The sequence below is a fragment of the Panulirus ornatus genome, chromosome 19 (genome assembly GCF_036320965.1).
Source record: "Panulirus ornatus isolate Po-2019 chromosome 19, ASM3632096v1, whole genome shotgun sequence".
NCBI classification, from domain to species: Eukaryota; Metazoa; Arthropoda; class Malacostraca; order Decapoda; family Palinuridae; genus Panulirus; species Panulirus ornatus.
In genome coordinates, this window is record NC_092242.1 from 61477609 (window position 1) to 61601019 (window position 123411).

General features: G+C 44.3%; 3 protein-coding genes across 6 annotated transcripts; 1 reads left to right on the forward strand and 2 right to left on the reverse strand.

The window, feature by feature from the left end:
* Positions 1–8956: 8956 nt before the first annotated feature.
* LOC139755565 (uncharacterized oxidoreductase dhs-27-like) lies at positions 8957–15313 on the reverse strand. 3 transcript variants are annotated; one of them, XM_071674039.1, is made up of 2 exons: positions 15255–15313; positions 8957–14222 (listed from the first exon to the last, which is right to left on the reverse strand). In XM_071674039.1, the coding sequence occupies exon 2, from the start codon at positions 14206–14208 to the stop codon at positions 13042–13044; it is 1167 nt and encodes a 388-aa protein (XP_071530140.1). In that variant the 5' UTR covers positions 14209–14222; positions 15255–15313; the 3' UTR covers positions 8957–13041. The 3 variants fall into 3 exon arrangements, with proteins under 3 accessions (XP_071530140.1, XP_071530138.1, XP_071530139.1); XM_071674037.1 differs by lacking the exon at positions 15255–15313 and adding an exon at positions 14807–14917; XM_071674038.1 differs by lacking the exon at positions 15255–15313 and adding an exon at positions 14355–14795.
* Positions 15314–15714: 401 nt separating this feature from the next.
* On the forward strand, positions 15715–29950 carry LOC139755566 (uncharacterized). Its single transcript, XM_071674040.1, has 11 exons — positions 15715–16018; positions 17139–17317; positions 17705–17812; positions 18252–18407; positions 18945–19085; positions 20326–20474; positions 22449–22553; positions 23022–23265; positions 23531–23656; positions 27019–27198; positions 29570–29950. The coding sequence occupies exons 1-11, from the start codon at positions 15811–15813 to the stop codon at positions 29774–29776; spliced, it is 1803 nt and encodes a 600-aa protein (XP_071530141.1). The 5' UTR covers positions 15715–15810; the 3' UTR covers positions 29777–29950.
* Positions 29951–38185: 8235 nt separating this feature from the next.
* LOC139755567 (uncharacterized) lies at positions 38186–104588 on the reverse strand. Of its 2 annotated transcripts, XM_071674042.1 has the most exons (6): positions 103929–104588; positions 79343–79392; positions 64016–64805; positions 45317–45454; positions 44429–44547; positions 38186–42056 (listed from the first exon to the last, which is right to left on the reverse strand). In XM_071674042.1, exons 3-6 carry the CDS (start codon positions 64072–64074, stop codon positions 41386–41388), a joined length of 987 nt encoding a protein of 328 aa, XP_071530143.1. In that variant the 5' UTR covers positions 64075–64805; positions 79343–79392; positions 103929–104588; the 3' UTR covers positions 38186–41385. The 2 variants fall into 2 exon arrangements, with proteins under 2 accessions (XP_071530143.1, XP_071530142.1); XM_071674041.1 differs by lacking the exons at positions 79343–79392; positions 103929–104588 and adding an exon at positions 65097–65245.
* Between the last annotated feature and the right edge of the window lie 18823 nt (positions 104589–123411).

The window sequence follows — 123411 nt, forward strand, 5'->3', positions numbered from 1 at the left end:
GCTTACGGTACAAGAGAGAATCGCAGAGGGGAAGATAAAGCCCTGGTTTTCATGTAACGCAAGCAGGTGGCAGCCTCGCCCTAACGGGTCAAAATGGTAATGTCGGTGCTTACGGCCTCTATCTTCACTATGAACTCGAGCTAAAGTTTGCTTTAATACGTCAGCTTGAAGTGGGTCTTACTCGAAAATGATACTGTGAGTCGGACACTGGGATGATAGACTTCATGAATCAGACTGTGAGATTCTTCACTTATGACGGATTTTGAGAAGTTGCAGAGCTGATTTCTAACAATGATTACACTACTTGTAATTAAGCATGATGGAAAATCTATGAAATACTGGGTCGTATTCAAGAACAATACGACGGAGACTCTGCGACGACAGTGTGCGATCTTCGTAAAAAGCTTCCAAGTTTTACGAAGGTCCCAAACTGGCCGTATTCAAGAACAATGCTTTACGAAGGTCGCACGCTGTCGTCGCACAGTCCCCGTCGTACTGCACTTGAATACGGCTGTACGTATAGTGGGCTCCTTTAGGTAGATGTGTGTGTGTCGTGTAAGAGGTTGATGTTGTTTAGACGTTAGAACTGGAAAGTAAGGATGAAGAATGGGCTGGAAGAACTTAAAACGTTAGAATCGATGTTAACCCATAAGGTGTTATTTCTTATCGAGTTACTTGTTCTTGTGCTTATGTAGTCATAAAGCGATCGACTGAGAACAAATAATAGCCAAAACAAACGTGTGTTTATTTTACAAGTCAGTTGTTTTGAAGGTGTACATACGTATGAATATATGCATGAAAGAGTCGACAGGAATCTAAGGAGGATTATTTCGTAGGTTAGTTAACTTCTCTTCCCTCAAGTAATGCACTGCTCTTGAAATCACAGTTGCGAAACTTCTCACAGGCACACCATACTACATTTGGTTGGACTTTGGTAAGATGGCAGGGAAAGTCGAGGAGGACATCGTACGAGATGATTCGGGATATTGCGATGGGTTGGGTCGAAGCTCTGGCGGAGGGAGGGACCAGGAGGGAAGTGATGAAGGTGGTATGACTACCCCACGGTTGGGATGGTGGTACTAGGCTGACGTAAGGCCTTTTCATAAGGGGGAGGATCAGGGAAGGAGAGAGTCTCGTCTCCTGATCCACCGACCGTCTGCAGGGCCCGGTATGGGGTGGGCCAGGTTCTGGTCGTCTGGAAGCCGTAGAGGACCCGCATTCCATTCTCTTAGTCACAACAGCAACCGAGGTTGATTTCCTTGACCACTGCTCATCCTAGTAAACCTTTGGCCACCTAGCTTGACCTACATAGGCTCTACCAGCATTACCAGGTTGACCTCTCGTATCCAAGTGACCCATTTTGATATCAAATGATCTAAGTCGACATTCTGTGACCAAAACTTAGCTTTAACCTGCCAGATTGACCTCTTGCTGGTGAGGCCTTCTTGTCGTGGCTGAGGCTGACCTCCCGTCACTCGAAAACTATCTCCATTGACCTAATCTTTACAAAACCCGAAGAACAGAATGTATTTATGAACCTAAGATCAAGTTATTACATAAGCTCCTCCGGGTTAGTTGCCGTGCCACTACATAGACGCTTACCGTTCTGTCGATGACCTCCAGTGCTGGAAGCGTACGTGTCGACCTTTCTAACGGACATCCTAACTTCTCCCTCCTTACCCAAGGGGCTCCGGTAGATAGACGTTCCGGCAGACAGACGCTCCGCCCATGTTTATGTACGCGGGTGGTGCCCATGATCTGGCGGCGGTTGCCCTATGACTTGGTCGTCTGGTGGTCAGAGTATGGTTGACGGACACCTGGAAGGATAATAGACTGGTGGAGAGACGTTAGAGAGATACACCAGATCCCGAGACGATAGCAGAGAGACATCTCGAAGGATGGTTGAAAGATGCTTGTGACCACCATAGGCATACGTCTGGTGGACAGACACCTGACAATATGGTAGACAGACGTCTGCTAATATAGTACCTATACATCTAATGGGTGATTACCTTGCTACAGTATCTACACGTCTAATGGGTAATTACCTTGCTACACTGCCTACACGTCTAATGGGTAATTAATTACCTTGCACAGTATCTACATGTATAATGGGTAATTACCTTGCAGACAAATATCAGGTAAGTAAAGATTATTATAGAGGCTGGGAAGATGGGCGAGTGTGGTTTAATTATGCAGAGGCTGCAGGTGTGTATCTCTGGTGGATATAAACAAGATAGGAATTAGATATATGCAGGAGGTTTTGTGTACGGGCATGGGTCAATGGCAACAATAAAAAAAAAACATGTATGGAAGCTTGCTTCCTCCCCCGCCCTCAACATCTCTTAAGAATAATGTAAGATACAGTGGGACAAACCATGTTATGAGTGAGGCTATATCCTCACGTCACATCCATGATGCTTGCTCCTTAATTCCTGGAACTGTCATGGGTTAAACTCTCAAGTCTACAGTCCTTATGAGCCACATGCTGGCAGAACAGGTGGAGATTAAATTCGTGTACTTCCCAACGCATTTATTTTTTAGCTTTTTGTATATTTCATGGCCCACATGCAAGGCTGGAATAGGTGTTCATTCATACTGAGACAGTATGTGAATGCTTACACCACTGGGAAGGTTCACTGATTTGAGAGAGAGAGAGAGAGAGAGAGAGAGAGAGAGAGAGAGAGAGAGAGAGAGAGAGAGAGAGAGAGAGAGAGAGAGAGAGAGAGAGAGAGAGAGTCATTTATGGCATATCCTGAATACCATGAACCAGGAAACACGTAACATTATTCATCATACATAAAAAAAATAGCGAATATCTGTCTTGGATGAGACAGTATCAAACATCTGTCTTTAAGGAAGAACGACACAGACACCAAAGAAGACAACAACTAAGACTTGAAGTCTTCTGATCCAAACTAGTGTCCATCAAGACGTTTGTATGGCAAAGGACGAATGCAAACGATCAGAAAGGAAAATGGCCACATATGTGGACTTTCCACATAGCGGAGACTATGCTAACCCATAATAAATGACTTTTAGGGCTAAGTGAACTACAGTGTTAACACTGAGGAATGAAATATATACAAGTCTATCTGGTATTAAGCAGTCAAGAGATCATTCTGTCAATGAACATCAGAACTGAACTTTTAATCGGAAAATAGATAGAAAATAAGTTATATTTTGTAGACGGGAAGAAATTAAAGTTCCTGATGACGTAAATAGTGACACACGAGGCTTGACTGGTACAATATGTAGGTCTGAGACAAGTTGTAATATGACACAACATGAAGGTTTGACACAAGTTGTAGGTCTGACACAATATATAGATCCAATATGCCAGTCTGATACAATATGCATGGATGACACTAGTTGCATGGCTGATATGATATGAATAACAATAGGAGAAAGCTTTTACACCAAGCACAAGGTCAAACTGGTTATAGGAAACTATTTGGAGATATCCTATTTCGTTAATATGTATCATGTAGTATACAGAACGAACGGAAAACCATCAAAAGGTAAACGAAACATTAAGAGAAAAATAAAAACGACTCCACCTCTTCGAAAACCAACTGACAACCAATTTGGCTATTACCATACCAAGGCAAACTGTCCGCTGCTTACACTAAGATGATTGTTTGATGGCCTCCGTCCCATTGGACGGTAAGTAGCGACTACGGAGAAAAAAAACAGGAGGGGTGTAGATAGTATGATGTCGGACAGAAGATTACGTCAGTAAGGTTTGGGAGATGATACCATACAGATGTAGAGCATGGGAGAGGAACATGCTTTGTAGGATGGGAAAGAAGAGCCCATGAGCACAGTTTGATCGTGAGGAGCATATATAAAAAGCCTGGGAGAGAAGAGCATGCAAATATAACCTGGTAGGCTTTTGCAGTCACCAGTATATGTTCATTCTTCTGCTAAGTATGGCATGGTACACAGCGTATACAGGTCATTGTACCAGGGAGAGCCTTATAGAGAGGGTCACTTTACCGTCACGTATATGGAAGGGGTCCAATGTATAGAGGCCACGGTACCGTCATGTGTTATGGAAGGGGTCTAGAGTATATGTGTCACTGTACCGTCGTGTACCATGGAGTGGTTAGTGTATAGTGGGCACTGTACCACCATCTACCATGATGACGGCCGCTGTACCACCATATTCTAAGAGACAGCTCCTACACTACTATAAGAGGAGAGGTGGAACTGCACCATTATACAAAATGGTAGTGTTCTCTGTACCAATGTATGGAGGTGATGTGCCTTTGTCACCGCCTGAGGGAGAGTATAAGTAAAATAAAGGGGACGAATCAGTTCACTACTGTATGGGGAGGCTCAGTCCATCAGCAGCTTCCATGGGTGACTGAATGCACCAACTCATGGTATCAGGTTTTGGGGTTACTGTAGGTTATTGACCAACAGCTTAAACACTCCTTTACAAGGAGCATGTAGTCTTGGTGCCTTTAGAGTGCGTTAGTTCTATAGACCCACTACCATCATAGCCATATAACACGCAACTAATAATCTGTACAGGCTTTGGGTCACCGCAAGCCTTTTTCTTTTTTCTCTTTTCAATGGCGGTGAAAGACAGAGAATCAACTTTCAATCGGTTTTGAAGAACGAAGCAATGATTCAGAGAGAGTGACTTGCCACTTCTGCTTGAAGAAGATGCAGTAACCATGATCTTTTTTTCTTTTCCAGTGTGAATCTGAAATATGTCCACAACACCTAGAGATGTTCTTGATTGCAAAACAAGATATATTTCGCATAGACACATCAGGGACAGAAGTGAAGTACAGCAGACTTCGGTAAAGAAATGTTTCCAGTATAGTGAGTTGAAAGCATTACTTCCACATATGTCTTTCCCAACGACAGTGAGATTGTCTCTCCCAGTGGGTGAAATTGGACATACCGTTACAGAGCCAAAGAAAAAAAAAATCAGGATAGCAGAAAATAAAGTAAAAATCATCAACTGTATGCAGAGATACTATACAATTTGAATACAAAAGAAGGAACTGATCTCAAGTATGCGAATGAATAACTGCACCAGCATGGGTGAAGGGACCTTTGCCAGTGCGTTGCTGTTTTCGACATTTGTGTAATTGTGTCACTCGAGTAATTTTGGTTACAGTAAAGGAACCGTATTCAGGAGAATAGAGAGAGGGTGCATCTTACTCATCCCACCCCCACAAGGTAATAAACATTCTTGTTAGTAATGATGATTGATATATTCTTACAATTTTTACAATTATGTAGTCTCGTGAAAGGAAAAAAAAAAAAAAATACTGTGGATCTAACTGCTTCTGTGGTTTGTACTGGTGACCAAACAAAACACCATGTCAATTTTCACCACCTTCCCTAAACACTTTGATATAAGTTTACAACTACAAAATCTTCGTACGAAAGGCATAATTTACACATATAAAATTCCGCAATTATCGCCATCAGCTATGTTAGTCTATGATATCAAAAATTCATATGTATTCAAAAATGGTCCCCGATCTCATGATGAAACATACTTTTTTGTACCTCCATATATCTCAAGTGATTTAAGCTCTCAACAGGAACAATGTGTTTTTACACAACACCCATTTCAAACTTTTCATTAATGTCTTTAGTTATATTGATTTTACATCCCCCCCCCCCCCCACCAAACACACACACACACGCACACACTGACCAAATACTAGGGCGCGTGATAAGTAAATTCCTTCTACTTCACGAAACATAGTAACTTCCCGAGTGCACTTTCGTGTAATGATCACATCATCAGGAGAGATACAAGAAACAGATATTAGTCAGTTGATATAAAAGGAAGAGACGTAGCTCGGACGCCATTTGGGGCGGGGTAGCGACAGGAATGGATGAAGGCAAGTATGAATATGTGCATGTGTATATATGTAGATGCCTGTCTGTGTGTATGTATATGTGCGTGTATAGGCGTTTATGTATATATATATATATATATATATATATATATATATATATATATATATATATATATATATATATATATATATATATATATGAGTGGATGGGCCATTCTTCGTCTGTTTCCTGGCGCTACCTCGCGGATGCGGGAAACAGCGATTAAGTATACTATATATATATATATATATATATATATATATATATATATATATATATATATATATATCCTGCCCCAGGAGTCCCATCCATCTTTATAAGGTTCCGGCAGCGATCAGGAAACCGGCCACGTTCACTGCTCCGGGTCATAGTTCATAAATTATATATGTGTGAGTACATGTGCGTATGTGCGGGAAGTGCTGGGCAATTGAGCAATAAGTGTTCGGTGCCTACGTTGTAGTAGTTGCATCGTGGGCAAAAAGGGTCCTGGGATATGCTGAAACGGTGTTGAAGGGATGAGTGATGTCCATGGTGTAGATGGGTAAATGTGATTTCCACGTGTCTGGGGAGTGTGGCTTGTGATGTGTGAACTTTTTGGCTGAGTTAGGAGGGCGGTTGTTTATGTTGTTTAGTGCTTGCCTAGTCATTTCACTAAGTATTTGTTTTATTGGTGTTATATTGCTGGGGGTGAGAAGCTCTAATTAGAGATTGTTGAATTATGAGGTGGGGGTAAGTCTTTTATTTCTACCTGGGGTTGATGGAGTAGTTTTGGTGTGAAGGGTCTAGTGCTGTTATATTGTAAGGCCAGCCATGTATGTTGCAGTGGGATTGTAATGGGAGCATTTTTGTTTCATTGCGTAGGTGCTGAGTATATGAAGTTGTTATGCAGCCAGTGATTGTTACAAGTGCTATATTTTGTGTGGTTTGTAGCTTTGATATATCAGCTTTTGAATGGGAGGAAGACCATGCTGATGAGGCATAGTTTGGAGTGGAACAGATGCATTGTTTGTCGAGAATGCTGAGGAATTCTATTTCTTGCCTGAATCTAATGCCAATCAGTGATCTAAAGTCATTTAGTTTGCGTGTTGCTTTTGTCTGTTTTAGGCATGGAAAGTAAATATCATGTGTGTGACATTCACTTCCTACACCAAAAACATCAACACAAGCAACATATAAAATACCCTCATTATACTAACTTACACCAGTTTCAGACAAGGTGACCAGCTTACAAAGTGATTTGGGGGCCCCAGATGGTATAAGGGAATTACACTGATTGTGAAAAGTCACTAGTGGTGAGGCTTTATTATCATCACTGAAAAACAGAGTGCAGTGTCATCAAAGAACTTATTATTTCAGAAAAGGCAACCATGTCTCTTCCACTGAGTGTAGTGCAGCCTCAGGCTGTAGGAGCTTCTGGGGAAAAAAAAAAGACCTTGGTAACACCAGGACTCTCTCAACAAGAGGTCCTAGGGCAATTAGACAACAAATGATAAATGATAAATCTTTTACAAGCAATTCATCAGCTCTACCCTAAACTATGCCCTGCCTGGTCATTCACTCTGCCAAAAGAAAATACTGTATAACAAAGCTGCAAACTACATAAAATGTTCATTGCTTAACTACCACAAGCATTCAGCCCCTACACAGTGAAACAAAGACTTTTTCATTACATTCCCTCCTCAATATTCTTTGCTCTCAGTTCTTTGCAATGGTGCCACACCCTTCTCATCCACACCACTCCATAACTAACCACAACTTCCCAATCAGAAATAAAAAGCATACCCATCTCATATTTTAACATTTCGTACTAACAAGACATATACACACTGAAATGACCTGAGAAGCACTAAACATATACCCATTAAAAGTATACTCCTCAGCTACCTATATAACAGACTTTCTTGTTTGCCTCTAGACACCAGCCATCTCTACAACATTACAAATACCAATTCAACAGAAGACCCTTCCTGTCCAAGATGCAGCTTCCCTACTGAACACTTACTCCTAAACTCTCTTGCTTGCATTTCACACACATACAAAAACACCATAATCCATGACCTATCATTCTGTCCAGGGGACATGACTGGCATCTTAAGCACTATGGAAGCTCCATAGACAGAGCTCCTAGAGCATAAGGGCAAGGTATATATATCATATAACCCTAGGACCCCATTTTCTGGTGCACTTGCAGTTTTGAAGCTGTTCTTCACATGGAAGGAGGGAAATGATGGGCTTCTTTTGAGCAACAATGTCCCTGATAAGTACTCCTTTCCATCCACTGATGATACAGCCTTGCTAAAGGTAACCTCATTTAAAGTGTGAACAACCTGTTTGTTGTTTCCTTATCCATGTACCTGAATGCAATTTTACTATTTGCCAGCGGACAGTTTGTCTCCTTTACTATTCATCTAAGCTTAGAGACTGGCAACAGGTTAGGAAAGAAGCTGACTCCCAAGTCTCTCCTACACACAGATTCATGCAGCATATTTCCTGTTGGACAGTATAACATCAAGTCTTCTTTCACTGTGTCCCATTCTCAATAATTTGCATATACTCTGACAGAATTTTATCAACCAGGTATCAGACCAACTTTAAAGTTTGTCTAGGTCCCCTTGTAAGGTGATGTAACTCATCACTTTTTCCTTCTCTCATGACATTTGTATAATCCTCAACCATATTCAGGTAGGTAAGTTATTCACACCGATCATGAGGGTCAATGGCCCCATTATAGATCCCTGCAACATCTTGCAGGTGATTCTTAATCAATTTTGAGAAGGCTCCTCAGATATAAGACCTTTATTCCCTTCCAAATAGATATTCTTTCATGCAGTGAAGTTAGATATTCATTTTCCCTGGCAAAAAAAAAGAACATTTTCTAACAGACAAGAGTTTGAAGTGTTAAAAAGTAGCAAGAAATCTACTAATGCTACAAAACTCCATTCTGAAAATATAAGAAAATGTACACAGTAAGGTTTGCGTATGTGTTTAATACTTTTATGATAACCTAAATATATATCAACATACTAGTCACATAAAGCACTTAAAAGTACTTATGGATAGGTAAAAATATGTAAACACAAGCTTGTTAATATGTTTTCAAACAAAAATTTATATGAATGCAGCACATAAACCTTCATACAAATATTATATATAAACACATATCACAATGGGAAAGCCCTCAACCCTCACCTTTCAATAAACTTTTTAATACAAAAGTGTCCCAGACAGCACTAACAAAATGCATATATCCATGACAGATATATATAAGAACTGATGAGCAAAAATGCATACACACATTCATATATATATAAATGAGTGGAAGGATCCATATGCTCATACACACAGGCATACACATAAAATGACACCAGAGCACTACCTAAGCAGCACTGTAAAAGTAAAAACTGTGATCCAAAATATATATACAGATAAAAATATGTACAGCTAGCTATTCTTAGTGTACATTAGACCAGAACTAAAACATATCTTAAATTTGATCAGTGCATTTAAACAGGCACAAATAACTGATAAAAAACAATCTATGGTAGCATAACAGAGATACAACAGCTGAATTACACTATGAGGCTATAAATTTGCCCAAGAGAAAGAGTAAAAGGAGACAATCACAATTTTCAAATTTCTAAAGCAGTTTGATGTCAACAGTGAAGAGTTCTCTGAAAGATGCAAAGATAAAGCAACCAGAGTTCATAACAAGAAACAGCAAGAAATTTGTTTGACAAGATGTAAATAAGTACTTTCATAGTACAGTACCAGAATTGTGGATGAATGAAACAAGCCAATCAATTAACAGTGAAAGCAGTTTTAAACTTAAAAGTATATGAAAGAAAATGGTCAAGAGAAGTGACTCAACAACTATATAACTCAATCTCCATACTGCACAAGTAGGTAATCACAAAGAGCTAACAAAGAGTGAGGGACTAAAGGCTACCTAGTGGTGCTGGAGTTCACCAGTTATGGAGACTTTTGTTGTGGCCACCCCCTTGAGCATGCTCCTAGAGGGAACAGGCATCAGAAATATAGACAGTTAGATTGACAGATAAATAACATAAGTATGACTAGAAAATACACCAGGAGCACAAGCTCTTTTCTAACATCAATCCATTCAACCCAAGTAACAGCCTGAATTTGTTAACAGCATCAAAAAGCAATCAGTTAATTCTCTTACACAATATTATCTAACCTCTTTCTCCTATTGATAGATTTCTCCTGACACTATATTGTAAACAAGGAGTGAAAAATAGTTACAGTATTTGAGAAGAGTTCTTGTGTATTCAAAATTCATACTAAACTTTCCATGGGAAGTTAAACTTCATTTGACAATCTGTTATCATTATACATCATCTGTGTCATAAAATAAATACAAAACATCTGCAGTTTTTAAGTAGCACAATCCGAAAAACTAGTATATTACATTTCCAAAACCATCTATCTGTGTAATGTATATCTGTCTATAACCATTACTCTATCATCAATACTACAGGATGGATCAGTTACACATGCTTTATCCTCTTCTCACTCCTGAGGTGTTTTTTCTGTTATACTGTAACTCTGGAACTGCTAGCCTAATATCATTGGGCATAAAACATTATGATAATAAGATGGTAGAAATAAAGCATAATGTAGGTGATTCAGATTGCATTATGTCTTAAGTGAAAAATTAACATCATTATGGTTGCCTAGGGAGCTAGATTATTAGCTGTGAACCATATATCATTGTGAAATACTCTTTGTATTGAGTATTTACCTTCATACAAAAAAGTGTGCATAGATTGTACACAGCAAAGTCTCAGCACTGTTTTCCTCCTGTGCCTTCCACTGCCTTGTCATTTACCAAAGGGAATGAACAGCACAGAATCTCCTTAACAGCTATATTAAAAAAAAAAAGTAGAAACATATATTTTCACTTGCAAATGCTTTGATATGAAAGTAAATATTTCATCTCACAGTGTTTGCAAGGATCGTACATAGTAAAGTCTAAGCTCTGTTTTACTCCTATGCCTGCCACCAACTTGCTATTTACCAGAGGAACATGAGCAGTACAGAGTCTTCTTAACTACTATACATATAAAAAGGAAAATTAGAATCACTTACATATGTTTAGACATGCAACTGGTCTATATATACAAATTATAAACATTATAAGCATTATAAACAACACCCAATACTAAATCTTTTTTATTCCTATACAAAACTTCAATATGATACTATACAAACTTTACATAGTTTTTCTGAGTATAATGACTAATGTATTACACACTATATTAGGAAATCACATCGACAAAGAAAGGAAAAATTAATTTATGTCACGATGGTTGTTTAACCTGTTCATGAAGGGGGTGGTGAAGGAGGCGAAGTTGATGGTCTTGAAGAGAAGGGCACATCTGCATTCTGTTGGGATTGGGTGAGTGGGGGAGATGAGTCAGTTGCTGTCTGATGATGACAGGACTGTGGTGGCAGATTCGAGTGAGAAACTGCAAAAGCTGATTTCTGAGTTTGGGGAAGCATGTCAAAAGAGAAAGTTGAGAGTGAATGTCAGTGGTGAACAAAGACAGGTTGGTTGGAGTGTGGGTCTAAATGGAGAGAACCTGGAAGAATGGGAGAGTTTTTGATACCTGTGAGTCTATGTGGCAATGGATGGAACCTTGGTAGCAGAAATAGGCCATAGGGTGGGTAAGGGGCTAAGGTCCTTGGGCAGACTGAGGAGTGTGCAGAAAGAAAGGCTGCTGTCTGTAAGGTCAAATATGGGTATGTCTGAGGGTTCTGTAGTCTTGATTGTGTTGTATGAATAGGAGGGATGTGCCCTACATATAAAAGCATGAAGAAGGGTAGATGTGTTGGGAACAAATGTTTAAGGACAATATGTGAAGAGGGCTGATCAAATAAGAAATGATACGGTAAGAAAGATATGTAGTAGAATGAAAAGTATGTTAGGAGAGCTGAAGAGGATGTGCTGAAATGTTTTGTACATATTACAAGGATTAGTCAGAAATGGAGGGAACAAGGAGAGAGGGTAACTGGTAAGGCTGTGAAAGGATGGCATGAAAGATGGTTTGGGTGATTGAGGCCACAATATGGAGAAAGGTGTGAAACGTACATGGGTAGAGCAAACTGGAGCAATGTGGTATACAGGGGTCAATGTAGTCAGTGAGGTGAATCAGGGATATGAACCTGTCATGGGAAACCACTGAAAGGCTGTTTTCTTGGCTGTGGATAGGTAGGCTCTGGTTTCAGTGCATTATACATGAGAGCTAGAAAGTGAATGTATGTCAATGAGATTGTTCTCCACCTGTTCTTGGCACTATCTTGCCACATTAGAAACAGAGAATAAGTATGAAAAAATAAATATTACATTATTCTTTCTTCTTTATTTGATTCTTGTTTGCTATTTCCAGTGTCAACAAGGTAGTAACAAGATCAGATGAAGAATACCCTCATTTCTTCACTTCCACTCTAGCTGTCACGTATAAAATAAATCAATACCAGAGCCCCTAATCCAGAGATAAGCCCCACATACCTCTCTATAGTTTCCTCTGGCCACTTCATATACCCTGGTTGAACACACAGACAGCATTTCATCCCTGCATACTGCATCACTCCAATTCCCTCCATCAAAGGCTTTGTATGCCTTACACCATCCTGCATTTTTTGCTCCATCCTTCCATCTCCTATTTAGACTCCCTGCTTGTCATTCCCTTAATTTCTGACACATATATAACTATATACTCAGTATTATTATCATTATCTTTATCATTAATATCATTATTATCATGAAACCCTTAGACCCCTATAACGAGGTTCTTGCTGCTTCAAGCAGCACTTCAAATGTGAGAAAAATTAAGGTGGGCTTCTCTGGGATGAAACAGCCCACAGCAGTATTGTTTTTTGTGTGCTAATAAAGAGACAGTCTCATTGAAACTGACTTTGCTCTTGCAGTGTCACCTCATGCTGGCAGAGTCTGCTAACACCAATCTTATACACATATATATTAGTGTGATTAAATAAACAAATTAATAATTTTCTAATTGAGTCCAATAAAACTTCTTTTTCTTTTTCCATGCACTTAAAAATCAACAATGTGTTTTCATTTTCAAGGTTTCCAACCAATGAAAATAATCTAAATCTTGATAACAGTATTCATTCACTTCATTATTATGCCTCTTCCTGGTTTCCAAATTTTGCCAAAAATCTTTTGAAAACACCCTTCTTTTCTAAAAAGTTAAAGGCTCTAAAGAGTCTACTCTCTGAGATGTTGTCAGCACTAAGAAAATCATGAATGCTGACTGCTAGGACCATGAAACCATGCATCCACATTTCCTCAATGTTAATCATAAGCTGTTCCAAGGTTATATCAACACTTGCTCCACCAGCTGTAACAGTCTCAGTGAAAGTGTGCCAGTAACTCTCTAAAATCTCATCCAGGTTCTCTTCAAAAATTTCTGGATCACTACTCATGAAAAACATGGACATTATATCACTAACTGGATTGCTCACATGACAAAATTGCCAGTCAATTAAGTTTGCTGAGCTTTCATCTTCAGAGTACAATAACTGACCAGCCCATAAGTCACCATGGACAACAGTATTCAAGAGTGGGTATCTCTTGGAGGTGGAGCGGATCTGTTTCGTTAGAGGTATAAGTGCCCTAAAGGTCTTAGCAAGGGAAGACCCTTTATACATCTCTGATAGAGTATTCAAATTAGGTATGAAGAATTGGTCCATAAAATCTGTGTTGAAGTCAGCTGCCAAAGCACCTAAACCATCATTTTGCTTGTGTTTCTGTAAGTAGATTACTCCAGCAGCATGGACAAGAGCAACAGCCTGCAGTGCAGTCTTAGTCTGAGAGAGAGTGCTGCCATCTCTGACAATGACACTCTTGTACTTGTCCACACTAAGATCACGCATAACAATTGTTATGGCTTCTTCAGTGAAACCAGCATAATAGGCCTCAGGTACCGGGAGGGATACTCCAGTCTTATGAAAAACCTCCTGAAATTTTGGGGAACTGGTAAAGTGGTAGAATTCAACTTCACGTTTAGCCAAACCTCCATTCGCTAAAAAACTTTTCAAGTTAGTATCCTTGGGTAAAAATTTGAACACCAATCGAATCTCTTTCTGTTTATTGTCATTAACTGTGTATTCTATATTCACGAGGGCAATTTCACTCAAGAATCCTTCACCACTTCTGGGTAATGTTGAACTCCAGAAATTTACAGCCACAGAGCACCCAAACTTCTGTGAAAGCATCTTTTCTAGCCACTGCTGATTTATCTCTTGCTCATTGTGAAGAGGTTTTAATTCTACGTTTACATCCATCATCTGTTTAAGATATCCTGAAATAGAAGAGATTATGCTGCATTCAATAAAACTGGTGAAAGGTGTACTGACTTAGTTCTCCACAACAAACACACATAATGTTATGACAAAGTCTGGTGACTGCATAAATTCTACAAAAGGGTAAGCACCTCACTCAAGTTGTCATTCTGTATGTGCTGTCCTCTATAATTTGCATCACTGTCCTTGATCTTCTGAGTAAGCATGACAAAGAGAAAACCTATAGGCAGTATATCAAAAGAATGATTACTAATAAACATTTTTTTATCCTTCAAAACCTTAATAAGCTACAAAATCAACCATCTATCTCTACCTTCATGTACATTTGATAAATTTTCTCAGCTTCATAAGCAGTTAAAGGTTGTATTTTCCTAAAATACTTGCTTAGAGCTTAAACTTAAACACATTCTGGTACCACAGACCAGTAGCAGTTATGGGAACACCTTCACTACATAGGCTTTATCCTGGTCGTCTCTCTTCACTCAGTCATACTGATATCTTCCAAATCATTATTTTCCTAAATCTTTAATTCTAATTTTACTTTGACCTGGTCTTATCAGTGGATTTCAAATGATACATATACCTTCCAGTGGTGACGCGGTGCTAAAGCCGGTGGAGTGGTGTTAAGGAAGCATTATCAATATCTTCACCACTAATGTTGCAATATTGTTTTTGACAATCAGCTGAAGGCCAGAGGAGGAGGCGGGTTTGGGTCAGTCACTCGGATTCAGATATGATCCACATTATCATCAATAACTCCATTATCACTTTATCTAAGACGGATTAGTTATAAACAGTCTCTAGAAGTCATCTACATACATGTTTAGCTCATACCCTGTGTGGTATAATGGAAAAGGGACTTTCATACTTTCACAAATGTTTAAAACAGATTTCCTTTGCACAACAGGTTTATTTGCGCGTTCACTTATCCAATTGAACAAGATTTGGGTACTTTTGACCTACTATATTGTACTGGCGATACATTGTGTCCGTGGATGAGCTTTGAACATATATTAAATGATATTACACACCTGAAAACTTTGTAGTCGCTGTTCCGCTCCTCGTTGTAAAGGAGGTCTCGTGCAGTGAGGTTATGCCAGCTCAACCTATATATTTTTTTTTCGAATCACACAAACAATTTTCTACTACAGCTTGGACCTAATATATATTTATTTGATACAGCTACTAAGTGGTTTTTTACTTATTATATGTTCATTTGATATAACTAGCACAACTAAAAGATTTTCTTATTTCCAAAGATTTTGATAAGTAATTGGATAGTTATCAAGGCAAAATCTAAGACAAGAGAACTTTAAGCATTTTCTAGTTATATGTATTTTTGTGATATATTTTTCTCGACTCATTGTAATAAAAAAATCATCTAACAAAGAAATAATGCTTTTATTGGGTTTTTAGGTAGCTTTATAGGTGGATAAAAAAAAGTGGATTACATGATGGTTTGCATACAACTTAAAATCCGGATTCGATGTTGTTTATCTGGTGAAATGTAAACAAAACGCACGCACGTACACATGCATACACTTGTTATTTACATGTAATGTTAAAACAATTTTCTACCTTATTACGATGCTTTCTGCAAATTTGACCACTAGCATCAAGTCAGAGTGTGACAAAATTGCAGAGAACCAGTTAGATTCTGTAAAAGAAGCAGAGAACCAACAATACAGAATCCTGTTCAGTGCTGAAGAAGTAAACCAATGCATGAAAGAGTTTCAGCAAAGCACTTTCACCAAATACTGTCTAGACTGCTGCTCTCCAAAGTTTGGAGATGAGAGTAAGTAGCTTCATGAAATAAACTGTTTTTAGACTGTAGATTATATGATGTCAGTCAGATCTAAGTTAGCATTAAGTAATACATCCTGTCTATTTCTGTGTAACACTTAATTGGTGGAAAGTTTCACCTTTGCAAAATATTTTGTGTGAGCTGTGTTTAGTTAGTCCTTGGAATTGGCTTTCAGTTCACTTGGATTCAACATGTATCAAAATCGCACTGACACTTAAATGTGACATTGCCATGGAGGATCACACCTCTGAGGATGTATGATGGTTTAGTTATTAGGGGCCGAAATACTACAGGAATCCCAGGGGCAGTCATCCCACAAGACAGTGTGTAAACAGAGCTATCCAGGTCAGTGTTCACCTTAAATAAAGCTAACCCAACCCAGCCTTCCCTAAGGTTTAGGGCGAGGTTATAGTTGAGTTTGAAGGTAACGTAAGGTGAAGATTGGCCGGCATTGCCCTCTTTACACACTGTTCTGCATAGTGTCTATCCTCTGGGGTGGTTTCTGTGTATTCATTTGCCTGTAATATTTAACCAAGTATTTATCATTAATATTTGTTATATTTAGATAATTGAAGTAAGGCATTATTTTTTCATTGATAAATGGGAGACCAGAAAGCGTGGTCAATTACAGTGAGTTTGATTAGGTAAGCATGTCCCCACAAAGTTGTATCAAGGGAGGTAACTTATCATATCATGGCCTACATTCCCTGTCCTACAGAATGTTTTTTTGGCAGTGATTTTTATGCGCAAATAGAATTTCCTTTAATTCTGGTATATAGTCAGATGGCTGTGTTGATTATTGATGCTCACTGATTAGAGGTGATCATGCACATGGAACCTATATGACCTGAAACCATCCTCATTGGTAAATTCTTCCTTGGTAGGCTGACAGCCATACCTAGTAAGATTTAAAGCTTTATCATGGGGGTTGAGGATCAGTATGGTTGGTTCTTAGAGGTTTCTTTGTATGTTACAAATGCATCATAGGCTACTTAGTGTAGGGAAGGTTGATAACCATGTAGTTTTGCCAGTGAGGTTACATTGCTTTGTGTGAGACTGAGCATACACATACACCTTTATCATTAAGGGTTTTATTGCCATTCTTAATCAGGTTGGAGACCTGATATTGGGGAGAAGAGTCGGCTGTATTGGAGGAATGATCAAGCCAAGATTCCCTATGATGGTGTTCCATTTATGTTTGGTGGTGTTAAATCATGGCGCTGTCATCAAGGACCTGATTTTGGCAAGAGGAGGAAAGAAAAGTACAGAGAGGAACGTGATAGACGAGAGGTAGATTTACATGAAGTTGTCAGAGTAGCTGTCTTGACAGAACATTTCCAATCTTTTCTTGTGTAAAGTGACACTGAAAATATTACTTAAGGATGCATAGTATAGCTTGTTGTATGATTAAAATATTCTTGCTGTGATCTGGGTTGTCCTTATATGTAACTTGGATATTTTTTAATCTTTTTTCATTTGTACTTGGTTTAGCTGGTTTACATGTGCTCTTTATTTTTTATCATATAAGAACCCAGAAATTGGTTAGTGACATTGAAATTATTGAACAAATTATACTTAATATTTTTAAAGACATGGATGACCCAGTTTTAGAACTTTTTCCAAAATACGACGTGTCATTTGCTTGTAATGTCATTCATGGTCTTTCTTGAACTTTAGAGAGAATGCAATGTACTCATCAAACGAAGAACACCCCCTGTGTCAAAGAAAATTGGATGCCCTGCTATGGTATATGCCCACAAACTGGTGAAATTTCCTGGATATAAGGTGACTCTATATTCTACTTATTAAAGATTAATTGAAAGATATTGCAATGCTCTTGTTCTTATTTTATTCAGATACAATCATGTACTTAACCAAGCAGGATTTCTTACTGCATATGGGAAGTGTTTGTGCCGTAAGCATGTGTACATTTTGAACTGCTTACCGAAGGGTAGATAGAAGTATTATTCTTAAGTGTCTTATAATGGGTATTTGATTGTTCTTGGCAGTGGGTTATAAGACTGACACCCATAATCATCACCTAAGAATTTAAAAAAGCATTAGTAGAGGGAAGAATAAGTGCATATTAGACAGATAACAATGGGAACCTTTTTTTATATTTGGCGTGTAGATTAGATTATACCTTTGATTTTGCCTGGCTAAGAGGTGACTGTATTTTTTAATGTTTTTCTCTAACTACTATTTACGTGCTAATTTATTTCAGGTGTCACCTGAGAGTGAGCCAACTAAACGGCACAGAGATAAGATGAAAAAGTCTCTACTTCTAGAGGCACAAAGTGAAATTGGGGTTGAGATGGAAGTGCTATACCTTCTCAGACTTCCATTGCTGACTGATCACAACCATCCTGTGCCAAATGAGGTAATTTTTCACAAATTAACTGTTTTGACACAATCATGGTCATTGTGAATTGGCAAATTAATAGAATGCAGGAATTTTTTTATATATCTTGATTTTGGGTGAAGCATTCTGAAAAATTATATGAGGAATAAAGATGCTTTAGATGTAAGGTAGATTAAAGGAAGGTTAGTAACATTTAAGATAGAACACTGGTATGCTAAGGAAAATGTTGAAAGTGACTGAAATGGTATGGTTTTACAAGACAAGTGGGTGCCCACTAGTTATAAGGGGTTACTCAAGGTATAGTAGGGGAACTCAGAGAGGATTTGTGTGGAAAGGTGGGTAATAGTTTGGAACAGAGTGAAAGCATAGTGTGGGTGGTTGGAAGAGATTTTGCTTGGTTCACTTTTGTAGTATACAGACTAATAGCTTTATGGAGGGAGAATGCCTATTTCATAGAGATAGATAAGTATATTCATTTTGTTTCAATTGATTGTATGTATTTCAAATAAATTTTGCTGCACCACAAAAGATTTTTATGATTTTGTATAATTTTAGGTTGGCAAAAAACGGCGAAGATCGATGAAGCTGAGGGCCAATACTAAGACTGAAATGGCAGAATTTCTCCCCAACATAAACTCAGAATTAAGCGATGCAGATTTTCTTCACACTTTTAGGGTTTCAAAATCTGTTTACCAGGTGGTGTGTCATGTATACAAGATTTCTAGTTTAATCATGTACTTTACTAAGTCATTTATGTTTGTTAAGGAAAAATCTATGGCTTTTGTTTGTAATGCACTTCTTGGTTCTCCTTACTTATATGTTAGAGTAACTGCAATCACTATAACATTTCATTTTGATTTTTGCTATGGATTATTTTATAGTTCATAGTATTCAGGGCTGATGTAAAGGTAAGGAGCAGTGGGTAGTATTCTTTTTGAGGAACTTTAGTTTTCAATAACAAAACAGTGGCAGGATATTATGAATGATAGTGCAAACTTTATACATAGAATGAAATGATATATGGTTGCGAGGCGTGGGCTACAGATAGAGTTGTGCAGAGGAGGGTGGATGTGCTGGAAATGAGATGTTTGAGGGCAATATGTGGTGTGAGGTGGTTTGATCGAATAAGTAATGAAAGGGTAAGAGAGATGTGTGGTAATAAAAAGAGTATGGTTGAGAGAGCAGAAGAGGGTGTTTTGAAATGGTTTGGTCACATGGAGAGAATGAGTGAGGAAAGATTGACCAAGAGGATATATGTGTCAGAGGTGGAGGGAACGAGAAGAAGTGGGAGACCAAATTGGAGGTGGAAAGATGGAGTGAAAAAGATTTTGAGTGATCGGGGCCTGAACATGCAGGAGGGTGAAAGGCGTGCAAGGAATAGAGTGAATTGGAACGATGTGGTATACCGGGGTCGACGTGCTGTCAATGGATTGAACCAGGGCATGTGAAGCGTCTGGGGTAAACCTTGGAAAGTTCTGTGGGGCCTGGATGTGGAAAGGGAGCTGTGGTTTCGGTGCATTATTACATGACAGCCAGAGACTGAGTGTGAACGAATGGGGCCTTTGTTATCTTTTCCTAGCGCTACCACGCACACATGAGGGGGGAGGGGGTTGTTATTTCATGTGTGGCGAGGTGGCGATGGGAATGAATAAAGGCAGACTATGAATTATGTTCATGTGTATATATGTATATGTCTGTGTGTGTATTTATATATGTATACGTTGAGATGTATAGGTATGTATATTTGTGTGTGTGGACGTGTATGTTTATACATGTGTATGGGGGTGGGTTGGGCCATTTCTTTCGTCTGTTTCCTTGCGCTACCTTGCAAACGCAGGAGACAGCGACAAAGCAAAATAAATGAAAATAAATATATATAGATAGATAGGAATAAATAGACTGGGAACTGTTTTAGTGATTGGAATTTTTTCCCAAGTTCCTTGTTGGTGAGTGGCAAAAGGAGGTGTCCGAGAAGTTGATGAAGGATGGGGTACCAGTAGCTGAGTTGGACCAATATGAGCAACTTGTGTTGGCTGCATTGTATTACTTGGGATCTACTGAGAAATTAGCCCCAGCATCCGAAAGGTTAGTTAGGATTATTTTTTCTGTTTGTTTCTGTGTTCTTATGTTCTAGCATGACAGACCCTAAGAGAAGCATGTTGAAATGTTCTTTTCAGGGCATCAGAAAACTGACAAAGCCCTAGAATTTTGATAAAGCATCCACAATTTTCATGTAACTGATCATGTTGGATCTAAATCATCTTGCAGATGTTTGAGGATGGTTAATTGTGTACTGTTTGTCAGAGAAGGATTCCACAGCCTACAGTGTAGATCTGGTATTAGTGCTTGTAATGCAAGATAGAGTGAGATGTCAAGAAATAGCATAAAAAGTTGATTGAGATATAGTTGATTTGAGATATAATCTGGATATTAATGTTGGTGTTAAGTATATGTACAATTTTTTATTCTCAGTTATTGACATATGTTGATATACATATAACACTATAACTCAAGTTTTGACATGTCGACATTTTGCAGTAGTGACATTTAAGGTTTAGGGTACAAATTCTTAGAATTACACAGAGCTACCAAGAATTAGAGGTGTGAAAAGGATTTATATTTCTAATTCACCATTTTCAGTATTTTTTCCACTGAATAATGACACACTTAAATGAAAGTTTTTCAGTCATAAGGTCCTTTATGAAGATGCCGAAGGTAAATGATGATAAATTTTCTTCAAAATTATATGGAATGACATTCCACCTGTTGATAGTTGCTTTTTAAGGATTGCAAAGTTTATATTCAAGTAATATTCTTAATGTGCATTATAAGTGAGAACTGCCTTTCTTGAAAACATTAAAAGATAATGTATACCATGAAACAATATATCAGCAACATAAATATCTCTTACATAAATTAATAAACTTTCTTTGGACTACAAACTTACTGCAGGCATCTTTGAAAATGTTAGTACCAGTAGTGTTAAGAACAAGGATTACTCCTCTGTTGGGGAAATGGATCTAAAGTTATTTTGGCATTGTTAATGAAACATGAATCTTTAATTGATTTCTTCCTTTGTCATTATAGAATGCATGACAATTAGAAAATAGCTTTAAAATGCCTCCATTACTGGTAACTTATCATTAAAGTAAAAATACTGGCACACCATGGGTCGAAAAACAAACAAATGAATCAGGCTCATATTTTTGATGTGCTGTATAAGATTCTCATTTTTCTTTTCCTTTTGTAATAAAATATAGAGGACATTTAAAGGTATTTCACTAATCTTGGCAGTATGCAGAAGAAATAACCCAAGATTTGCATCCCATTAGCAGGAAGGTATCATGATTTGTAAACATAAAGTTTTTCTGTTCTCGACAGTGATACAGGTTGTCATGATGCTTCATTAATGGTGTAAAAATAAGTTTATCTGTTTTGGTTTGTGATACAGTATTAGTTTTACTCAGGGTATTAGTACTTCAGTATGCATGAATGTAGCTGGATTGCAATTCCTAATTATTTTACTTATGGTTTAACATTCAGTCACTAATGGGACTGGCTGATTACTTTGCATCCCTTACCTTTGATGTTAAAAGTGCTGGTTTTCTAAGGTTTGGCAAATTTTCAATGTAGGGGTATCAGGGAAAAAGCTGCCAATCATGGATTTTTTTTCATATACTTATCATTAAAAGTACAGTAAATGTAGGCTTTTAAAAGTCAGGTACGACTGTCAAAGGTTCTGTTGATTCTTAGATAGTGTTTCCATTACTTCTACATTACCTCTTTTTTCCAGATTAACATATTCTTCCCAACTATCAATTTAGGTAAAGTTTTCTTAGGTTTTCTTCCTAAATCAGCATAGTCCACCATACTATAGTTAGGTAAGGTTTTTGGTCAGTTTTAATGACTCACATAATGACATCATTAGAGCAACAAATCTCCAGGAATGCAACACCATTGTTTTGTGATTGCCAGATTCATTATTTGATCACTGTTTTATTGTTCCTGTACTCTGTTATGGGTAACGTAATTAGATATGATTTATTATTCATTTAACAGATTCAGCATGTCACCCATTGCTTTTTTGAATACGGCTGTCAGGTTTGCTGATTTTCTCATAAGGCAGCAAGACACATATGTTACCATGCCACCATTAGAGGAGAGGTTAGTAGAAGTGATAAATGTTATTTTGTGTCTGTTATATCATATGTCCTATTTTTGCGTATCTTTAAGCTGTGGATATTTGGAATGATGGAGGAGAAATGTAGTGAGACATCTTAAGTTGTGGATATTCCAACATAATAATTTTGGAGATATTGCTGTTTCAGTCAGCTTATTAGAAGTTCTCTTGTTGCTCTTGATAAGCTTATGATTATCCTTTCATGAGATTACTGTTAGGACAGATAACTGTTGTTTTAATTTTGTGAGCAAAAAACGGTAGCTGTACATTTTACAGCTAAAAGATCAACAGTTCCACACATAGTACTGAAAGGTATTCTCTTTTCATATGAAAAGGAGGCAAACTTTTTCTGCATGATTTTTGATAGAAGATTGACATGGTCCCCATATTCTAAAAACCTGGTTTTCTCACTGTCAATGATGATATAACACCATCTGGTATTTTCTGTCAAGGTTAATAATTGCTGAAGCCTTCAAAAATTTTTCGGGTTTTCCTGGTGTTATGGGAGCCATGGATGCAGCGCTTATTCACATGCGAACACCACCTGGTCCTGAAAAACAGGATTATTGTTATGATAAGACAAAGGCTGGATCCAAGTGTGGTTTTGTCTTACAGTTCATAGCAGATCACAGACTACTATTTCGAGCTATTCATTTGGATGCTCCAGGGGCTGGCACACGTATTCAGATATTTCAGGTGAGTCTGACATATTCAGTATCCAACAAAATCTCTTCATTGGTATATACACTTTCTGTCACAGTATATAATATATTTATAGTTATTTTCACATATCTTGTTTAAGCCTTAATTTTCATGTATGATAGTTGAGGACATTCCATTAACAAGACTGTACAAGAGCTGTTTTTGACTTTTTGAAAACATAGGGATTACAGTTTTGCAGTTACCTAAACAGATCATGAGTCATACAATTTTCTTATATTCCTTTTTCATTGTTTTCTAGGAATCAGGTGCATGGTTTTTCTTACAAAATCTCACTAGTGCAGAAACACATGTTGTTGCTCCGGCTGTGTATCCCCTTGCTCCAGCTATCATGACACCACATATGAATGATGTATTGTCTTATCAGGTGAGTGGCATATGGTATGTGGTCATGTGAGAAAGAAAAATAAGTGATGGGATGAAGAATTGGAGGAATTGAAGCCAGAATATGCAGGAGGGTGAAAGACGTGCATTTGGATTGAGTGAACTGGAATGATATGGTATACTGGGGCTGACATGCTCTCAATGAACTGAACCAGGGCATGTCTAGGGTAAACCATGGAAAGGTCTGTAGAACCTGGTTGTGGATAGGGAGCTGTGGTTGTCTGCATTACACATAACAGCTAGAGAATGAACATGAGCACATGCAACCTCTCTTCATCTGTTCCTGGCACAACCTTACTAACGCATTTAAGTATGATGTAATATATATATGTATATTATATTTATCTTTTTTTTTTATTATACTTTGTCGCTGTCTCCCGTGTTTGCGAGGTAGCGCAAGGAAACAGACGAAAGAAATGGCCCAACCCCCCCCATACACATGTATATACATACGTCCACACAGGCAAATATACATACCTACACAGCTTTCCATGGTTTACCCCAGACGCTTCACATGCCTTGATTCAATCCACTGACAGCACGTCAACCCCGGTATACCACATCGCTCCAATTCACTCTATTCCTTGCCCTCCTTTCACCCTCCTGCATGCTCAGGCCCCGATCACACAAAATCTTTTTCACTCCATCTTTCCACCTCCAATTTGGTCTCCCTCTTCTCCTTGTTCCCTCCACCTCCGACACATATATCCTCTTGGTCAATCTTTCCTCACTCATCCTCTTCATGTGCCCAAACCACTTCAAAACACCCTCTTCTGCTCTCTCAACCACGCTCTTTTTATTTCCACACATCTCTCTTACCCTTATGCTACTCACTCGATCAAACCACCTCACACCACACATTGTCCTCAAACATCTCATTTCCAGCACATCCATCCTCCTGCGCACAACTCCATCCATAGCCCACGCCTCGCAACCATACAACATTGTTGGAACCACTATTCCTTCAAACATACCCATTTTTGCTTTCCGAGATAATGTTCTCGACTTCCACACATTCTTCAAGGCCCCCAGGATTTTCGCCCCCTCCCCCACCCTATGATCCACTTCCGCTTCCATGGTTCCATCCGCTGCCAGATCCACTCCCAGATATCTAAAACACTTCACTTCCTCCAGTTTTTCTCCATTCAAACTCACCTCCCAATTGACTTGACCCTCAACCCTACTGTACCTAATAACCTTGCTCTTATTCACATTTACTCTTAACTTTCTTCTTCCACACACTTTTCCAAACTCAGTCACCAGCTTCTGCAGTTTCTCACATGAATCAGCCACCAGCGCTGTATCATCAGCGAACAACAACTGACTCACTTCCCAAGCTCTCTCATCCCCAACAGACTTCATACTTGCCCCTCTTTCCAAAACTCTTGCATTTACCTCCCTAACAACCCCATCCATAAACAAATTAAACAACCATGGAGACATCACACACCCCTGCCGCAAACCTACATTCACTGAGAACCAATCACTTTCCTCTCTTCCTACACGTACATATGCCTTACATCCTCGATAAAAACTTTTCACTGCTTCTAACAACTTTCCTCCCACACCATATATTCTTAATACCTTCCACAGAGCATCTCTATCAACTCTATCATATGCCTTCTCCAGATCCATAAATGCTACATACAAATCCATTTGCTTTTCTAAGTATTTCTCACATACATTCTTCAAAGCAAACACCTGATCCACACATCCATATATGTATATGTTGTATAGTTGCGAGGCGTGGGCTATGGATAGAGTTGTGTGCAGGAGGGTGGATGTGCTGGAAATGAGATGTTTGAGGACAATATGTGGTGTGAGGTAGTTTGATCAAATAAGTAATGTAAGGGTAAGAGAGATGTGTGGAAATATAAGAGTGTGGTTGAGAGAGCAGAAGAGGGTGTTTTGAAATGGTTTGGTCACATGGAGAGAATGAGTGAGGAAAGATTGACCAAGAGGATATATGTGTCAGAGGTGGAGGGAATGAGAAGAAGTTGGAGACCAAATTGGAGGTGGAAAGATGGAGTGAAAAAGATTTTGAGTGATCGGGGCCTGAACATGCAGGAGGGTGAAAGGCGTGCAAGGAATAGAGTGAATTGGAACGATGTGGTATACCGGGGTTGACGTGCTGTCAATGGATTGAACCAGGGCATGAGAAGCGTCTGGGGTAAACCTTGGAAAGTTCTGTGGGGCCTGGATGTGGAAAGGGAGCTGTGGTTTTGGTGCATTATTACATGACAGCTAGAGACAGAGTGTGAACGAATTTGGCCTTTTTTGTATGTTTTCTTGGCGCTACCTCGCTGAAGCAGGGGTCAATGATGCTGTTTCCTGTGTGATAGATAAGCAAGTATGAATATGTACATGTGTGTATATGTATATGTCTGTGTATTCATATATAAAACCCTCCCATGTTCCTAAGACAGGAGTCTCTTTTCTCTTCTGTAAGGCCCCTGCAGCACTCATGAAACTAACTATATCAACTAAGCGGGACCATAGTCATAAAGTTTGATGATGTGTGTGTGTGTCTGTTTGGGGTATTCAAGCAGGAAGAATTCAGTATCTTCATTGTGGTAGTTGTACAATGGGCATGGGGGATTTTGTGGTGTTGGTTGGAACAGTGCCCAGAACATAGATGGGAAAGAGTAACTTCGTGTATGTCTAAGGGATGTAGTTGCTAATAGGTGTATTAGGTGGGGTGGTGTTAAAGATTGTGTTGGGAGGATGTTTGTTTAGTGTTTATTGGGTCATTTCTTTGTGTATATGTTTTGTTATCTTTCTGTTTGTTGGGGGAGGGAGATCTGTGAGTGCAGGTTTTTGAAGCATGCTTGTTATTTTTTAGGGGTGTTAACAAACCCTGCCTCGTGTGGTTACACTGTTAATTTCAAATCATCTTTAGCAAAGTTATATCATTGGTGGAAGAAAAGGCGTATAGTCATGTTAAGGAACTTCTCACACTAAAGGAGTGCATTATTTTACTGCTGTTGACTGTAGTGCAGCCTTGGAGTCCCCTGAGAGTGATCCAGGGGCTGTATAATGATAATACTAATATGATTATGTAGGTGTTACTGGGCTCTAACTGCACATTGTTACACCTCAGATAAAAAAGTTACCTTTAGTAAGGATGTATCATCATCAATGGGTGAAAACATGTCAAAGCATATTGAGGAACTTGTCACTCCAAAGAAGTCCATCATACTCCTGTTTAACAATCATATTAGAGTGCAGCCTTGAAGCTGCAAGAGCTTTGTTATAGGGGTCCTGGGTTTGTGCAGTTAAAGTGATGGATTATAATCATCCACATGTATAAGAATGCTTTACAGATCTTTATTCTTTTATCTTCAGGAGGCATTGTTCAATGAAAACCACAGAGAAGCTCTTAAGTTGGCAGCTAATGCTATGGGATTATTTAAGTCAAGATTTAAGCGTATGCAACAATTAGATCGCCACATTGAAAACAGTACCAAGTTTATAAAGGCCACTTGCATTCTCCATAATGTTGCTATAATGCAGGAACCTGAAGTGGTAAGTTTTCATATCTGGTGTGAACTGTTATCTGTTTTTTGTTGTTTTCTATGACTTTCATGAACCTTGATGTTATGCAGAATTACTGTATGCCCGAGCTGTGAATTAAGTGCTACGTATATTATCAGGAAAGATACAGATCTGGAAGGCACAGTAACTGTGTAAACACGGGCCACAAAAATCTTGGTCTTTTTAAGATTCCCACCATGAACCTATTATCATAGATTTATGATGATAGTGAATCTGCTTCAAGGATCAAGGTAAGACAAAATGTTTCAGTTAGTAGGATATAACACTTCTGGTGACATCTGCAGCATATGTTTTTCCTTGCATAGATGTTATATTTACCCATTTAGTCATCTGGCTAATGCTTATTTGCAATTGGTTTCTACACTTAAGAAGGACAAATGGCTTTTTTTGAAATATAAATTTCTACTGAAAAGAGACTACCACTGATGCTGTAGATGGTAGTGTTACCAGACTTTGCTTGCCTGTGGTTACACCACAGGTAAAAAGTCACCCCCAGCGAAGCTGTATTGTCATCTTTTTATGAAAGGAGATGTATGTCCATCATGGCCATGTTTGCAGACTGAGTCATCTGAATAGATGTACTGAAAGATGTTGCAGATGAAGCATAGAGCTCATGCAAACGACCCACCACCCTTGGCTCCCTGAGATGCTTGAGGCAAGGGCTTCCCCCTGGAAAAAAAAAAGCTTCATCATGAGTGCTCCCTACCTTCCTGTGATAAAGAAGGAGCAGAAGAAGACTATGGCAGCCAACTGCTTTGTGTTTAGTTACGCTAGTACCCCTGGCGGTAGGGGGTAGATTTAGCAATATTTTTCAAGGTCATTGGTTATAAAAACTTTGATATACATACTCGTAAAGACTATTATCTTCTCTTTTTGTCAAGTAAAACATTCCTTTTCCAAGGCATTATAACTCTTGTTATATAGCATTCTGGAAAGTTGTCATTAATCTTGAAATTTTGATGTAAGATTTTTCTTGGAAGACATAACTTTGCCATAGAATGGGGATAATGTCAGCCTACATTTAACTCATGCTGCGCCGTGAGTGATCACTTTATTTGTAGCCCATTAAACATGATAGAACTAAATTCTTGTTGAAGAATAAATTCTTTACAGCTGTGCAGTAATATGGGGTAGGAAGGTCAAGATGTCTCCTAACTACAATACTTTTGAATTTAAGTGCTCTTTGTATTCAGTCCAAGTGAGTTAACACTTGTTACATTGGGTAAGGTTGAGTAGACAGCATGCTGTTGTCTAGTATGTTTGCATGTAACTAGTTGAAACCTGAGCCTGCCTTAATCACACTGATAACACTTTTTTAAAAATGTTTTGTTACTTTTGGCTCCCTTTTGATTTCTTCTGCTACTTGTTTTGGGTGGAGGGAAGTAGTGGTCTTCATAGTCAGTATGCTATTACACTGTAGGATAACTTTTCTCAGCAAAGAGTCTTATGTGATATAATATGATATTCATTTTTAGGTAAACTAATGTACTCTCTGTTGAACTCACCTAATATGTTTTTTAAGTAATCTGTTTATCCCTGGGGATAGGGGATTAAGAATACTTCCCACGTATTCCCTGCGTGTCGTAGAAGGCGACTAAAAGGGGAGGGAGCGGGGGGCTGGAAATCCTCCCCTCTCGTTTTTTTTTTTTTTTTTTTCCAAAAGAAGGAACAGAGGGGGCCAGGTGAGGAAATTCCAAAAAAGGCCCAGTCCTCTGTTCTTAACGCTACCTCGCTAACGCGGGAAATGGCGAATAGTGTAAAAGAAAAAAAAGAAGAAGTAATCTGTCCTGTTGAACTGTATTCTTTCAAATTACCTGATGTGTATGTTACTTGATATGTATTCTCAGATGATGTGCATATTGTATGATGTGCTCTCTCCTGTATTTTGTGTTTTCATATTTAATCTAATACACTTGTTCTTGTGACATGGTATGCTTAATTAAGTGGTTCGATGTGAAGTAATATGCTGTTGGTGTTAAATAATTTAGAATGGATTAATCCAAAGCAAACCACCAGGAACTTTGCTGTCATATTGGTTTATTTCAGTTTGTAAGGTGACTAAGTTCTTCAAAGAACTTTCCATATCTACATTGATCAGAATACTGTAATTTCTATTGTATATTTGTTCTTGTAGTATACAGATTAGTTGATAGTGTATATATGAGGGAGTGTATATGTAGAAGAAAGTGTGAAGTCAATAGTGATCAAAGTGTGTGGATGATCTGGGTTGAATCATTCTAATGTTCTACAGGAATAGGCCAGTCAGATTGATATATTTTGGTATGTGCTATTGACTTTTTGAATGCAGTATTGTAGTATTCATAGCAATTTTTTTCTGCAGGTGTTGGACAGGTTATCACTGGAATACAACAAGGGTGTGGATGATGAAGGTTGGCACTACATGGGTAAAGAAGAGGTAGTGGCAGAATTTGGTATTCTTGGTGGAGAAGAAAAGAGACATTACCTTACAACTGTCATGACTGGACGCTATGATGGTTCCTTAGCTTATGTGGAATTTCCATATCAAGTTGATAATGAGCTTGCATAGCCTCTGATAAAGTGTATATTTTATTTCATGTAAATAGATTATATTGATCTTTTATCTGTTTTGTCTACTGAAGAAGACTGCAGAGAAAAAACTGTGTAAACTACAGACATTCTGCACCTTTTACATTTAGAAATATAGAACTGAGATACCGTACATAAAAGTTTTTATCGAATACAGCTGTGTTTTAATTACTTTAAGTGATGATGAGTTTACAAAATGAGCTTTTGTGTTAATTGTACAGAAGATTTTTAAGCACCAACTTTGACAGGAATATCCAATAAGATTACTTTAGAATGTGGTAACCATCTCATGAATTGGAATGTGCTGTTTACAACATGGTGATTTTCTTTTGCTTTATGGTCTGTAACTGACATTTGATTTTGAATAATTTAAGCTCAGTCACTTGTCTTAAAATTCATCAACATCATTATTACAAACAAAGTATTTTCCTATTTTCTTTGCCTACCAGAACTCAAAGGACATTCAGTAATTTCCAGTCAGAACACTTGGACCTTAACTCTGAAAGCCCAGATACTCTTTAGCCTTTTCACTGTGAGCTGGGGAAAAGAGCCCTTTTTCCTCATTGTAGCTGGGAAGACGATTAAAAAAGTGTTTTCATGCTCATTTGGTGTTTCCTGCATTAGCAAGGTAGCACCAGAAACAAATGAAGAAATGCCACTCATTTGCTCACATCCACTCTCTAGTTATTCTGTGTAATGCACCAAAACCAAAGTCCCACATCCACAGTCAAGCCTCATTGACTTTTCTGTTTTTTCCACTGACCATTTCTTATTCCCTGTGCACCACATGTCAACAATTTGCTCTATCCTATGCATTCTTCATACCCTTATGCATGTTAAGTTCCTGAAAACTTTAAGCATCTTTCACTTTATCTTTCCATCTCATCCTTGGTCTTCCCATCCTCATTGTTACCTCTACTTCTGAGTCAGTCTCTCATCACTCATCCTCTGCATATATCCAGACCATTTCAGCACATCCTGCTCAGCTCTTTCAAACACACTTCACTTACTGCCACACCACTCATTCACAGTGTCATTCCTTATACGATTATCCCACCCAGCACCACATATTATCCTCAAGCACTTAATTTCCAAAGCTTCCACTGTCCTCTGTATTTTTGTATCTAGGGTCCACAACTTGCATCCATACAGCACTGTCAGGACTACTGTCACATCAAACATACCCATTTCTGCCCTTACAGACAGTTTTTTCTTTTTCCATGCACTCTTCAGTGCATGCAGAACCTTTGACCCTTGACCAACCCTATGGTTCACCTTGGCTCCCATAATTCCATCTGCTGCCATGCTCACTTCCAGGTATCTAAACTCTTTCCACTTCCTTTAGGGTTGCTCCATTCAGGCTTACACTTAAACTGAACTCTCTATTTCCTCTCCTTAAACTGATTAATCCTTCCTCCTCCAGTTTGGTTTTCTGCTTCTCCTTGTTCCCTCCACCTCTGACACATATATCCTCTATGTCAACCTTTCCTCATTCTCTCCATATGTCCAAACTATTCAAACACACCATATTCTGCTCTCTCATCCACACTCTTTTTATAACCACACATCTCTCCTACCCTTTCATTACTTACCTGATCAAACCACCACACACCACATATTGTCCTTAAACATTTCATTTCCAACACATCCAACCTCCTCAGTACATCCCTGTCTATAGCCCATCTACTAATCCTTCAAACATGCCAATTTTTGTTCTCTGAGATAACGTTCTCTCCACACATTCTTCAACGCTCCCAGAACCTTTGCCCCCTCCCCCACCCTATGACTAACTTCTGCTTCCATGTTCCACTCACTGCCAAGTTCACTCCCAGATATCTAAAACACTTCTTTTCCTGTAGTTTTTCTCCATTCAAACAAACTTGTCCCTCAATCCTGCTGAACTTAATAACCTTGGTTTTATTTACATTCACTTTCAACTTTCTCCTTTCACACACTTTTTCAAACTCAGTCACCAACTTCTGTAGTTTCTCGCTCAAATCAGTCACCAGTGCAGTATCATTGGCAAACAAAATTAATTCACTTCCCAGGCCCTGTCATTCCCAACAGACTGCATACTCACACCTCTCTCTAAAACCCTTGCATTTACCTCCCTTACCACCCCCATCCATAAACAAATGAAACAACCATGGTCACATCACACACCCCTGCCACAGATCGACCTTCACTGGGAACCACTCACTCTCATCCTACTTGTACACATGCCTTACACCCTTGATAAAAAATCACTGCTAACAGCAGGTTGCCTCTAACACAATATATTCTTAAGACCTTCCACAAAGCATCTATATCAACCCTATCATAATGCCTTCTCCCAGATCCATAAATGCCACATAAATACATCTGTTTTTCTAAGTATTTCTCTCATACATTCTTCAAAGAAAACACCTGCTGATTCACACATCCTCAATCGCTTCTGAAACCACACTGCTTCTCCCAATCTGATGCTCTGTGCGTGCCTTCACCGTCATAATAAATACCTTCCTATACAATTTTCCAGGTATACTCAACAAACTCATGCCTCTGTAGTTTGAACATTCATCTTTATCCCCTTTGCCTTTGTACAATGGCAATATACATGCATTACACCAATCCTCAGGCACTTCACCATGATCCATACATACAGTGAATACCCTTACCAACCAATCAACAATACAGTCACCCCTTAACACATTCAACTGCAATACCATCCACTCCTGCCGCCTTGCCGCATTTCATCTGTAAGACTTCCACCACATCTCTCTTCACCAAACCACTCTCCCTGACTCTCTTACATTGCACACCACCCCGACCAAAACACCGTACATCCGCCATTCTATCATCAAACACATTCATCAATCCTTCAAAATACACACTCATCCTCCCCTTCATTCCATTACTACTTGTTATAACTTTTCCCCTTGCCCCCTTCATCGATGTTCCCATTTGTTTTCTAGTCTTTGGTTCCATAACAGCTGCAACAAGAGTGCTTTCAACCTTGCCCTCTATGGTGTGATCATCCTGGATGCCCTTTTCATCATCTCCATCGTTGTTGGCTGCATTGCCTTTGTTCTCCGAGGTTGTAAATCTAGATAAATGATTAAGGGTGGATGAGGGTGGTTAGATGGAGAAATAGTTAGGGTATCATCCCTGGGGATAGGGGAGAAAGAATACTTCCCACGTATTCCCTGCGTGTCGTAGAAGGCGACTAAAAGGGGAGGGAGCGGGGGGCTGGAAATCCTCCCCTCTCACTTTTTTTTTTTTTTTTTTTTTTTTTTTTTTTTTAATTTTCCAAAAGAGGGAACAGAGAAGGGGCCCAGGTGAGGATATTCCCTCAATGGCCCAGTCCTCTGTTCTCAACGCTACCTCGCTAATGCGGGAAATGGCGAATAGTATGAAAAAAAAAAAAAAAAAAATATACATATATATATATATATATATATATATATATACATATATATATATATATATATATATATATATATATATATATATATATATATATATATATATATATTTAAAGGAATAGCAGTTCCAACAATGTTGTATGGTTGCGAGGCATGAGCTATAGATGGGTTGTACGGAGGAGGGTGGATGTGCTGAATGAAATGTTTGAGGACAATATGTGGTGTGAGGTGGTTTGATCGAGTAAGTAATGAAAGGGTAAGAGAGACGTGTGGAAATAAAGCGTTGTTAGAGAGCACTAGAGGGTGTGTTGAAATGGTTTGGACATATGGAGAGAATGAGTGAGGAAAGATTGACAAAGAGGATAAATGTGTTAGAGGTGGAGGGAACAAGGAGAAGCGGGAGACCAAATTGGAGGTGGAAGGATAGGGTGAAAAAGATTTTGAACGATCGGGGCCTGAATATACAGGTGAGGGAGAGGCGTGCAAAGAATAGAGTGAATTGGAACGATGTGTTACATCGGGATCGACGTGCTGTCAATGGGCTGAACCAGGGCGTGTGAAGCGTCTGGGATAAACCATGGACCCGTCTGTGGTGCCAGGATGTGGATAGGGAGCTGTGGTTTCGGTGCATTACACATGACAGCTACAGACTGAGTGTGAACGAATGTGGCCTTTTCGTCTGTTTTCCTAGCGCTATCTCGCTGAAGCGGGGTTTAGCTACCCCGCTACCCCATCCTTTGGGGTGGGGTAGCGACAGAAATGGATAAAGGCAAGCAAGTATGAATATGTACATGTGTATATATGTATAAGTCTGTGTATGTATATGTTGTTATGTATATGTATGTATATGTGCGTGTACGGGCGTTTATGTACATATATGTGTATATGAGTGGATGGGCCATTCTTCGTGTTTCCTGATGCTATCTCGCTGACGCGGGAAACAGCGATAAAGTACAATAAATATAACTATACATATATATATATATATATATATATATATATATATATATATATATATATATATATATATATATATCCTGTTTGGAGGTCTAATGAAAACGTTATTGATTGAATCTATACGGGATGAAGCAATCAATAATATTTTACGAAACCTATTAATGCATCAAAGAGCCCACTACACCTGTGCCAGTAATGGCACACCCGACACCGAGCTGTCATTGATATGGGCCCGTGCCAAGCATAATCTTGGCGAACCTTTGCACACACACACACACACACACACACATATACAGGCTAGTGTGTGTGTGTGTGTGTGTGTGTGTGTCTACAGAGCGGCTTCTAAAAGTTGGGGAAAGGGGAAGGGGTGGCTAACTAGAGCCAAAGCTCTTTCACAACGATGCAGGATACTACAGATCTATAAAAGTAAGTCTAACCAAAGTGAGGGGTGAGAGGCTGAGCCGCCCCCTGCTTTTCAAAATGGAGGCTTCATTCCCCCTTCCCCCCACCCGTGCCGCCGCCACTGGTACGTGTGTACATACATAAAGACTAACTCCATATCATCTAGGTTAAGAAGACGGGGAAACACGAGTAAAAAAAAACTCTTTCCCCGTAGAACACAAATCGTACTCAAAGACACATCCACCTGAGAGCTCACTACACCACATGGGCTGCCCTGTGCTTGTTTGTAATGTCACCCCAAGCTGTAATGTCACCCCAAGCTAACGCTCCCAAAACTCTTGTCATTGAGGGCACACACACACGTTTGGGCTGTCGCTGGCAACAGCCCGATCTAAGCTTGAATGTTCACAAATCTCTGTACATACACGCACTATAAAAGAGTTCTGGTAATACCTAGGACCTTTCTAAAGGCTTCTGTAACCCAAGGCTGCATGACATTAGTAGCAGGAAAAATGTAGACTCTTCTAGGATTGAGGATATATCTTTGACGAGATCGTAGACTCGGTGATAAGGAACGCCGTGAACTGAATATAGTTGGAGGGAAGCAATTTATCTCATTTCACACAAGGCACACATCCACCTAAGAGCTCCCCCCACTACATTACAATTACACTTGGTCCCTCCTGTGCCTGGAATGAACACCCCGATCACACCCACACACAAGCAAGAACGAGTTGTCACTGACAAAGTCTCGAAACCAAGATAAGTCTTGGGAAATATTTACACATTTACGCACGGTTGGTTAAGACTCGCACAGTCACTGGAGTTTAAGTCGCTCTCAGAGACGAAAACCCAGAGACGCGTAATTGGCGAATTCCTGTTTCTCTTGTCCTCCCAGGCTTTAGTGGTATGGCTTGCTTTGTAAGCGGTTTGATGGAAAAAAGAATTTAAGCTTGAAATATGAAATGCCATAGAATAATTAATCCATACCACACTTGCCAAATATACATGCCAAAATAGTATAACGAGTTTCTTTATGTTCTATGCATACAGAGAGTCGAATATTTAAGCACCGCTTTGAATTTCATTGTTTTAAGGAAGTTTCATTTATATACGAAATTTTCATATTTCTGCGCATGGTGACATCAGTCTGTTTCTAGTTGGGTATCTGTCTATATATCCTATTCATTCATACATATCTACAACTCTATGGCCATCTACATTTCCCTCCACCACTATACCCACCCATGTTGCTGCAATACGTGCAGAGGAAAAGAGATTCGGTGAACAGCTACGGGAAAGCGACTAACTGAATCAACCCATCTATAGCAGCTCGCGACTTAGCCCAAGGAGTTTCTATAACCATGCATAGACGACACTTATGATATCTCGAGTTTAAGATTTATAGTGGTACATACACACAAACACCTACCATGCGTGTATGTCTTGTCTAGCTAGTGTGTAGGAAGCCTTCGGGTGATGATTATTCCATCTGCCTCAGTGTGTGTATGTTGGCACGAGTGGGTAGAGAACCTTCCTTAAGCACAGGTCAGGACACACTAAGCTGTCTGGCGGTGATAGGTTGGTTGGGTTGTAGGGTTATCGTCTGGAAGGGTCATTTAAGGCCATCAGCATAATATTAATTTTCAAGCAGTCGAAAAAACGTATGGACACACTTCTCTAGGTTTCTAAGATCCTTCCAATACCCCAAAATGCTTGGCAATGATTCTAAGACCTTTATATAGTGTGCTGTTGCTCCTCGCTGTGCTCACTAACTGGAGAACAAGGTAATTGGCATGACGATAGTTTCGCTTTATATATATATATATACACTCAAGGAAATATATGTATATGATGAAACTCCAAATACCCCAGCTCAGTTTCTTAATGAAAGTCCCCCATTATCAGTACTTTACTATCTCAATCGTAATGTGATTTACTGCTTTATGTACTACCATCGTATATTTTGCTCCGATTTTTTGAAATTCTTGGAAAGACCTATGTATTTTATGACCACAACAAGACACATTTCCCCTACAGTTACTTTCCCTATTATGTATCATTGTATGATGTCGTAGAATTATACTTACCCCTTAGGGGCAGGTGATCAAGGTTTTTCGTTTGGTGACGTTAATGGCGTTCTTGACCCTGGCAGCTGATAGGCCTAACTCCAAACAGCTTAGATCCAACCTCAACAATATCTGGTAGATTTTCCTCAGTTTAATCGTGAACTCCAGCTCTTTACCATATACTATTAGCTTTCTGTTTGTGATTGCTAGTAGAGTACTTATTGATGATGACTGTGTGTGTGTGTGTGTGTGTGTTGCGGGGAGAGAGTTTTGCCCTTGTGTTGCCCCGGTTTCTTAACTATGTGTATACGTATCATGTCTATTATGTACACGTATACATACAGTCTCTCATCCCAGGCTAAACCAGGTACCCATCTATCAACATGGTTTGGGTGTGAGTCGACTGCTACGTCAAGGTTTCGAACCGAAGCGGGTTCAAACCTGGGCTGGCCCGTACGATCTATGGACAATAGTACTAAGTACTACACCATGGAGGTTCGAGTGTATGTGAGATCTGCTTCAGCTTGAGCTCAAGGCTTCTCAGCTTAGTATAGAATAACACACTTAGCTTTGGATTCTACGCTGTGATCTGTGTCTTTGCCTTATATAAGTGTCATTGATAAACAGAAAGAGATATGGATGACAGGAATGACTTTCTGATTAAACTTATTTTGTGCTTTTGTGAAGATGCTTCGAAGTAAGAGGAAGGAGATCCTATGAGCTCGTAAGAATTCTTGAAAACCATGTCATCTGTTTTCTAAATAATATGAACGTCAGTATTACCACAGATGTATTTCAGTGGGTATAGAGGTCGGGTTCTAAAAATTCTTTGAAATACGACAGATCAGAGATATTTGAATGATGCTGAAAGCGTCTACACCTTTACGTAACGTTAGCGTGCGGTTACTAAGGGCACTAAGGAGACCAGCTCACCCATGGCAAGTATTATCAGTGGATTTATCTCAGTATCGACAGAACTGTGGCAACCAGAGAGGGATGTTTACCAGGAGTTAAAACAGAGCAACAAATCGTATACTTTACCTCATCTCGTTTTGGATAATATTTAAAGATGTTCACTAAATGATGTTCTTCGGAAATATGTGATCAGACTTTGTTCAAGACTCGTAAATAAACCATCTATCTTAAGGATCCACTTGCTCATGGTGACCTCTATGGATGCAGTGGTCAACAACAGCCAGATGCTTACTTGTTTAGAATGGAATCCAATCATACGCATCACACAGGTAATGTGAATAAACTCTTTCTCAAGGTACACACACTCTCTCTCTCTATGTCCCCAGGTTAACACTTAAAGCCTTGAATGATTTTGGATCATCTATGATTGAAGAAATAGCGTTGTCTCCACCGAAGTTGTACCACTCCTGTTCTCAAGGACCTGCATCTGTACTAATGGCATCATCTGTGAGTAGGACTGGAACGTTGAGATAAAGAACAAAATCCTTGAATCGATGAAATGAAACCCATTTCCCTGCAGGAGGCGTTGCCACACATCATAATGTACTCAGGATTCAAACAGCGAGGTGAATAAAACCCGGGTGGTCATATTTTGATTTATTGAAGCAGTAAAAAAATTCTAATGACTAGAATGATATGGGCTTGGCTTGCGGGGAACTTACATTATACATCAAGAACAAGAGGCTCCAGGGAGGTATAGGGAATAAGATTATCTAAACCTGTATTGGATCATGAACCCGTAGACCGTTACAAGTACAATGCCTGAGGTCTTCATAACGTAGCTCTAAAGTTATCTGAATTGGAGCTTTGATATCTAAATTAGAACTTTGATATCTCAATTAGAACTTTGATATCTAAGGACTTTGATGTCTAAATTAGAACTTTGATATCTAAATTAGAACTTTGATATCTATATTAGAACTTTGATATCTAAATTAGAACTTTGATATCTAAATTAGAACTTTGATATCTAAATTAGAACTTTGATATCTATATAAGAACTTTGATATCTAAATTAGAACTTTGATATCTAAATTAGAACTTTGATATCTAAATTAGAACTTTGATATCTAAATTAGAACTTTGATATCTGAATTAGAACTTTGATATCTAAATTAGAACTTTGATATCTGAATTAGTACTTTGATATCTAAATTAGAACTCTGATATCTAAATTAGAACTTTGATATCTAAATTAGAACTTTGATATCTAAATCAGAACTTTGATATCTAATTCGATAACACCCTCATCTGCAGCGGAACTTTAAGTCGTTGACGACAAGACCTCGCGTACAGATGAAAGAGAGAGAGAGAGAAATTGAACTCGTCCAATATGAAACCTCAAGTACGAAAATATCAATGATTTTTTTTTTTATAGAAGTTACGAGTAATGAGGAAGGAACCTCGTAGTCCCCCATGGAAAAACAAAAAACCCTCAAGACTCTTGTCATCTAGATAGTATTTGAAAGTGTTTCTAAACAGTCTATGATTCCTTTGGTCACCTATTGTTCTTCAAGGTTCTGTTCCTCGCTGGCCAAGCTCTTAGGGAAGAAAACTAGAATTACATGAAACATAATCATATCTGTTGGAAAATATAGGTAATTATGCCACAATGATCTCGAGTATCCTCATTGGATCAAAGTCACATTTCCATCTTTTTGTAAAGATATCTCATTGGCTGGCTGAAACAAGGTGGGTGGAGCTTAATCATGGACCTGATGTTATGATTGGTCAGTCAAAAAGAAGTGGGCGAAGCTTGTTTACTTCCCATAGTTATGACAGCAGTGTTTTGAAAGGATTATATTGATAGTTTGTAGTTTATATATATATATATATATATATATATATATATATATATATATATATATATATATATATATATATATAACTAGAGAACTGCCGCCAATGTAATGGAAATGTGTCTCTGACCTCGTCTGGATCCTCTTCAGAAAATGTACACTGATAAGATTAGCAATTTCCCAGGGGTGTAGATGACCAACCCCGGGTTGTGAATACTGTAGGCCCCAGGTGGCGGACACACACCCAGGGCTGTGGATAATCCTAGGGTTGTGGATAATACTGTGAACCGCAAGGCACGTGGATGGTGAAGGACGGGGCAAGTGGTGGGGATGAGGAGCCCAAGGGGTGTTGTTAGACTTGACCCAACTAGTGTGGCAGAAGACCTCTCCCTCACCGCTGCTGACCTCCCGATCGTCTTGAACTGCCACTTCTTCAGTTCTGTGTTCAGTAGCAACTTCTTCCTTAGATTTCAACGTGAAATCGAAACGTGCACATATAAACATATATATATATATATATATATATATATATATATATATATATATATATATATATATAAACCGAAGGATATATAAACCAAATGATAACTGCTCATAAAACATGGACGTCAACACGTCAGGAATGATACGACAACTTCAGTGATTATCCAGTCATTGGTCACGGAGGACGTGACGTCACTACGTCGTCAGGTTCCGAAGGTCTGGGGGTCGTGGGGGTGGGTTTCCTTTGGCCAAATGGTGCTGTGAAGGTTCATCTGGAACGACGGATGCTGTGAGCGTCATGGCCGTGCGTGGCTGGAGATGATGACCTGAGGAGTGCAGGACGGACGGGGAAGATGGGCTTCCTCCAGCATCCAATTCTACCACTCCCGTCCGAACCCCCTCACCATAGGTCGGTGTTGAGGAGTACTACACTGACGACGATGATCAGGGAGATTCTCAAGTTAAGTGAGGCTTCCTCTCACTCTATCTCTAGTCACGAGATGCAGTCAAATATGAGCGTCACCCCCCTTTACGTCTAGGCTCCCTGCACTTGTGAATATTGCACTCTGCCCTGCATGAGCCGCTCATTGTTTTACGTGGGCCACACACTCTTTTCACCCAGCTGAAGCTAGCGGCTGTAAACGCCTTCACTACAAACATTACCAAACTTGAGACTGCACTGGTGGACGGTTTCATTTGGTAATACTGTAAGGACTACGAGAAAGACAGTTCATATCACATGAGAACTTTCCAAAATAATGGATAATGTCCTATTTACATGGTTGATGGCTTTGTACATTCAAATCCAGATCTGTGTTTGTGTGTGTGTTGTGTGTGTGTGTGTGTGTGTGTGTGTCGGTGGGTGTGACGGGACGCAGCGTCGAACGCCTTCTTCAACTCCCGCAGAACACGACGCCCATCCGACGATGCTCCAGGCACAGAAGGGGCGTCTTGGCACAGTGAACACCTCGGATAAATGCCAATATTATCTCAGAGAGGAAGACTATATTCCCGCGGTCACTACTAGGGGGCTGTGTGTCGTCATAGAACAAACCTCACTATGTCGCTCCCGTGGAGAGTGATTTGCCTTCATCTGATTGTCCCCAGAATCAGACGAAAGTAATATTACATCTGATTCAGAACTTTTGCGATGCGGGTAATTATCAAGATTTTCACGGCTTCCTTGAGTTGGGTAAGGCACATATGTGTCTGGAGGTTATAGAGAATTGTTTCTATCATACATCAAGACCGAGTTCAGGAGAGATCTGCTAAAGTATAGTGACAAGCACCCGATGTAACCACAAGGATGGAGATTTGCTGTGGTTGGTTTGGTATTGTCACGTCCTGAGCAGGTACGGAGAGTCAGGGGGTCGGGGTGATGCCTGCGTGGAGCCACGGGCTACAACACACACCCCCCCATGAGGCACTCTTGGTGTTATCCCAGCCAGCTAATGGCACTGCCGCGGGTGCCAGTGCCAGGTGCGTCACTGCTTGTATCTGTTACTGGTGCTTGTCGCGGGAGGATGGGAGTGACAGGTCCAGTGGGGAAGGACACATGGAGAGGTCGAGGGCGGTGGCTGTATCCATCTCCTCCTCTTCCTCTTCTTCTTCCTCCTCTTCCACCATGTGTGGGTTGGGGTGTAGGCCGCCCAGTCCTGCCAGGCCGGCCCCGCCCTGCAGCAGGAGTCCAGCCTGGTACTGCTGCAGCGCCACCGTCCACGCTGCCGCTGTGACTGGCGCCCACGGGGAGATGCCTGCTGCCCCGACACCTACGCTGGGTCCGGTAGGGGCCCCTGGAAATAGCGTGGGAGGTAGAAGTGAGGGCGAGGGCGTAGAAGGCACTGGCGAAGGCACTAGAGAGGACCCAGACGACGAGGGAGACGGCGAAAGGTCGAGTCTGGCCGACGCGGCCACCGATGGATCCAGTAGGTCGGTGCCTGTTGTTGGGGGCACGGAGAAGCCCGTCTGCTGGTCCTCGGGTCGGCGGTAGTGACCGTAGATCTTGACGTGCTTCCTGAGGGAGGACGGGTCAGTGTACCGCTTCCCGCAGCCCGGGTGCCGACACTCGTATGGTTTGTCCACGAAGTGTGTGCGCGTATGTTTGAATCGGTCTGACGAGTTAGAGTAGGCCTTGCCGCAGCCCGGCACTGTGCACACGTAAGGCTTCTCACCTGTGGAGACGAAAGACTAAGTTGTAGGAGGAAAGACGTAGACAACATGAGGGACATACAGGCTCTCAGTACATATGTCATCGGAAATGGTTAAATGATTTGCGCACACACTCATACGCTGTCATATCTCCACGAAAGACAAACTATAGTATGAATTCTGTTGAGCTACGGAAGGTAAGTGAGAGAAAAGAAATTAGGTGGAATAGTCATTGATGACCGAAGGCCTAGTGAGCGGAGAATAGAAACAGTAAAAAGACAGAAAGATTCTATAGGATTGAAAGATAGGGCGTTCGAATCTAAGCTTAAGAAACTAACCCTAACTTTATGGTGCTAATCACTGGTGTGTCCGCACTTTGTGTTCACTATTGGTCATCCTACCAACATCAACCAACATCAACATCAACAGAAAGAGAAACAAATCCTGTGAGAGTCGACTAGACGAATTGAAGTAATCTATCGTAGCAAAGAGAGGGACAAGAGGTGATTTGACACAATCATTCACATTTATAAAAGACTGTAAGCTCGGTGTAAAAACTATTCGAAGCTGGATTTGTCTGATTCACACTCAGGAATGCATACAGACTCGTGGACGAACGTTTTACTTCAAATGAAGCAAAGCTTTTTCTTATTTTCAACAGGAATTTTGATATTTACAGTGATCAACGATTAGGGAAGCTGAAAGCAGTACCATGGATATTTCTAAACGTACACTTGCCAAATCGATTTAGGACCACGTCTGTTTTTAGTTGTGTCTCTTTACTTAAATGTGAAGTATTTGCAGGTACTTATTTCTCTCTAAGTCACGTGTTTCCATTTGTATTCTCACCACGCTCGTCTTTAGGGTTCTGATCCCCTTCACCATCACGAACAGCTTCGAAAAGACCCAATGGTCTGTTACTGTTTGTATTCCTTTACAGGAAGTTTACGGTGCGTCGCAAAAGGAAGATCATACAACCAGTGCAGTCTAAGCATATTCAGAGCATCTGAGGATCTGTGTGTCATCTGAGAGCAAGTAAACACTTGAAGACACCGGACAAAGGCTTTACCTCTGAAATCTTCGATGCAGACGCTCGCAGGTGAGGAGATAAAAGTTGACGCGTCTAATGACAGTATGGATAATAGCGCTGGACGCTGCTCACGCTTATAACGCGCTTAGAATATCGTTCCCCAACACATGAATAATATCAGGAACTCAGAAGTGAAGTGAATAACCCAGAGATCTCCGCACGGCCACAGCCTGTGTGGAAAAGGGATCCAAAAAACCCCCCGACCCTCAAGGACACAGACTCCCAGGCTCAGGGCCTTCGAATTACACGCGCCGTCCAATGGGGGATTTTTTTTTCTTCCTCCCTCGGGTCGGCGCGCGACGTACCTTGAGCAGCCATGCCAGCACACACACCGCGTCATGACCGCGGACAAGGGACCAGTTCTGGTGGGGGGGGCGGGGAGAAATCTGCCAGATGCCCCCACCGTCACCAGATGCTCTCAAGACCCATCCCGCTTGACATTTCCACGACGCTCGGTCCTCCCACACCTGGCTGGATGACAATTACCTGGGCCGCTGTTCCTTCAAAACCCATACTTCTCAGGTCTTCACAATGGTCAATATTCCTCAGACCATTCCTCTGATATTTCCAGTTATTATGAGCCTCCCCCACCACGCCAGGTGCTCACAGCCCAACCCACTCACTGTTTCCGGAGTTAATATGACATTCCGACGAGAGCGACCTTGCTGGGGACCTGCGTGTGAAACGTCTCCGCAACTTCTGTGAAATTTCAACAGCGTCTAAATATCCCCAAGGCCCTCCCAGATGTCTCACCCACGGGGCTCCGTTCTTCCCGGAACCAGGGCCACCCTTGCCTCGTCCTCCGCCAACCGACGTCCCGACAGGACCCCGTCCCAAGTGTCGTAATAAGGGCCATACGTTTCCCCTGAAGCAGGAGTCATTAAGCTAGGTACCTGAGCCGAGAGCCTTATATGGCAGTGATCCATTACCCTCACACGGATACTGCTCTGTCCACTGGCAGCATTATATACACACACACACACAAACAACCCCGTATTTCCGTCTGTTTCTGGAGGAATCAGTGAATTTCTAGATTATCTTACTCGCTACTGTTCTCTCTGTCATTACTCAAGTCTCCATTCCTGTCGTTGTGCAATTGTTATCTACATCTACTCAAGACGAAAGAAAGAATCAAGGTGAATAAAACCTCATCGAGAATTGCTTCGAGATGAGGAAGAAGTACTTTGAAGTACTGTGGTGGTGGTGGTGTATGTGTTGGTGATGTTGCTGGATCTAGTAATGACTCTGGTTGTGGTGTTGGTGTTCGTGGTGGTGATGACCCAGCCCAGGGCCCTCCTGCCTCACCTGTGTGGGTTCGAGCGTGGATGCGGAGGTTCTCTTGTCGACTGAACCGCTTGTCACACTGGCCACACACGTAAGGCCGCTCGTTAGTGTGCGTCCGGATGTGGATGAGCATCTTGTACCTGTGTGGAGTAGGTGGATGAGCATTTCGTACCTACTTGGAGTAGCTGGAGGATATAGCAACAGCGGATCATGCCTCATTACTTAATGGATTCTAGACAGTGAACTCTGTACATACTTATGCACATACAAAACACACACACACACACACACACACACACACACACACACACACACACACACACACACACACACACACCACAGTATTAGATCTTACAGATACACCTAAATATCAATCAATATTAACCTTTAACCAGACCATCTTGGGAATGTCACCACATACTCAAAATCATCCTGAACATAAGCAGACTTTAATAGTCCAGAGGTACTTTTCTTGCAGATTTTCTGAACATAAGCTCCCTTCGCTGACTCACACAAAGTATCCTCACTGACTGACACAAACTCCCCTCACTAACTCATACAAACTCCCTGCACTGACTCACACGAACTCCCCTCGCTGACTATTCACGATGACACCTCTCTCCACTGGGGGTCTGACGCACGTCTCTGGTGAAAAGGAGGTTAGTTAGTCTCGCCTGCAAGAGCCCTCAAGGATACTCTCGTATCATACAACTCCTTACTACTTACTGACGTTCCTATTCGTGTGTCTCAGATCACTAAAGGTCTCTCAGTACTGCCTGGTATGTTAGGGATCTCCCAGCGTTAAAGTCTCTCGACGCGTTCACACGGACGCTCACTGAAGCTTCGTCCCTGCTTCCCACACTCATCCACCCCAGAGCTACTGCTGGGTGAAGCAGGGGCGGTACGTACCTGGCGTTGAAGCCCTTGGTCCGGGAGCAGCCATGCCAGAAACAGAAGAAGGCCCCGTGCTGGGAAGTGACGTGCGCCGCCGTCAGGTGAGACACGAGGTCGTCCAGGGTGTCGAACCCTAGCCCGCAGCCGACCCATCTGGGGGAAGAGGGAGGGAGTGGTTACAGTCTTGTGGTGTGGAGGTAAGGGAGGGAGTGGTTACAGTCTTTTGGTGTGGGGGTGAGGGAGGGAGTGGTTACAGTCTTGTGGTGTGGGAGGTGAGGGAGGGAGCGGTTACAGTCTTGTGGTGTGGAGGTGAGGGAGGGAGGAATGCAGGCAGGGGAGTAGAAGATGGGAAGGTAGTGATCATGATGATGATGATGACGACTATAGTGGTATGTGCATCACTACAGTAAACAGATAATAATACATCATAGCCGATAAATGTGACCTCTCGCTCACTAAGGGTCATGTCCCTGACCTCTGCCTTGACCCAGACATGTCTTTCGAAAGTCCCTATTTCTCTAAGTTTACATTAAAAAAAACATTTGTTTCAGTTACGGTAAAGGACAGACAACAGGGGGTAGGCGGAGGCAGACGTGAGCGTATAGTGGGTACAGTGCATCTACATGGGAGGGTGAGAGGTCCCTGGGGGGTCTCAGTGGGGACACAGAGGAACCCATCCCGTCGGAAGAATGATGGTCAGAGGACATGTAAACACGAGGCGTTTACACAATATTACGGTAATATGGAATACAAGTCGTACTGGGGACAGACTCTCACAGGTTTTATGTTTCAGTGAGGAGGGTTCGACCATGTCAGGTGACAGCTTATAGTGAGGGGTGACCCCCAGGAACATGTTATGCACTTCTGGTGGTGTGTAACCTGCCTGTGAAGGTACAGTCGCGTACTGTATCCTGTTGGAGGAATGAGGAATAATCTGCTTCAGCATCTTGATCTGTCCTCACAACCAGACTAACGCTTACACTTACCAGACTATTCTCTTACATTGTTATTCCCCACAAGTTAACCCACCTCACTCCATAACCCACCTCACTCCATAACCCACCTCACTCCATAACCCACCTCACTCCATTCATCAACCTCAGGTATTTCACATCCAGCACACGTCCACCTTCTACCCTTCTTTTGTAGTTTGACACCCAACACTCCCTCCCACAGTGACTGTCAGAACCAATATACTGTCATAATTACCTATCTCTACTCTCCTGGTGGGAATGAGGAACTTCCCATTTATTCTATAGATTCTATGCACCGTCCACAAAGGCTTAATGCCACATAGACTCCACACTTTCTTTATGTATTGATCACACAAATTCTTGTCGAGGCCAAAGACCATGAAGACGACCCCCAAGCCCCAGTGGCCAATCCGAGCCACACAGAGCTTTACACACGAGTGCAAACTACTGACGGAGGTTCTCCCTCGTGGTCGCCTATCTCAACCATCAAGGGTTCTCCTGTGCTATCTACAGTTCGAGGGACACAGTGCCCCTATATCTCGAGACTTGAATGGGCTGCACTCACACTCGACCGCCGGGTATCCTACACATGGTGACTGAAATTCCACGGTCCTATCTGCATGGGAGAGAGAGAGAGAGAGAGAGAGAGAGAGAGAGAGAGAGAGAGAGAGAGAGAGAGAGAGAGAGATCCTTTCACCGCTGTAATTAAGACGAGAACGCCATAATAAATCAGTTCCCGGGTGGGGTTTCGACCCCGGGGCCACCAAGCTCCACCACCCACTCTCCACGTTAAGTCTCGCCCGTGATAGCCACCCGTCGCTTCCACGTTAACACAAACAATTCTTCCCTCTTTTTTTCCCCCCTCACACACTTGGGTCATCACACAAAACCCTCCTCGAGGTTCATCTCTGTTATCTATCACTTCACAGAACACATAATGGTTCTCACGTCATCACCCATCAGATAACGAAATGTGTTCTTCATGTGTCGTAAATTCTACTCACCTAATCATACAGACGTGTTCGTAATTTCGTCAAGGTTTCATTGTAGCCTTAGTGTTGATAGTTCACTGTATGCAGGGACGTTATGAATGAAATTGTCTGATCCTTGTTGTGGCCAACACATTATATATGCAAACTGCCCAGACCTTGTTTCACACAATACATGGATGATAGTATAGTTTGTATCTTTGCATAATTACCTATTTTTCGACCATGCAGGAAGGGAGTTCTATACTCATGGGGACCCATCGCTTGAATATTCTCAGGTTTATGAGCTGACTGCATTAGTTCACTCCATTCAAGTTATGCCGTCTGGTTGTTCTATCCATGTATTCTTAGAAAAAAAAAGGTCTGTCTACATTATCAATCTGGTTTAGAAATCTAAAGGTTGTGATCAGGTCACTCCTCATACAACTCTCTTCCAAGATGGACAAATTTAAGACTTCTAGCCTTAAATGCTTTCTGGCGGTCCAGACATGGACAATCCACCGAGCCTTCCCCTTCTCGTCCAGAACAGAGCCCACCCTCTCATAGAAATCTAAGAGGTTTGTTACGTACACTTCCTCCTCTCACCTAAAACCATGATGTTGCATAGCTAAGGAATCTTTCCTGTGTAGAAAGTCAGCCAGTTCCTTCCCATCTATCTCTATAAAACCTGACACACACACTTAATCACTTGAGTTCGGGAGAGGGAACAAAGGGGTGTGGGAGAGGGAACAAAGGGGTGTGGGAGAGGGAACAAAGGGGTGTGGGAGAGGGAACAAAGGGGTGTGGGAGAGGGAACAAAGGGGTGTGGGAGAGGGAACAAAGGGGTGTGGGAGAGGGAACAAAGGGGTGTGGGAGAGGGAACAAAGGGGTGTGGGAGAGGGAACAAAGGGGTGTGGGAGAGGGAACAAAGGGGTGTGGGAGAGGGAACAAAGGGGTGTGGGAGAGGGAACAAAGGGGTGTGGGAGAGGGAACAAAGGGGTGTGGGAGAGGGAACAAAGGGGTGTGGGAGAGGGAACAAAGGGGTGTGGGAGAGGGAACAAAGGGGTGTGGGAGAGGGAACAAAGGGGTGTGGGAGAGGGAACAAAGGGGTGTGGGAGAGGGAACAAAGGGGTGTGGGAGAGGGAACAAAGGGGTGTGGGAGAGGGAACAAAGGGGTGTGGGAGAGGGAACAAAGGGGTGTGGGAGAGGGAACAAAGGGGTGTGGGAGAGGGAACAAAGGGGTGTGGGAGAGGGAACAAAGGGGTGTGGGAGAGGGAACAAAGGGGTGTGGGAGAGGGAACAAAGGGGTGTGGGAGAGGGAACAAAGGGGTGTGGGAGAGGGAACAAAGGGGTGTGGGAGAGGGAACAAAGGGGTGTGGGAGAGGGAACAAAGGGGTGTGGGAGAGGGAACAAAGGGGTGTGGGAGAGGGAACAAAGGGGTGTGGGAGAGGGAACAAAGGGGTGTGGGAGAGGGAACAAAGGGGTGTGGGAGAGGGAACAAAGGGGTGTGGGAGAGGGAACAAAGGGGTGTGGGAGAGGGAACAAAGGGGTGTGGGAGAGGGAACAAAGGGGTGTGGGAGAGGGAACAAAGGGGTGTGGGAGAGGGAACAAAGGGGTGTGGGAGAGGGAACAAAGGGGTGTGGGAGAGGGAACAAAGGGGTGTGGGAGAGGGAACAAAGGGGTGTGGGAGAGGGAACAAAGGGGTGTGGGAGAGGGAACAAAGGGGTGTGGGAGAGGGAACAAAGGGGTGTGGGAGAGGGAACAAAGGGGTGTGGGAGAGGGAACAAAGGGGTGTGGGAGAGGGAACAAAGGGGTGTGGGAGAGGGAACAAAGGGGTGTGGGAGAGGGAACAAAGGGGTGTGGGAGAGGGAACAAAGGGGTGTGGGAGAGGGAACAAAGGGGTGTGGGAGAGGGAACAAAGGGGTGTGGGAGAGGGAACAAAGGGGTGTGGGAGAGGGAACAAAGGGGTGTGGGAGAGGGAACAAAGGGGTGTGGGAGAGGGAACAAAGGGGTGTGGGAGAGGGAACAAAGGGGTGTGGGAGAGGGAACAAAGGGGTGTGGGAGAGGGAACAAAGGGGTGTGGGAGAGGGAACAAAGGGGTGTGGGAGAGGGAACAAAGGGGTGTGGGAGAGGGAACAAAGGGGTGTGGGAGAGGGAACAAAGGGGTGTGGGAGAGGGAACAAAGGGGTGTGGGAGAGGGAACAAAGGGGTGTGGGAGAGGGAACAAAGGGGTGTGGGAGAGGGAACAAAGGGGTGTGGGAGAGGGAACAAAGGGGTGTGGGAGAGGGAACAAAGGGGTGTGGGAGAGGGAACAAAGGGGTGTGGGAGAGGGAACAAAGGGGTGTGGGAGAGGGAACAAAGGGGTGTGGGAGAGGGAACAAAGGGGTGTGGGAGAGGGAACAAAGGGGTGTGGGAGAGGGAACAAAGGGGTGTGGGAGAGGGAACAAAGGGGTGTGGGAGAGGGAACAAAGGGGTGTGGGAGAGGGAACAAAGGGGTGTGGGAGAGGGAACAAAGGGGTGTGGGAGAGGGAACAAAGGGGTGTGGGAGAGGGAACAAAGGGGTGTGGGAGAGGGAACAAAGGGGTGTGGGAGAGGGAACAAAGGGGTGTGGGAGAGGGAACAAAGGGGTGTGGGAGAGGGAACAAAGGGGTGTGGGAGAGGGAACAAAGGGGTGTGGGAGAGGGAACAAAGGGGTGTGGGAGAGGGAACAAAGGGGTGTGGGAGAGGGAACAAAGGGGTGTGGGAGAGGGAACAAAGGGGTGTGGGAGAGGGAACAAAGGGGTGTGGGAGAGGGAACAAAGGGGTGTGGGAGAGGGAACAAAGGGGTGTGGGAGAGGGAACAAAGGGGTGTGGGAGAGGGAACAAAGGGGTGTGGGAGAGGGAACAAAGGGGTGTGGGAGAGGGAACAAAGGGGTGTGGGAGAGGGAACAAAGGGGTGTGGGAGAGGGAACAAAGGGGTGTGGGAGAGGGAACAAAGGGGTGTGGGAGAGGGAACAAAGGGGTGTGGGAGAGGGAACAAAGGGGTGTGGGAGAGGGAACAAAGGGGTGTGGGAGAGGGAACAAAGGGGTGTGGGAGAGGGAACAAAGGGGTGTGGGAGAGGGAACAAAGGGGTGTGGGAGAGGGAACAAAGGGGTGTGGGAGAGGGAACAAAGGGGTGTGGGAGAGGGAACAAAGGGGTGTGGGAGAGGGAACAAAGGGGTGTGGGAGAGGGAACAAAGGGGTGTGGGAGAGGGAACAAAGGGGTGTGGGAGAGGGAACAAAGGGGTGTGGGAGAGGGAACAAAGGGGTGTGGGAGAGGGAACAAAGGGGTGTGGGAGAGTGATGAACTCTCTCCCAAAGCAAAATTTCCCCCCCTCTCCCAGCAGGGTATGTGGTGGAGTGAGAGTGCTTAACATCCCTGCTCTCCCAGCAGGGTATGTGATGTAGTGAGAGTACTCAGTACCCCCGCTCTCCCAGCAGGGGTATGTGATGTAGTGAGAGTGTTAATCACCCCCTACTCTCCCGCGTGTGAGTGTGGGTCATATAATCAGGGTCGTGACTCTTACACACTACCGCTGCTTATCTGCAAGCTTAGCTTTGTTGCCGTACCTGCACGCTTAGCTTTGTTGCCGTACCTGCACGCTTAGCTTTGTTGCCGTACCTGCAAGCTTAGCTTTGTTGCCGTACCTGCACGCTTAGCTTTGTTGCCGTACCTGCAAGCTTAGCTTTGTTGCCGTACCTGCAAGCTTAGCTTTGTTGCCGTACCTGCAAGCTTAGCTTTGTTGCCGTACCTGAACGCTTAGCTTTGTTGTCTTATCAGCACGCTTAGCTTTTCTTTCCGTCATTCTTATATTTCCCTTCAGAATAAATTCATCTTGTCTATATTCATTATACATCTTTATTATTCTTTGATAAACTCTCTCATAGCTTTAGTGGTTTCCTTTTTTATTTTTTCCTCCAAACTTAATCTTTTTCTTCTTTTTTTCAACATATCTTTATGTTATCTAACTGGCGCATTGACTATCTCTCTCTCTGCTTCTTATTATTTAATACTAATTCCTCGTTTTTCTCTCTTCCTCTGTATTGTTCTTGTAGTTCTGATGTTCATTTATCTAATGTCTGATTCTGTGTGTTCCTTCCTGCAATTCTTTTATTTTTTTTCTCCTTACGTTGTCCTTATCTTTATCTAAAGAAGTTTAAGCCTCAATAATGGCGTATAAACGTCTCTAAGGAATTCTTTAATATATCCTGAGATGTGTGTGATTATTGTGTACCTGTTATGACCCATTTGTATTGTACAGAGAGGGAGTTCTACACTCATTGGTCCCCATCGCTTGATTTGCTCACACTGTCTATAGGGATCATTATAGATATCTAATGTGTGTGTGCGTGTGTGTGTGTGTGTGTGTGTGTGTGTGTGTGTGTGTGTGTGTGTGTGGCCAGAGATGCCAGTTCTGGATCTGGACTTTGCGCGGCACCCTTCCCCCCTTTGTCTGTATGTTTCTGTATACAGAATTACGAAAAAGATACATCACATTTAAGTCTCATATACGTTGTATATATCATCTGTTTTTAACGCGTTTCTGCGCACGAATTTTAATACTAATCTTACGTTTAAAAGTAAAGTATATGTTCCTCTAATATTCTCCCCAGCGAGTATAGCAAAATAGTACTAAATCTCTTGTCTTAGTATCTAATATCCTTCAGTCACTATCAGACGTCTTTGAACACCTTATCATGTGAAATGGAATCCCACACTGAGGTCGTCCTGGTCACCTCCTGATCCTCGAACCCTTATCATGTGAACTGGAGTCCCACACTGAGGTTGTCCTGATCCTCCTCAGCACCTGCACCTCTACTGAGCTTCACCATCCAGCACCCCTAATGCCCAGCTGGTAGAGGATCCCAGATCCACGAACTGTGAGACACGGTGCTTGACGTCACCACTGTGTGTGTGTGTGTGTGTGTGTGTGTGTGTCATTAGTTCTGCCTGACGTGCACCTTGTGATGTGTCATATTATTCCCTCAGGGAGGTCGGTAAGGCTAGGGCAGGAACGCCACGGGTCATGTGGCTGATGGAGGTGATATCGTCCTCCACTCGTGTATTCTCCCTCCACAGTTACTAACGCGTGGTCAGTATTCCCTCCGCAGTTTCTAACGCGTGGTCAATATTCCCTCCACAGTTACTAACGCGTAGTCAATATTCTAATCACTTTACACTTAAACATTTTCTAATCCAATCTTTCACCTCTTAGAGACATCAACCCATTTTCTCTTTTTTCTTACTGCATGGGATCAAATGCTTCTGCGGTGTTCAGATATATACTATCCCATACACACACTCCCTTCTCTCCTCTGTATGAATTTGATCATTGCTTCGTATAAATGCATCAGGCAGATGATCTATGGTCATCTACTCGTAAGTCCAAACTACACATCACGAGGAATATCTAAGGTAATTAACACATATTGATATATCTTCCATTCTTGTTTTTTTTAGATTATATCCTCCATGATATACTCCTCAACGACACTGAGATGATAGTCTCTATCATCCTCTTCGTGTATAGGAATGATATTCGGGCATTTCCAACCCATCGGGGATCTTAAGGCGTCTAATCGGAACCACCGAATTTGATATCTAAGCTTCAACGAAGCCCGCCAGACACATTCCCTTTCACGAGCCATTGGTATACCTGGTGCGGGGATTATGTCTGGTGTGGAGATCATCGTCTTCAACAGTAACAGTCTTATCCAACTTTTATCCCCTCAGGTGATCATCCACTGCCAGAGGATCTCTTATTCTCACATTCAAACACTGAGTAAGACTTCGTAGTTTCTCATATCACTTGTTTCTTCAACTTTAAGAATATGATCGCTTCTACTCACACTCGCTACTGATCCTTACCAGTCAAGTTATTCCTAATATGTTAACTTCATATAACCTTAAATTCATCTCCAATATATCCCATCACCCTATCACTCCTCCTCAACTCCCTGTCACTCGTCCTCCTCATTGTGTCTATCCTTCTCCTACTCCTCCTCTCCTCCTCACCTCTAGCAAATCAGAGTCGCCCATTAATCATTGTATGGGGGATCTTGTATACCTTCTCTATGACCAGTCTCTCCCCTTTATCCCTCCCTCACCACGTCTCATGTCGAACCATATCTTGTTATCTGTAATATTTCTTGTGGTCTATACCCACAATCCAGACTATAGTCTCCAAAATACTGATTAGACCCAAAAAAATCACTGTATGAACTACACTCATCACTCACAACCCTCCCTCCCATTTCATACTGATTAAGAATGTCCATATATCTATTTTCACATGTTACCCTTTGGTTACCAACCCCGCCAAAAACCTCTCCAATAACCTGGTACAACCCAGTCACTATGTGACCAATCTTACCTAATATCGGTTCCTATCATAACACTCAAATACTGTTGATGTAAACATAATATCAAGCAGCGATAGATGTGTGTGTGTGTGTGTGTGTGTGTGTGTGTGTGTGTGTGTGTGTGTGTGTGTGATCATGTTGATTATGGGAAGAGAATCTTATACTCCTATTATCTCGTCTTATATATATATATATATATATATATATATATATATATATATATTATCCCTGGGGATAGGGGATTAAGAGTACTTCCCACGTATTCCCTGCGTGTCGTAGAAGGCGACTAAAAGGGGAGGGAGCGGGGGGCTGGAAATCCTCCCCTCTCGTTTTTTTTTTTTTTCTTTTTTTTTTTTTTTCCAAAAGAAGGAACAGAGAATTGGGCCAGGTGAGGGTATTCCCTCAAAGGCCCAGTCCTCTGTTCTTAACGCTACCTCGCTAATGCGGGAAATGGCGAATAGTTTGAAAGAAAGAAAGATATATATATATATATATATATATATATATATATATATATATATATATATATATATATATATATATATATATATATATATATATCATCGACCTTAACCATGATGCGAACATAAGTTGACGAGACAAAGCTAGGAAACCGTAAACCTTCAGAGAGCGTAACATGTAGGACAGTACTCGGCATGGGCCACTGCTGGGTAATGGGGAAACGGAGTATCGCATGAAGGCAGAGGGGAAACTGGACCCCGGGCGAGGTACAAACTGCCATCTGATCCAAGTGAGAGTATAAACAGCCGAGATGCTTGTTTGAGGGCAGAGTTGACCTCGGATTGATGGGCAACGCTGCCAAGCTTGTGAGACTGATCGTCCACACAGAGAGAGAGAGAGAGAGAGAGAGAGAGAGAGAGAGAGAGAGAGAGAGAGAGAGAGAGAGAGAGAGAGAGAGAGAGAGAGAGAGAGAGAGAGAGAGAGAAGGGGAGAGGGGGATCTGCCCCGAGGGAGAGTGTGTGGCACAGGAGACTTCTACAACCAGGATCCTCCCCACACTGAACTCCTCCCCAGTACCCACACACACACAAACACACACACACACACACACACACACACACACACACACACACACACACACACACCTCACCTCAGCTGCAGCTATGGAGAGGACGCAATAAACCTCTACAACTCGACGTAGATGAAAAACACCCGAGCATTGACATACCCAAGAACAGCATGAGCGACTTGAGGTGAAACCAAGAGGCACATCTTTAAGGGAAGCACATAAATAAGGTCAGAAATTAGAAGACAAGAGAGGGACACAGGAACGAAAGACATACCCAAGACCTGGACAGAAGCATAGATAAGGAGGACACATGGTTCTCATGGAGCCTCAAAGATCTGAAAGAGGCTCCAGTCATCCTTCGATATATACAGCGAAGAATGCGTAGCTTAGCCAGTTGTCTACATAAACCAACAAACAACACCACTACACACATACACACACACACACACACACACACACACACACACACACACACACACACAATCTGGCCGGATATATACATATATAAATAAAGCATCAAAGATACGTCTCCAGGGAACCACCCGCGCACTATGACAAAACCTCCACCATACACATCTGTACAGTCCCTCATGCCCCGGGTGTGGCTGGCGGCTCCCTTGTATCACTGTGTGCAGTACATCTGGCGTGTTAACAGGACCCCTGTTGACAACGTTTACATCTGGGGTGTCAACTTAGTAGCCTGGAGCCGCTCTTGTGGAGAGATGGTTCTCACCAAGTCCCCACGTACACCAACAGCTCCCCCAGGTGTCCCAGTGTGTTTATATATATATATATATATATGGATCTGTAATGTCACCTGGGTGGTACTGTTATGGGCGTCTTCGTATCTCTCCATATCTCTGCCGCACATCCACCCATCTATCCCTTTTTTCTTCATCTATCTTTTTGCTAGTCTCTCTGTATCATCTTTCTGCCCTGTACTTTGTCTCTGTCTGTCTGTCTGTATATATATATATATATATATATATATATATATATATATATATATATATATATATATATATATATATATATATTTCACATCTACATCCACATTTTGTTGGTGGGTGTAGTTACGTCCACAGTGACTAGCTACGTAGGACTTTACGACTCACATATGAAACATGTAGAGGCACCTAATTACCTTACATTAATTAGCATCAACTACCCATCACGATCGTTCGCATGAAAACTTTGCATCGCACGGGCGAAGTGAGGTCACATCCTCCTCCTAATTTAGTCAATTACACTCACGAGTTATTTTGGTACATGTGCACATTTCTGTGTGTGTGTGTGTGTGTGTGTGTGTGTGTGCATGAATAGACGCACACTCACACACACACAATGCGGTAGCTTGGGAGACTACAGTGGTCTGCATAACAGACGAATATATAAATAAACTTGTAAGACAGTGATAATCCTCTGGGCAGTCAGTGGGGTCCATTATGATCTTGGGTCGCGATGAGTCATTCTCGACAGAAGAAGACCCCCGCTCCGTGACGCCGCATCGGTGTGACGGCTTGTTACGTATGGCCAGGTATTAAAATATCCCTGGAGGTTTAAGGCTCAGAAGAGAAATACTTTTGTGAAAATTCGGACATCAAAGGCATTCGTCAATAGAGGCTTTAGAGGCGCTTACGATAGCGCCAGGGCGAGGGTGGCTACCGACCGACGTGATGCCGGCGAGGTTGGTCCCTCACTCCTCCGCCTCCTCCCTCCGCCTCATCCCTGGCGCAACGCCGCCGTCATGGGCTCCAGCAGGGCGGTCGCTGGTCACCTGCGTTCGCGGGTCACAGGAGACGACGACGCGCGGAGAGGAGGAGGAGGAGGAGGAGGAGGAAACGAGGAGGAGGAGGAGGAGGAGGAGGAGGAAGAGGAGGAAGAAGAGGACGAGGAGGAAGAGGGGGACGAGGAGGAGTAGGGTGGGGAGTTGTAGAACTGCCAACGGCGATAAGCTTGTTACGACAACTACTACAACTGTTGTTCTCACTCTTCCTCCCGAGCCTAACGCTACTTCTACAACTCCGTGCGCGTAGAACGAAGGCTTGTTGACCTCTGGGTCACACAGACTAGCCTCCATAACTTCCTCAAAAACCGAAATTTTTTAGGTTTAAGTGAGATAATGTCGTGGAGTCTCCAGCCATTACCTGGGTCGCCTTACGACCTCGCTCGGGAATGTCTTTTTTCTAGGTTTAGTACCGTGATGTTATGACCACTTATCATTATTATCATTATCATTGTTATTATCATTATCATTATTATCATTAGCATTATTATCATTATTATTATTATTATTATTATTATTATTATTATTATTATTATTACTATTATTATTATTATTATTATTATTATTATTATTATTATTACTATTATTATTATTATTATTATTATTATTATTATTATTATTATTATTATCATTGTTATTAACATTATCATTATTATTATTATTATCATTATTATTATTATCATTATTACTATTACCATTATTATTATCATTATCATTATTATCATTATTAACATTATTATCATTATTATCATTATTATTATCATTATTGTTATCACTATTATCATCATCATTATTATTATCATGATTAGCAATATCATTTTTAGATAAGGGAATGTGTAAGCTACTAGACTCATTTTTACCCGAGGGGAAGCAAGATTCGAGGAGACCTCAGTATTGTTAGTTGGCCAAAAGATACTATAATCGCTAAACCTTATTGGTTAAGGCGTAAAACTTAGCGGGTCTGGCTAATCTAAGGTACATATATAGGTAGAGCACATAAACCTGCTCTCTGTGGTAACTGCAATGAAGTAAGATTTACTGTGGGTTTATCTGATATTTACGATGAATAACAACACGGAACAGTAGTGGCAGCTGTGTGTGTAATCTATATGTAATATTTCAGTCAATAGCGACTGGGGTTTGGAGTGAGAATAGTGACGGGTGTTTGGAGTAAGAATAATGACGGGGAATTGACGGGTGTTTGGAGTAAGATTAATGACGGGGATTTGGAGTAAGAATAGTGACGGGAGTTTGGAGTGAGAATAAAAGATATAAGCTGGAGCGGGAGGTGAACGTCTGAATGCTTAGGAAAAGATATAAGCTGGAGCGGGAGGTGAACGTCTGAATGCTTAGGAAAAGGTTTGTAAAACGTTTTGAGGAAATCATATCGAAAGACCACCTCAGTTATCAGCTTTAGAAAGACAGATAAGCCAATGGTTCCTACGATAAGGCTACCTAGCATCTGGTGGAGGGAGGTGGCTATCCTTAACACCCTCTCACTACGCAGGAGTTGTAGATGTGCTTAGAGACACTGTCCCGTATATGTGTTAGGAACTAGAATTGCGACGGCCGACGGGGCTATCACTTGTCGGGAGGGACCGAAGCCACCGCCTGTGGGGTAGGTACTCTCAGCCACCGCCTGTAGGGGGAGATACCTCAGCCACTGCCTGTAGGGGGAGGTACCTCAGCCACCGCCTGTGGGGGGAGGTACCTCAGCCACCGCCTGTGGGGGAGATACTCTCAGCCACCGCCTGTAGGGGGAGGTACCTCAGCCACTGCCTGTAGGGGGAGGTACCTCAGCCACCGCCTGTGGGGGGAGGCAGGCACCTCAGCCACCGCCCGTGGGGACATACCTCTATTGGCTACTGATATGATCACATGTTGTGACTTTCTACTCGTAGGATTCTTGAGTACTTGTGTTCAATGTACTAAGTACTACGGGCGGTGTATCTTCCGCGGGTATCTTTGCCATTCATCAAGGTTTTCGCCTCCTACTACACAGTGGTGACAGTTTTTTTTCTGTAGCACGTCTGTGATGAATGGCCAAAGTCACGTCTTGTATCGTCAGTACTCTATTTGGCAATGGCCACAGGAAGGAATAGGCCACAGCAAGGACCAGGGTAATGATACAGGAACAGGCCACAGCAAGGACCAGGGTAATGATACAGGAACAGGCCACAGCAAGGACCAGGGCAATGATACAAGAGTTATATCGGTGGACCATTAACGCCAACGGTAGGTACTAGTAACTATGTGAGGACTCACAGTCTGTTGCTCCTCTGCAATTGATACCTACATGACCCACGGTGGTGTTGGCAGAGTCCTCCTGGGCATAGCAGGAAGCAGAGGAATCAAGATCGACGAGAGGAGTGAACAAGGTTCACGTATGTTATCTGATCAACTGGCTCACTTGTGGCTGACAAGATGAGGAATGTTGTCAGATGACCTGAGGGAAATGATTCCTTTTTGAGTCACTTGTCGCGCTCCTCCAGGGGGGAAAGTTTTCCATCATAGTTGATTTACTCACAGGATCTGAGCACCCGCAGGAATAAATGGAGAATCATTGATTCTTCATGACAGAGTTTATATTGTCGTCGTGATGGTTCGTACGGCAAGCAGTCACTGTAGTGCACACCTACACCGTGAGTGACTTCGTCTATCTCCCCGACAGTTCTGGTAACAATTAGCGTCTTAACATCTCAGGTGGTTCGGGTGAGTTGGCCACTTGTCATGATCAACTGTCACGCTCACTTTAACATGAAAGGCGACACCAATCCATTACATAAGAATTAATGACTCACTTTTATCACATTAAATGGCGGGAAGACCTTTCGAGGAAAAAGGGTGTCGGTGCCAACCATAGTTTCTCGTCGACAGGAAAAAGACGCGAGGGGGTCTGATCCCAAGAGGCAAAATATTCCTAGTTGAAGTTGCCACATGACTAAACCATCAGTTGAAACGCCACGATCAGTATGCATGGTCTGCGTTCTTTGATTAACTTGTTCAGTTTCTACAAACGCGGGGGTCATACCAAGAGACATGTAGAAACGATCAAATGAGCGACCTCGCATCAGTCTGTCGCAGAATCCTTGAAGAATGCAACAGTCTAAATTTATGGTCCACGAACCCAACCCCGTCTTCATGCTCCACTAATCCAACATTATCTTTATAATCCATGAATGTAACGTAGTTCTAATGGTTCTTCAATCCAAAAAAATGTTCTTGTGGTTTATAACATTTGTTCGTCTGTCCTGAACAGTGTGTAAACGCATTGATTTAACGTCGAAAAATAAAAATGGTCACGAGTGTTGAAGATGGTATCTCTAGCAGGTCTTGCTTAAGTGTCAGCACTGGTAAAGATTAGCCTCTGCTAGTATCTCATGGAATGTCATAACTATTTCCTTTCAGAGACATCTAAAGACTTTCAACATCTTATATACGCATCAGGTGCGGGGTGTGTGTGGCCCTACTGACTGTCCAAGGACTTTAGAAAGCACATTAGCCAACGAGAATGACAAATTCTTCAGTCTTCCTTTCTTCTTTCAACCTCATTCTCCGTCATACGAGTCTTGCCCATCATCTCTATACAACTTTAGATGATACTCTCAGTATCATAAACCTGTTATAAGCCCTGCTGTCATTGCATTACTACTAACCGTATTTCTCTTGTTAATCGTATTATTTAACCGTATTTCTCTTTGCTGTGAATCTGTACTGCTGTCTCTTACTGCACTTGATCTGGTTGATTCTACCATTGCTGCGAATAATTTCTGTTACCACTACTGCATCTATTACTACTATTACTACTACTGGTATTACTACTGTTATCACTAATAGTACTACTGCTACTACTACTACTACTACTACTACTACTACTGCTTCTATTACTTCCACTCCTGCTAGAGTACAACAATTGCTATAAGCTACGCTCACTACAGATTTGATTGTTTCCTGTGTTGGGACTAAATAGATTCTACCAGTACTTATCAATAACTCTTCATCATAGTCTATCTCTATGGTGCTGTGTGTAAATAAGTAAATGAACAAATAGATAATGGTTTACTGGATTTAGGCAGCTGTTGGGCTGAAAATACACTGTTCAGGTATTATATTATTACAGCAGTGGGAGGTCATGATTGTTAACTGATTTAAACAAGCGCTTTTAAGATTAGGGTGAGGTGGATTTCCACACTTTGGATAAGGATATGTGTGAGGTACATTCACTGTGTGTGTGTGTGTGTGTGTGTGTGTGTGTGTGTGTGTGTGTGTGTGTGTGTGTGAATCTAACTTTTGGCATCATCACCCGTTATGGCTAAGTTAGATGTCTGTGGCTATCGAGGGTGTATTGATGGGTCTGCAGTAATGATGGCCTTAGCAGAGAAGATGAGGGGTGTAGTTGAGCATAGTCATGATGGCCATTGCAATGAAGATAAGGGTGGGATGAAGAAGAATATAGTGAACACAAAGTGATCCGATTTAGATTGGTGAGAATGGGGGGTTTAGTGGAGACGAAGGTGTAGTGAAGATGAAGGCGCGGTGAAGATGAAGGGGAAGAGAAGATGAAGGTGAAGTGAAGATAAGAATGTGATGAAAATGAGTTTGTAGTCGGCATAAGGGTATGGTAATGATTAGGTTGTAGTGAAGGTACGGTGTAGTTAAGATATGGATGCAATGTAGTGAAGACAGAAGTTAGTGAATATTAGGATGTATTGAAGATGTAGTTTAGCGAGGATGAGTTTGTAAGTCAGAGGGTCATTGGCATGATTCTCACATTGAACCTAGCTTAGATAAGGAGACTGTGAAGGTGAGGATGTAGCTAAGATTAGAATGAACATAAAACATGCTAGTCTCCACGCCAGCCTAGAACCTACTTTGGGGAAGATAAGGGTTTTGTGATTATGAGGGTGTAGTGAAGATAAGGAGGTCGTGCAGATGAAGATATAATGAAAATGAGATTGCACTTAGGATGTTAAGTTTGTGAGATAAGGGTGTTATGACGAGATAGGTTAGTGATGATGAGGATATGATGGGCCATTTTTTTTGTTGTTCTGATCCACAAAATGATCCAAGCTCGGTTCAGTGATGGCTACAGACTGACTAACGATGCAAGTGATGGAAATAGTCATAAATGTATCAACAGCAACAAAGACAGTGTCCATAAGGCTAATGATGCTAATTATCATTATATTCGTTATCATTATGACATCATCACTGTAGAAATGATTGAAGCTATGATCATGGACGACCAAATGATGATAATGATAATGATACTAAATATTAGTAACTGTTGATATCATGATAACTGTGATGATGGTTTTGATAACAAATGATGAGAACTATCATCTATAATCAAATGAGTAATGATATCAATAACATTACACTTCTACGCCTACAAAATGATCTTCAGTTGCCACTGCTCTGGGAACATCCAGCAAGCATTCTAAAAACTTCCACAACAACTGTTGCTTCTACTTCCTACTAGTATTAACACTACAGCTCCTTCCTCTACCACTACCGCGACCAATACAACATCAACAGCAACTGCTGCTGCCACTACTACTACTACTATTACTACTACTACTACTACTACTACTGCTACTATTACTTCTACCAATACTACTACTACTACTACCACAACCACTACTACTTCTACTACTACTACTACTACTACTACTACTTCTACTACTACTACTATTACTACTACTACTACTTCTACTACTACTACTACTACTACTACTACTACTACTACTGCTACTACTACTACTACTACTACTACTACTACTACTGCTGCTACTACTACTACTACTACTACTACTACTACTACTACTACTACTACTGCTGCTACTACTACTACTACTACTACTACTACTACTACTACTACTACCACTACTACTGACAGTAATAACACGAATGACAGTCTTATAACAACCTGCACAAAGGCTTGTCACAACATATTCAGAATTCTTGAGAGCATAATAAGACAGTCTTCTTTGTAAGGGTCTCCTGTGCTGATGACCTGCACCCACTGTACACTCTGTACTTGCCTCCACCTACCCCTAGCTATGTACCCTTCACCTATGCTATCACTGAAATGGTTTGTACACAACAACTGGCAAATAAAGATATGAAATCAAAATGGTTTGAGTGTTACATCATCAGCCTACTTTTGTAACAGAGAGTGTTACCAGCAACCTTACTCTACTCCTGCAGCAGGAAGTGTTACCAACATCCTTACTCTTTTCTTGTAACAGGGTGTGTTACTAATATCCATACTCTCATAACAGAGATTGTTATCTTACTCTACTCTTGCTACAGAGTGTTACCAACATCCTTACTCTACTCTTGTTACAGAGTGTTACCAACATCCTTTACTTTTCTCTTGCATCGGAATGTGTTACCAACATCCCTACTCACTCTAGTCGCAGAAAGTGTTACCAACACCCTTACAGTTGCAACAGAGTTACCAACATCCTTACTCTACTCTTGTATGAGAAAGTGTTACCAACATCCCTCATCCTCCTCACTTACACCCTACGTCCCTCACCACCTTGGCTGTGTTTACGGTAACTCATCTTATGCTGGGTCAATTAGCGGCCCCCAGATGTACCGACCCTCGACCTAGGGTACACAGTGGCTGGTTAGCGTTGCAGGACAGCCCTCCGCTCCACCACGTTGCTAAGGTAACGAGTTATCCCAGAGCTACGGGTGTTCGTCTATGGATGCCCAATCAGCTGATCAGTGTTTACCTCTGCCGATGGGGGGGGAGAACATCCGAGGGTATGGGACGCTAGTCGTACCCGACAAAATGGTCTAGTGAAGTAGAATGATAACCATTGGACGGTATGCTGGTCATGATTACTGGTTCGGATAAGTTCACAGGTTGGCAAGGTAGCAGCAGTCTAGTTATTGCTTATTTTTAAGTAGATTTGACAAGTCTCTCAGGCAACGTTGCGTCCTAACAAGATAGATTTTCTTCATGGGATTAGGACACTTTACCTCCTGTGAGGTCCAACCATCTGCAGGTCGTAAAGAACACAGATACAAGATCCCTAATGAACCTCAACGTTCTTAGGGAACTTCATAGGTTCTCAAAAGAGGTCTGCAGATCCCTAATGAACTTCACAAGTTCCCGAGGAACTTCTGTGTTTTCCCAGAAAAGTTTTATAGGTTCTTAATGAACTTTACAGATCCTTCAAGAACTTCAGCAATCCCTAGGCATCCTAAGAGGTCCCTGGGGGAACTACACAGGTCTCAAGGAAAGGTCAGAGGTTACTAGGATTTACAGAAGTTTCTCGGTAGCTTCAATAGTCCCTGAGGCATTACAGACGAACGTTGGGAACTAGAGATTTCCTGGAGAAATACGGAGGTCCCCGAGAAACTACATAGTTAACCTAAGTAATACCAGAGGTCCCCGAGGAACTAGAGGTTCCTGGGGAACTACAGTGACCCCTGATGAACCACATAGGTCCACGAACAGCTTCAGAGGTCCTCGAGAAAATACAGAAGTCCCTGAGTAAGTTAAGAAGCCCACTATTTGGACTTGACAGGAAATGGACTTGATTTAGATAACTTACTTGCATATGAGGTCAGGTGCATCCTGCTCGCCTGGTGACATTGGACAGTCTGGCGTCATGATGCGTCCTGGAGAACCTCCGTCGTGGCCTCCTGCGTGAGAAGTGATGTTTGGCTCCTGACGGTGGCACTGACGACGGAAGGTATGGCTACTGCTGTGGCGGCTGCCGTTCTTGCTGCTGCCGTCGTCGCTGTGGTTGCTTCCGTGTCTGTTGCTATTGTCGCAGTTGCTGCCTGTGGTACCACTTATGATGTGTGCTGCTGCTGCTGGTGTTGGCTGCTGTCAGGTGATCGAGGGAGAGCGAGGCGTTGTAAACAGCAGTTGGCAGCTTCGTTTCCGATGATGCTTTGAGAACCCAGTGTTTTGCTCACGAGGTTTACTTCTCCTTTACTGGAGAGCTTTGCTCGTCCTGGCTATGCTATTTGGCAATCTGCTTCTCTCTTCTTTACTAATTGTATGTGACAGGTATCTCATATACCTGTGGAGATCTTCCTGGTAGTGTGAGTCGGCGTCTGTGGTCAGTTTGGGTATTGCCTGTCGACCTGTGGGGGCCTGACTGGATTACAAGTGGTGTCGAATTCCTTGCAAGTTCCGCGAAGGACGACTCGGCGAGGGTGTTCGATCCTTTGTGCAGGTGATGTTCTATTTCTAACACACAACACGATTGTCACATCACTGACGAACAACACGGACTGTCAAAATGTTAATGCTTTCATCACTGTCTCGATTGTTGGACGTATGTCTTCTGTTTAACACTTTTGTTGTGGTTGATTATAGACACGGGTCCCAACCTGCAAATTCAAAGACGGGGATTTAGAACGACCCACACACACACACACACACACACACACACACACACACACACACACATAGGACAACACAAGGTACACATTAGAAACACACATATGACAGTAGAGTTATGAGGGACGGATCATGAGTTATCCAGGTGGATGAGGAGGGTATGGCCCGAACCAGTGGTAGACGAGAGGTCCTCCAGTGTTGCATGGTACTCATGAACTCTGGAAAAAGGTCTCAAGCAACGCTTGTGTTTACGTGTGTCGTGGGATCACCGAGTGTCGCACCTTGAGTTGGAGGCGGGAGGTGCGGTGCGGAGGGTGCAGTGTAGGTGCGGCGTGTGCGGCCGCTGCGGCGGGACTGCGGCAGTGTGCGGGCGGTCAGGTCCCGCCCCCCGCCGCGCGCCCGCCACCCACGGTTCCACTCTCCAGGGGACAAGTAGCCGCCACACCTGCGCACGCCCTCTCCCTCCCCGCCCACCGCCGCCCGCGCCCTCCTCCCTCCACGCCCCCTCACCACTCCCACCCCGACCCGTCCCTGGCTTGCCCACCTGCTCGGCCTCTGCGTGCCCCGCCCACCTCCAGCTCCGAGCCAATCAGTGATACGGGTAAAGGTGTGGGCGGGGCAGCGGCACCTGGCCCGGGACGGCTCCTGCCCAGGAACGTCTCTCAGTGTCTGGCGGGAGAGGCGGGCTGCCCGCCCGACTCTGACACGGGACAAAAATTGCCTTTTAGCGATATTATTATTTTTTGTGGCTGCCAAGAAGACCCCCACGGCCGCCCTAGCCTGGCCAGGGCCGCCCTGGATTGGCCAAGTCAACCCCAGACTAGTCAGGGCCACCACAGCATGGCCAGGGCCTCCCCAGACTGGTCAGTGACGCCCAAGCTTGACCAGGGATACCTGAGGCTGGTCAGGACCACCCCAAACTGGCCAGGAATGCCCCTCATCTTGGCCAGTGGCACCCAAGACCAATCAGGGCCATTTTGGGCAAGGTCAGTGCTATCCCAGCCTGGCCAGGGCCACTCCAGCCTATACAGGGACACCCCAGACTGGCTGGGGACGCCCTAATCCACCCAGGGACATCATAGACTGGGATACACACTCTAAACTGGTAAGGGGCACCCTCAGAGACGCCTCATACTGGCTAAGGAAACCAGGGACACCCTAGACCAGCCAGGAACACCCTACAACAACCAGGGACACCACCCTAGACCGGCCAGGGACACCCAAGACCGACCAAGGACACCCTATATCGACCAGGGACACCTTACACCAGCCAGGGACAGTAACTACCGGCCAGGGACTGTCTAGACCGACTAGGGACACCCTAGATCGGCCAGGGACACCCTAGACCGGCCAGGGACACCCTAGATCGGCCAGGGACAGCCTAGACAGGGAAGATACAACCTGACCGGTAAGGGACACCCTAGATAGACCAGGGACACCATAGACTAGCCAGAGGCAGCCTGACCGGCCAGGGACAGCCTAGACCAGTCAGGGACACCCTTAGACCGACTAGGGACATCCTAGACCGACCAGGGACACCCTAAACCACCTAGGGACAATCTAGACCGGCCGGAGACATCCTAGACCGGCCAGGAACACCCTATACTGGCCAGAGACACCGTAGACCTGCCAGGGACACCCTAAACCAGCCAGGGATCATCCTAGACTGGCCAGGGACAGCGTGACCGGCCAGGGACACCCTGACCGGCAAGGGACACCCTAGACCGGCCGGGGACACCCCGGCCTGGCTAGTACTCCCGCTCCCCCAGGAAGACCAACTCAGGAGGGAGAGGGTTGTGGGGGTGGGCACCAGGGGGGGCATGGGCTGGGGAAGACTACGTGCCCCTGGGAGCGGCGCCCCCCGGGTTGCGCTTCTCACGACCCTGGAGGCCCCGGCCCGCCTGGGGGGCCAGGCCAGACCCACCCGGGAAATAATACACCGATGGGAACACAAGCTTTTTATGGCCCACTTTCTGTACTCCCCCCCAAGCCCTCGCCTCCCCCTCCGTCCCTCCCAGGGCTGTACTCCTGCCACGGCTCACCAATCCTCCTGCCCTATGTCCCCTGCCCCATGTCCCCGGCCCCATGTCCCCGGCCCCATGTCCCCCTGCCCCATGCCCCCTGCCCCATGCCTCCATACCCCATTGCCTTGTGTCCCCTACCCTATATCTTGTCGTATATCCCCTGTCCTGTTTCCTGTCTTGTGTCCTCTCTCTCTAATGTCCTCAGCGGTCTGTCCCATTCTGTCTCCTACCTCCTCTTACCCTTCCTTGTCCTCTCTACCTTGTGTCTGATATTCTAAAGCCATATCAATTAACTCTATTCATCGCCAGCGTGTGACGTGGCATATACAGTACTTGGGGGTCAAATCTGGGGCGATGTGGGTAGGATAGCAGCCTCTTAGTGTTTAATGCTGGGGATTGATCACTGGTTATCCTTCAACGTCCAGGAGCGACATAAGCCCACAACTGTAGGTCGAACCTTCTCTGGGTTCTGTAGCAGGAGCGTCCAAGCCTCAGACGAAGAGCCTTTGATTTTTTTGAGAGGTGAGCCTTCCAGATCCCTACCTACGCTCGAGCCTCGCCAGACATCTACAATACCTGTACTCAAACTTCTGGAATGACAGTTCATTACCACTGTTTATTTTGACTGGGGACTCTTACCTGGTTTCATCAGTGTTATCCAATCATCCACACCTGAAGTAGACAAGTATCTTTTTTTTTTCTCTCTCCTTTTAGCATCCTGATGCTGTCTATGTTTCTTCTTAAATGCTTTTGCTCAAGAAATGTTTATGTATGTGGGTCCCTTGCGCCCCGTCCCTCAAGAATTCAGATTGTCTGTTTGACCCTATTTGCTCGTTAGGGTCTTTTAGATTCATACAACGAGCAATATGGCCCTTTCCTTGTTTCCTTCTAATGTTTATTTGTAATGAGAATTTAGATTTTTCCTCTCTCCTCAGACGCTTCCTCTGTTTGTTTTTGTTTTCGAACATGCTGTAGTCGTTTTCGAATATGTTGCGCCATGTATCTTATCCCTCAGCCGAACGAGTGCAAAATCTGTCGAGATCATTTGTCAGACCATGAGTTGTACACGACTCGTCCACCCCATACATCAGATGCTCTGAAACCATCATCCTTCTCATCCAATACATAAAGGAATATCACCGCCTCACACCGGGAGCTGGAGGAGGTGATGGCGTGGTCCATTAGCCTAATAGTTCGAAGCTGATGTCAAGGTAAATACGTCGAAGAAGTACGTGTAAACATCCAGCCGCGGAATGGCTCTTCCAGACCCACGCGTCGGGCTGACACCTGTACAAGTGGCTCGTGTGAGGCCTTCAGGATGGCCAGGTTGGTGTGCACGGTATTTTGACCTCTACGCCATGCCCCCGGGGGCCTCTCTGGACACCTGCATACACCTGCTGCCTTGCGGTTCCTTGAATTCCTTGGCTGTGGCCCCGCCCGGGAGGACCTCGCCTCTCCTAAGAGGACCTGGACCCACCCGGGAGGACCTGGTTCTCTCCCAGGAGGACCTGGACTCGCCCGGGAGGACCTGGCTTCTCCCTGGAGGACCTGGCTTCTCCCAGGAGGACCTGGTCTCACCCAGGAGAACCTGACCTCTCGAGTCGGGAGGACCTGGCACCGACCGAAAGGACCTGGCTCGCCTAAGAGGAATTGGTCCCGTCTGGGAGGACCTGGTTTTGCGCAGGAGGACCTGGCTTTGTATCACCGGCTGGCAATGAAGTGCCTCAGTTCCTTAGGTGGTTGTTCGTGTGTGTGTGTGTGTGTGTGTGTGTGTGTGTGTGTGCCACTCACGTGGTCACAATGATAGCAAGCTTTGGAATCCTGAGAAATAACTCTTTTTTCCTTGTCTCATTGACGTAGATAGTGGCTGTGTCGAGGCCGGCGGGCAGGGAGGAGGGGGGGGTGGCGTCCTGCAGCCTAAGGTTTTCCACACATCACAGCCACTTCATTTCTGGTCCAGTAAAACACGGTACATAAGAGAAAAATATAGTCTATATGACATATTGCGGCCCCTGGCGAGGAGGCAAAAACACAATAAGGTTGGCTGGCGGGCTGCTAGTGTAACCCAACCTCCCTTCGGGGGCCAGGGAGGTACATCCTCCCTCAACACCCAGTGTCAACCCAACCTACACTGACACCATCACCACCACACACCCACCACCCACCATCATCATTACTACCATCACCGCCACCATCATTATCACCACCATTAAGCACCACTACCATCACCACGGGTCACGACGCTCCAATACCTTGCTCACTTTCACACGTTGGACCTCGTCCTTCAAGAGCTAGCAAGCAGGTGGTAAGGGCAAATACCACACTCGATGATACTCATACAGTCGATGGAAAAGGGAGAGAGAGAGGAGATCGTGGGGAAGCATTACAGAAGGGCTTCATCACCGCCCGTGCACCTGTTGTCAAGTTCACCCACAGAGCAGACGACGGCTGGTGTATGTGTGTGTGTGTATGTGTGTGTGTGTGTGAGTGTGTGTTTGTGTTCGTGTGTGTGTGTGTGTGTGCCACGATATGATCGACTGCCAACACCTTTGGAGCTGGGGAGAATAGATCTACGTAAACATCTGCGGCGATGGAAGGCGTCGGGAGGAGGAGGAGGCGGAGGAGGAGGAGGAGGGTGTTGGTGGTGTGGATGTCCCCGCCCAGCGATCGTATTAGATTACCTCAGCGGGACGTGATGCAGATCGTGTTCTCTACCACTTGGACGCCAGGAGGATCTCACTCTCATTGTTCACATGACGCGCCCCCTCCCCCCCCTTTTTTTTTTTCTTCCAGCCTCTAATTCACTCTTGCGTAGCAAGTGTTGCTGAGGAATATAGGGATAAAGCCTCCAGCCCGCCGTCTGTGGCACCGCTGTGGAGGTGAAGAGAAATGAGGAGAAAATTTGCCTCGGTTTGTGTGATGGCTGCTGGAGGTAAGACTTTGCTGGGGAGGTAGTGGGGCCTACAAGTGGCCCACCGATAATGTTCTTGCTGGGGGGTACAACCGTGGGGGTACTACGGTGGGTTATGGGGGTTTACCAAGGCCCACCCACCTCACCGGGAGGGAGAGGGGTACCACCTACGGCGGAGAAACTGTCGCTAGAGGAGGTATCATCGCTGGGAGGGGAGGAGGAGGAGGGAGGTACTGTTACTGAGAGCTACCCCTGGTGAGGGCAGGTATTGTCTCACTGAGGGAGGCATTGACGCTGGGGAGGTATTCTCCCTGGGGAAATACTGCCTCCGGGGGTAAGTGCTGTCGCTAAGGAATGTGTTGCCACTGGGGAGGTACTGCCCTGGGGTAAGTACCGTTTCTGGAGTAGATACTGTCACTGGGGAAGGCACTGTAGTTGGGGAGGTACTGTCGTTGAAGGAGGTACTGTCGCTGGAAGTGGTACGGTCGCTGGGGTAAGGTGTCGTCTGCTAGAGAGGTACCACCACGGGTTGAAGTACCGTCCCAGAGAAAGAGTACCGTCGTTTTCAGGGGGCACCGTCAACAATGGAATGTACTGTTACTGTGTAGAAGGTACCGTGTTACTGTGGGTGGAAGTTACTCTTTCCGATGGGGGTACCATCACTAAGGGAGGTGGGAGGTACCATTTCTGAACAATGGTACATTCAGGACCATCACCGTGAGAGGTACGATTACTAGGTACAATGATTGGGGAGAGGTACCGTTGATAAGAGGAGGTACCGCCACTGTGAAGGGGTACAATAACTCGGGAGAGGAGCCGTCGACAAGCGGTACCGTCGGTACAGAGAGAGGTACCAAAGCTGGGGTAGCGTAGCTGGGGGCGGCTGTGGGTACAGTTGGTATTGGCTCACTGACCCGTACGATGATCATTCCCTTATGTAAATCACCATATACTCAGCTCATATTCTCTCCCGTGTTTCCATCCCCCTCCTCTTCCTTTCCCTCTTCCTCCCATCTTTCCCTCATTCTCCTCTTCCTTTCCCCCTCTCCCTCCCACTCTCTCTTTACTCCTTCCTTCCCTCCACACGGACGCTCCTCCTCACACCCACATCCCTGGTAAGACACCGGTGGTGGATCTAATCAAAACAAATCCTTGACAAAACGGAGTTGATAATTGGGCTCAGTAACTTGAATCCGTCAGTGTAGGCAAGACACTGACGCCCTGGTGTCTGGTCCACGTCGTCAGTGTAGTTCTAGACACTGATGCCCTAGTGTCTGGTCCACGTCGTCAGTGTAGCTCAAGACAACGGTGCTTCATTATTCCTCCGGCAAACAGACACTGACCTTCCCTACTCCTGCGCCGGGTAGAGACAATGGCCTTTATTCTACCAGCAGACAGCCACCGGCCCCTACCCCACCATCAGACAGACGCTGGTCTTCCCTGCTCCTCCAGCAGACAAACTGGAGACAACGACTGGGTGAGTCACAGCAGGGAGACCGAAGTAGAAAACATCAGTATATAATCCGTTTTTAGCAGCGCTCTCGTAGGCGTTTATATATATATATATATATATATATATATATATATATATATATATATATATATATATATATATATATATATATATATATATTTTAGGATTATTCTCAAATACGTGTCGTACCATTTCAATTAGATCTTGGGAGGTTTGGTGTGGAGGACCAGATCTTGTCTCATCAAGAACAGAACCTGTTCTTTGAAATTTATTGACCAGCCCGCGAATTGATTTGTCTGCAGCCATGGTCTGTGAAATGTTCTCTCAAATTGTTCTCTAATTGTTTTGTACCTTTTCCCCTTGGATACACTGTTACTACCATCATATGTTTTTATAAACGAAGCAAAAAAAGTATCTTACCACTTTTTGTGGCAAAAAATATGACACAACGGACGAAGGATTCTGACAAATTCTCATTGGTCTGGCTTCGCCATTGGTAGCCCTGCTTTCATAATATTGTAATATACTGTTTGCCGGCGAGATTTCCCGTCATTTGCAAAATTGAATGTTCTATTGGTTTCACATTTCCATGGATATAAGTATAAAGTCGGGTTACCGTAATTATGAGGAAATGTGTCTCACAATCACGATTAATAACCCTACCGAGACAATGCAAGTGGCACTGATCGTTCTGAAATTCATCGGACATGTCTGGGAAGATACTTTTTTTTTTTTTTACCATGTGTACATACATGATGAGTCAGTGCCTCCAAAAGAAAATTCAGCATGATTTTTCACGTATGAATGTATGCATGTATATATGTATGTATGTATGTGTATATGTATCTATGCTTGTGTGTGTAGACTTGTCTATACAAATAATTATGTTTTCAAGACTAGTGTTTATATTCTATATATACATAGGTGCTTGAACTGACAGGGACTTCCTTATATGGGGCTATATATATATATGTGGGGTTTCGGCACTGTAGTTTGGGTTAAGGGTGACAAGTTCAGCTACAGATGACAAAACTACAGGCTGTTTCTACAGTCTACAGGCTAAAGATACAGTATAAAGGCTAGAGATACAGTCTACAGGCTAAAGATACAGTCTACAGGCTAAAGATACAGTCTACAGGCTAAAGATACAGGCTACAGGCGAGGGGGAGGGCGGGCGAAGGGGGTTGGGGCAGGCTGGGGTAGGGTAGGGTGGTGGGGCGTACTGGTGCGGTTTCTGAGTCAGACAGAAGGTTCACACGGGCGTAACCTGACACTGTGGCACCCGATGGCAGGGTCACCTTACTCACCCTCCAGCCAGCCTAACCCCGCCTACCCACAACCCCGCCCATCCACCACAGCCCCACCCGCAGCTCCGCCCACCTACAACCCTGCCCACCCACAGAATCCCCTCCTACCCACCGACAGCCCTACTCATCCGTCAAAATTCCGCCCACTCATCACATAGTGCACCCAACCACCCTCACTGCTCACCCCAGCCACTCGCCTGGTTGACAACCTCGTGTTGTCTTCCTCCCAAGAGAGAAAACCCAGCCTCACCCACCACGGGACTCGTCATACGTCGACTCTTCACAACAACAATCCCCTTCTATAACAACACATCTGCCTCTCAAAATCTTCACGACAAGCCCCTTCTATAACAACACAACTACCTCGCAAAATCTTCACGACAAGCCCCTTCTATAACAACACATCTACCTCGCAAAATCTTCACGACAAACCCCTTCTTTAACAACACATCTATCCCTCAAAATCCTATCTACAGTCTCCAGAGAGATTCATCATAACTACAGATTAAGATATAAGGAGAGACAGTCTCTCGAAGACCACAAGCAAACTGATTTCGAGTCTCTTTCATTAGCGTTTGTAGCTGACTGTCACGAAGTATGATAGGAAGCAGAGCGTGTTACATGTTCTATGTTCGTCACGGTAGTCAAGGGGTTTTGCTGTAACAAGAAAAGGCAAGAAAACTCATAAGGATAAAGATAATAGTGATAATGATAATAGCAATAACAATAACAATGATGACAATAATGTTGTAATGTGATGTGTTTTTTCGTCCTGGAGTCATTTTGGTTGTCCTGCGCTGTTGTACTCTCTCTATTTCGTCCATGACTATTTTACTCCAAGCAGAGTGACCAGATCTAAACACAGTATTCAAGATGGAGGACACACCAACGAATCAAAAGGAGAATTACTGTTTTTTCAAGACTTGAATTCGAACGACCTAACTATGAACCCTAGATTATTTGCTCGATTTTCTTCCTCCTACTTTATTGTGCGGCTTATTTTGGCTTTAGTTTCGTCAGAAACTTAGTCCACTTAAGTCTTTCAGAAGTCGTATTGTAGCCTGCAGTCTGGTTGCTACTTCCGAGGTGTAAAACGTGGATGTTTACTGACTGTAACATTCATTTGTTACCCATGAGCTAAATCCATCGGTTTGTCCGTTAGTTTAAAGCGGTAGAAGTTCGGTTACTTTCGCAGATATATTCCTCACCTTCGTATCGTCTACAACGTAGCCCCTCATCAATGTCACTGATATATATATATGATAAAGAGAACCGGTCCCAAGAGTGATCCCTGAGGCACACCACTTGTTACGTCCAACCATTCTAAGGCTTGGCCATTAATCATTAGTCTTTGTTTACGGCCAGTCAACCAAGTTTTTAACTATCGAAGTGCAGCACCCCCATCTGTGCCACGTGAATTAACTTTTGCAATCAGTCTTTGATGCGGGACTTTGTCAAATGCTTTTTTACAAACCTATATAGATGACACCAACCGCTTGACTTTCATAGTGCATGTTGATAGTATCACACAAAAAAGGAAAAGAATTCTAACAGATTTGTCATATATGGTGACATCCAACACCCTTAACGCACATCAACCTTCACTTGGAACCACTCACCCTCCTTTCTTGGTTATTTCTGTCTGTAATACTCCTCACTATCACATCTTTCTCGAATCCTATCACGTCTCACTCGATCACTCCTGCCTCACACCTTATGCTGTCGTCAGACATTTCATTTCTAAAAAACATCCATCCTCTCTTCTGCACCGAATTCTCTGCATACATGTTCGCCGTGTAGTGCCACATTGACGTAGCGTCAAAGACAAATAACAAAACCTCAGAGGAAAAATTGCCGATTGGCTCCATCTTTTGCTTCCTCTTTTGGAATGTAATGATACAGGAGAGGGGGGGATTTCCAGCCCCTCTCTCTCCAGCCCCTCTGTCCCCTACGACACGCGGGGGATACGTGGGTGGTATTCGTTCTCCCTTCTTCCCAGAGGGAATAATGATAATGATAATCACAAGTAATGATGATAATGATAAATGGTACTCAGGTTTGCTCTCACGTACTGGGAGAGTCGCCTCTCCTACGCTGGGAGAGTCGCATTTCGAGATCAGTGATGAACAGCGTCAGGGAATTTCACAGAGTCAAGTTGTCGATGGAGTTATAGGCAGCAGTAGCAACAAATACAGTAGCAGCAGAAGCAGTAACAACAACAGCAGCAGCGATAACAAAAACAAGGGTGTCAGAAGTAGCAGCAGCAGCAGCAGCAGTAACAGTAACAGTACGAGCAAGAACAGCAGCATCGTCGGCAGTAAAAACAAAAGCAGAAACAGGAGTAACAGCAGCAGGAACAGCAGGAGGAGGAGGAGCAGCAGCAGCAGCAGCGGCGTGCCTGTAAAGGGCGGTGTGTAGGAATGTCCAGCGCGCCTGCGGGCAGGCAAGGAGGGTGGACGGGCGGAGAACCTGGCCTGAGCCTCCTGCCTGACCCACACCCACACGTGGTGCCCGGCCCCAACCCCTCCTGCAGGAGGCCCCAGCCCCTCCTGCCACTCATAACCCAGCCCCAGCCACTCCTGCGCAAGGAGGCCCCAGCCCAACCTGTCATTCATAGCCCTCCTGCTTCTCCTGCTTCTACTTACAATTTCAGCCCCAAGCCACTTCTGCAGGAGGCCCAAGCCCCTCCAGCTACTCATAATCTGGGCACCTTTGCCGAAGGACCAGGATCCCTGGTATGCCTGTCGAAGGAGGCAGTCTCCCTCCCTGCGGGAGGGCCAGAGACCCCGGCATGGCTGTCAAAGTCAGCCATCTTCCGCCTTTTATAACAGCCCTTCCGTCTCTCCTGCTCGAGCGCCAGGACCTCTGGCACACCTGCCGAAGGAGACTGTGGAGCCTGTCGTGACACAGATACAGCTACGCCTACGGGAGGGCCAGGGCCTCCTCCGGTAAACTTAGAAAAAGAGGAGGGCTCGTTTGGCTTCTGACGAAGACAGTTTCAGTAAACGTGCTAAGTCAGGTGACAAGACGATTCTCTTGTGAGACGTTAGGACTTCAAGAACCCAACAGGGTCTTCGCCGATTATCAAAGCGAGTTCGTGTTGGCCAGGGCTGAGGCGCAGCCAGGCACCGACACGGGGCCGAAGGGGCGGTGTGAGTGGAGGCTGGGGTGTTTGTGTGTATGTGTGTGTGTGTGTGTGTGTGTGTGTGTGTGTGTGTGTGTGTGTACAATGTACTGACCTGGCGGCTGAAAGGAGTAATTGTTCTCTGACAGACATTAAGACCCCAGCTTGAACATTAAGACCCCAGCTTGAACATTAAGACCCCAGCTTGAACATTAAGACCCCAGCTTGACAACGAGTTGACCGAGGCCCCCGGGGTCTGGATCCCAGGGGAAGTGGAAGAGGCTGGGGCCGGGTTGGGTTTGGCTGAAGTAGGTGGTGATAGTGAGGGATGATGGTGACGGTTAATGACAGAGGGTGACTGAGTGATGGTGAGGGATGTGTTGACGGCATGATATTGAAGGATAATGGTAAAGGCTGATGGTGATGAGTGATGGTGAAGGATAATGGAGACGGGTGATGGTGAAGAGTGATGGTGACGAGTGATAGTAAAATTACAAATAAGAAAAGAGAAAATTTAGCCATGACTCTTAGTTTTACATAAACGAGCCATACACATCGTAAATACACACACACACACACACACACACACACACACACACACACACACACACACACACACACACACACACACACACTGAGTGATATAACTGTGTATGTGGACAGCACAGAGAAGTTCAAGAAGTTGTATGATAGTAGAGAAAGTTCAAAGGGATGGGACCCCACGAATGTCGAACTCCCTCCCTTTACAGTACAAACAGGTAATCACACATACACAAAAATATACACAAACACATATAGACACATAGAAGAACATAAATTCAGTTTCCATTCTTCCTAAAGCGACCTATGCCTCCCCCTCCTAGGTAGAGTCTCCTCCTGTCTTACCACACAACAGGGGCCGCTAAGAAAGATGACGAGAGAGGGACGAAAAATCACCCTGTTTGAAGGCACTCATCACACTGATCCCTCCCATCCACTCCACCGCTACTTTCTCTACCCATCACTTGGACCTCATCCGACAGTTGGAGAAGATCCGACTATGAACCATTCCCGCCACCGTCACCTCTTGCCACCGGGGTGTGCCCTCGTCCCCAAGTCACAGTGCGGCACCACCCCAGCTCGCACAGACGGCCACAAGTTGGCCATTTCAACCCTAACCATTGTGAACAACGTCAAAAATGATGATAGTTGTCACCTCGGTGTTGGTGTGAGGACTGTATGTTCAACTCTTCCCTCTCTCTCTTCTCATAGCCTCCCTGTTTCGTTTGTTTTGCTGGAATTCGGTGTAGTTACTTCAATAAATTCGTTCATCCTTAAGGTTGTCTATGGCTTGTACATCCACACACACACACACACACACACACACACACACACACACACACACACACACATACACACAAACACACACACACACACACACACACACACACACACACACACACAAGCAGTTCAACTCAGCCCTGCGATACAGTCCCCCTCCCCCCAGGGGCCTATCATGAGCGACCCGCACATACCAGGCAGCGTGGGGACGCGTGCCGTGGTCAGGATTCGAACCATTGCTCCTGGCGACGCCGCGGCTGTGCGCATCTCGGCCACTCACCTGCTGCCGCCGTGGTGCGCGGGGCAGCCACCAGCAGCAGCAGTAGCGGCAGCAGCTTGCTTGACCACGATCGCGTTGAAGGCCTAAGTGTGTGTATGTGTGTGTGTGTGTGTGTGTGTGTGTGTGTGTGTGTGTGTGTGTGTGTGTGTTTATGTGCTTGTGCTTGTGTGTGTGTGTGTGTGTGTGTGTGTGTGTGTGTGTGTGTGTGTGTGTGTGTTTATGTGCTTGTGCTTGTGTGTGTGTGTGTGTGTGTGTGTGTGTGTGTGTGTGTGTGTGTGTGTGTGTGTGTGTGTGAGATTTGCATAGGTGAAGAATGTGTGTTTATGTGCGTGCGTATGTAGGGTGTGTACAGTTGTACGTGCCTTTTGAACAACTGAGCGCTTGTGTTTGTGTATGTGTGTGTGTGTGTGTGTGTGTGTGTGTGTGTGTGTACATTTGTGTACATAACGGCATCTGTGGTATCTCCTGCAGTATTTCAATGAAGGTAATTATAGAGAAAGATTTGCCCTGCCTCATGGAACAGTTTCTTTGATCGATTCGGTTACGAGAGAAGCGAAAAAAAAAGAAAGAAAAATAGCGAAACTGATATTAGTCTTTAGAGATATTACTCACAAATTAAAGCGGTTTTCGATGTTATCTCTAAAGTTGTGAGAGATGGATAATATTAGAAACGAGCTCTTATGAGCGCAGCGCTTGATTTAACAAACCTTTTATCAGAATCTTTGGATCTGAATCTTTGATTCTATTAGCGATACTTTCATTACATTAAAATTGATTGTACATTTGTCAAGAACAACTCTCATACAAACACAGGAACTTCACTGAACAGCGATTAAATTAGAATTCTTTTAATATATATATATATATATATATTTTTTCCTTTCTGAAATCTACGCATCTTCTGCAAGCACAAATGATTATAAGACCTCCGTTACATGTTCTTTTTTTTTGTATATTTTTTTTCTATGTTTTAGTTTAAGAACCACAATAACGGTCATTGAGTCTAAGCATCAAATGGGAAAGAGGAACAACCCGACTTTCCCTCCCTCCTCCCCCTTTCTTCAAGACCTTATCTATAATGTCAGACAAAGGCGAAGGTCATAGCCATCCATTGTTGGAACCGGGAAATGCAGTGGAAATACCATCAAGCGACGGTAGGATGTGCTTCTGTGGTCCCACAACACAGAGCAGGTCGACAAACCCCCACATGGAGCGGCTCCACCATCCCAAAGCCAACGGCTCGAGGTATGTTCTAAGATGTCTTGAAAATCATGCATGACTTAGTTTAACGATGACATATTGATCGGATGATTCCCATAACAAGCTTGTTCTCATGACGTCGCTTGTCTAGGCTTAACGACAGCGTGTGAATGGTATTTGTGAAGTCATGAAACTCTTCCTAATAAGCGGACAATTTCAATTTAAGTTAGAGATTTATTGACTTATCTTCATCGACGGCATTTGATCAAAAGACAGGTCAATAGTCAGGAAAACGGATATATGCCATGAAACTCATACAGAATGACATGGGATTCTGATGTCACTTTATGTATTCCTAGAGACATCCGTAGTTGGCTAGGTATGTAAAGTCCCAAACTCATGACCAGAAGGAGTGCATTTCGTATTAGAATGATCTCTAATACATGAAGGATGTGTTCAAGATTTTCCGGTCGGTGGATTTCATAACCTGATGGCTTTAACGACCCTGGCAGCTTTTTGGGCCCAGAACCCAACCAAACCTACCAACCAGCTAGCATGATCAGGTCGGACTATAACTATAGGATATAGCAGTTAAGCCTCAGACTTTATAACGCTCCCTAACCCTCTTTTGGTCACTGCTCTTCACTAACAACTCTATATTCCTCCCCCAAACTCTTAAGCTTCCCCCAAAACCCGTCCCTTCAATCAGCATTCCCTCTGGAACCTTTCAACAAGTCCCTCCTAGATATTGTAGTTCGCCACCTCCGTCCCTCTCGTGGAGGTCCTCCAAAACAACCTTCCTCACCAACGGGTGGTAGACCCTCCAGCTCCAGTGACCCGTCCCTCCAAGTCAACAGTCAACACCGACAGTCATATGTTTACTGTACCTGCAGCCACTTGGGACCAAACAACCAACTCGTGATGGTAAACAGAAGATCTGAAAAAAAAAAAAAAATAGAATTAGAATATTCTAATATTTCACTCATGATACATTTAACATCTCCATAGGTAAATATTCGTATCAATATAATCAGTACAATCATCATGATCTTCATGATTCTATTTACTTGTGAACCTATTAACTAAACCTTAATGGAACGATTGTCTGCATCAGCGAAGAATTTCTTAAAAGAACACCACTCGTTTTTATTTTTCCCCGTCTTATCTATTTCCTGCTATCATAATTTCGTCTAAGATCGATTAAAAGACACGGGAAACAGAAGGTAAGGTCGAGGGAGAACAAGAGATGACAGTGATGTACTTCTGCTGTCTGAATGTACGTAATTTTATGTGAGATCCATGTTACTTCAGTGCCCAAGTGCGTATCTCTGACTTGGTTTAAGCTGATGAAATCATTCTGTCTTAACAGCTAACACAACCTGTAGAGAATGGAATCTATACGGTCGGTAACATGTGTTTGTGAGGACACACGACTCGGACGAGGGAAGCACGCCACACCACATAGAGTCCAAATTACGCCTAGCTTATACCAGTGGAATGTGTACTCATTATAGAATACGGGATCCTAAAGATAGAACAATCTCAAAGTACATAGATTTACGACAGGTTTATGAGGCTATACAAATGAAAAGCTATAACTTTAAGTGTGTATCGGAATAGATATTAGGAACGCATACATTATACGTCGCTTTATTAAGTGCCAATGTATATATTACATCTTCTAGAATTATAGATATGAAGAGATTACATAGAACCTGGTATGTTTATGGTTTAGGTCATCCTCAACGGTATACGAGATTTAAACATTAATTTCTATGGTCACAATTGTAATTAAAAACCTTATGAATATATATATGTTATGACCTGTAAAGATTTAGTGTATATGGAAAATGATATTAACAGTTAATAGATGGGTGCATGGGCAATGACTTCCGTGGTACCATTGGTCAGAGGTAATGGTAAGTTGAATAGCCCCTTGACCTCAATGGTACGTACGGCCTGTGACCTCAACGGTACGACCCTCGACCACAGTAGTGCTACCCATGAACACAAGGGTACAAACCTTGGGAAGCTTGATTATGATATGATCATTGACCTGACCCTTAAAGGTCAGGTCAAAGATCACACCATCAGTCTCTAAGGTCGTCTTGTCGTGTTATGATATCATTACGTGGTTCTCAAGGCTCTTAACTTGGCGCTCAAGCTTATATACGTGAACTAAAGCGGAGTAGTTGACCAAGAAATTGAGGTAATCATTACATTAACTGATACCATACGTAACTGGTGCAATGATTACTCTAATCAGTTGTTGTAAGATTTATCTGGTAATTTCCTCCACAATTAACATCAAATTAGATGATCATTAAGGTCTTTCGTAATTCGATTTGTTTATCGATAAAAACTGAATTAAGGAACGGATTTTTGAAGTTGTATGACAGCAGAGTTGTATGATAGCAGACATGTGTTCAAGTGATGGATCCTCACGAATGTGAAGCGCCCTCCCCTTACAGTACAAATAAGTCATTACAAATAGATAGATTACACACACACACACACACACACACACACACACACACACACACACACACACACATCTAGAAATGGGGCCCCCACGAGTGAAGGACTCTCTACCTGCCCTGGTCAAATAGTTAATTACACACATCCAATATCTCATTACCTTCCAAATGTCACTGTACATCTCCTACTGTGATGCGCTTTTAAAGAACCTCATTGTTTCCGAAGCCCCATTGTGTGGCGCCCCATACCACACGCTTTGTGTGGCGCCCCATACCACACGCTGTGTGTAGTGCCCCATTCCACACGCTGTGTGTAGTGCCCCATACCACACGCTGTGTGTAGTGCCCCATACCACATGCTGTGTGTCCGCCTTCATCCGGTGCCTCGAACTAAGGCGTCCAAGGCAGTGTGTGTGTGTGTGCGCGTGTGTGGCGCCCCTTACCACATGATGTGTGCGGCGCCTCATACCACATGATGTGTGCCAGACTTCATCCCTGATTCTGAACTAGGGCGTCCAAGGCGGCGCCCGAAATACCAAGATGCCAGCGAACGCACCTCACCTGCTGACGTCAAATGTTATATTTCTATTTCTTGGGCGAGACCCCCCTCGGCGCCGTCAGCCAAGTGGGCTCTTTCGAAAGCCTCCCTCTCCTTCTATACATCTCTCTCTATATATATACATCTACGACAAAACCTTCGCCGTACTACTACTACTACTACTACTTTTGCCACCTTATACAACAGCTGTAGAAGCAGACAACGCCCAGAAGTCTCCGGCTGCCGAAGAGGTCCCCCCCGGCGACAGTCACGTGTTATGAAGATGCTCTTGCTGGGAGAGGAGGAAAAAATTGACAAAAAAAACGGAGCACATGATGAGATACTTGGTTCTTAAAATCACCTGCTTTGATTAGAGTTTTCATCCTGCCATTTGTACAGTTCTCTCTGACGTGCAAAGAAGCGAAGAAATCTTGAAATAGTCAAAGACGTTCTCGTCTTTAGTGCCTCTGGATGACTCCTTTGTTCGAGGGTTCCTGGTCGGGCTCACATGAGGAGGGTTTTCGTCTTGTTCGTAGAACAGTTTGCGGCGAAAGAACTACTTCCTTCTCCCTTTTTAGCTCATTTCTCTTACGTAAAGAGAATAATCGGGGCCCCTGGGCAGGAAATGGTTGGCTCAGGCACCTTCCTTGGCACCAGAGCTCGCGTGGGGTCTCTGATGGCGAACGTGGGGGTGCCAGGGAGCAGTCACAAGGGGGCGAGGTGGTGGGGGGGAGTTAAGAGGGGGTCGGGGGGTCGGGATGGGGGAAGGAGGAGGGGGAATCGATCTAGTGGTGGAACTGAGGATTAGATCACATAATTGAAGGACATGAGTTGCGAGTAGAGTGAGAGAATGGATGGCTGATGGGCCGAAGAGGAAAAGCTGGAAGTGCTCTGAGCTCATGAGACTGTCACATTAGCTCCAGACCTACGGGGAAAAAAAGGGAGGAGAAGAGAGTCAAGAAGGCGTCGGTAGGGGTCTGGGGTGATGCTGATGGGCGGGGCCAGAGCCACGTATGGTCGTGGTGGGCGCGGGGGGTCCTCTCTACACCAAAAATGTCTCGTCACCAGTCGCTGTCGTCCCGTGACGTCTGCGCGTCGAGCGGGGGGTATTATCGTCGTGCTGTTGCTCCTCCGGACCTGCCCTTCCTCAGGAGTTAAGAGTCGTTACCTTACTTCTTAATCGTCAGGGCTTCTGCTCCTTCAGGGTTTCAAAGTCGCAACGTCTCCTCGGGTTCTCCTGATGAATCCGCCGTGCCGTTCCTTCATGACTGAAGTGAGCCGCTTTCATACTCCGGATTCGTCTGGATCTCTTCTTCGTCATGTCCTCGGGGGTCTTCAACATCTCCCTTAAGCCGTTCGGGCGTCTGTTCCCTAAGGACTCAGGGCCATCTTCCTGAATCCTCAACACCTTAAGAGATGGCCTTTAAATGTCGTCTGCATTAGTGGGTCTGATAATACGTTCCCCCCCCCTTAAAAATAAGAGCTGAAAATTGATCCCTCCCAATCATCTTAGGCAATGTTTAGAGACCCAGATCAGACAATACCAATCAATAGCGTTTCTTACTGGAGCGAGTCGGGGATTCAGAAGGGAGCGACCGTGAAGCCAAGGCCAGTCTGGCCGGCCAGACCCTGTCATGAACCACGACATTAAAAAAGCCGACAACAGACCACAGGAACGCAACACACAAGGCAACAATAGAGCTGTAATATTTTTTTTTTTGTTTCCATTCCTTCATTTTTTTTTTCTTATTTTCATTTCTCAAAACTCCTGACTCGTTGGTAATCAATTTACGCATCTGGTCGAGTGGAGGTGCCCTGCACGCCGCGTCGGAGGAGGTGGTTCGGTCGGCGGTAAGAGGCGGGTTATTATTACTGCGGCGGACGAGCAATAACCGAGGGTGTGGCTGAAGCTAATTTAATTTTGGGAGACGCAAAACGGGACCCTAATGCTCTTGTGTTGGTTATCCCTCTACTGCCCCGAGGCCAACCTTCCCCCTTCCCCCCCCCCGCCGCCGCTGGTGGCGTCAATCCACCGCCATTTTGTCTACACCTCTTCTTTTTCGGGCTCTTGTGGCACCGACGGCGTCGCCAGCCGACACACACACACACACACACACTCTCTCTCTCTACTGTGCAGACGGTGATCCCGGCGCTAGATGGTCTAGAAACTATCAAACTCTGGTTAACGTGAGTGTTCCACTTCATGTCTCCGTTTTCCTTCGAGTTTCAACGCTTCACATTGGCACGACTGTGAACTTCTGCTTTGGGTTTTCCTCAACACGTTTCATCTGTTTGGCCCCGGGTGATGGAGGCGGCCAGGAGCGAGAGCTGTGTCGATGCTGCCGGCCTGGGCGAGCCGCCCACCGTCCCGGGGGTTCCTCACTGCCGGTTTTAGGGAGTCAGAGACCCCCCGCGCCCTCAGCCGCCACGCCCGCGCCAACACACCTCGCACCCGACGCTTTTTGTCCCAGGTGTCGACGATGTTCCCGGTGCAGGTCCCTCCTCGTGTGGGGCCTGCTGGCGGGGTGCTGTTCCCTCTGTTCCCACCACCGTGTAGGGCCGTGTTGGGAGGAGGGGTGTTTCCGGAAAGCCCTCCCCGTGTGGGGCCGTGTGCTTTGGAGTAGTTCCCGGTTCAGTCCTGCCCTTGTGGGAGCTATTCCCGGTGAAGCCCTAACTCATGTGAGGCCGCCTGGTAGGGTGCTGTTCCCGGTGGAGTCCTACGGGTACAGGACGTGGTGGGAGGGAGGCAGTGTCCTGACCTCACCAGTATTAGGATGGGTCAGGTTGGGTCTGAGGAGCAGGTGATATAGCTTGCACTAGGACACACCTCTTCATCTCCCATGGAAAAAAGAAAATTATACAGTCATAATTCCTGCGTTCAGCTGCATTCCCCCATCTTTTGAAGTACCAGTTTCTCGTAACTTACGACACTGTCGGACCCTCCTCTACCACCCCTCCTCCTCCTCCTGCCACCTGCACCCCAACAACCAACCCCCCCCCCCCCCCCGCCACCTGAACCCCCTCCCAGAATCCCCCCCACCCCCCACCCCCACCTTTACCCCCCTCAGCGATGTCTCCGCCACACCGCCCCGACTCCTGTAGCGGCCTCGACGCCCGGCGAAGCCTGCGGCCGTCGAAACAGAAACCAACTATAGTCATAGAAAAACCCAACCCTTGCCCCATGTCCCCTCCTCCTCCTCCTCCTCCCGATCGCTCCTTCTTCTTTAGCCGTCTTTTACCCCCTCTCTTCCCCCCCCCCCCCCTCGTTCTTACCCCCCCTCACTCTCCCTCTTCGGCGGCCTCCCTCCTGGGGTCCAAGATCTGCCTGTATTTGGCCAGGTTGGGGCCGGTAACTCGCCTTTTATAGCCTCGCAGGAAAGACCCCGTCACGTGGGTGGGTGTCTTGTACGCATCAGTGTTTTGAGAGTTTTTGCACCGCGATAAAAGTCATTGATAAATGTATTTATATAAATAGAAGACGTGCATTATCGCGTTCCCGGGTGGCGGCGACGCAGTTTCTCCGCGGGGGAGTTCTTTGCTAGGGGGGCTCCCTAGGCTAGGGAGGGTCTCTGGACATAGCATAGTCTAATGCCTATGTTTCGCTGTATACTTGTGTGTCTTCTCCAGAACCCACGGACGTTGGGTCCAGCAGCGACCTTAATTAGATGAGGATATCAGTGACGAGGACAAGGAGGAGAGACACCGAGAAGTGAAAGTGTGTAGACAAGAGAGTGTGGGGGAGGTTGGTGTTTAGGGGGGGGGGGTGTTCTTCTTGAGGCCACACTCTCCTCCTGGTATGACGAGGGATAAATAATCACTCTTGATATCTAGTTACGTGGGGGATCGATCTAGACGCCATAAACATCGGTGTAATCATTATTTATCGACGGATCTGGCGAGACACACTCTATGACCAACAGGGTTGTTTGGGGGTGTGAACCAGGGTTGGATACCATCCGGTCCTTATTTCTAAGGTTATGAAGAGAGGGGAAGCTCCTATACCGTACTATACACACATCGTCATACATGAAGAACCTCTCTGGACACCTACCGTCAACGTCGCAGTAACTATGCCTCTAGGAATAACTGTAAATGAATAAAGATGGAGAGAGAATTGAGCACCGTGATGTATTAAGTGGTTTAGAAATATTGTCGATGCGAGAGTTACTGCGGTGTGCCTTGGGGGGGAGCTCAGGTCAGGACAGCATCAAATCACTACTGACCCACACGTATCATTTACAAATGAAGAATTACGTAAATTATCACATCTAAATACCATCCAGAAGATGAGGAGGATGAGTTAGCAACAAGGGAGCCATGGAGGCCGAAGCAGACGTCGGACGCCATCTGTTGGAGGGGGCGGGAGGTCGGCCAGCCAGGTATCTTGGTCTCGCTGTTGGGGGTCTGAAGAGCAGGTCGTCCCGGAGGCGTCCCACTCCCTCACCACCACCAAAAATAGCACCAGGAGGAAGCATGGGACGACAACACCAAGGGACGACCACATCAAGGGACGACCACACCAAGGGACGACCATACCTAGGGACGATCATACCAAGGGACGACTACACCAAGGGACGACCATATCTAGGGACGATCACACCAAGGGACGACTACACCAAGGGACAACCACACCAAGGTACGATCACATCAAGGGACGACCACATCAAGGAACGACTACACCAAGGGACAATCACATCAAGGGACGACCACACCAAGGGACGACCACACCAAGGGACAATCACATCAAGGGACGACCACACCAAGGGACGACTACACCAAGGGACGATCACACCAAGGGACGACCACATCACGGCACGACCACAACACAGGACGACCGCATCACGGCACTACCTTAGCAAGGCGTCTGCCTATATTCGAATCTCCGATTTTAAATCTATTTGTTTGGTCCTTGGCTACAGACCTTGGCATCGAAGTGGCTTGGTAGAGCAGTCAATAATATCTCGAAGGTAAGCATTAGAAAACCCTTTTCAAACTAGTTTTGGTGTATCACGTTCTACATCATAAGCGCTAAAGGGGTGATTTTAAGGACATTACCAGCGCGTTGAAGGGGATGACTTCTGTCTAACACTTCAAGTTTTCGGGAGAGGAGCCATGATAGCAGGGTGACCCATCCCTTCCTTTTGCTGGGACAAAGAGGTTCGGTTGGGAGGGAGTGAGGGAGGGGCTGCACGCAGCGGTAGACAGCGAACCGAGGCCGTTTGTGTAGCTTTGTAGATTCTCATGGGACCTCGGACCTCCTGGCTGAGGCATTCTACTCGGTGACCAGGAATGTGGTACGTGTTCATAGCCTCTGGAAAACCATATGTTTGACTCGAATATCAAAGAGTTAGGGGTGGTCAGAGAGGACGATAATTTCATTTGAAAAATGATTTGACACAATCGCCATCACTCTGTATCACTTAATAAACTAACTTCAGTTTTCATACGATAAGTTTTTAACAGTGAGTTAAAACAGCATTATAAGATTTGCTCTGGCCCTTAAGCTTGATTACATGACGAAATCAAAGTCCTCATTACTCAGTTATTGATTATAAGTCGTGTTCCTGGTGGTACAGTAGTTTTGTGTGGTTCAGTGGTTAAGTTACGTGTCTCTCCTTCACGAAGTTGAGGTTCGATTCCCGCGATTTTTTGTCCCTTACTGAAGTGAAACTATCTTTTCATGGGTATATATATATATATATATATATATATATATATATATATATATATATATATATATATATATATATATATATATATGTGTGTGTGTGTGTGTGTGTGTGTGTGTGTGACCAGGCAACGTCACGAAATGAGAAAACAAAACATTCACAGAAAAACAATAGACTTATGAAAAGACTGAGTCGCCACAGATGTTCTCCGAGACACAGACCCCGGTAGAGGGAGCAGAGATAACACTACTCTACTCTGGTGAAGAATTAAAACCATAATTACTAAAGTAACACATCTAATCCCTACAGTAAGGTGAGGTGGCACGTACCTTCCAACAGTCACCCAAGATCCCCAGAGACACGTTGTGGTGTCTGTGATCAACGCCTGACGTAGGGCGGCTCGAAACCTTGTGCTCGATGGGTCGAAGCTTTGTGCTCAACGGTTCGAACCTTGTGTTCGAAGGTTCGAATCTTTGCACCCGACGTTTCGAATCTTGTGCTCGACGGATCGAATCTTGTCCTAAACAGTTTGAACTTTGTGTGCAACAGTGTTAAGTTACCTTGAGTACGACTTACGTCGCCTCAGGACGACGGTACGTCCCTTGAGCACGACGTGGAGAGTCCTGATCAGCACGATATGACTCAGGATCCTGATGACCTGACCTTAGTTAGACCCGACCCCGCGAGGGTGTCATCTTCCACAGGTTTGAGGCGAAACTGTGTGTCCAGCACCAGACGGGATGGTTAGGCTTCCCACACCACCCTTCGTCGTCAAGTGCCTCGTTATGCGTGGCTGAGCAAAGCTGTTTGGTAATGACCTCATTAATGCAAACACATCGTCCAATGTGCTCACAGATGCGTGTCTTGAAGTATCGCTTCGTCGTACTAATATACATCCCGCCACAGCTACTACACACCCCACCCCCCTTAGCCTCATGGCCACTGGGGCAAAATCTATGAAGTGACAAATACGTTTTGCAGCTTCCACTGGCTCTGTGAGTGATACCGCTTGTTGTGGGAGCAGGTTGCTCAGCGAGTGGCAAAGTACAGAGTGCTTCCCCCCACGACGAATCTAACTATTGTATGATATCTTTCTTAGCAATTGTTGTACGCCTTTGTTTTCGAAGGGTTCAAGGTTGTGTGGCTACCTACATCCAATAGGCGTTGAAGAAATGATATAAGTAACCGATGACACATATCTACTTCAGCATGAACTTTACTTGTAGTATAAGTGAAGGCGGAACTTTAATGTTTTGACCCAATGAAGCTTAAGTTTCCCAGGATTAAAGTCGAAATTTTAGTCACTACTGTACGGTGTCAGGTCTGACCAGGGTGTCAGATTTGGCCTGAAGATGGTCGGTAGGTGTCAAGGCTTGGCCAAGAAAGGGTCGGAGGGGATCGAACTTGGCCAGGAGTGGGACGGGAGGTGTCAAGTCTTGGCCAGGAGCAGGTCGGAAGGTTTCAAGTCTTGGCCAGGAGCGGGTCGGGAGGTGTCAAGTCTCGGCCAGGAGCGGATCGGAAGGTGTCAAGTCTCGGCCAGGAGCGGGTCGGGAGGTGGTGTTGGTGTGGACCAAAAGGCACCCTGGACCCCCGGGTCGGCCAGTGTGCCAGGACGCCCTACAGGTGTCGTGTTGGCAACCCATCTCTCTCTCTCTCTCTCTCTCTCTCACCTACACACACACACACACACACACACACACACACACATATATATATATATATATATATATATATATATATATATATATATATATATATATATATATATATATATATATATATATATGTAAAATGGGGATGTATAAAAGAAAGTGGCAGGAGGTCAAGAGGAAGGTGCAGGGGATGAAAAAGAGAGCAAATGAGAGTTGGAGTGCCCGGATATCAGTAAACTTTATGGAGAATAAGACAATATTTCGGAAAGAGATTAGCAACGTAAGAAAAACGAGAGAACAAATAAGAACATCGGTGAAGGGGGCAAAAGGGAAGTGGTAAAAGGCAGTGATGGGGTGGAGATGGAGTGAGTATTATGAAGGACTGTTGAATGCGTTTGATGATAGGTCGGGGTGGTATGTGAGGTGAGAGTCATGGAGAGTAGCTTGGTGGAGAGAGAAGAGGTGGCGAAAGCTTTACGTAAGATGAAATGTGGCAAGGTTGCTGGAGTGGATGGCACCGCAGTTGAAATTATAAAGAGAATGGGTGACTGTCTTGTTGATGGGTTGGCAAGGATTTTCATTGTATATATGGATCATGGTGAGGTGTCTGTTGTTTAGCGGAATGCATGTGTCGCCAGGCCACACCGAGAATAATGTTGTGTCATAAACTTATTCAACTACATAAATATGAGAAAATACTATGAATTGCAAAAATCAAATATCATTTTTTGGTTTCTTAGTGTTCAGTTCACCTCCCTTATTTTCAGCAGAGGTTAATATTTTCTTTGTTTTACATCTTAATCGGCAAACTTAGTTTTATTAGATATCTTTCTTTGATGAATTTATTTCTTTATTCTTACCTCATTACCAGAGACGTCTTGAGGTAGAATTCATCCGCTTTGAAACATCTTCGGTAATGGAAGTGTTCTCTGGTCCAGGCTGCAGCCGCTTCGACTTTCCTTGTGTGTGTTTGTCTTCACTGCTGGCTCTCCTCATTGGTTTAGTTGTTATTTGTTTTCAGAGTCATGGCTCTCCTAACCTTTTCTTGTCTGCAGTGGTAGAGATGTCATCTCGCTCTATCTTCAGTGGCAAAGCTACTGTCTTTTGTTGATGTCAGTGGGAATACTCTTGTTTTTTTCGAACTGTTTATGAAGAATTATTTCTCTTTTCGCTTTATCACTGGTGGACGTTGCTCATATCACTGGTGGACGTTGTTCATATCACTGGTGGACGTTGCTCATATCACTGGTGGACGTTGCTCATATCACTGATGGACGTTGCTCATATCACTGGTGGACGTTGCTCATATCACTGGTGGACGTTGCTCATATCACTGGTGGACGTTGCTCATATCATTGGTGGACTTTGCTCATATCACTGGTGGACGTTGCTCATATCACTGGTGGACTTTGCTCATATCACTGGTGGACGTTGCTCATATCACTGGTGGACGTTGCTCATATCTTTTTTTGAAAATCTTTAATGACAGTTCTCTACTTATTATTCCTGAGTCGTCTGGGAGAAGCTTTTCACAAGTGTATGTCGTAACATTTCGGGTGTCATTTCGAGCAATTCCACGACAGGTTTTCTGACCGCAAAACACGACAACGCGGCAGTCGTCGCGGGCCTTCTGGAGCCGATGATGGCACGGCTGGTCCCTGACCTGCGTCCCTGTGTCTGGTATGCTCTAGTGTATACCACAGGGGAGTATACTACGGTCTCCTAGTATGGTGAAGATCATACACAGTGTACTGTCATTTTCTCAAGAGGTGTGGAGGTAGGTGTAGCGGGAGTGTAAGCTCGGGAGGTGAGGCGTATGCGAAGTGGGAGATGGATCAGTGTGGGAGTGGTGTGGTTGGTGGGAATGAGATACAGGAGTGAGGGAGTGAGGGGAGGTTTGTACACCGAGGCCTTCCTCCCTCCTCCTCCTCCTTCCTTCCACCCACCTCCTCCTCCCATCCAAGCACCAAGATCCTACTCCCGGTACACTGGGTCGGGAGTCCACTTGCCTGCCCGTCACCTCACCACCCACCCAACCTCCGGTACCCCAGGCCGGGGGTCCTGCTACCTATAATTACCTTCATTATAACCGGAGTGATGTGGCCACACCTGGTGGGTCTGGTACACACGTGGTGGCCTCACCTTAGTGGCTATTCTCTGTGTGAATCTTAGCATCACAGTGGGGCAAGCCAGCCAGCCAACTGTTATATCCCCCCCCACTGTGGATCACAGGATCACACTGAAATAGATAGCCTTTGATCACTAATAGCCATGACTCTATCCAACACCTCGGTGTGCAGTGGTGACCATCATCAATAGACGGGAGTCTATCCAACTCCAGCGTACATTAGTCACCGACAGAAGGCAGAGTTCTATCCAACTCCGGCGAGCTTTAGTGTGCATTCTGTATCTGTCTAGTCATCCCAGCCGGGGCATTTGCATCCTGATCACTGTCATGTTAAATAAAAACGGTTTGATCTGCTGTTAGCCTTAGAACACACGTCTAAACACACACACACACACACACACACACACACACACACACACACACACACACACACACACACATATATATATATATATATATATATATATATATATATATATATATATATATATATATATTGATCACATTATACAACCAGGCTCAGGATCACTTTTACGGGGATCCTACAGCTTCAAGGCTGCCCTACAATAAGTAGCAGGAAGATAATGAAGTAAGAAGTCTCTTCATGGGATTGTATCCTTTTCGTCCACTAACAACGAAATAAAAAAAAAAAAACCTCGTTGAAGGTGACTTTTCACCTTCAGCGTAATCACATTGCTACACTCTCATCGTTACTACATCCTCGACACCAATGGGCGTTTTTCCACAGACAGATAGCTACACTTACAGACAGATACAAAGACAGATACATGCACAGACAAACAGATACTCAGATACATGCACATACAGACAGATACTCAGACAGGTACATACACAGACAGACAGATACCCAAACAGATACACAGACAGATACATACACAGACAGCCAGATACTCAAACAGATACACAGACATACATACACAGACAGACAGATACTCAAACAGATACATAGACAGATACATACACAGACAGACAGATACTCAGACAGATACATTCAAGGAGAGATGTACATACACCCAGATACACATACATTATTATCAAATGTATTTAGTATACCACCAGGATCGATTTCATGGACCTCGTGTATGTGTGTGTGTGTGTGTGTGTGTGTGTGTGTGTGTGTGTGTGTGTGTGGACTTGGAGGCCATCTCTCTACCGTGGCTGCGACAGAGACCATCCTCCAGTCATAGTTGTGAAAGACCACGTCTTCAGCCATGATCGCTACACAGACCATCCAAAAGCCATGGTTGCGACACAGACCATCTCACAACCATGGTTACGACACAGACCATCCCATAACCATGGTTACGACACAGACCATCACACAACCATAGTTACGACACAGACCATCCCACAACCATAGTTACGACACAGACCATCCTACAACCATGGTTATGACGCAGACCATCCCACAACCATGGTTATGACAGGGAGACCATCCCACAACCATAGTTACGACACAGACCATCCCACAACCATAGTTACGACACAGACCATCCCACAACCATAGTTACGACACAGACCATCCTACAACCATGGTTATAATCCCACAGCCATGGTTGCAACACAAACCATCCTACAGCCATGGCTGGGACGCGGGCCGTCGTTCGAACCATGGTCGCGGCACAGACGTCGCCATACAGGTACGGCGAGCATTGCTAACACACCATTTTTAGGCCATTGCTCCCCCGCCCACCGTGGAGAGGTGGGCGATCTGTTTCATGCCCAGCCCCGCCGCCGTCCTGACCCACTCAGCAGCACCTCGTGTCCAGAGATCTTTTCCTGGAACTCCAGACCGCACACCACCGCCCACCACGTGTCCGCTGGAGTAAGGCCATGGTCCTGCATGGGAGGGAGCGGTGGGAGAGAGGGACACACAAGGGGTTGAGGGGGGGGGGGGGGGGGGAGAACAACAACACCGTCTCCCATGGAAATTGTAGCGACCATATCCGTAGACTGGAGGTGTAAGGTTGGGGGGAAGAAGCCCTTAGTCTCGAGGTGGCATGGCCTCCTCCACTGAGGGACCTGATGACAGACCCACTTCAAGATTTGTTCTCTCTCTCTCTCTCTCTCTCTCTCTCTCTCTCTCTCTCTCTCTCTCTCTCTCTCTCTCTCTCTTATTCATGGCCTTAGTTCACTGTCCACACACGCACACATGATTTGTAGTAGAATGATATACGGATGTGGAAGTGGTGTTTCAGTATGAGTGTGGTGGACCCAATGCTTCAGTGGAATGATAAATGTCTCTTCGGAACAGTTGCTTCAGAAGAACTCCAACACTTCTGAGTGTCGTTGCTTGGCTGGAGGAAGTTCGAAACACAACGAAGCTTTTGCTTCATATGAAGCAAACAAAGGTTTCTAAACGCAAAACCTTTGTAGTATGGCTGGGGGAGGTGCTTTGTGTGTGTGTGTGTGTGTGTGTGTGTGTGTGTGTGAACAACCCTGTTCAACAGACGTGAACAGAACGATGACTTTTGATGTATTATAATAACATCATTCAAGTATCATTAAGCAGCGTGATGACCCGGCACCATAAATCAAATATACATTTCCCCCCCTCATGCTGTCCCTCCCTGTGAAGTTACCCCCACCTCCCTTACACGAACCGCTGGTGCGATCCCTTCCCTTACCCGGAATCCTGGTGTAATCCTACTAAACCCATTCATTAAGGCATCAAATCCCCTGTTGGCCAACAGATTGGTGACTCAAACACTCCAAATGATCTGCTTAACTGTTCCTCAGCCAGGCAAGTCGAGGCGCTAGTTTAACAGGAAGGTCTATTACCTTATGATGTGTAAAGTGTAATCTCACAACAGAAATATTAGAGAGATGAAAAATGTGATTATCTTAGATAAGAAATTAGTGTAAACAGGTCGTAATCACAGAGAGAATCAATGAAAAACTGGTGTTTATCATTGCTCGTTTGGTATCTAAAACTTTATAAACATACGATAAATGAGATGATATTTCTGTCAAAAAAGAAAAAGAATAGAAATAATTTTTTTTTTTTATAAGATTTCACTCCCTGGTTACCACTGGACCCCATCTCCCTCATGACACTTCATCTTACGACATGACTTCGAGAAATGACATCAAGTATGTGAGACATGAGGATCGTGTGGTAGGTACACTCCCGTACTATGAATGCTGAGGACATTCTAGAGTTAGACCTATGTGTAGAGGGCTATATGTGGAGGTGTGTCATCCTTCATATCCGTTTAAGATCAATCCGAATTCCTGAGGGAGAGAGAGAGAGAGAGAGAGAGAGAGAGAGAGAGAGAGAGAGAGAGAGAGAGAGAGAGAGAGAGAGAGAGAGAGAGAGAGAGAGATTACACTCCTCCTCCCGTGACGTCATTTAGTCAAGGACTTTATTGCATATATTGTTTTTCATACTGCCATGGGTGGGTTTGATCCGCGTGTCCTTATATAGCGTATCCTTTGTTTGATTTCCGATTCAGTTGCTGATCCTATACATATCTCCAGTTGCTGATCCTATACATATCTCCAGTTACTGATCCTATACATATCTCCAGTTGCTGATCCTATACATATCTCCAGTTGCTGATCCTATACATATTTCCAGTTGCTGATCCTATACATATCTCCAGTTACTGATCCTATACATATCTCCAGTTGCTGATCCTATACATATCTCCAGTTGCTGATCCTATACATATTTCCAGTTGCTGATCCTATACATATCTCCAGTTACTGATCCTATACATATCTCCAGTTGCTGATCCTATACATATCTCCAGTTGCTGATTATGTACATATATCTTGGTTTGGCAAAATAGATGTTTGGGTGAGAGCAAAATACTTTATGAAATTTATGATTTTTTTCTTTTTGAAGGATAATGGTCGTAGATCATGTTGAACCATTGGCTGTGGCAAGCTATGATGACCCAAAGCTCCTCATTAAGAAATGGAAGAAAAGCGAAAAAAAAAAAGAATTAAGGCAAACGAAATCTTAGGATTCATTGGTAAGGAATTCGACATCAAGTTGAAAAAATGATTGATCCTCACTCGTTTAAAAACTCACTAATATCGTCTCCACCTTGAAAGCCGTGTTCAGGTTTGGCTAAACTACTTAAGAATAAAAGACATACATATAATCGCTACTGTGGAGCGGTGAGTGAGCCACCGGGATGATCCAAGGACTGAGAATCCACGAAACCCAACTGGAAGATCTAAGAAGTGTTTAGCTTAAAAAAAAAGGAAGGCTACGAGGGGATGTGTCTACCAGTGTGATAGGACTGTATACAAGAGCATACACTTCTAGGTATATCCTCACTCATGACCACGATGGGCGTGGAACCAGGCGATACTCATTACGAAGTCAGCCTTGGGGGCAGGAGCAGTCATAGACGAGAATGGAAACCACAGGGAACCCCATTAGAACATTGTGTACACACTGATGAACATACTGTATCGCTACAGAGAACGGAATGAACTGTGAACAGCTGTCGAGAGAATAAGAGACATCAGAATAGTAAGCAAATCCCTTATGAAAATAGGTGACTCATGGGTGTGGGAGCTTCGTGAGGGTCAAGTCGTTCGTGGCCTGCCGTAGTGTGTGAGGTTGAACGATACTGTTCTCGTAAAATGAACGGGTCAGGGACGATATGACAACCACAAGGGCTTGACGAAATTGACAGATAATGATAATGTCTCCTCGAGCCCTCTTGGTTGACTGGGGCTTCGGTTATTTAGAAGCTTCGAATGACAGCAAGGTTTCGGATGACGGGAAGCTGGGCAGTAGACGGGAAGCTGAGAAACAGACGGAAAGCTGGGTAATAGACAGCAAAAGCGTGTACAAATAGGCAGCAAAACGCTTTCATAGACTAAGACTTCGTCTCCAGAGCAGTAATGATCCGCAGAACTGTGTAACACTAATACAAAACTATACATCTGTGATTCCAAACTTACAGGAAACTATAGAAATATAGATTCTATAACGAGGTAACCACTATAGTAAATGAATGATGATAGATTGCTCACACGAGAGAGAGAGAGAGAGAGAGAGAGAGAGAGAGAGAGAGAGAGAGAGAGAGAGAGAGAGACAGAGAGAGAGAGAGAGAGAGAGAGAGAGAGAGAGAGAGAGAGAGAGAGAGAGAGAGAGAGAGAGGAAGGTGTTGGAGGTAGTGGCTGTGTTGGTGGTATCAGAGGCCCTTGGCACCACCGTCAGAGCGGAGTGGAAGGGGTTGGCTAAAGGATCCATGGTACCATTTTTCATGGTGTAGGTGAACCTGTACCTTCCTTCCTGCTGGTGGTTTGTTTCTATCATCCACCACAACTTTCACTACACCATTCGCAGCCACGCCTTTCTACCACACAGCAACAAACTCCACATCCCCTCCGAAAGATTGCAGTTTATCCTCTCTTAACCATTCGTAGTTTGTGGTCACACATATCTTTCATATCTTTATCTTCCCTTATTCCTCCTCCCCTTTCCTCAGTCTATGGAAACGTCGGCGTGGGGTTAAACATGGTCAGTTGTTAAAGAAAGATCATTTAGGGAAAGCAGTAACAGTGAGGGATGATAGGACAGAACCTTGATATATGATGATGATGATGTCGCTCCTCCATCATCCATGGGATCTAAAGTTGAACCGAATTACTCCGAAGATTAATCATTCTTAATATACGCATCAACCTCGGCTGCTTCACTGAGAGCACAGTTTTTAAAAGATACACACAATCAATAGATACAGTTAACATTACTCTTCAGTGTTCTGCCACTGTATATGTATAATACAAGCAGGTGTATCGACCTTACAGGCAACTGTACAGATAGTACAGACAGCTGTATAGACAATATGGTCTACCACACACACACACACACACACACACACACAAGCCACCCACCCAATCCTGTTTCAGACACTTTAGAATCCTGTATAAGGACTCAAGACGTATCTCTTTATCGAACTCGAATCAGATATTAGTGATTACAAGTCGTACGGAAGGAAAGTAGTTTGGCCCAGATCAAGTTATATATCAACCGTAATCACAGTTCCCATAAGTATCAACAAGGACGTCTTGACATCAGAAACCTTTGAACCTATCATCACTTAAACTGGAAAAATACGAATCGTAACACTTCTTAAACTGGAAAAATACGAATCCTAACACTTCTTAAACTGGAAAAATACGAATCCTAACACTTCTTAAACTGGAAAAATACGAATCCTAACACTTCTTAAAACTACGCGAATAAGTATCTAATATTTGTAAAAAAAAAAAAAGAATGGAGAAAAGAGAGATAATTTCAAAGCTCCATACTTCCACAAGCGATATTTTCATTGATGTTCACTAAGATCCTTCAAACGAGAGATTCCATAGACGACTAAAGAATGCTATCGTGAGTAGCACTCTCATCCTGCTGACTGTAAGAGCGCAACTCAATACTAAAAGGAATTTCCTATAATTCTGGCTTCTGTGTACTTTTTAACAGGATGTTAGGCAAGGACATGAGAATCTAGGACTCCATGGGTAGGAATCCACTTGCCCCAAGAAATATATATACTCTAAGTTAGCCTCATGAAACGAACAAACAAAAAAACATCAGAAATCTCTATAAAGTGACTAAGACGCCTACAAGACTCCTGGTGGAACTAAAGTGACCCACGTAGGAGAGATAGATGTCTTTACTAACGTACCGTGTGACTCCATTACTTCAGTGACAAACTGTGGGTGTAGGAATTCAGTAATTTCCACAGACACACACACACACACACACACACACACACGCACACTAAAAGGAAAGGGAGCAGGGGGCTGGAAATCCTCACCTCTCGTTTTTTTTTTAAATTTTCCAAGAGAAGGAACAGAGAAGAAGGGGGCCAGGTGAGGATATTCCCTCAAAGCCCCAGTCCTCTGTTCTTAACGCTACCTCGCTAACGCGGGAAATAGCGAATAGTATGAAAGAAAAGAAAGAATATTGTATATAATGTGTGTGTGTGTGTGTGTGTGTGTGTGTGTGTGTGTGTGCGCGTGTGTGTGTGTGTGAGTTTTGTGTTTGTCATATACCATCCTGAGCACGTGTTGAGCCATCAATGGAAGGCTCTCACACAAGCAGTCACCTCTCTTGTGTTGGGCTTCACTTCACGTAAAGAAATGCCGTCACACATCCTTGGTCAAGTGTCATGAGGAGAATAATCGAGGGTGTCACCTCCCAGATGGTGCAATGATACCTGTGCCAGCATCTGAATCTGTGCATGGCACGCTGCATGACTTGTCCTCACTCTCTATTATACATATATATATATATATATATATATATATATATATATATATATATATATATATATATATATATATATACATATATATGATCGTCAGGTTAAGAGTATAAAGTCTCGTTAAAGACGCTTCAGCTTTAGAGGAGTGTACATTTTCCTGTGCTACTAGCAATGTATGTGAGAAATAGAAAAGCAAATAGATTTGTATGTATGCATTTATGGATCTGGAGAAGGCATACGAGTACTTACGTCGAGACTTACGTCAAGAGGCGAGACTTAACAACTGTTACGTGTGAGACGGAGGGGTCGTGTGATTGTGGACTTAAACCCAAGCAGCCCACGCGTGGGCAGAGAGAGAGAGAGAGAGAGAGAGAGAGAGGAGAGAGAGAGAGAGATGCCGCATGTATTGTGTGTGGAGAGATAACTTAGATAACTAAGAACGTTTTGAAAATATAAAGATTCCTTCACGTCATTCAGCTAGTCACTCAGTCAGTCGTCAGGCCGCTGGGATTAGGATTCAGGAGTTCAGCGAAGTCGAGGACAAGACGACCCTGCATTAGGGCATCGAGACCAATATACAGGTCAATCTTTTGTTTGACGCAGATCTTTAACGGTACTCGAACCGTGACCCCGAGGAATGCTAGGTCAATGGGAGGGACATTTTCTTACCATAGGTCGAACCTACCATGGACTGTGTTGCACTGTTCGCGTTCCGTCGCCGTCTCACGCACCAAACCCAGCCTGTCTGTGGCTTCTAGCGAGATAAAGGTGCAGGAGCATCCGGTATCCAGCAGAGAAGTGAGGGTTTCTCCCGCTAATTGACACTGGGTGAGGAGGGCAGCCGTGGGACTCGTAACCATGGTGGCCGGGGGGACGATAGTTAGACGCGGGCTGGCCGCCGACAGATCTAAGACACACTCTCGCAAGACGTCTAGTCCCAGAAGGTACGGCGCGCCCTCCGATGCAACGACGAAGAAGGGACGGAGGGTGACGCCTGGGCATTTCACCGTCGCCTTCAGCCGGCCATACACACGCGCTTCACTCTCCTGTTCACTCTCTAAAGAATATGACTTATCCTTATCTAGGAACCTCTCCAGCCCTGCTCTGCGGACGAAATCCATCGGCAAGATCGACACATTGGCTCCTGAGTCAATACAGAACGACGCTTCGAAGTGACGTTCATAAATCTAGGTCTCATGTACGATCTCGCATCGCAGCACCAGGTCATTCTCATGAGAATTATACACTATAGGGAGTGTTCGCGTCTCTCTTGCCATTCCGTTATGATACCAGTTCATTTTCACCTTACGTCAACGTGCTCGACCTCCAGGTAGTGTGTGTGTGTGTGAGTTGCGTCTGAATTTAAACACAATTATAATGAAGTTGGAACAATATATATATGGCCAGATGGGTCTTGGTAGTTACGATATGAGTGCAATGATTGGTGTTGGTGGTCAGGTTATCAGCGATAACGTGAAGTAACTCAAGACCCAACATAATCCTTCTTTCGTTTCGTGTCAGCCATCGCAGAACCACTTCCAACTTTACACTCTCAGCCAAAGATGATGATAGTGGTTCTTTCCATGTGGGTAGTGTGGATTGGACGGTGGTGGGGTGGTGGTGGGGGAAGGAGATTGTGGTGGTGGTGATGATAGTTGTGATTGTGTTGTAATGGTTTGGTGGGGAGGGAGGATTGAGGGTGACCGGTGTGTTGCGGTGATACACAGGTGTGAAGGTCTGGTGATAGTAATGTCACCAAAGGAAGGGGAGGTGCTCCTGGTGTTGTTACCAATAGCAAGCCTGATAAGTCATAGTGTACTTCACTCATAAGTGAAAATGATATACAGTTAATCTACGTTTAAACTACGGGAGTATAGACTTGTATAGCCTCATACCATCACAAAAAAAAAAACACAGGAAGAAAGAAGGAAAGAAACATTTGATTTGTTTTTTCATTCGAACCCCAGCTTTCGATTTGTTTACCTGTTGGATGAGACGTCCCTCCTAAGGCTTGTCTCTCGACCTTAGTCTAAACTGCGATACACATGTTCAGTGTAAAGATGACTGGTAAACACGTCGATAGAGGCGTAGAAGTTAGAATTATATTGTCCTGTTTTTGACATAACTACAGTGAATCATGATTTAATGGATGTGAAACCAAATAGATGTGTTTTGCTGTAAGTTTCAGCGAATCGTGAATTACTACATACAAGTTAATGATATTGGTTAGCGAAGATGAGTGAGTAATGAATGAATACTGTAATATCAATATGTAGTGAAGATGAGTGAGTAATGAATGAATACTGTAATATCAATATGTAGTGAAGATGAGTGAGTAATGAATGAATACTGTAATATCAATATGTAGTGAAGATGAGTGAGTAATGAATGAATACTGTAATATCAATATGTAGTGAAGATGGTATTAAGTGCGAATCATGACTCATTGAGTTGTATCATTCCGTCGCGATTGGAAGTGATGAAGGAATGTTGTTAAATCATTCTGAAGTGAAGACTCTGGTCTTATGACAATTGACGCTAAACAGCTACAAGTGTAGTGTCACTTGACTTCTGAAATTTTTATAAACGTTTCCAAACCTGAAACAATAACTCACAGAACCACTTGTGTGTCACGTCTACCAAAAGATATCAGGTAAAGAAGAAACGAATGTAAAAGGTGTGGAAATGCGAACAGAAACAAGGATGATATGGACGAAAGATATGTATAAAAAGTTGATAATCAAGGTAGGAAGGCGATTACCATGGCCACAAAATAATATTCAAAGTTTAGCCTCATATCTCTCTCACCTTACATCTGGTCTTTGATCAAAACATTACCATATCTTTAGCTATCCTATGAGCATAGGATAGCATGGGTTAACCATTAGAAAGGGTTATACATGACCATAGCAAAGAAGGCAAAGAGCATGAATGTAACTCCCCAAAACCATATAGGTGACTAACCAATCAGATTTTAGTATAAGAACATAACGGATGGTTTGCACTGGGTCGTTCAAAGTTGCTTGGCCTGGTGGTTTGGGGTTTAGGTCTACCGAAGACTCTTCAACACCTTCCTCAGGAGTTGAAGAAGGTTCTAAGGCTATATACAATGTCACTGTGTGTGTAACACTTGATCGTGCTGGTGGTTCGTGTCATTTATGGGTAGACAGCTGCAGACGGCCAGCAGGTATCAATATGATAATGTCATAAGTCAAGGACAGGAGGAAAGACTTCAGTCTTGTGTTGAGCTTGATATATAAACAACGGAAGGTGTGACGATGATGGTGTTACCAAGGAAGGTGTAGCGATAATGGCGTTACCAGGGAAGGTGTAGCGATAGTGGTGTTACCAGGGAAGGTGTGGCGATAGTGGCATTACAAGGGAAGGTGTAGCGATAGTGGCGTTACCAGGGAAGGTGTGACGATAGTGGTGTTACCAAGGAAGGTGTAGCGATAGTGGCGTTACCAGGGAAGGTGTAGCGATAGTGGCGTTACCAGGGAAGGTGTAGCGATAGTGGCGTTACCAGGGAAGGAGTGGCGATAGTGGCGTTACCAAGGAAGGTGTAGCGATAGTGGCGTTACCAGGGAAGGTGTGACGATGATGGTGTTACCAAGGAAGGTGTAGCGATAGTGGTGTTACCAAGGAAGATGTGGCGATAGTGGCGTTACCAGGGAAGGTGTGGCGATAGTGGCGTTAATGTAAGAGTAACATAAAGACTTCCCAAGCCTTCAGTACGATGCAGCAAAAGTTAGTTCACGAAGAGATTAATTTTCGGTCTACGAAATTTGTGCTGAAGTTTATGTGACAGTTTGCTTAGGGTAATTTGAGTGTAAATGATATGGTTTACAAGTGTATATTTTAAATTCATGTGTAAATGAAGGAAGGGAAAAAATGACAGAGGTATACAGTGCGTGAGACGGTATCTATCAACCATACTTCCACTCGTAATGTTTCTACCCTTATCAAAACACTTGGCTTCAGTATATCAAGCAAAAATATCATGGCGAAAATCTTCTTGAATGATGAATAATCCGGGTGTGTCCTCAAACATTATACCATCTACACCCCCTACAATATACCATCTACACCCCCTACAATATACCATCTACACCCCCTACAATATACCATCTACACCCCCTACAGTATATCGTCTTCACCCCCCCTACAATATACTGTCTGTAGGGCTACAGTAAGTCATCCGTGCTCCTACAATAAACCATCAACATACCGACAATAAACCATCAGCGCCCCTATGATAAACCACTTCCACCCCTGTAATAAAGGATCTGCACTCCAACAATAAACCATCCGTGCCCTAACACCAAACTATTTATTCCCCTACAATCACTCTCCATCCTTTGGTTTTTTTTTTTCAACTTTCAGCCAGCGTCATCATTATTACTCCATCATTACTCCATCTATATAATCAAATTAGGAAAATCAACCTAAAGTAACTTCCATGTACCATTCGCAACAGCAAATTAATCGTATGTTAAACTCCATTGCATTAGATAGAATCTAAGACCTTTCCTCTCTCTCCTGGTGTGAAAAAAGAATTGAAATCCCTTTCTATACAGCGTCTTTTTTTTCTTTTTGTATTCACTCTCATGTTACTTATTTCTACCAATAATAAACTCTTCTCTACCGTAATATAACGTTCTGTTACCCTAGAAATGGCCTATGCTACCCCTTGCTCTGATTTACCTTAAATATAGCTTTTAATTTGCACCAACACAATCCTAAATGTCCCCAAACTAACCCAGTGTTGCGTAGAAGCGATTTTCACTAACGCTGCCGAGGGAACTTAGCAACTTGGCTTGGTGTAACACACTGTTGCTCTAGGGTAACACAATATTGGCTTAAGGCAAACCCTTTGTCACCCTCCAAGGTCAGTAGCACGTCACAAGGGCGTAACACCCGTGTTCTTCGTCACCTCCTTATCTCTTATCGTTATCCTTATCAGCTACTTTTCACTTGGTAGACCCGGTCGCAGCTGCAAGTCGGGCCACAAGAGATGGTGCACAAAGTGGATCTATCTTACATCTTCGTCACTCAGGACATTACATATGGTCGTCTCTGTTTATCTAACGTAATTTTCCCGCCTGTGGAGCAATTGCTTAGTTGGAGAGAAAATCGTGGGGAACTGGAGTGGAACTGGAGGGGGACTGGAGGGGAGCGAGTTCCTTTGATTATTTCTTGATGTTGTCATGGTGAGGAAGGCCAAGGTAACACGAATGTTTGCCAGGAACAGATATATAAATATTGCTCAGAAAACACAATTTCATATAAAAAAACAAAGAACAAAAGTAGTCTGGATATATTTCTTACTAGATGTATGTATGTGGTAGAGAGAAATTTGATTAGAATGGATATCGCCACAGACACACAAAAAAAACCACGTATTCAACAGCTAGAGATGCAAGGAATTTCTGCCTTCTTTTCGTTGGCCTCTTTGTTTTAACAAATGTTGGCCCCCCTTTTGCTCAGTCTGGCCTAGCTTCACAACCGCCATAATGGCCTCCTGCCCAGGCTGGCCTAGCCTCACTTTCCTGAACGACATAACTAAAAACTACAATAAAAGAAGATGGTGATTTTTGAGGGTTTTCCACCGCACCATGACCCGTCCAGGTAGGCCTTTGGCTGTACCTGTTCCAGGGCGTCCGATTGTCATTCCAGTGATCTAAAGAGAAGTGTATGTGTCCCAGCCGGACCCAGCATACGTAAACAGAAACATCATTATTCTGTACCTGGCGTGGAGAGGGGTGGCAGTCCTGGCGTGTCCCAGGGCGGGTTCCTGCGGCACAGTCCAGCTGCTGACAGATGGCAGAGGTTCCTTGTAAGCAGATGTAGCAATCAGTGGAACAGGTGGAGCTGGGTTGATTGAGACGGACAGGCTCTTGCAAGGCTCAGGTAGATGGACGAGGGCGGCACCAGACAACGACGACGACGACGAGGAGGAGGAGAAGGAGGAGGAGGAGGCCTTTAGGAGGACCCCAAGCTCGTGCGGTGAGGGCGGCGAGGAGGTTGGCCCTGCAGGATCTCCCACAAGATGATAAGGACAGCAGTACTCAGCTGTGGTCTGCTGCCACAGGGTCTTCAGCAGGGGCCTCGGGCTGGGCGAACTCAGTGATAAACACGTTCAGCACTTGTCGACAACCCAGATGAATGGTTACGCCAAACACACAGAATTTCTGGCGAATCAGTCAAGACTTTTAGGGAGGTATTGACGAGAACCGATACCGGGAGGGTGTTGGGGGAATGACGGGTAGCAAGGCTGTGTGACGGGTTGGGACGGACGAGACGGCAGGTGGTGTGACAGGTGGGACGGGCGAGACGGCAGGTGGTGTGACAGGTGGGACGGGCGAGACAGACGGTGGCAGCAAGTGGACTGTTGTGTGGCCGACTTGTGTCGTGTCAAGCGAGAGACTCACTCAGGCAAACCCTTGTCGCTGCAGCCCGCCCGCCGCAGCGACCACCACCACCGCCTCCACCACCACCACCACCACCACCACCACCACCTCCTCCTCCACCACCACCACCTCCTCCATCACCTCCACCACCACCTCCTCCATCACCACCAACGCCTCCTCCTCCTCCTCCACCACCACCTCCTCCATCACCACCAACGCCTCCTCCATCACCACCAACACCACTTCCATCATTACTGCCACAATTACCACCACCGCCACTACTTCCACTATCCCCATCACCACTACCACCTCTACAACCATCACTACCACTACCACTACCACTATCAACACTAATAACAACCATGCGGTTCACTAGCCAGATCAACAAACAACCACCTATCCACCCAATTCAAGGGTCAGCCAGCTAAGTAGACGATAGGTTGACGGTCAACCAGCTAGCCAAACTAGTGCAAAGGGTAAGCAGCTAGCAAGCCAGCTCAAGGGGCAGTACACTTCGCCAGTTAGCTCAACAGCAGCCAGCTACAAGCCAGCTACCTCGAAGGGTAGCAAGATAGCCAGCTACCTCAAAGGGCCAGCAAGCTAACCAGCCACCACCTAGCCTACCAGCTAATCGGGGCCACCAGCCAGTCAACCACCCCTGGCGAGAGGACGTGGTCGGAATATGGAAGCCTGGCCCTCTTTTCTGTAGAGATGTTGACACTAGGCCTTTGTGGCACTGCCAGAACTGTGGCACCCCCGAGGGTCGGGCTGGACTGTGGCACTGCCAGGGTCAAGCTGGACTGTGGCACTGCCAGGGTCAAGCTGGATTGTGGCACTGCCAGGGTCAAGCTGGATTGTGGCACTGCCAGGGTCAAGCTGGACTGTGGCACTGCCAGGGTCAGGTTGGATCGTAGCACTGCCAGGGTCAGGTTGGATCGTGGCACTGCCAGGGCGGGGCTGCTTTCTGGTCAGATAAGGCAAGTAAGAGCTCGGTGAAGCGACCTCTCCAGTCCTGGTGTTCGAGAGGGAGGTGAGGTTCGACCCATTGGGTAGAGCATGGCCTAGAAATCGACCACAAACATCTCACCTCAGAGGAGGATGTGTGTGTGTGTGTGTCTCCCTGAAGCAGATGACCTCATGACCTTACAGAGAGCTACAGGCCGTCCATACCTGGGACATTCCATTGTGGTCGTACATGTTTAAAACACGTAGTATATATGACATGCAATATCTGTAAAACGAGGACATGACGTGAAACGTCTGTAACATGACAATAGACTTGTTCATGTACAACGAGGGTAGATGTGTTCAGCACAGATTGCTCGTTAAGTCCTGGTTGACCACGTAACAAGTCCCGAACCTAAATGATCTTGGTACGATAGAACCATGGGCAGATTACCCCACGACCGTTTTCTGTGAGAGTCCTGGTGTTGTCCAGGATCTCCTTCCAAAGGCCCCTACAGCCTTGTATCTATCTATCTATCTATCTATCTATCTATCTATCTCTTTATCTATCTATCTATAGATAGATAGACAGATAAAGAGATAGATAGATAGATAGATAGATAGATAAAGATAGATAGAGAGATAGAGATAGATAGAGATAGATAGATAGATAGATAGATAGAGAGATAGAGATAGCTAGAGATAGATAGATAGATAGATAGAGAGAGAGAGAGAGAGAGAGAGAGAGAGAGAGAGAGAGAGAGAGAGAGAGAGAGAGAGAGAGAGAGAGAGAGAGAGACTCAGAGTGACGCAGCAGAACGCATAGTAATAGTATCAGTTTCAGACTATCCGATGATTAAAATGAATTCCCTGTTATACACATTTTCCCACTCAACATCGTCTCCTCCTCCAGCGTGTCGTTGAACACCCTCCCTTACTCACTCCTCTGGTAAATGAAAAACAAATAAAGAACCAACATAACCAAATTATGAATAAAAAAAGAACCATATTTTCATTATTCATCTTCGAAGCTATTCCCAAACTTTTACTTTAATTACCAGAAGGGTTTGTGTCGAGGCAGAAGTGAGGTCTCCTCTGATCGATCAAAACTGGATGGTATCAGAGAGTGATTAGATCTCTATCAATATTTCATTTACGCACGTAGGACCTGAGGAGCCACAAAGTGGTTGAGGATTCTTCATGGATCGTTTCTCTCCCTCCCTCCCTCTCTCCCTCCCTCTCCTTCCTTCCTTCCTTCTTCCCCGCTCCCATCTCCCCTCTCTCTCTCTCCCTCCTCTTCCCCTCCTCCACTCTTCCTCACCGTCCCCCACCACCTACCTTATCTCGTAGCGTGGTCAGCACCGTCCCAGCCAGCTGTAGATGGAGGCTACAGCTGGTGAAGTCATCTGGGACGCCCTACCTCCAAGATCGTAGCAAAACCCAGGATTCTGTTACCAGCCATTCTCCTCCAACGGTACTTTTTGGAGGCTAAATGATCTCTTTCCCTAATATCAGGTCAGATAAAAGGTTCAGTTATTTTATTGGCGGGAGATAATGATGATAACTGACCTAACTATCTATCTCTTACTATGTCAGATAATTTGTAAATATCTATAATTACCAATTAGAGTTCTCGCTCACTCAACCACCTCCCAGATGAACAAGAAAAGAAAGAGAGAGAGAGAGAGAGAGAGAGAGAGAGAGAGAGAGAGAGAGAGAGAGAGAGAGAGAGAGAGAGAGAGAGAGAGAGAGAGAGAGGAAAAAACTGCCCATTGCTTGAAGTATTTTCGAAGGGAAGAAGTTCGTTTCGGGCGTGGTTTTGTGCACTGAATTTCGAGAAATGTTAAGTGCATCGGTTACCAGAATTTCTTTTTTCTAACTACTGTATAGTAATCCGGATATGGAGAGGAACTACAACAGTCTCCCAGTGCTAGAAACTACAGGAGAATCCAAGAGCACAAAACTATAACAGATTCCCAGCAGCAAAAACAACAGGTTGATCTCAGGAATGGAAACTACAATGTAATCCCAGCAACAGACACTACAATATAATCTCAGCCATAGAACTCACCATATAAAATCCCAGCAACAGACACTACAATATTATCCCAGCCACAGAACTCATTATATAGAATCCCAGTAAAAGAAACGAGAATAATTCTCAGCCATAGAACCTCCATCATGATCACTGTGAAAGATAACAACGATATTTCTTTTTTTTTTCTTTCGTTTTCACAGATTATGAAGGAGGATGGGTGTGAGTGGATTTGTCTGTACATGGGTAGATAAAGCGTTTGGTCAGATCAAGATATGTGTATATATATACATATCAGTTCTCTCTCTCTCTCTCTCTCTCTCTCTCTCTCTCTCTCTCTCTCTCTCTCTCTCTCTCTCTGTTTAACCATATCTTTAACTGCTAGTTCAGCCAGTGACCTCATTCTTGAAACCCCCTCCACCCCACAGCCGGTGTGGTTTTTTCCCCCACCGCCACCATAGGTCTCCCGTGGCTTCCAGGCACCACTTCAACGCCCCTCCTCCAAGTCAGGAGGGTAGTACTTCCCTGGGCGTCTGCTGTCTACAACCACGCCTAAGGAGGAGTTGGAGTGGGCGGGAGGGTTGGGGAGGGTGGGTGTCTCATGTGTAGGAGCATCCCGGGTTAGGGGTTAGGGTTAGGGGATGTGCTAGGTGTGGGACCCACACACACTCCCCTATGAACAAGGGGATATCCCAGGTGTCCTACACACCCCCAGCAGCGCCAGGATGTACCATCTCTCCCTAGCTGTTGGGGGAGTCACTTCGTTGGACAAATTGTCCCATGGCGTCCTCCTTGCCTCGGCCTCTTAATGATGTCCAAAACTATTTGGGAAAATGCAAAAAAAAAAACAACAACAAAAAAACACACATACACACACACACAAGGCCTGACACACGGCAGCCATGGGTGGAAGGAGGCGGGCGCCCCCCCTTTGCCTGAGCCTACCGCGGAAGGTTTCGATCACATGTGCTACACTTTCGTTCGACGCCAAATAGTTGTCCCAGTGGCGCGGTGCGTCCCAGCCAGCCTCACATCCTGACCTCCTTAGTTAGAACACACCCTAATCACAAGCCGGCGATCATTCTTGCCTTAATATATTTCTCTCAAATGTTCCCTAATTTGCATACGGCATCTTGTAAACCTGCTGCGGTTGTTAAGGACGTACCACAGAGGGCCAACTGTTGGCCCACCTAGTCCCCGGGTACATACTTGACCTGAGATCACCTCATACCACCACCTCCCCTCCGTCTTGACGTCCCTCCCGCTCAAGCTGTCCATCAGGTCACTGTTTCGACGACACAAGGCTCAAAAAAAAAACCGAAAAAAAAAATCCAATCGTTTGCCAAATACAAGTTTGCCATTGTCATGATGCGCTCAAAATTCTCTTTAGCGTTTTGCACCCGTCTCCAGAGCCCCGATCAGCAACACCCAGATCCAATAATAATGTCTCTCCTCAGCACCTTTGGCAGCATTAATATCGTCTATAAACTCTAAATAACCCGCGCACATACCCTGTAATTAGCTTCCAGTCCGCTGTTGTAGGAACGGGTTCAACTCTTCTTGCCTCGCTACCAGCCATACAGATTTCCATTGATTAAACCTCCGTGTATAGCGAATGAATAGGATGAACGTTCCTCTATCAACTCATGAATCAACCAAGTGGTAGACAATAAGATGCGCTTCAGTCCTGCTAACGTCTACCTCTTCTACTTGATTTCCTTGACCAGCGACAGAACGACCCTTTGAGCACGGCGGTATGACCTATTGGGCACGACGGTACGACGCTTGCGTATGACGGCGTGCCCTTTGACCTGACCTAGAAGGATCAGATCGAGGGTCGTGCCATCATACTTAAAAGGTCGTCCCGTCGTGCTCAAAGGATCGAGTCGTCGTGCTCAAGGGTCACACAGTCGTGCTCAAGGATCGCAACGTCGTGCTCAAGGGTCACACCGTCGTGCTCAAGGATCGAACCGTCGTGCTAAAGGGTCACACAGTCGTGCTTAAGGAGTTTAGGAACTCCCATATTCAACCCTCTAATGATGACACAGATGGATCCAACTTCTTTTAAACTACATAGAAATAATAGGAGTAACAGCACTGCTCAACTGTTTTATATAACGTAGAGTTCACAGCAAGACACCCACGTACAGGCCTGCCTGGTAACAGTGAAACTTAACATTATCCGCGAACAGTGAGCGTTTCTGACCCCCCTCCGCTTGTCACTGTAAACGGGTGAGTGAGGCTGATGGAGATCTTATCAGCAGGCCGGAGCACAATGAACTGGGAGAGATAAGCCGTATCTCTGAGGTGGGGTCACTCTGCCGATCTGCTGATAATGGGTGAGAATATTGACGCAATTAGAGCACAGGCCACACTGGTTCTCCCGTCGGGGATCTGGGCGAACTCGGCCTCTCCTGGTGAGGTGTCAGCATCTGCTACCCCGGGGATGAGGGAGGAGACCAGGGTGGGTAGGTTTCTGCGAGGGGGGGAGCAAGTTATGTCTGAGGCTAGACTCTGGGGAAGGGGTTAGGTGGGGTTATCTTCTACGGGTGGAGAGAGATAGGCAAACATTTGTTCAATAGAGATAGGGAAAGATATCTTCTCCGGGGGAGTTTTCTTGTGGGATCATAGGCTTTCATCTCCTATTGAGAAATTCTCTGGGGAGGGATAGGTTCATTTACAAGTGAGAGGTTCTCTGGGGAAGCATGGTTTCATGACCCATGTGAGAGGTTCTCTGTGGAAGTATAGGCCCATCCCAAACTGAGAGGATCTCTGGGGGAAGAATGGCTTCATCCCCAAGTGATAGGTTCTCTGGGGAAAGCATGGCTTCATCCCCCAGGTGAGAAATTCTCTGGGGGGAGGAAGGAAGCTTAACTTCATCCCCTGCTGAGAGAAAACTCATTATCAACATCTGAGAATTAAGAGAGTAATGTTTTCTCCTTTTTTTTTTCTTTAACTAGTTTTGCTTTACCAGGAATATAGTGACCGGAGCGCATCATGAGAGAGGCCCTCTGCTGCTTTCTCCAGGGTCGCTCGGACCCAGCCATTGGCGACCAACACACGGATCGAGGAAGCCAGGAGGATGAGTCAGTGAGACATCAGAAGGATGACTCACACGGGGTTCTAGGGACTCAGAGGGACAAATCAGACCCGAAGTTAAGGGAGTGAGAAGGTCGAGGAGGACCGGATTTAAGGGTAATTGGATGGAAGCGTCAGAAGGTCAACTCAGATCGAATTTAAGGGATTCAATAAGGTTTAAGGGAGTCAGAAGCCCAAGTCATACAGGAATGAAGGGAGTCGGAAGGATGAGTGAGAGAGATTTTTTTTAGTGAGTCAGAAGAAAGAGAGAAACGGGACTTACGAGGGTCAGAAGGACGAGTAAAGATGAGTAAGATGAGAGTCAAGAAGAACAGGAAGATGAGTGTGATGAGTTAGATGAGACATGTAATTCAAGATAATTCAGAATGTGATATAATGCCACAAGGCTCAGCTGTCTGTGTTGATGTTTAAGTTAAACTCTAATAGCGATGTAAGGCTTGCACGCATTGGCTAACTAGCGGACAGGCGACCAATCCCAAAAGCTTTTCCGAGCTCGTTTGCAACTGTCACTTCCCAGAGAAGTATAAACTTTGATGTTATCTTCGTTGACGAACGATAAGCGAAAGATCCAACCTCTAAAAGTCAGGTCAAAGGTCACCTCTTCACACCCGAGTCGTACGGTCGTCCAGAAGGGTCGTAAAGTCGTCCTCACTGGTCATGCCTTCGTACTTAAGTCGCTCCACGGTCCTTTTAATATGACTTTCAATAAATTCGCCCTCGCCTTCTGCTGGACAATAGCCAGTAAGGTTCAACTAACATAAAGAGATAGTTTGCACTTCAAATAGTTACTAACTATGCGATTTTAAGTAGACAGTATCTCCTTCCAGTCTTTGTAAGTACGACTAATCATACATATATTTTCCTATATTCGCCAGGCACTACGCACTACCATGTGATGACTGGAATGTGATTTAAGGATTCAGATGCTCAAAGATTTACGAGATCTTACTTGAAATGTTATAAGTCCGTCGAGAGATTAGCATTTTGATGGGCCTCCCAAGGTATCTAACTGTGTTCTGGAGTGGGGTCAGAACCTCTTCTAGCCTGAGGTGTCCTGGCCAGTACACGGACCCACCCATGGGGTCCAGAGACCACCTACGAAAGACTTTCACTTGACGTCCTCACCTCTGGACCCACCGTGCAATGTAAACCCTCTGAGTGTAAACCATCAACACAAATTGATTAACTGGGATCAAACAGTTTACGTAAGAGAGAGAGAGAGAGAGAGAGAGAGAGAGAGAGAGAGAGAGAGAGAGAGAGAGAGAGAGAGAGAGAGAGAGAGAGAAGTATTTCTGAGATAGGATCTCATTCTCCTGCAGGAGGAGGAGGAAGAAGAAGACCCACAGACACACGAAGTACTCCAGAAGAAGGAAGCGTTTCAGCTCCTGTAGGAGGAAGACCGACACACACACCCCCCCTAACCTGGATCATGTATAGGTGAGTGAACTCCACAAGCACTCATAAGGCAGCCATTGTTATCTTGGCTTGTTTGGGACGCTCTGATAATAGGTTCACACTGTCCGAGCGTCACTTGGTTATTTTCTAGATATTAATTAATACCGGATGACGCGGCACCTCCCCGACACCTCGCCTGTTCAACAACATTCCAGAGGTCTCTATGGCCCTACTCTAAATACCCTCATTAGCGAGACATCACGACACAATGCGGTAGTGTGAGGTCAGGACACGTCACTCCATCCACGTCAGCTCGCTACACGCTACGTCTGTAATCTGAGCTCAAAGTACGGTCGGTGTTGTAGTGTGAGCTTGAGACAAGGGTGTAGTATTTAGTGTTAGGAGAATCTCGCACCTCACGGGGGATCGTTAGTGTGACATCATGACACGACAGGGGATTAGTATGAGCCTACGGCACATCAGAGACGGTAGTGTGACCTTACGATGCAGCCAAGGAAGGCATTTCCCTCACACAATAGTTGGGCTTAAGTACTTAACAACACCGTCTGCGATGGTGCAGTTTCCTACCACGTCTTCCAGTATCACAATGACACTCGTACGGTAGCCACTCCTGTACCCGGATCTCACGCTACGACCTGACTACGTCCAACAATTGTGTGATGAAGTTCCTCTTTCTTTCAGTAATTCAGACGGGAGTAAGATGGGCTCTAAGTTTCTTCCTTTTCGTACGGCTTCCAAGTTGATGGTGTCTACAGCACCACCTGACAGTGGTGATGGCGTCCATAGAACCACCTGACAGTGGTAATGGCGTCCACAGCACCACCTGGCAGTGGTAATGGCGTCCACAACACCACCTGACAGTGGTGATGGCGTCCACAGCACCATCTGAGGGTACTTCATACTGACTAGTTTCTAATCGGCCAATATTCAAATGATCATGGTACCATAGGAATATATTCCCTCTGCAATGGTGGTACGAGTTTGTAGCAATGGTGGTATGAGAGTTAATCTCATGAAAATGTTGCCATAACTGTTTCTCGAGAGCACAATGCCATGAATATGTATAGGCATGAATGGGCTCCATGTGGGTGTGGTGTCGAACTGCAACATGGGAACGAGGGATCTCAGTTGGCAGGAAGTAAGGTGGCGAGAACGGTGCAGGAACTTTTACCCGAACTGTCAGATGGGGTCTAGTTGGTGTGTGTGTGTTTGTGTGTGTGTGTGTGTGTGTGTGTACACACAAGATGAAAACAGAGCCAATACATATGTGTTTCTCGTCCTGACAGCTGATCTGCCATGACCCAGCGTCGTTCCTCTTTCCTCAGACCAGTCAATCAAATGATCATCTTGGCCAAGTTTCGTGGTTGAGGAAATGTGAACTATTTCCCCTCGGGGTGTTCGCCCTCCTCGTCCACCCCCACGTCAACTTTCTCCTAGATTCTTAATCCAGAGAGAATGCGTCCACATGTGATAAGAAAATAAACATAAAAAGAAGCAGACTCCACTTATAAAATGCTCTCGTCGGAATTTCCTTTCGAATTCTTTTTTTTCTCCTGGGTCTTCCCTCATTCTCTGGGGGGGTTGCGGGGCGCAGACCCTCCCCAGATGACTCTGGGGTCATTCTTTACATATGTTTACGAAGTTCCTGCAGCCCAGTAATATGAGATGTCATTAATCACTTCCAATCAGAGGAAGAAATGCTTGGCTGAATATCCTGATAGAAACCAATGAAACGATATTGATGTCTTCCCTCCCTCTGGTCATGTGGGTCCTCCTCACTGCGAGTCACCACTCACTGTGTGAGGATGGACTCTATACCCTGCTATCATCACGAGGCAGTTGGTTTACAGGTGGAGGCCATGGTACGGGGGCTGGTTTACAGGTGGAGGCCACGGTACGAGGGCTGGTTCACAGGTGGAGGCCATGTTACGAGAGCTGGTTTACAAGTGGAGGCCATGGTACGAGAGCTGGTTTACAGGTGGAGGCCATGGTACGAGAGCTGGTTTACGGGTGGAGACCATGGCACGAGAGCTGGTTTACAGGTGGAGACCCTGGCACGAGAGCTGGTCTACAGGTGGAGGCCACGGTACGAGGGCTGGTTTACAAGTGGAGGCCATGGTACGAGAGCTGGTTTACAGGTGGAGCCTAAAGAGTGAGCGATAATGTACGGAGAAATGGATGACACAGATCTAAATGGATGATTAAAAAAGTAAGACGTTCCTTTAATCCAGTTTGCATTACAACTGCATTAGAGCGTTTTTTTTTTCTTTAGGATACATATACAAAAGTCAGTTTTAGATCCGGCTAGTTTAGAAGGACAGTTGGTACGGTTTCCTTAACCCAGCAAACTCTCCCTGTTGTCTCGTACCTAATATCTCTGATGGATATATGCAAAAAGTATCCGTCCTTAGTATCAACCCAAATAAATCTTTTAAAAAAAAGAAAACCTTTATATTTAGATGCATCTCCTCCACTGGGAAAAGAATTCAGCATATACAATAGGCAAATTATCGCCCTATAACTGCCAGTCTTGTGTAATACCGTCCTTACACATCCTGGGAAAATATATAGCTTAAGTGATTATGTAGATCAATCCTAAACTGACCAAAACCAATAATTGTTCCTGGGATAATCGCTGAAGCGAGACCGATAATCATCAACCCTTGCTGTGTAACTCAGGTTGGAAATTGACCTTGAGCACGTCAATTGAAGTGCTGCTGTTGCTGCTGCTGGAGTCCAGATGTACTCCACCTTTCATGAGCCTTTCACGCACTGAGGGGTTCACTCGGGTGCACTCCGGTTCCCCTGGAGCCCATGACCTATTGGACGGACCTGGCGGACTGTGGAGAACATTTAAGAGTCCTACTGTGCTCCACGGAAGGAACCATGACCAACTTACTGGACGCCCAGGGAACTGAGGACGATTCGGGTCTGCGTCTTGACGAGAGTACATGAACTCACTCCCTTGGCTCCCCTGAACCCATGGACGTCTAAGATCCTTCCCTACGCGCCATCCTGCAGGTACATGAACTCAATGACTTAATACCCTGATCTCGAGGACGTCTGGTGTTCACCTGCCTCGTAAGTTCATGACGCACAGGCTGGACCATCCAGACACTGGGATATCTATATTCCAGTTGTACTCCTCCTCTCTAGTGAGTCTCCGACTGCTCACCTGTCACTGAACTTCCTGGTTTCGCGACACTCACACTCCGGCCACACCTTACCAGCTGTTGCTGGCAGACTCTTCCTCCTCTTCTCGTTGATGTGTATAATGCCCAGGTGGTTGTCAAGATGCAAATAGAATCATTAGTCTAAAAAGCTGGAGACATCTTGTGTCTGGGAAATGGGAAATCTGATTAAATATCTCTCTGCTCTTTGGTCTTGGGTCATCAACTACCTGATCATAAGTGTTTATACGACGCAGATTCTTGTCCCACGAGCAGACCCCCCTCACCCCCGTGAGGAGGCCCCCCTCACCTCCCTCGCCTCATGTGTAGACCCTTGCCCTATGCACTTGTGGCAGACACCACAAACCCCCACTCCTCCCTACCTCCTCCTTCCCTCCTCGACTTGCTTGTTTCACAGTCTGATGATTAGCTTTGCAAGCATGTACACTTCGGACACAGCTAAGCACACGCAGGCTAGAAATGCGCGTGCCTTCCTCCACGTCCACCCAGACAGACAGACTGACACACGGACGTTGTCAATCTAGAAGAAGTAATCAAACGTACTGACTGTGTGTGTGTGTGTGTGTGTGTGTGTGTGTGTGTGTGTGTGTGACCAGCTGGGTAAGGAGTTTTACACTTTATATACATGTGTACGTATTTGTTTGTTGGTGTATATATAACTGTGCTATCCTGGCATTTGGTTACTCTCGTGTTACATACGTAAGTCACAATGCGACACAGAAACCTACGTTCTGGAAGGCAGATGATAATATGCGGTTCCCCAGTGACAATGAAGGTAGAAGTAGAGCCCAAGGTAGGCCGGGGGCGTGTCTGTGAGGGCCATGCTTTCGGACATGGACACCCCTCGTAGGGCCATTAGGCATGTCAGTGAGGGCCATGTTCCCTGACATAGACCTTCCTATGGAAAAAATCGACTGAGTTACTAACCATTGACTGGCTAAGACTATCAAAGATTATATACCCATGGAAAGGTAATCCATTATAATCCAATACAATCACTGTAAAGTAATTATCGATATTATTTTTTTTCAAATGCTGAATAATAATTTTTCGACTTTTGAAGATTCTAATGATTCTCAGTAATAACTCACAGAGTCTCTCTACCTTCGCTTGTACAGTAGGAAGATATGACTGGTCACTTACACCGAAGTAGTTAGATACCTTAGGTTACAAATACGAAATTTCATGGTTTTACTGACTTGAGAAATTGATAATTGCACGAGAGAAAGAACCATGTTTATATCTTTCTATCCTGGACGAAGTTACTATATCATTAAGAACTAACAGGACGGCTGTTGGCCTAAACATTAGTGGCAAATAATTGGCATTAGGCAGACATAATGATGGCCCTATGATACGACCTTGAGGCACGCCAGTGTTGATAAGCTGTAATTTTGATCCTGTAATTTCTATCTGAACGTATCTAAACAGATATAATAACTAAGTTTTTTAAAAGTTTCCAAACCCTCTTGTACCAGCTCCTTGTTATTACATCACTCCATATTTTACGTCTCTGATCTTCTTTTTTTTATTACGTATTTCTATTCTCTTTACTCTCATAAAACGTTCCTTACAGTTTAGTTCCTTATAATCTTTCATTGCTTTCCCGTTTCTGACATATCTATTCATAGCCTTTTTTATGCGCATCTAACTCTCACTCTAACATATCAACAGTCATAATCCGAACGCAAAGATATCTAACATCACTACTGCCCTGAAATCCACTCAATTACTTCCTCACTTCTTTCGCTTGATAGTCGACCAAACCTCACAGTGACAGCCTGCATACCTCTCACCATTCTTTCTCTCTAGCGATCACCTATAACAGTGTTCATCCTCGTAGATAATCACCACATACATAGAGAACTTACCTTGATACCGTGTATCCTCTCGTAGCACTTCCTCCTGTCTCCATCACGCACTGGTATATCACTAATATTTCCACTCAACATCTTTCCCGTGTGTACAGTCACGAACTGTTTACACTCAGTGTCTGATCGAAGCAGCACCGAATCCTCTGTTTCGAAAGGTACAGACACAAGTTGTGGATGAAAGCTCTGAGACATGTGTTCGAAGCTTCACGGAATCCACTCTTTCGAAAGGAATATACTGTACAGTGGACTCTTAAAAACAGAAGTTCTGGGAAACGTCTGCTCGAAGCAGTACCGAACCCTCTGTCTTGAGAGGGACTGACAAAAGGTCTCTTGCGAACAAAAAACGAACCCTATAGCTTCAGAGGCAGACAGTTCCGTGACACACTTGTTTGAAACGGTACCGAACCCTCTGTATCTACCTTTCGAGACAGAGGGCTCGACACAGCTTCAGTCAGACGCTTTCAGGGGCTCAGGAAATTCAGGTGGATCCCAGAACTGTTGTAGGCTGTTGCAACATATGCAGAAGCGAGCACCATAGAACGTTCTTGCTATACAATAAATACACATTTGATATAGCGCAAATACACATTAGATATAGCGTAAATAGACATTAGATATAGCGTAAATACACATTAGATATAGCGTAAATTTTACTCATACATCCATGAAATCTAAATGATTTCAAAGAATCATTATCACTTAATTCCTTACCCTTTCCTTCATTTTCTTTATTATGATATAATCACCTTGCAATTCACCAGGTACTAAGTGCAACCGTGAACTTAGTGCAGCACTGGAGTCATATATGAATAACTAAAGCGATGATGGTTAGATCCCACACACCGTCCCTATTTTGCTCTCTGGTCAGCCCAGCAAAAGACTCTTCCTTCATCTGCATCCATATCGTTAATGACAGTTGTATTTTGTTAAGTAAACTGCACGAAGCATAGCTTGACATAAGCGAAACACGGCTTCCACACAGGTGAAACGTGGTTTCACATGATTGAAACGAGTCTGCGTGTGGACGAGATATGGCTTCCTATGAACGAAACGTATATTTTCCACAAAGAGACAATAGTCTTTACGTCTTCAGCAATTCATTCTGTTTTTTCTGGGACCATTCTTTGCTCCCATGAATACTATCTCTGATCAAAAGAGTTTTCTAAGAGACAGATAATTCGTCTTCCATCTCTAAATATTCTTGAATTGTCTCGTATTTTCTTTATGTAAGTTAACTGTCTCCTGAGTGAGCTGAGGTACATAGGTCAACACAAACTACTGTTTACAACTTCCCAGGTCCAATGGGCATTAACCACAACATCCAGGTAAACAATGACTGCTTTGACTGAAAAGGTTAATAGTCTTAATGAGATATCAGTCCTCTCTCTCTCTCTCTCTCTCTCTCTCTCTCTCTCTCTCTCTCTCTAACAACCCCTCTTAATCGTTGTGTTTTCAGTGGGTTGCTCCCCAGCGCCCGCACATTCATCTCTGTTCAAGGCCTTATAATAGCTTGCTTATTACTGATCACGTTCCGGCTTGCCGCTGGGGACGACATCTGAAGCCCTGCGAAGGATCCTTTCATACCTAAATTAACCGCTTCGTCCTCAAACATCAGAGTCTGAAGCCTCACATTATACAGACCCTTCTAACATCAGAGTCTGAAGCCTCAGATTATACAAACCCTTCTAACATCAGAGTCTGAAGCCCCGGATTACCCAGGTCGTTCTCCCAGCATCACTCTAGCCACTGGCACAGGTGCAGGTCATCTTTGAACAAAATCTAATTCGCCCTACAGGACACTCGCCGTGCAGGTCACTCGTCCTACAGAACATTCGTCCCACAAGACACTCGTCCCACAAGTGCGACACTTCATACAGTACAGATACAGCTGTAGTCTACTCGCCAACTATGATGTATTCCACTCTCCAACCATTCTCATGCACCTTGATAATCTATTGGGACTGTGAATTTATCTATAGTCGTTTTGGAAATGCAGGATCATATAGGGTTTAGGATGAAGTCCATAAGGGATCCAGATGCCTCATGTGGGTTCCGATTATAACGATTCTTTTTTTATTGTTTGCTGTGAAGGATCTTCCAGTTCTACCACATGCAGTGGAATCCAGGCATTACTTCTGTAAGACTGGCAATATATGTCAGGTTTCAATTCTCCTTTTCGGTCGAGATGCTTTCGAGTATATAACTTATGTCGATCGCTATTGTCGAGTATTTGCGGCTTCGTCGAATGGCATACTATAATTTTCAGGGCGCTGGCTGGGTCGATTGCTACACTTACCATTCACGTCGACTGATGTTGCTGTCCACCACTAATGGCCGTGTCGAATACAAGACGCATGAACCGTCACGAATCTAAAAACGAACGAAGGAACATCTTCACGAATAAGGACACACACGTACATGAGAACAAACACAGACGTTTAACACGAACATAATACATGGGAGATCTACTCCCTCTGGTGTTTGATACATGTAAATGTCTTTTGATAATGCTTATGTATTTTCACAATGTGTTCTCACCTGTAGGCCCTTTCTGGTGACGCCCTTTTTAATCAAAGGCCAATTTTGGTGAGTCACTTTGGTCCTTTTTGGCGAAAATCGTTCGGGTTGGTTTTGTCCACAATCCCATTGGTCCATCCCAGTCAACATTACTGCACTATCAGCAAAGCGTATATGAAGTTCAGCGGTTTGATTCAAGTACATTATTTGCTCTTAGATTGTGCACTGGCTGAAAGTGTCGACTGACTGTCGTGGTGGAGGTTCGAAACCCATGTCTCTCTGTTTCAGGCGAGGGCTTTGTTGGGAGACGGAGATGTTTGGAACAAAACAGATTCGAATCCTCGAAACGCTGGGATTACTGTGTTTAGGACACTTGAAGTAGGATAATTAAGACCCTTGGGTTGGAGTATTAAGGTAGTGCTACGTGAGGATAACCAAGGAAGCTGGATCAGACTGGATCAAAATATTCAGGACAGGGGATAATATTTGGCTTTTAGATCTATACGTAAATATCAAGTGTTCCTCAACTTATTCTCTTTCACTTCCAATAAAATCTTTTCATTCTAAGTCTTTCGTCAGTGAGAAAATCACTCATTGACAAGATTTTCTTCGCTTTAGTCTCTAGAATGACTTTATTTCTCTGATTTTAAGTCGATTACTTTGTAGATATCGAATACTTTGGGAGTCGAATATTCATGATCATCAAAGATTCTTGGGAGTCGATATCTTCAAGTCGTATCTCATTATCTCGCAGGAAAGTATTAAGTCGTTCCATGCAAAGACTTCCCTTTTTTTTTCTGACTCATTATCTTGGTAAGACATATTACCTTACCTTCAGCAAATTTATCTTTACTTTCACTAAAGCTGGACACGTTAATTCTGGGAAAATCGAACCATCTGCGCTTTCAGAAACTGACTTTCTCGTCCTAATTTTCAATAACGTTTTCTCTGTTTTCGTTAGTCACCTCATTCACATTCGTTTGTACATTCAATAAACCTTTCCACTTATATGATTAAAAAAATCTCCCCAGTTAACACTTACAATATCATTTCTTGCTTTATTTCCTGATATATCTCCCTATTTTATTTCTGATATATCTTCCCATTTATACTTTTGGTCAATTTCTCCATTTGTACTTCTAAATAAGTCTACCCATCTTTACTGTCAGTATAATAAAGTAGGTGTGACGGGTGAGTTGTAATGTATCCTCGCCATGGTGAGATTGTGACGAAGACCAATCAAAGGAAGCAGTGTATGATGAAGTATGATGAGGTATGATGAAGTGAAGTATAATGAAGTATGATAAAACGGAGGGTAGAAACGTCTGATGAAGATGAGGATAAATGAAGTAGAATGAAGCAACGATGATGAAATGTAATTACGCAGTTTGTAATGACATACGAATAGGATAATTAAGTGTGATGTCACCAAGGCTGTGCATAGGAAAGTCTGATAAACCAGTGGATAATGAAGTATGATGAACCAGGGGATGAGGAAGTATAATGAGGATATACATACATACACACACACACACACACACACACACACACACACATATATATATATATATATATATATATATATATATATATATATATATATATATATATATATATATATATATATATATATATATAACACATGGCATTATGAAAGGGGTAAATGAGAGAAAAAGGGATAATAGGGAGATGTGCGCAAGTGTTTGGAGAAGTGACTCTCTGAGGTTATGAGGTTACAGGGAGAAGGAAAGACGCAAGTAGGAAGAGACTTGAGCAGCATAGGTTGGTGTTCGGGAGAAGGAGGCAGGACCCTAACGGTCAAGCCTAGAGTGATAGGTCCCTACACAGAAACACTGGGAAGCAGCATAATGTAGTATAACGAGGCAGGTTATGATAGTGTATAACGAAGCAGTGGCAGGTGAAGTATGATGAGAGCGAGGAAGTTTGAAGTAGGATGAATTAAATGAAAACAAAGCATATGATGGAAGCGAAAATAATGAAGTATGATGAACCAGAGGATAACGAAGAATGATGAGGGTGAAGATAATTAAGTATGATAATAGTGACGTTGAGAGTGAAGTATGATGAGGGCGAGAATAAGCAAGTATGATGAGGGGTGAGGACGCTTAAATACGACGAGGGCGATTATAAGATAAGTATGATGAACCTGATGATAATGAAGTATGATGAGGGCGAGGATAATTAAGTATGATGAGGCCAGACGACAGTGAGGTGTGTGCGTGTGTGAAGGTAATAGCAGAGCCCCTGAGGCAAGCACACCTGGTGCTCTGGTGGCCTGCCTGCCTGCCACCCTGCCTGCCTGCCACCCTCCCTGCCTGCCACCCTCCCTGCCTGCCACCCTGCCTGCCTGCCACCCTGCCTGCCTGCCACCCTGCCTGCCTGCCACCCTGCCTGCCTGCCACCCTCCCTGCCTGCCACCCTCCCTGCCTGCCATCCTCCCTGCCTTCCAACAGTCCTGTCTGCCACTCTCCCTGCCTGCCAACCTGCCTGCCTGCCACCCTGCCTGCCTGCCACTATGCCTGCCTGCCACCCGTCCTGCCTGCCACCATGCCTGCCTGCCGCCCTACCTGACTGCCTGCGAGTGAAAATCCTCCCGTAGCTGCTTCTTCTTCTTCCGCTTTTAGATCATCTTACACATTCTCATCATATTCTACTTTGATTGTTCAAGCAATTGATTCTCTGGCTTATCTATGTCGCTGATGGCAACGGTTATCTCCCTCATCACCTGGTGCCAGGGCGTCCTCTCTACATCCACGCCCTTCTCGAAACTAGGTGCTTTAAACTCCAAACTTAAGTCCTTCTCTGAACTTAGGTTCCTCTCAAAACTCAGGTCACCCTCAAGTCTTAGAGTCCTCTCAAAACGTAGACCCCTCTCGAAACGCAGTTCCCTCTTAAAACCTAGGTCCTTCTCTAAATCTAGGTCCCTTTCTAAACCTGGTGTCCTCTCTAATCCCAGATACCTATCAAAACATAGGTCCCTCTCATATCCCAGTCCTTTCACTGAACCAACGTCCATCTCAAAAGCTAGATCCCTCTCCAAACTTTGGGGTCCTATCGAAACCCAGGTATCCCTCTCTACACCTAGGTCCCTCTCTACACCCAGGTCCCTCTCTACACCCAGGTCCCTCTTTACATTCCGGTCACTCTCTACACCCAGGTCACTTCCCAAACCACAACACAAAGATTCCTCATGTAACCAAAGTTCATTTCTACGTCCAGGTCCCTCCTTATATATGTACACCAAGATGTGTCACTACGCCCAGGTCCCTCTCTACACCTAACTCCCTCCCTGTACCTCTACACCTACATCTCTCACTACACTCAGGTCCTCCGTACACCACTGGTCTCTTTCTCGCAGGTGGAATGCTCTGGTCTGCAGCGTGGAAGGCGGGGACCAGTTTGGTTACGTTTAACCCTTTCGTTTCATCACCTCACATCTGTCGGGGTTACATTTCCTCCATGCTTCCGACTCACGCTGGAGGCTACTTAGGTCTCCTTGTAAGCTGGTGCAACCACGGACACATCTGCCTCTCCCATAAACTCGACATCATCCTCAAACGTGTGTATATATATAATGAAGTATGATGAGACCCCTTTCTGGCAAGTCATTTACATAAGTCATGAATATCAGTGACTTCAGAAAACAGGTAATGCAAGATATAGTTGGTCACTTTAGCTGTGGTTTAGAGAGTCATTTCCGACCTGTGATGGCCCTTCCCTCA

Excerpts from the sequence above, each read along its gene's own strand:
- LOC139755566 (XM_071674040.1), top strand. The coding sequence starts at position 15,811 with ATGCTTTCTGCAAATTTGACCACTAGCATCAAGTCAGAGTGTGACAAA. Across the intron at positions 22,554-23,021 it reads ATGCCACCATTAGAGGAGAG|GTTAATAATTGCTGAAGCCT; the intron begins GTTAGTAGAAGT and ends TTTTCTGTCAAG. Across the intron at positions 23,657-27,018 it reads ATGATGTATTGTCTTATCAG|GAGGCATTGTTCAATGAAAA; the intron begins GTGAGTGGCATA and ends TTTTATCTTCAG.
- LOC139755565 (XM_071674039.1), bottom strand. The coding sequence starts at position 14,208 with ATGATGGATGTAAACGTAGAATTAAAACCTCTTCACAATGAGCAAGAG.
- LOC139755567 (XM_071674042.1), bottom strand. The coding sequence starts at position 64,074 with ATGACGCCAGACTGTCCAATGTCACCAGGCGAGCAGGATGCACCTGAC. Across the intron at positions 44,548-45,316 it reads ACCAAGGGCTTCAACGCCAG|GTACAAGATGCTCATCCACA; the intron begins GTACGTACCGCC and ends TACTCCACACAG. Across the intron at positions 42,057-44,428 it reads CCACGCTCGAACCCACACAG|GTGAGAAGCCTTACGTGTGC; the intron begins GTGAGGCAGGAG and ends TCGTCTCCACAG.